This window comes from Struthio camelus, chromosome W (genome assembly GCF_040807025.1).
Source record: "Struthio camelus isolate bStrCam1 chromosome W, bStrCam1.hap1, whole genome shotgun sequence".
Taxonomy (NCBI): Eukaryota; Metazoa; Chordata; class Aves; order Struthioniformes; family Struthionidae; genus Struthio; species Struthio camelus.
Genome location: NC_090981.1, coordinates 33,792,658 through 33,936,836, shown reverse-complemented (window position 1 = coordinate 33,936,836; position 144,179 = coordinate 33,792,658). Strand labels below are relative to the sequence as shown.

General features: G+C 40.3%; 3 protein-coding genes across 8 annotated transcripts; 2 read left to right on the top strand and 1 right to left on the bottom strand.

Moving 5' to 3' along the window:
* The first annotated feature begins 41,535 nt into the window (after nucleotides 1-41,535).
* On the top strand, nucleotides 41,536-65,039 carry LOC104150555 (protein FAM81B). The gene is made up of 7 exons (XM_009684864.1): nucleotides 41,536-41,823; nucleotides 46,300-46,418; nucleotides 52,082-52,211; nucleotides 54,990-55,096; nucleotides 59,598-59,733; nucleotides 61,992-62,187; nucleotides 64,927-65,039. Exons 1-7 carry the CDS (start codon nucleotides 41,536-41,538, stop codon nucleotides 65,037-65,039), a joined length of 1,089 nt encoding a protein of 362 aa, XP_009683159.1.
* A 4,020-nt stretch (nucleotides 65,040-69,059) lies between these two features.
* Nucleotides 69,060-119,599, bottom strand: LOC104150317 (SKI3 subunit of superkiller complex). Of its 5 annotated transcripts, none has more exons than XM_068925354.1 (41): nucleotides 119,470-119,599; nucleotides 118,245-118,339; nucleotides 117,616-117,759; nucleotides 116,430-116,521; nucleotides 115,621-115,696; nucleotides 113,465-113,605; nucleotides 111,798-111,896; nucleotides 111,595-111,703; nucleotides 109,031-109,171; nucleotides 107,569-107,670; nucleotides 104,217-104,350; nucleotides 103,411-103,497; nucleotides 103,221-103,324; nucleotides 102,991-103,117; nucleotides 101,685-101,861; nucleotides 100,764-100,888; nucleotides 100,058-100,311; nucleotides 97,283-97,385; nucleotides 96,609-96,785; nucleotides 95,468-95,612; nucleotides 95,197-95,275; nucleotides 95,027-95,088; nucleotides 94,845-94,901; nucleotides 93,656-93,724; nucleotides 92,645-92,719; nucleotides 91,875-92,016; nucleotides 90,698-90,791; nucleotides 89,980-90,057; nucleotides 88,489-88,613; nucleotides 87,524-87,647; nucleotides 84,713-84,931; nucleotides 83,882-83,954; nucleotides 82,837-82,890; nucleotides 82,609-82,720; nucleotides 81,191-81,319; nucleotides 80,433-80,554; nucleotides 78,269-78,424; nucleotides 75,346-75,498; nucleotides 73,367-73,497; nucleotides 71,471-71,594; nucleotides 69,060-70,016 (listed from the first exon to the last, which is right to left on the bottom strand). In XM_068925354.1, the coding sequence occupies exons 2-41, from the start codon at nucleotides 118,332-118,334 to the stop codon at nucleotides 69,939-69,941; spliced, it is 4,683 nt and encodes a 1,560-aa protein (XP_068781455.1). In that variant the 5' UTR covers nucleotides 118,335-118,339; nucleotides 119,470-119,599; the 3' UTR covers nucleotides 69,060-69,938. The 5 variants fall into 5 exon arrangements, with proteins under 5 accessions (XP_068781455.1, XP_068781454.1, XP_068781457.1 ...); XM_068925353.1 differs by having other exon boundaries at nucleotides 118,245-118,342; nucleotides 119,470-119,587; XM_068925356.1 differs by having other exon boundaries at nucleotides 109,031-109,134; nucleotides 118,245-118,342; nucleotides 119,470-119,496.
* A 254-nt stretch (nucleotides 119,600-119,853) lies between these two features.
* LOC104150327 (arylsulfatase K) lies at nucleotides 119,854-141,361 on the top strand. 2 transcript variants are annotated; one of them, XM_068925416.1, is made up of 8 exons: nucleotides 119,854-120,012; nucleotides 122,730-122,859; nucleotides 124,938-125,097; nucleotides 130,955-131,237; nucleotides 135,132-135,303; nucleotides 136,625-136,849; nucleotides 139,065-139,289; nucleotides 139,376-141,361. In XM_068925416.1, exons 1-8 carry the CDS (start codon nucleotides 119,869-119,871, stop codon nucleotides 139,651-139,653), a joined length of 1,617 nt encoding a protein of 538 aa, XP_068781517.1. In that variant the 5' UTR covers nucleotides 119,854-119,868; the 3' UTR covers nucleotides 139,654-141,361. The 2 variants fall into 2 exon arrangements, with proteins under 2 accessions (XP_068781517.1, XP_009682819.2); XM_009684524.2 differs by lacking the exon at nucleotides 119,854-120,012 and adding an exon at nucleotides 120,490-120,624.
* The last annotated feature ends 2,818 nt before the right edge of the window (nucleotides 141,362-144,179 follow it).

Genomic DNA, 144,179 nt, shown 5'->3' with positions numbered 1-144,179 from the left:
AGTCTAGCTTGTGTTGCATTTTTATGGCCTTTTTTTAAAAAAATGCATTAAAAAAAGCATAATGTTTCCTTAAATTCGAGTTGTGTCATCATAATTGCCAAACTCCTCTCATCCATGTCCATTTTATCCAACCAGAAAGTAGAATTGCTTTTAAAAGAAAAAGGTCAAAGGAGGTTAGGCTGTTTAGTTGCAGTAATACTCATTATCCTGGGGGTGAAGTGGATCTAGGACCAGAAGGCAGTATATGGCAACATTGTAACAGGCAGAGTGGGTTTATTCTAGCATTAATTCAAATCAATTCACCATAAACAACTCTATAATAAAATGAGTCATTCTGCACATTGAATTCTCTGAGCTATATTCGTTTATTAAAGTTGAATCTGAACCTGGCGGAAAGATCACAGCAAGACTTCAAGCAACATTCAAATGGAAATCTCAACATTTAACAAGCATATGCATGCACCAGCAGTAAGACTGGAAATTACTCTTTTCAAAATATACAAATAAGCCTTTAGGCCTTAGAAATAAAAAAAGATATCTGAAAGTTTCTTCACACCTTAGCTAGCAGCAATGTTTTATAAGTTAAAACAAAACAAAAAGGAATGATTCAATATCTCCAACAAGACGAGATTTATAGTAGAGAATATTTTTTTTTATTTCCAACATATCAATTATAAATGTCAAAAATGAACTTTTTTGAGGAAAGCAACTATCATTCTTCTCAGAACTGTGTTTGATCTCTCTATATATATCATTATGCTAATCAGTCCAATTTACACTGATAAAACAAATGTACCATTCGGTGCTAAGCAGCTAAGCACTGTGCTTTCTATAACATTTACTTTCTAATACTCTTGGAGACTGATCCAAAACCTCAGATCTCTCCAGTGATTTAGACCAAATAAAAATCTTATTACTACCGCAGCCTATCCTATTACTTTAACCTTTATTTGCTAATATGACAAGTATTCTTGCACAAGAAAATACATCCATCAATTGTTCTTTTCTGCTCCATGATAAATCTTGACTTCAACCTTATTTTTTTTTATTCCTGTATTGTAAAACCCATCAGTTCTTATGTTTCACAACTAAGAGTCACAGTGACTTTTGAAGTTATTTTTAGTGATGGACCAAAGTAGTCTTATATTATTAAGAAATTCCAAGTTAATAACGTGTTAGAGAAATGGACAAATCTTGAAGTGCTCCAGTACTCCTCATTCTCCTTTAGAACGATTTTGCTTCAGTATCTGTCATGGTTATTGGACTAGCTACATCTCCTTGCGCTTTCCAGTCGCCCCGAGCGCTCTTTCCGAGGAGCCTGCTTTTAGGCCTTTGCCTGGCTTTCAGGGACATTTCCCAGGTCTCTCAGGCTGGGACCTATGTCTCTGTAACTTAAGCATCTCTCCAGGTGCGAAGTTCAGGCTTCTTTATTTCCTTCCTTTGCAAGCACAGTAGCTGCTGAGGTGAGAATCTTCTTAGAGCCAGAATACTGGTTATTTTAGCATTAGAAACAGCATGAAATAGAGAAAATGAATCTTAAGATGAACTCAGGGCATCTGTAGCTTTATCTAAAGCATATTCTGTCACTAAGCATCTCATCCTTCAGACACTGTCCAGTTCCCTCACCACCTTAACGTAATGCCTTTTAAATGTAACAAGTGATTTTCATTGTTCCCCATTTTGACTTTTTGGTCAAAAAAGCAGCTCTGCAGGTTCATCTAGATGTTAAGCATCTAAGGCAAAGATACTTTCGAGTGAACGTTTCTGGCAGCGTTCCTTAACAGCTTTCAAGTCTCTATTGGAGTATAACCAATAGTGAGCCCTTTTTTCATCTTTCCTGCTTGCTCCTTCAGGTTGACCCTATTGACCCTACATAGTTACAAGGGGAACCACCCAGTAAGGAGTACATGCATCATAAATTAGAGTTCCAATTGCCACGGTATCTAGACAATTTTCTAATCTTTACAGTCAATAAACTTTACCTATTTCTGCTGAAATTGAACAAGTTCAGAGAGGCTAATGATTTTCTCTCAAATTTTTCCTTATTCCTTTGCTCAAACTGGTCTGCCCTCCAAACAGCCCTCTTGTTTTGTAACCTCTCAATATCTTAAGATGATATAAGCTTTGGGGTTGTTTCGTATTAGTGGCACTCACATTTCAAACTGCCTCCTGATTCCTCAAATGGCACTGTAGTCCTGTGACACAATGAGCACTTTCAGTTCCAGTTGAAATGAAAGGTTTTGGAGAACTCATATGGTCTCTTCCATTCTCTTCTCCATTCCAAGACCTGCATGAGGGGGACTGGGAGAACACTGATTTCAAAATTGTTTGGAGCTTATATATATAATCTGAATCATGCTTTTTTTTTTTTTCCTTCCGTTATTTCAGTCACTAAAACGTCAAGCTCCTTTATGTTTTGTCATACAAATAACTTCTTTGGTTCCTTTCTTTTCTGGAAGGATTTGTAGCAGAGGAAACAACTTATATAAACACCTATTATCATTCTTCCTGGTTTTGAATATATGACATCCACCTATGTGTTTTACAGGTTGCCCTTTCCAGAAGAAATTCCTCCATTTACCATACAGATATTGGGCATTAAACGTAAATATCTCATTTTATCTCGTTCATCTCTCACCTTGACTCAGGTGGTGGAGACACCAACAAGGAGAGGTGCAATGCTAGACCTTGTACTAACGAACAAAGAAGGTCTAGTTGGAGAGGTGAAGGTTGGAGGCAGCCTTGGCTGCAGTGACCATGAGATAGTGGAGTTCAGGATCCTACGAGGAGGGAGCAGGGCAATGAGTAGGATTGCAACGCTGGACTTCAGGAGAGCTGACTTTGGCCTCTTCAGGGACCTACTTAGGGGAATCTCCTGGGGTAGGGCCCTAGAAGGAAGAGGGGTCCAAGAAAGCTGGTTCATATTCAAGCATCACTTCCTCCAGGCTCAAGATCAGTGCATCCCTCTGAGGAAGAAGTCGAGCAAAGCAGGCAGGAGACCTGCATGGATGAGCAAGGAACTCCTGGCAAAACTCCAGCAGAAGAAGGAAGTGTACGGAATGTGGAAAAGGGGACAGGCCACTTGGGAGGAATACAGGGACGTTGTCAGAGCGTGCAGGGATGCGACAAGGAAGGCTAAGGCCCAGTTGGAATTAAATCTGGCAAGGGATGTCAAGGACAACAAGAAGGGCTTCTTCAAGTACATCAAGAGCAAAAGGAAGACTAGGGAAAACGTGGGCCCGCTGCTGAAAGGGGCGGGTGCCCTGGTGACAAAGGATACAGAGAAGGCAGAGTTATTGAATGCCTTCTTTGCTTCAGTCTTCACTGCTAAGGCCAGTCCTCAGGAATTCCAGACCTTGGAGACAAGAGAGGAAGGCTGGAGAAAGGAAGACTCTCCCTTGGTTGAGGAGGATCAGGTTAGAGATCTTTTGTCCAAACTTGACATCCATAAATCCATGGGCCCCGATGGGATGCACCCACGAGTGCTGAGGGAGCTGGCGGATGTTATCGCTAGGCCACTCTCCATCATCTTGGAAAGGTCCTGAAGATCAGGAGAGGTGCCTGAGGACTGGAAGAAAGCCAGCGTCACGCCACTCTTCAAAAAGGGTAAGAAAGAGGAGCCAGGAAACTACAGGCCTGTCAGCCTCACCTCCATCCCTGGAAAGGTGATGGAACAGCTCCTCCTGGAGGTCCTCACTAAGCATCTGGAGGACAAGAAGGTGATCAGGAGTAGTCAGCATGGATTCACCAAAGGGAAGTCATGCTTGACCAACCTGATAGCCTTCTATGACGGAATGACTGGCTGGGTAGATGAGGGCAGAGCAGTGGATGTTGTCTTTCTGGACTTCAGCAAGGCTTTTGACACTGTCTCCCATCACATCCTCCTAGGTAAGCTCAGGAAGTGTGGGCTAGATGAGTGGACGGTGAGGTGGCTTGAGAACTGGCTGGATGGCCGAGCGCAGAGGGTTGTGGTGAATGGCGCAGAGTCAAGTTGGAGGCCTGTGGCTAGTGGTGTCCCCCAGGGGTCAGTCCTGGGTCCAGTCTTGTTCAATATATTCATCAATGACCTGGAGGAAGGGACAGAGTGCACCCTCAGCAAGTTTGCTGATGATACTAAACTGGGGGGAATGGCTGACACACCAGAAGACTGTGCTGCCATTCAGAGGGACCTGGACAGGCTGGAGAGCTGGGTGGAGAGGAACCTCCTGAAGTTCAACAAAGGCAAGTGCAGGGTCCTGCCCCTAGGGAGAAATAATCCCATGCACCAGTACAGGCTGGGGGTTGACCTACTGGAAAGTAGCTATGCCGAGAAGGACCTGGGAGTGCTGGTAGACAAGTTAAACATGAGCCAGCAGCGTGCCCTTGTGGCCAAGAAGGCCGATGGGATCCTGGGGTGCATTAGGCAGAGTGTTGCCAGCAGGTCGAGGGAGGTGATCCTGCCCCTCTCCTCAGCCCTGGTGAGGCCTCACCTGGAGTCCTGTGTCCAGTTCTGGGCTCCCCAGTACAAGAGAGACATGGCACTCCTGGAGAGAGGCCAGCGGAGGGCTACCAAGATGATTAGAGGGCTGGAGCACCTCTCCTATGAAGAAAGACTGCAAGAGCTGGGCCTGTTCAGCCTGGAGAAGAGAAGATTGAGAGGGGATCTCATCAACGTGTACAAGTATCTGAAGGGGGAGTGTCAAGAGGATGAGGCCAGCCTCTTCTCCGTGGTGCCCAGCAACAGGACAAGAGGCAATGGGCAGAAACTGAACCACAGGAAGTTCCATCTGAACCTGAGAAAAAACTTCTTCCCTGTGAGGGTGACAGAGGACTGGCACAGGTTGCCCAGAGAGGCTGTGGGGTCTCCTTCCCTGGAGATGTTCAAAACCCGTCTGGATGTGATCCAGGGCAATATGCTCTAGGTGACCCTGCTTGAGCAGGGAGGTTGGACTAGATGATCTCCAGAGGTCCCTTCCAACCTCAACCATTCTGTGATTCTGTGATTTTTCAGTCTTCATATCTTTTTGCTTGGTCTTTTGTTATGCCTTACGTAAGCCCAGGCAATCAGTGCACTTCAAGTAATAAGCAATACTTGATAACCACTGGAGTATCAGTCTGAGGCACAGTTATATCAATCTGTAACACACATCTGGTCCAGCTTCTTGCTGACTTTATGCCATGTCTGTTTATCCCCTTTATGTGGCCTTAAATATCTCACTTTTACTGCACATCAACCTGAATGTTTTATGATCAGACAGTATACTTATACAAACAAAGATGATCCAGGGCTATCTACTTCATGCTTTGCAAAATACTTAATTGCTGCTTTTTTCCCCTGTACTACCCTGTTTTTTCCCTATCCAGGAAGTATCCTGGATCCAGCATAGCCAGGGTTTTCTAACGCAGTGACTAGTACTCTGCAGAACTCTTTCCCCTCTTTAATTTGTAAAGCTTTTCTGCTAGCAAAACTGCTGTCTGTATTTCAGCTGCTATTGCCACGTACTCAATTTCTTGGAGCAAGGCTAAATTTACTAGTCATGTTATACTGCTTTTGCAAACTATAAGTCTGGTCTTAGGTAGCTGACTGGTTTTGCCTCTGGGTCATATTTTTCAAGCTATTTCAGTGTCTCAAGGCATAGAAAGATATCTGGTATGAATTTTAAAAATATATAAGGCCTTGATTCTTAATTTCCACTGAAAGTTTTAGTGCCTGGGTTGTCTGTAAATTCAAACTTTCTTATCATTGTCTATCAAGTTAGCTAAACAAAGGAATAATCAGCAGCCTGTATACCTATTTGTATCATGTTCTGTCTATATGGAGACTCAAAAGAGGTTTCTGTAACTGCGCACCTGTCCTCTAATTGAATATACTCTAATGAAGTTTTTGTTCTGATGTGTCCTTTCAACTACAGTTTTATTTTACAGCCACATTCCAGGCTTTGTAGACCCATGTTTCAAGCTGCAGGTGGGCTATTTGCTCTTGGTCCCTTCCATCAGGAGTAGAGTAATAATATTTTTATAGCAGCCCTCAAGTTCCAATAGTTATTACCGCTGATGTTCCAGAGCCATAATTATCTTTGCCAACCTCAAAGTCCTCCTCAGTACTAGGACCCATACACGTGGTTGCCATGACTGGTTTATTCCTTTGAGTATTCACAACTGTGACCTATGTTTTTCACATTTGTTGGAAGTCAGTTTGGGAAGTGGAACTTCTCAGAAGTTGCTAGTGCCACTCTTGCACTGGCTATCCCCATAGCTGCAAGTCTCCTTTTGGGTACAGGTTCCTGAGTTTACTCCCTTTCCTTTTTTCCTCTCCCCATTCTTTGCACTTTTCAGGACTGCTGATCACCTAATTCTGGATGAACATCCTACCTACAGGGCCACCTGTTGCCCCTCTTTGCCCTGCACCATTACCCAGGTCCCTTGTGACTACATTAACCCAAACTTAAAGCACATTTGTGAAAGAAGGCGGGAAGGAAGGAGTTATTGCTACAAACTAGATCTTCAGCACCATCATGTTGACAGAGATGCTGCTGCCATAGTCTTCCCTGGCTCCTGTTTATTTCCACATCACCAGTGATTTCAGGAAGAAAAAGGGAGAAACTGCTCCGAGTGTCTTTTGTCCCCGTGGACTAGAGAGAAAACACAGTTGCTTTATTCCTTACTGTAACTCTCTAACACTAGGTGAATGCTGTCTCCATGGCTGTGCTGACACAAATAGGCTGGGGTGGAGGATTTCAGAGCACATCCACTCCTGTATGGTCTTTTATCTGCTTGTCCACCCTTGGATCCCCCAGGTCTAGTGGGGATCAGGTTTGGGCTTCACAGGGAACGTGACAAGCTACAAGGCAGTCTGGAGGACAATGGGGGGGCTCCTCAGCCACTGGGACACTCTGAGGTCTGCTAATCCCAACGCAGAACCTATCCAAACAAGAACACCTTGAAGTTGTTCACACAGCTGACATACCTTTGGCAGTATGCAGCAGTATGACAGTAGTGCACTTTTGGTGTTGTCTGGTTAGATTACCCTGGTTCTGCTTTTTCTGAAACTGCTCAGACATGTTCAGCATGGTTGCCATTCTGCAAATCCAGGAGTTGTTCACTACAGCTCATTATGTTTCTTGCACTTTGAGTTGGAGAAGGTAAATTAGAAATAAAACAATTGAAAAGAGTATGTTCAAGATGCTTCTTTTCCCTCTTCATTTTTCATCGGAATAAGTAAGGAAACTACAATATATTCCAAAGAAGGTGTGTATATTTAGTGAAACTGCAGTGCAAGGATTAACTTCATAACCAGTAACTAAGTGTTAAAAATGCATTTTTTTCCATGAGAAGTAATGGATAGACAACTGCATTGTGATTTGCCTTTCTTCAAAGTGACTATGGAATGCTTTTTTACTCTCTCTACTATGGAACTTAATCATTCTGTTGGTGGTACTTTGGATATTTACTCTATCTTCTAACATTTGGGTGAGCTTTTAAATGTTAGATCTTTTAGTGTGAGGTTTTGCCATAATACATACTTCTGTCTCCATGCAAATGGCATTTGGTCTAAGAAAGAACATCTATTTACTGACTCAATGTTTGTGAAGAACTTTAAGCTTTATGTTTACTTATCTGAAACGTCACAACCTTATGGTACTCTTAAAGAGATTTCTCTGTTTTTTTTTTCAAACCTAAGGTTAGATAACAGATAAACAGATTTGACTTATAAGTCAATGCCTTTTCAGACTTAAAATTGTAACAAAAATCTAAGACAGCTCCATTTAGGAGTTAGCACTTATTGGCAGAGATTAGATTAACACTGAAGGCAATGTGCAGAGTCGATTCCACATTTATACTATGCCCACAGAAGAGCATTACAACGTTCTGAAAGAAGCACCTTGAGGCACTGATTATTCAAGGAGTTACAGGGCAGATACTTCATGATTTTCAGCATTTCAAAGCTGGCCTATCTAAATCAATAATAAAAGAACCACGACTACCCTAAAGATTATTTTGACCAACTGAAACAAATGGCTTTACTCAGCATTGATGCGTTCTTCTATATAGTCTTTGGACATTGCTCCTTCAGAAGCATTTCACAGAGGGAAAAAGAAAATGATACCATATCCAAATGAGCATGGGCATGATGGATAATCATCTCAGGAAGTTATTTGCAGTTTTATTTTTTTAAAATACGAGATTTTAAAAGATCCTATTACAACCTGCTATGAATCAGGCAAACAGTTCTTGCTTAATTTTGAGATTTAGTCAGACAGGATTCAAAAGTAGAGCTCAGATTCAGATATGATTAGATTTAAATGATCCTAGATGAAGGGAATGAAACAAGAAATAGGAATTTCAGAGTACATGAGGAGGAACATAATGAAAAAGGAGCAGAGAACAATAAGACTGGAAAGTAACACAAAGAACTCGTGCTAAGATTTTAATAAAAAATTTAAAAGGACAGGAGGGAGAGAGAGCAGGAAGATATTGGATAAGCTGAGGAGTGAATTTCTAGGAAGAGGTATTATAAAGTTAACATGCATCTTAAACTCTAAAGATGCTAAGTGAAGTCACAGATAACTGGAATTGCTTTTGCCCTGACTACTACAACATCTCTGGCAACTGCAGCAGAGGCAGATGGAGCAATTTCTTACTGCTAATTCCCCCTTGCTTCTGTGTGGGAGAAGAGACATGAGCACATCATCCCCACACAAGCCATTTTATACTTCAGGGAAAAAAAAAAGTATTTACACATTGGATCTATAGCTCTACAGAACAGACCGGTGGTTCTTAATATGCAAAATTCAATGGGCTTGTTTCAAGCCTTGCAAAAGATACACTTTAGAAAAGCTGTTTGTTCGGATCTACCAGAAAGACAACTTCAAACTCATTACTCTCATGAATCTGAAATGTATTTTCCAAATCTATTTGGCATCATATTCTGCAAGCTTCCATATTTCTCTTGAGAGAAAGATATTTAATCTCATAAAATTTAGTCTGGTTTTATTGCATCAAATTTATGTCCACAGTACTCACTGGAGACATAAAACACAATGGCAGACAAAAAAAAAAGAAGTCTGATGTAGATGTAAATGTCATGTGAACAATCTTAAAAATACATTCCTATGTTTGTTATACTTTGATTAGAAATCTGTATTATGCTGACAGGAGTCACATGTGAAAACAGGTAATTAGATTTCTAACCACTACTGCTTGCACCTATTATTTAATATAAACCCCAACAGCCAATATAAAAATCCAAGTGTATTTTCTACTTACAGAAAAACAGCAGTAGAAAACAACATGAAAACAGTTCCCTATGATTAGCCAGGTTTTTCCTTCAGATGATGCTTATATTCTATACCTCTAATTTAAACTATATCAACTTTAAAATAACTCACTACACTTAGAATGGACAAGGGCATCTAAAAATAACAGATATTTTAGTATAGTATTCCTTGCTACAGACTTGATCTCTGCTATGAAGGAAGGCTGAGAGAGCTGGGCCTGTTTAGCCTGGAGAAGAGAAGACAGAGGGGATCTCAATGTGTACAAATATCTGAAGGGAGGGTGTCGAGAGTGGTGCCCAGTGACAGGACAAGAGGCAACAGGCAGAAACTGAAACACAGGAAGTTTTCTCTGAACATGAGGAGAAACTTCTTCACTGTGAGGGTGACAGAGTACTGGAACAGGTTGCCCAGAGAGGTAGCAGAGTCTCCTTCCCTGGAAGATATTCAAAGCTCACCTGGACATGATTCTGGGCAATGTGCTCTAGAGGACCCTGCCTGCGCAGGAGGTTTGGACTAGATGATCTCCAGAGGTCCCTTCCAACCTCAACCATTCTGTGATTGTGTTTTCATTCTTTCTTTTGTTAAAAGCTTCAATATGAAACACATGATGACATACTGTTTCTGGGCTTCATTTTTCTGTTGCTTTTACCATATCTTTCTTCATGTCAGCTTTTGAAAAAGTTCATAAATGCATTTATTCACTTTGCAGGACAGAAGAACTTGCGCCTATTAGGATGAAGTAGGAAACCTGAAAGGTACATTAGGGTTATCTTAGTCAGAGATGAAGCACACAGTAATTTGTGGCCAGTGACTGAGCGCCAGGTTCAGTCAAAGTGCCATCTGGTGCACAGGAGCCTGCCCAAGCTCAGACAGCACTGATTTGAGGGTTTGCAAAGGCTTCCACAGTGCAGAAGCCAGATGGTGAATCCAATGTTCACTGACAGATTTTCTGAGCTGTGAGTGCAATCGCATCTTTTCTGGGTACAGTTTTGCATTTGGATTTTTTTTTTTAAATGACAGATGCCCACAGTAGTAACTTAGTCAATCATTACCTGCTCGCATGTATGCAAATCTCTCAAGAAGCATATGGAACTTATAGGTTATTATTTGTTTATACTTTGAGTTGAACATTGCATTGAAAGTCTCACAGTGGATGTCTGCCAACTAATATTTGCACATAATTTCACTGCACAGGCAATTATTTGCACGTTTCAGCCCCTGAGCTGCATGCCACGTTGAGAACTGAAGCCAAAAAAGTGCAAGATGGAACTCTGAAAAATGAAGTCAAGGTTCAACAACAGAACTGGTACAATTCAGGCAACAAGTGTCTAACTTTCTCTCAGCTGCCATCCGTTTTAGGAGGCTACTTCTTGTGAAAAATGGGGGACTTTGTAGCCCATTACTAATCCCATTAGCAATCTTTCTTCACTGGAGTTTGATGTGTGTGTATTTAAGTATTTAATACCTCTGAATGTTAAAAAAATTTTTATGTTTAGCACCTCTTTTACAACCTACACATTGTGAAGAATCAATATCCTTATGACAGTGAAAATACAATCTGAACAATACAATCTGAACATAGTGTTATTTTATACAGCTGAAAAGTAACCACCTTAGCCTTGCACAAAACAAATGTATTCTCCTGCTCACCATGAGAAACTGCAGCATTATTCCCAAGCTCTCATTATGATTTTCCTGAGATTAGCCATGGCTTTTGCATTTTTCCATCAAGCAGAAGTTTTCAATAAGCTGATCCGAGACATAGAAGTGGCATACAAGAAATGGAATCACACCTGCATTAAATCTAAGTAGTCTAACATGCAAAACACACACGTTATTTTCCCACATTGAGTCCTGGGTATGCACATATTTTAGCTGAAAACGGTATGTTCTCATACGAGCTTGTTTACTTTAAGAATCTACAAGTACCTTGTGACAGTACAAATATCAGTAAGCAGTTACCTCCTAAAATATAGTTGTTAAAGAGGAATTTTGTCATATACAATCAAGAATAGGTGTACTTAAAAGCATTCAGCACCTGTTTTCCTTGGTGTGTCATAAAAAACAGCTTACCCTTCTTAGTACTCATTACTAATCACAGATGGCTGGTTGTCAGCCAGCACTAACTTCTTGTTTCTTAGAAGAATGCTCCAACAAAAGATAAAAACAGAATAATTGTCTTTGTGTGTAAGCAACTGTTGTAGGTACTAGCGCTTTATCAGATTTGCTATTGAGAGCAGGATTTTTACAACCGAACAGATGTGAAACAGCCCCTCTGTTAAAACAAGGCTAAGCTTGAAAAACAAACTTCTAGCTAAACAATTTTGTATGCTCAGGAATACCACAAAGCCTCGGAAAGCACTACCCAAGCATTACTGAGAGTTTCTGGCCCACTCACTTCTGGGAAATCATGAAGCATCACACAGCTGGACTGATGCATCACAGGAATATCACTGACACACAGCTGGAGCTGCAGTAATTCCAGACTAGCTGGGGTTGCTTTATAGGAAGTGATGTGATGTCTTTACAAGACAACAGAATTAATAGCGGTAACACTGTCCAACATTTTCTTATCAACTTTAAGTATCTAAACAACAGCATGCACAAATGAAAAGCTATTCACCACTTAAACTCATCCTCTAGACTTTCAGAATTCATGCTGTCTCTGGAAGCCAGTGCAGGTCAAAATCTCCATATAGCTGATACATTGCAGATAAACAAAATACAGGCAGAAAATCAGATGCATTTGATCATTTTATCTAGGAAAAACAGTATCAGCTTCATCCTACCTTATCAATTTTAATAGACAGCTATTTGAAACAATGATTTTTACATAAGCTACCCTTTCCCATCAGATAGGGCATTAACTGTTCAAAGACAACAGCAAAAGATTATGTTTCTGTATAACGTCCTGGATCCTCAAGCTAGAGCAGCTCAGACGTGCGTGGAACTGTTCCAGTTTATAACGCAGGAGAAAGCCTGTCTCTGCACTCGGACTCCCTTAGCTATTGTAGGGAGCATCCTGATGAACATAATGAAAATAAGCTTTATATAGTGAGTATTCCTAGGACACACACAGCCCATCATGGTCACCTGTCAGGGCAACACATAGTAGATGACAAAAACCGAGAGACACTTCCATCAGGCAAGCTTTAGAGAGAGGTACTAACCAAAAGGAGAGCATGGCTCCAGAACAAGTTGCCTTTATTTATAAAAACAGCAGAATAAGAGATTGCATGACGTATAGTCCTCATCAATAATGTTTTCTACTTCACATTGCACACCTCCAGTTTATTTCATGAGCATCTGCCTGATATCACTATCATACTGGTGCCTGCTCTGCTTTGTTCCATAAGTAGCAGAAAGTCCTTAGGGGTGCTTAAGACTTCAGCACAACCTTTCTATAATAGTTTTCAACTTCACTCTAAACAATAAGGCACTAACCACACTCAGAAGTGAAGTTATTGCTTAGTTTATGTAGATGCTAAATAGTCTTTTTTCAGCAAAAGTAGCAAAAATGCAGAGGAGTCTCATAGTGCTAAGATTTCTATTGTGTGAGCTAAGGTCCAGCAATTTTGCTAATAAGCAATAAGTTGGTTTTCAGGTTTATTGCCTAGAAGGTGATGAGGGAATGCCTGTTACTTGGTATGGAGGAGAGCACTCCTGAAGAGGTGGGGATAGTCAAAGGGGAACATTAGTCCATCTGGACTGAATTATAAAGTCACTGCTAGATTAGAGGGACAATTTCCTGCAGCACATGCAAGTCATTTTGCTTCTAAAAGTACTGAGGAAAGTTAAAATTTTATCAGTTATTCAGTAGCAGGGAAAACATTCCCAATCATTGTCTCCTAAGCTGAAGGAAATCATTCTTATTTTGATCAAACAACTTAAAAAAAACTTTTGCCTAGGAAGTTATGATCAGAAAGCTTCAGTTGGAAAAGCTAAAATTCAGGAAAAAGTAGGATAACTGAAAACAAGGATTTAGGAAAAAAATAGCTTTGCAAGACAATCTGTTGATTTAGTGGTCTGTTAATGTCATCTGTAGCAGAAATATTCTCAAGTGGTGAAAAAAGAAAAATCACCTTTATTTTGAAGCAGAAAACTACATCTTGAATATGCTAAATAGCATAAGGCAGATCTCTTTCACTAACAGTGCTTTATTATATACATATATACACAGGCCGGGGAAGCCCAGAGCTTCAGCTGCGTTTCCCCCACTTTGTGTTACATTTTCTGCCAGATCATTAGATTTTATATTGAAATACCTGAATAACAAAACTGCCCATCTGATGGCAGTCTTCAGTGCATTGCATATCAAATCCTGAACTTTTCCCTGAAAAATGGATGCTGCTAGAAGCATAGGTTATTTACAGCAGGACTTTGCAATTATGCAAGAAGTAGCCAGCATTCAAAACAAATACGGATCCTGTCTTCTACCAACTGAAATTAGGCTGCACTACACGCGGCTTCCTTAACACACCTTGTTACAGGCTTGATAAGGATTAAACAAATACTGCTGTACTTGAAAGCTCCCCTTTCCACACCTTACACTCTGCCCAGGAAGAATTTGGTCTTTGCACTGCCTTCCCCTGTTTTGCAGGGTGAGTAGCTGTGCAATGACAGACACCATCAGACAGGCATGTTTCTATTGCCCTACAGCAAGCATGGATTTTCCTTCCTGCAACTGGAAGGGCAGGATATAACACATTCAAAGGTACTTACTCGCGTTACAGCTGTGGCTTTGCCTTACAGCAGGACGTGCTGTCTCTGTAGCACTCCAAAATAACAGCTTCTGGCTGAGCAAGCTGCCCACTTTCATCCACTAATATCACTTTTCTCTTCTGATGATACGTTCCTATACACTTTATAAGGGAGAAGCTACGTGGGCAGTAGGAGCACTTATTTCACTCCCACTGATCTTCTCCAGCACTGTGATTACTCTCTGCCTTTTGCTGTTTATTCCTTCCTCGGTGTTATTTCATCTCTCACTCACTCTTCTTGAGACTTGTTTACTCCTACAGAATTGCCTTTGCCTTTTTATTTCAAGCCAAATAAGAAGTTATACTCAATTCAGAGCTATGGTCTGTCACATCAAGTTTTAACTCTGAGCAGCAGATTTAAAAAGTTTAAAGTGTCCAAACACTCTAGGAAATATTATGATGAAAAGTGAAAAAATAAAAGTCAGTCTAAACAACACCTAGATGTTTCCCTGCTTGCTTACAGTACATAGGAATTTAAAAACATTTTTACAAAGGATACTTCATTTGTTTCTTACTTTTGACAGGAAGTACTCTTTTCCCCTTCGTTATTTATTCTCCAGCCTTAAAAGTAACCATGAAAAAACCCCAGTCACTGGTGGAAAATAAGTAGTTATGTTTAATGATTTGTTTTCTATAAGGGACTATATTTATACACTTTTTTCCCCTCAAAGAGGCAGTAACACAATTTGGCCAAAAATTGCTCAGAAAAATAAGTTTGTATATTCAAAATTAATTTGAACATATTCAAATAAGTTATCAGGTTAGAAGATGGTTGAATATTGCTGTAAGTCATTTGTGTGCAGGTGTGTATGCATGCATTCCTCAAAGGGGGACCACATTCTGTGAAAAGTTTTGATTAATAATATTCAATCATGTTTAAAACACATTTACAAATAACTACAAGCAAGGACCATATACAACTACTGCAATACCATTCTTTTTAGACTTTAGATATTTGAAGGTTGCTTAGTGTACACTATTTGCAAAGTTGTGTGAAGGAGTACACCACAATATGAATACCTGATCACTTGACCTTAAGAAATATAACTCTATATTTCAAATGTAGGCAAATAAAGAGAATGTAAGCATATTTCTTCATTCTGTGCTTACTTTCTCAGTGGGGACAAGAAAACTTTCACACAGAAGGCATTACTAAAAAGCAAACTGAAAGCACCAAAGAAACAGTTTGAGGGAAAAAAAAAGAAACAGAAGAGAGAGCTGTCTAGCTACAACTTAGAAAAACTTATTTTGTGAGAAAAGCCTAAGTTATGAAACAAAGCAGAAAATCATCACTTTACAGCAAAGGGAAAATGCAAAGCAATTTGTTTTGAAGATATAATTTTCAAGAAAACCTCAAAATGCATTTCCACTAAGGAGCCCAAGGCACAAGCATCTCTGCTGAGCTCTTGCCCTTTGGCCAAAACACTGGGGGTGCACGGACTACAGCCCTGCATCCCTGCAGCAGCTCCCCTTGGAGCTGGGTCCTGCTTCAGAGAAAAGGCTGGGATGCCCTGGGAGCCCCAAGCAAGCAGCACACGGCTCTGCTGGAAGCCCTGCAGCCGTGGGGACACCAACACACCATCCTGGCAAGGGCTACATCCATTCTATAACACACCTGCATGCACCAAGGAGCTCAGCAGAACCAGAATGTTTCTATTTCCAGCTCTCATACAGGCTCGTTTTATGGTGCCCCATGAATAAACAGCTATTTAAGACCCCAGCTCCCATAATGAGCTCAGAGCATCAGTTTTCATTTAAGAACAATTACACTTCTAAACTCAGTGTTTATGAGGCAAACCCATACAAACACACCTGCAAAATACCTCATTGATGGAGCAGTGACTGTGTCCTCAAGAAGCCCAAAATTAATTACAGGAACAGCACCATTCACACTGCACTGAAATAGTGACATGTGCTTGCTATCTTGGCAAAGGGCTTTAAATATAGAGCACTTTCCACCTCAGATGTTTTGGGTTAGTGGCAATACTACCTGGTGGTAATGCAACTAACTCAAAATATCTGAGGTGGAAGGTGCTATATACTAAGATCTTTCTTGCCTGAAAAATTCCCTTAGTAGGTTGTTCAGCTAGCCTGAAAACTGCTTAGGGAAAGATGTAATGCAAACAAAAAAAGAAAGCATTCCTTATCACTCTGATCACAAGGACTGGGATGCTGAAGGACTCATAAATACCCCATAGTCTGCTGTGACCCTCATCTGATAATCTCCAATACAAATTAATGCACATATTTCTGTAACAGTCATTCCCTTGTAATTTTAAACACAATGATTAAAACATCTTGTAAAATTCATGCTCGCTGTGACATGCATCATCTTTATTTTTAAATTGAGAAAGACTGATCAATTAGTTTCAAGAAAAAGAACTCTAAATAGATATGAAGGCCATGCTCCGCACATTTATTCTGAGGTTTGCAGTCAGTATTTCTAGCATCTCAGTTTCATACACTTGCTCATGCTAATGCCTGGGTATTGGTATGGATTTCCAGCAGCAAGGAGATGTGTGGAATACAGCCAGTAAAAAGTTGTATCTGCCTTTAATCTTTGCTCGTTGTCACAAGTTGGTAGGTAGATCCATTTCCCTTTTGGTTTCATTAATGTATGTGAAGGCTGACCTGCACTTTGCTCTGCTAAAATACAAGCGCTTAGATGTGCAGCAGGTTTTCTGGTACCATTCACGTTTTAATTAATGTTACACTTACTGCATAGGGATGTTGAGAGGCTTAATTAATTCAGTCTTTCAGAGTCAGGTGGAAAACACTGGGTAATCACAAAACTTTGCCAACAATTATTTTATCTGAAATGTGAGGGCTTTGTCTATCGGGACATGGGCAACATTTTATCAGAAACTACCATGTAATGAGAATATGTGATATCACGAAAGGAGACTGTTCTCTGTATTAGTAAATTCTGCAGAAGGAACTCACTACCACGTCTTTCCCACCTGAAGCAACCCCGTGACACTTGGTTTAGATCAACAGAAATAAGTGCGGACAAGGCTGCAGATTTTGCTCATTTAATAAAAGCAGAATGTCACATGCTGAGCAAGCCCGCTGTCCACATCTATCGTTACCACTGTTTCACAGTTCGTGTAATTAGCATCCACAGAGGGTTGTTTATGAGTGCTGCTGCCTTACAGAGACCTACATAATCCACCATCCTCAGCAGTCTCCAGACTGCTCAGCCTGTTTGGATGTGGGCAGCAGGCAGGATGATGACTGTTTGGACTAAGTCAAAATGACATTTCTCTCAGCTGAATTCAGGTCAGCCTGCACTTCATGGTTAAGCCGAGCTGAAGGACAATAAAAGTAGCAGGGTCTTGGAGGAATTTCTAGTAAGGTTTTTTATGCCTGCTCTCTTGTTGCAACTGATGAAACCTTCTTAGACATCTTGAAGCATTCATCTGAATTAATAATACGATAAATGACATGTTAATGCAGGACCAATTTTCCTGTAGTGAGTCTACACAGCCGTGCTCGGTTTCTCATCACGTACGCAAAGATAAACATGTTCAGTATCTCTATAAGTGTGGACCCCCACCCGACCCCACATGCTTTGGGAAAGTGATAAAACTGACAGATCCAGTGTTTTACAAATTCCCTGTATAAAGGATTGCCCAAATGATATAGGGGTGCTAAAATAATCATTTATTTAGATCCTGTGGGGAAGACAGAGGTTATAAATCATTTTGTACGTGGAATTTCTCAGTGTCCAATTTTATTTTTAAGTGATTCTCCGTGGTTATTGTCTTCACAGCTTCGGAAGGTCTCTGTCAGGCAGAAAAAAATAATGTAGCCCTCCCTGCTCTACTTTGAACCTGGGATGAATTTTAACACAGCTATCCCAGAACTGCCTCGGTGAAATGCGGAGGGGCTGTGATGGCAATAAGTCCTTTCTTCCTGAGCCACTGAAGAGGCTCCTGACTCTCTTTGATTATGTCTTTTTTGACCTGATGAGAGAAACAGATTTAAAGGGACACCAGAACAGTGGCCTTCCCAAGCCTGGAAGAATCAACCATCTTTTTTTTTTTCCCCCAGTGTAATGGTTTCACTGAAAAGTTGTTTGACACGGGGTAAATAGATTAAATATTCTAGATTTTAGGGAAAACGTACTGGTGAGATGTCTTCTTAGTAATGCCTACCAAAACATCAGAAAGGATTAGTAATAAACATCTTCATCTGCACTGACTACATTAAATTTTAATACCTTCATCCTTCTGACCTTCATAAGCACATGATCTGTCATTGACAAGAACTTAAATGTTTGAAGGAATGCTATAGAAATGTCATGTCATTAGAAGAGTAAATTACCTTCGTTATACTGTATATTATATATACTTCATTATACTCTTTTGTATAATAAGAATACTAGCTTATATTTACAACATTTCATCAATGTCAGTGAAAATGTATTAAAAATAGAGATAGCCTTCCGGAGAGATTGGTTGCAAAGCAGTATTTATGAGTGCAGCAGAACTTTACATGATTTTCATAGCATCTTTTTCTTCTTCTAGATAAAATTGTGTAATTCTTGTTAGGCATCACTATGTTCAGCCAAAAAAAATTGAACTATAAACGTAATAACATGAAATCAATCCTAGTGCATTCAGGGGTGTTTCCTAAAAGACTCAAACTCTCAACCTTGACTAGTGAGAAAGTGACTGATATTTTTGCTACCCACGTCTAACTCTGGTATTTTATTTTTCTAAAACAGGGAAGGGGTTTGATAGATCTTCTTTCTTCTATCTTCATCCAGCATGATGGTAATGGGCAAATTCCCATCTTCTCTGGCTGCTTTTCCTCTTGTATTGGTGGGGTCTAGGCAATGCTCCTGGATATCCATCCTTTATTTTTCACCTTTTCTTTCTCCTGCCCTCTTTTTCATCCTGTACTCTGTGCAGCAGTTTTCATCAAATTCAGTTTAATCTCTTGGCAATAAAATATTACCTATTTTTGTTTTAAAAATATTTGAAATAAGTATATTTGATTTCTGCCATCAGCTCTAAACCAAATTGCTTTCTTCAATTACATTACAAGAAATATTTCTTTGAGCCAACTCCTGGTGTTTGTTCTCTAACGAAAAAGGGCTCTTTCACTTTGAGATCTTTTTGTGAGTCTCGAGATGTTTCAGAGGAACATGACACCATGTACTCTCTCTCCTCTCGCTGAGATGGAGACTATTTCATACTTTTATTACTTCGAGCTTTAAACTACATTAATTGTTCTTCTACATGGCTCTCAAGAGAGTCATTCTATTTTACGGTCTATACAGACTGTCTCATGCTTTCGCTGAGTCTCTCTCTGAGAGCCAATGCTGAAATAAAAGATCAGTGTGAACCAAGGAAGAGAAGATGCTAAATCAGACCCTGCCTCAAGGTAAACAAAACCCTGTAAGCACTACGCGTTTCTAAAATAATCTTGACACTATTCCTAAGATATATTCTAAGGCTAAAAAAGAATCCATTTTTCAAGTAAACAGCAAATATTTTAATTAAAGAGTATAGACAACATAGTAATGGTGCAATATTCTCACGCGGACGTTTTCTCCTATATAACAGGGTAGCAGTCCATCTTGGTGAAAGACAACGGAGCACGTTGCCCGTTACTCCCTGGTGGCCTTTGGCAACCTGTCTGGCAGAGGATGCTCTCCTCGATTGTTCCCTGCTATGAGAACCAGAAAGGCTCGGAAAGGTGATAAGTAAATTGCTTTTTCCGATAGGGACTTAAACTCACTGCACTGAGCGTGGTTACATAAACTGTTTTCCATTTCTAAGTATCAGCCGGAACAACAGATGATTTTGAGTGGGGGAGGAGATTATGGAAAGGCTGGCCTATTTTAAGGCTGCTAGACCATGCCTATTACAGGTTAAATTGCTTTTTCAAATGTTAAACTTGTAGGGTTGATGGTTTCAGTGTTAATATCATACTCACACATAGAGAGATTGATAAACCATTGATAAAAATACACCTTGTGATTAATTACACAAGACCATCAAATACAAAATAGCGTATTCGAATACTTTTGTATTCAAAACAATCTGTTCAACTCCCTTATGTTACTAAAGTGAAATTACATGCCTATTACATGCTACATACACCTTGCCTGCAAACTCATATATTCGTGGCAGAGCATTTTCACTGACAATGTGAGGATTAGCCTACTGTGAAGTCTTTTACAGGGTGTCTTTTCCACCAAAGATACTCTCCCTGCTGCATGTTTATAATCCCAGAAATAACTGAAATAGTTGTTCTCTTCCTGGGATTAACCTAGGTCGTCAGTCATGGTTTTGTTTTGTTTTGTTTTGTTATCTATTTCATCAGCATTAGAGCTGCTAATATTAATATTAAGCAGCTGTCGTCATCTTTTGTTGGAGAGATACATGAAGCTAGGAAAGTGCGCTTGTTTCAAGAAGAAAAGCAGAACAGCAGTCTACGCTGCCAAAAGAGAAAACTCCAAAACAATCCAAGTCCGAGCGGGACAAACATATCACTGGCAGCACATTTATGTTTCTTTCTACAAAGTAAAATGTTTTCTCAATCTCTTTGTCTCAGATGACACTCAAGAATATTTTACTTTCGCAAGCAGATAGCGCAGAAGCTATTTTCCAGCCAGTCCACTCCAGACTCAACCCTATAGATCAGAGGGCAATAGAAGACTGTGTATCTGTCACAGGTGCTCTAACAGCTAGACACATCCCTTAAATGCTTTTCACACTTTTTTTAGATTTTTTCCTCTAAAATTGTTGTGTTTATGTATCAGTATTGTGTCTTTCAATAAATATCCTATCGTTAAGCTAAAAACAGTAAAAATTGGTAGAGGCCTAATTACTTAGTAATTTCAAAAACTTAAACATTTGTAGCTTTTCTTGTTCTTTTGATAAATCGGTCTTACCTGTGTTTCATATTTCCAGGGAGAATTCGTAACAGCTTAGTAGTGACAGAAAGTTAACAGGAGAAAAAAAGTGCTTGGAGAAACGAGTTGAATAATTAGTGGAGTCTGCAAAAGTCTACGGTCCCAAGTAAATTCTGTTCTATGCAGGCATATCTTTGTGTTAATGTAAACATATGAGGTTTTTTTCTCCAACAATACTGTGTAAGCTGCCTCAGGCAAACTACATCCTTCAGAAGAGTCAGACGGGTGAGAAAAAGAAAAGAAAAAGTTGCAAAGACAAGATCCTTAAGCTACTTAACTAGGTAGCCTTGTAACATACTCATAAGGCTGGTAGGGCCTTTCTCTTGAGCATCAGGACTCTGCTAGTAGAAAGCTGGACAAAACACCTCAACAGCTCCTTCTGCCAACTGCCTCTTACTCCTGGCAAATAAAAAGAACATTAGCAAAACTTGATTTGTTCATTATAGTATGTTGCCTACAGTTAAATAGGGGCTTTACTACATTTTATATGCAGTATAAGCCTCTACATAATTTCATCATAGGATAAAACAGTTACATTTCTCCAAGATTTTTTTATAGTGATACTTATTTGACTATTGTGCTGCGTTAGGTATGCTAGTAAATTTAATTTAATTAACGGAATTTAATAAATACCTGTGGAGTGCTCAACACTGGAAAATATTGTGACCATATGTCCAGCTAAGGTAATTGAAATAACCTCTCCTACTTACATGGAGTAATAACCTTCAGAGAGGAAGCCATAACATGTTTTTGAATAGCGATCTAGTCATTCAACAAATAAGAAACAGGAAAACAGCACATCACCCTAGACCTAGTAGTCTTATGCATGGGAATATCAGTATTATCACGCTAACTTTCTTATGTAAATGGTTTAACATAAATTGGCGTGGATGTAAAGTACTTAACACTCCAAAATTTTGCACTGTACATTGTATGTATATGTATACGCACATACACAATTTTCTGCAGTATCATCTTTGCTCCCACTGACAAATTCCACTTTCATATTTTCCATACATATATTTTCTTAGCTCAGCAAGTTCAACTATAAGAGAATATCATGATTTTTGCTTATAGTAGCAAGAATGACTGCATTTTGCGTCAAAATAAAAATAGCAATAATTTTAACTGCATTTAGAATGTGAAAAAAAACTGCCTGAGTTTGCAAAGCAGCTCTAGAGTAATCGGCCTGTCCTAATTGAAGCCAAATACAAGTACTTCCTGTGGAGCCGTTGACAACCTGATGCTCTTCAGAGGCAAGTAGTACATGTGATTGAAAAAAAGTATCTGTAAGCCTTTTAACTCCCACCCCGGTCTCGTAACTGATTACAGATTGTTCATTAGTAATTCATGGGGTACGGTCTTCTCTTCTACGGGACTCTTATCTCTTTCTTTGCTCCTCTCTGCAGGCCACCTACTTCTGGGTAGAACTACACTAAGAAAGCAGCAAAGTCCAACCAATAATCAATTTTAAAATAGTGTTCCTTGTCATTTAGCTAAGTTCCTAAGAAGTTACTGCTGTCCTTTATGCCTCCTTTCTCACTGGTTCCGCTTAGTCTCTGGTTTCTAGGCTATCAATAGGCTTCAATATCTTTTGCAGGTCTTTCTGATCCAGGGTGCTCTGTGGTTTATGTTACAGTCTGCACAAATCTCAGTTCCAGCTTTGAGTTAGCCATAGTGTATTTATCTAGTTTAATCACAGTGTGCTTTTTTGAACTTTGGACTTCTTTCACCCAGCCAGGATCTTGCTTCTCAGGTCTTCCCATTTCGTAAACTTAAAATAACACAGGAAGGATTTACCTAAAAATTTTATGTGTTGCTACTGAAATGAATATTAAAAATTAGTACTTGTGTTTTTGTTCTTACTACTTTGTGATTCATTGAGCTATTTACATTGATAAAATGGTATGCAATCCACATTGATAAAAATACCATGGAATAAAGTATCACAAGAAGTCTAATGGAAAGAGTAATGGAAAGAGTAGAAAAAAGGTACAAATACGGACCATCACAAACACTAGAAGATACTATTATCTGGTTACCTAAAATACAATAATATGATCAAGAAAGGGTACAGTGAGAAGAAAATATCAAATAAACCTTTTTTAAGAGCAGCCTACCTTTCTGTTAGAAGAATATCATCAGTGAAAATACAGAATGAGAAAAGCCAAGTAGCTTTTTCATGAGAATCCACTCTGGCTGCATTTAAACCCCGTCTAGACCAGAAATGCCTTGTTTTCACATGGAGGGGATCTAGCACGCCGGAGCTCGGTGCGAACAGCCCATCTGTTCATCCCCAGCCTAAACATAGCGCGCCGGCTGTGGCGGCGCAGCACGCGGGAGGGACTCGCTTGAGAAACACATGGGCAGCACGATGCTCTGCCAGGCCCCCGGAGAGCTCGCTGAGGTACAAGAGACGTGGGAGTCCATCTGCGTGAAAACATAACTTGTCACATGCACCGTGGATATCATTCATTTTGCCGGCACTTCAGAAAAAATGACGGCGGTGCTGCCGGAGGCCAAAACAGCAATGCTCCCTACCTGCCTGTGGGGCTTGGGGGGCCACTCCGGTGGCCAGACACCTCAAATTTCAGTGCTTTAGAGACCAATTTAAGATACTAATGACTCTACCCATTATCTTTTATCGTACTCGCTTTAGGATACATTGATCTTTCCAGGCTGGCCTAGCTTATTTTGGTTACTAAGGAGATAAAGTTCTGCAGTAGCTTATTAGGAATGTCAGATCCATACCAAACGATTAACATAAATTCCACAAAGGCAGAAATATTTTACGTAAATAGATAATATCTATCAGGCATTTATCACTGCAGCATTTAAATATTTTCCAGGACAAACAAATAAATGTGAAAGAAGTCCTTACTAATATTTTTGTTTACATCACTTTTCCTCTTGAGATAGGCTTTAAGAAAAATCTCCTAAGGTAGGCATCAGCTTTTTTCTTCTTTTCTAAAAGATGATATGTGGAGTAGCAACATATTTTACTCCATAGCAAAAATGATGTCTTTACACTCTTATTACAGCTGCTTAGAAGCAACCTAAGAGAGATAATCCTTTGTCCATATATTCCAATAAAATTTACAGGCTTTTTGGTTTAATATCTACGTGTTTGTAGATACTCAATTCTTTTTCTCAATTCTTCTACTTGGGAATGAAATTTATGCCACTTGATTTGAGCAATAAAAATTTTTGACCTGGAAGAGAGCCCAGTTCTGTAAATAAGGTTATTTATTACCATAATAATGATTCACTTCAGTCTTTTCTTATGCTCCTAGTTTCTTATGAGTCCTGGTTTCCCAATCAGCACTTCTCTTGTTATGTTGTTACAAATGTTTTCCAAACCCAGTGGGCTCCATTAGGAGAGCTGTGAGGTTAGCACTTATTCAAGGAAGCTTGTATGCTACAGTTCACTTAGTACTTCTCAGGAAGGTTATTCCTTGATGAAAATCCAGAATACAATAGCTATCACTGTGTTTTATAACCATTTTCAGTCATCTGTCTTCTCTGTGAATCCCGCTCAACAGCAAAAATATTGTCTTTTGGCTAGTTTTCAGGTGCTGTCTCCAACACTTATTCTTTGATTTTGCATGCCACCGAAATATAGTTCCTCAGTGTTGGGAAAACCGCTCCGATTCATTCCATGTGTAGAGAAACGGGAACAAAAAAACCTTCACTTCCTCCTCTTCCAAGAGCCAAAGAGAGAAATTACTTGTGAGTTTCTTCTGATTCCCATTTAAGAATTTCTGCTCTGACGCTTTATTTAAGCTGATGGTTGCTCTAAGGGCCTTCTCTCAACTTCATCTTCCCACAACTGACCATTCTGTGTAGCGCCTCTGCAGGGTGTTGTTACTGTGAATATATAATATTCACAGTATGTGAATATATATAATTTTCCTGCCTGAGAAATACATTAAACCCTCTACTACCTGTAAAGGTGCACAGAGAGTCTTGAAATAAAGTCCTGCAAAATGTACATAAATTATTTTAACTCTTTGTTTAAAACAGCAAATCTCATGCCCATTACATACCTTTTTTTTAAAACTGGTGTTGAATTGATCTTTTCTGTTCATAAGCTTTCCCTGCAAGGTTTGGTACTGAATGGATCTGAGTTTCTAATAATAGCTAACCTTCGGTTGGGTTGGTAACTTAAAAAATACCCTGACCTCTGGGATGATCCGTGCTATCAGCAACGGATAATGAGTATTTGTAGCTTCTGTTCTGGAGAAGCTCCAACAGGTTATCACAGCCAACAGCTTCCTACTGGGCAGCGCCACTGGATGGCCGGTTCCCAAAACCTGATGGGCTTTTCAGATGGATGGGGTACCCGTCTTTCTTTCGTGCCCTAGAGATATTTTGGACCTGGTTCACCTCTAACAAAACTAATGGCGAAATGCTAAGTGACTTTCCTGTAAGCACAGGCAAATGCTACAATAACTCCTGGGGCTCTGTCACCCAACATCTCCTTCTAGCCCCTACAGGGAGGCAGAAAACATGGATTTATTTCAGCCAACGAGGTTCCCCAAACGGTTGCTATGAGAAAAGACTCTCACCTTTTCCAGAATTACCTTTAATGCTAGTAAACATCCAAATTAAGATGATGGCTTTGCAATCCCTGTACCAAAAAGTACGAGAACAGAAATGAAAACAGGGACTGGCGTATTCAGTATGGAGATGTTTTGACTCTGCTAGTGGAGCTGTCCAGTTGTTATAAGATACATTATCTCTAACAGTATCACAGAAGGATTTACATTGATTTATAGTTTGTTTTCTCAAGATAAGATATTGTTTATGCTTAGAGATATTTCCTTAAGGGCCTTTTACTTTTCTTACATAGTCAGCTGTTCCTTTTGACATATGTCTGTAAAAAAATCTGTCATTTGCTATTTACAGAAGCATCAACAAAAAGAAAGAAATTGTCATTTTGCACTTTTGCATCCTGACATTTTCAGTTCTGCATTGTACCCTGCACACAATGGTGAGTGTTAAGTGACACAAGCAACCCACGAGGAGATTTTACTGATACATAGAGGGCTGGCCATGTACTTCTCTGACCATTTACGCCAGATCAATTTGTGTCTAATCCCTCTCTGTGTGTACAGATATTCGTAAGGACACAGAATGCATATACACCCCTCCTACCCTTACATCCAGCAGCAGAGTGATCACATTATCATCTCCCTCCTGGGTTTATCCAGTTTTGTTTCCTAGGTGCTGTCAAGCCGATAGCAGCAGTGCTCAATTATTGATCGGCTTTTGGCTACACTAATTGCAAGCTAACTCAACAAGCCGTTGGGCATTAAGGGACCAGGTTAGGTACCTGTGGTTGGTGTCCTTGGGCATGCAGGCAGGGGATGAGGAGCTGGCCCATGCTGGGAGAGCCACATGACAGGGTAGCGGGGAGGGTGAGCATCCTGCTGAGGCTTCGGGGGCAGCACAGCTCATGCAATGGGCTACAGCTTAGCCATTTCTCTACCTGGGCAAGACCCATTGGACATGAAGAAAGCCAGAGAATATTTCTGCTAGACCACTCATACCTGCCCTTGCAGGCCCTTGGGCACCGCTTTGGGAAGGACAGAGTTGTCCACATCTCCATAGTCTGTTGAGTCAATCAGCCCGTTAGGGTTTTAAGGCAAATTTCTAAATGGTCAGAAGCCCTTAGGATGCGACCACTGGGTGAAGAGGAATAACAGGTAGAGATGCCTGCAACATCTTGCTTTAGGGAAATTATTTGCAAACATACCAGTGCGCTCCCTGAATCATTAGTAAATTATATGTGATCATATATTTCCATGTAAGGGCAACCCACTTTGCAGAGTTTTCCTTGGTCAATGTGGAACATGGAGCTGAGCAAAACTTAGCAGCTGGAGCAGGAAGGACCCTGCAGCACCCGAAGTAGGGCTGATCTGTGTCAAGCCCGAGTCCCTGTCATGAGCTTATGGAGCAGTAGGGCAAGGTTTGCATTGTGCCACCTTTGGCTGACCCCCCGACACCCCTCGTGTGGGATGCACCCCTCGTGTTCCTCTCACGGCAGTGAGAGAGAAGAGTGACTCCTGAGTCCACCACTCTTTCCCAGAAGAGAATCAGAGATCATAACTCCAGCACGTTCATCTAGATGGGGATGGGATATGCAAGAGAAATGCACCTACTGTTCCTCAGTACACTTCCTCACGGGAGCAGGCAGCCAGGTTTCCTAGAAACAACAGCAAACACAAATCTGCTGGCATCAGCCATCCCAGAGGACCGGGGAACTTGTAATCTCTCCGCCTGGCTGCTTCTGCTCTGACATGCTAAGGAGGCAAGTTTTGTGCACCTTTTCAGATTTTTATTTTAATTTAAAGTATTTTCCCTGCTCCCAGGGGACAGAATTCTGGAGAGTTTAGCATCAGGTATATTTGTGGTTTACTTGCTGTTTTTCTGAGCTGCCCAGCAAACTTGCAAAGTGGCTGCTGGCTGCATGGGGAGCTCGTGTTTGGTATCGCTTGAGTATGTACCCTTGTTTCCTTGGCAATCGCTTTCAGGGCCCTGGCTATTTGAGGCTGAGAGAATTAATGAGACTAAACCCGAAGTTTCAAAAAAGGAAAGGAGAAACTATCAGTTTCAGGGTAAAGTATGACCTTTGATTAGAGAATGCAGTAATCAGGATCTGTTCTTTGGCTTTCCTGAGACTTTCAGTTGCTCCTATCAAAGGGGACAATTTGGTGCTGTTGTGGCACTGGTGCACTATTTATAACAAAGTCCTGGTCTGCAACTCTGCTATTTCACTTATGCTTTCTAAATCTTTTTTTTTTTTAATTAAAAAGTGTGTATGTTAAATTACTATTGCATAAGCTGGTATTACATGTGTTTCACCGACGTGGACACTTGGCTTCCAGAAACCCTTTACAATTGCTTTTCCTATAGAGTCACTTTAATCCATGCATTCACAATTCATGATGCAATGCAAACAATGCACTACAGACACTCCTGAGTGTGCTATGGTTATTTACTATGCTTCCTTGTTGGCAACATCAGACAAATGTTTATTATTCAATCTAACTCTTAAACACCTATTTGGATTGTTACAGCGCTGAAGGCATTCTATGGGCCTAAAGCGTTGTTTTTGATGACACTGATGCAAACGTGCTAATTCTGACAAAGTTGCGTTTGAAACACTGAGAACAGAATTTCTTCCTGGTATATGTGATTTTTAACTATGACAATTTGTCAGCTTTACCAATCTGCATAGTCTCCTCTTCGATGTGCGTTGTTTGATGTCAGCCAGTATGTTTTCCTGTGTTTACATTATGTAATAAAATCTGTCATTGCTGCTGTCTGAAAATGAGTCCTTCTGCTGGATTGGCAGCCCTGGGAACCGAGGGCCTCTACTCATTTGCATGGCAGGTACGGCCTGGAAAGCCGCGTGCCTGTTTCTCATCACCAGCCCAGCACTGTCTGCAGCCTGCCCCAAGCAGTTCAGCTTTCGTGTCCTTGATTCAACCGAAAGCAAAGCTGCCCCAAAGCCGTCGGCAGAGCAGGGGCAGAAGTAACCTCCACGCACCCCACGGCACAGGGCGAGTGCACTATAGGCCAGCAGTTGTGCACCACGGATGGGGAATAAATGCCTTCTTGGCACCTTTTACTCCCATACGCTCCTGGAAAGTGTATGCTTGCTCTCTGCATCCTCTGCTTGGAAAGGTTTCAGTTAGACAAAGGCAAATTCATTCCTCCTGGGTTTGAAGCCAGCCACTTCTCTAAAAGGATAAGCTCTGCTTCCACATGCTCTTGAGTTTACTAGTGTCATTAAGGTGTAGGAAAGAAAGGCCTTATCGATATAGACAGCATCCCTGCTCTCAGAAGTGTTTGCAACAGCCTGTGGGCCCGCTAAAACCACCTAAAGTTTACCTAAAACTTCTGAACCTGTCACTTGAATTCCAGCCTTCTGCAAGGTGGGGCTAGGGCTGAAGACCAGAGCTGCACGCTCCCGGCAGACTCACGGAGGAGCCAGTACGCGAGTCCGTAGCACCTCTTCTCCTCTCCTGCTGCTTTGTTCACATGAAAGCTCGAGCCCAGATACTAAGTATACATAAACACACTACTCCTCCAGGTCTTTGCTTTGCCTGGCCTTTTAAGTTATCCTAATTTCCAGCTTCATTTTGAGAGGTTTTTCAGTGGCCTGATGATTCTTCTGAATGTGCCAATATCTTTAGAGGTAGCAACCAGAATAAGGAAGGCTCTGTTTTCAGAGCATCTCAGAGGATGCTCCTCAGAAAAGAGGAAACCCCTGAAAGGTGCGAGGGCTGGAGAGCTTTCTGCCAGTTTTTTCATTCAGCACGAGGGCTGTCACAGCCAGGTGGCGTGGCAGGGATTTGCAAACACAATACCTCACTCTAACTGACATGGAAAATAAGCCCTGTAGTTCTGTTTCTTAGAACAGGTGAGTTAAAATATTTGCAGGCAGCACCCTACTCTAACTCAAGCAGAGCCACGCAGCTTCAAACTGGCAGAACCAGCCAGTTAAAGTGTGTGCAAGTATTAATTGTTTTTCCACCTTTGCCTTTGAAAACAAGGACTAAAACTGGCATCAGTCCAAGTAAAAAGGGAAAGTTCTTGCAATTACACAATTATGAACCAGTTGAACCCATGTTCTGAACAGTATTGCAGACAGATTTATTTTGAAGGACTTGCTATTTTAATACGTTCTGTATACATTTGATCACTCTTCTTTCAGAAGATTGTTAGGCACATGTGTCATCAGTTTGTTGTAGTGAAAAAAAAAGTGAGAGGAATTATATTGTTAATGTTTGAATTTTGCGTGACCCGAACAGACCAAGAAATGTAACGTTTTGACTCCAGTTCTTGAGATTTGATCCCACATCAAAACATAGGTCAAGGTCAATTGCTTAAGGTCATGTTCTCCTAACTTTAGCCACTGCAAGATTTTTTGATGACACATGTTATGTAGGAAGTCCAACCAGTTGATTATAGGATCCCTCAGGGTCTTAAAATTTAAGAAAGATGAAGCAATCAAGCTAAGGGATGAACCAAAATAGTGCGACCTAGAAGCAAAAACACGTTCAAATACCAGTTGTGGTTTCTCTGCTGCCTACACAACATAATATTGAAACTATGCATCCTTTTACAGAAGCTGGTGCGTGGGTCACAGGGCCTGCCTCTCCCTTTGCCTTTGCCGCCCCTGTGTCAGTCTTCCCGGCAGCCTCATGCGAGGTGGCCGTAGGAAGCACCTCTGCAGAGTTCGCAGCCCCCGAACTGCTGCCTGCTCCCCCAGCAGCCTAGACCACCATGTGCTCTCACAATATGAGTGACTGGCTCCAAAAGTGCTAGTTTTTCCTGCTGTCAAACGGTTAGCTCTGTGTACTCACCCGGTCTAAACGCTGTAAGGCCTCCTAGCTCATCTGCTTGCTTTGATATGGGAGGAGAAAACTGAGGGTTCAGCCTGGGTTTAATTAAAAAGCCAGGAGATAGATCTGCGCAGCGCAGTGGGATGCAAAAGCACTTTGCTAAACTGCTTAGAGCTTTATCTTTGCTTAGAAACCTCTAGTTTAGCACATGCTATCAAGGAATTGCTAATAAGAGCTTCAGGATTATTTAATCCTTGACAGAAGCAATTAGAACCCCTATCAACACTGAAAAACCATTATCACAGATGTATTTCAAAACATCTGTTACTGATTTTAACAAAGAACATGCCTGGGATTGAACGTATCAAATGCTTTCTACTCACCTCCAGTTTGGTGGCTCCTTGGCCCGGAGCCTTTTCTCTCTGTTTCCAAGGTTGTGTTATGTTTCTCACCGAGAAACAATGTTGAAAAACAGGTGAACTACTCGAAAAAATCCCACTCTCTTCATTCCAGCACGATCAGAAGCGTTGTGGTTTTGGGGCGGGATCCGCTTCCTGGATGACGCCAACCCTTAGCTGTGCTACTGGTTCTTCCCATTTCTCGGTGTTAAAAACGTCGTTGGCACGGCCGTGTCCACTGCCCACTGACGTGCAGCTGCAGACGTGCCCATCGGGATTGGGAGAGCGGGGCCGGCGGCCCTGAGCACCCTTTGGGAAGAGGGTCTCTCATTTCAAAGGCAGAAGAGGCCGCTGGGTGAGTCAGCCTCCCCCGCAGGTCTTTGCCTTACAGCTACTGTAATACTGTACTGTAGTTACAGTACTGCATTTTATTTTATTTTGCTGTACGTCTTATTTTATGAGGAATTATATACATCTTCGTTGTGTACTGCTTATTTAAGAGAGTGTCTATTCAACAGCTATGCAATTTCATGCCTATTTTATGGTCTCATTTCTCTCCATGCAGAAGCCTTAATAATGATTTATTTGATTAGCAGTAGCAATGAGCTAAGTGCTCTGTAATACATAAAATAAAAAACAGCTAATAATTCATGGGTTTTATATATATATAAATTAAAAAGAAGTTGCTTTACAGTTTTTCCCTCTGCTTGTTTATTGCTACAAGAGATAATAATTTAGAAGAAAAGGAATCTTTAATTCAATATTCTCAGGCGTACATCACTATTTACACCCATATTTCTATAGAGATAACAAGAGATGAGTAACATCACTAATCATTTTATTCAATTCATTACTTACAGAACAATATAAATAAATTGCACTCACCATCTAGCAGTGTTCATTGATTCCCAAGTTAATCACATTTGGGGCCTAACCCTCATTATCATATCATAATTGTGAAATACAGTGCCAAACTGTCTTGTGCAGTGAGTGGCACCCCAGCGCAGGAAGAAGCAGAGTTAAGCGTAGAAGACAATTTGTGTCAGTCAGCTCATTACTGTGGTGTCCTTTCTACTACTACAATAAAAAGTTGTTATTAAGAACTGAATGATTCATACTGAAGTATTGCAAGTGTCTGCAGTCCAGTAACGTACTTTCTGAGGACCTCTGAGACTGCTCTGGAGCGCCGTACTGCAGTTATACACAACAACAGCTGTGCCATGTAATTACGGCTCCCTCCTCTGATAAAATGGGGTCTATGTGGTGAAATGGTGCTTCAAATTGCACTGCCACCCTTCGTAAACTTCATGGCCTAACAAGTCCCTTTTATTGCAACGGGGATGCCCCTGGTACACAGCTGGTCTTGATGCCTTCAGGCCGAGAGGGAGTTTCACTGGCAAGGGCAATTATCTGTCGATGAGATAGGGCTGATGCCCAAAAGCGCAGAAGAGCCGTATCATAAATCTGACTCTGGTCCCTGCTTCCAGAATTCTTTCATACAGCAAAGAAATATTTGCCTGGTTCTTGAAAAATGTGTGGTGTGTAAAACTGTCCTGCAGTTATTCTCTGTTGATACTGTAAACTGATTATCTTACCTAGAAACTGCAAATAAACGCTCCTTTGGATCCTTTCTTTAGACAATGCTGTCTTCAAACAAATATGCCAGAGAATTCGACACGGCCCCATACAGGTCTATAGTTACTTACGAGCACTGTTATCACCATAACCTGAATACAAGCTTATTGTGCTCAGCTGTGCTTTCATGGGAGGGCAGAGTTCAGGCCACATCCTGCAGTGGGCTGCCATGCCCCTTTCCCAGAGAAACCAGGGACCGGCCACCTAAAAAGCCGTCACGTGCTTGTTAATTGCACTCACAGGCATTAGTGGTTGTAGTGTACTGGTGCAAGGCACCAGCGCTAGTGTTCGTTACGCTCTCGCTAAGAAAAGCACTCAGACTCTGTAAGGTATTGATTAAATGACATTAAACGGAACTAGCACAAGAGGAAAAAAGAAGATAGATGATTGTATGTCCCTTCAGATGCTGGGGACCCTGAGCTGTGCAGCACTGGACAGACGTTGCAGTCAGGGCACGGCCCGCAGCACAGGTCCCCTCCGTGGAGAGCTTCCCTGGCGTCTTGGCTGTTAGAGCTCTTCCAGGGTTTTCTTGGTAGAAAACAATTCTATTCATCATTTCTACTGGCAAGCAAAAGGGTGTTCCCATGAGAATTTGTTGCTGCACCTTCAGATAAAGACAAGGACACGCAGGTGGTGTGATTGCCAGTGCCGAGCAGGAGCTGTCTCCAGGCTCCTCCGTGACGATTAGCCTGCAAAGCCTGTCCGGCAGCCGAGGGCAGTCTGCAGCCCAGCACAGGGCTGGAGGCCCAGCAGTATGGGCAGCACAGCGCACCGCAGGCCTGCGCCTGCTCCAGGTAACTGCTATGTAGATCACTGACTCCTTGATGTGCAATGGTCTTCCAGCTAGTGCCCCTGCCGTGGTACTAGAGTTTGGTCACACCAAGCAGGGCTTCAAATTGCAGACAGGCAGGGGGATATCGTCCTGGATGGCTCCAGGCTCTGCTCCATCGATTGCTTCTACTGGATTGCAGAGTTTTCTCTATTTTTCTGGAATAAGATCTCCATTATTTCCATGGCCTATGCCTCGAGGCAAAAAGTGTCTTTTCATGCTGCTTTGAGAGTTGTGCGGCATGTGAAGTTGCTGCCTTCTGCTCATGCAACCCTAGACGTCAGCTGCTGCTCACAAACCACCCCATCACTGGACCAGGAATTCAACTGTTCGTAGAAATCTTAAATGAATATAGGGAACTGTCTGGGTTTTGAGCTGCGATATAGGCTTATATGTTTGCATACACCCGTATTCATATTCAAGCTCCCAGGGCCATCTGTGTGGTCTCTGACTTTGCCTTTTGCTCTACCAAAACCGGGCGTCGAGGCCTTTCCATTCCCATCCTCATGCATCAGACAGGCCCACGTTTACACCTCTGCAGTGGGGAGCTACTCGCAGCTCTGCTAGAAGGATCAAACGACAAGAAAGATGAAATCATGGCACTGACTCCATTCCCAAACTGGCCAACAAACAGACTTAATGCCAGTAAGAGTCCAAACTGCATCCTGCTGAAGGAGAGCAGGTGCCCTTCTCGGGTGCATTGCCGGAGCTCTTGCGCCTGCCCTAGACAGTAACGCTGTTTCTGACACACAGTCCCTCAGCTCTCGCAGCATGTGAAGTCACGGCTACGCTCACAAGTTCTCTCTGCCTGGCATCCTGTAGTTTCTGCTTATGAAATATACAGTATCAAGTCCACGTTGCAAACATTTGATCTGCTAATTTCACTAACTGGGAGATCAAGCTAATATCAATCCTTACAATTTGGGCACTAGAGGTTTTGGTTTTTTTTTTTTGATTTGTTCTATTGGCTGAAGTATGACATTTTAAGTTATTAGCATTAATGACTCCTGGAGGTCACTGATTTCAGTGCAGTCGGGTCTCACAGCTCACCGGGCTCCCTCCCTCCCTCTGGATTGTGCCTGGAATGGCTCTTCGTGCAAACATAACTGATGCTGTGGGTGGCTGCGACTAGTAGGGAAAAATAGATATTAGATGATGCACAGTCTACTTTGAACATTTTGGTATAGAAATTTTTCCTGTGCTGAACTATGGGAAATGTTTGTATTAATTGAGCTAGTAGGTAATTGCTTCAGACTCAGATCAGTATATTGCAATAACAGCAGTACATGATTTATATCATTAAGCAGTAAGTTTCTGCCAGGTTTGGAAGGCTTTTTAAAAATCTGTGGTCAAACTGCTCCATTAAAATCACAACCTTTCATACTGTGCGGCCAGATATATTATATGTTTGAGATAGTTCTTAAAATTAGCCTTAGTTTTTTTTAAAAGAGCTCCTACATGGCAAATACTATCCCTGATCCTCAGAGGAGATGGAGAAATCCACTGTTTGGTTAATGAAAATGAAGGGATCACTGTGATATTGCATGAAGGGCAGAGTGACCTAGATCAAAAGTACCAACTACACTACTCCTAACAGGTGAACATTTTCAGGATTCAAGGTCACGGGCAAACTGCCAATAGGCTATTATTTTTCAATCCTGCTTGGATACAGATTTCAAAAAGCCAAACAGAGTAAATGATTTATGATATATCCACATGAACAAATTCAGTCATGCAGCAACTCCTGTTTGACAGGAGCTATTTTTCAGACGCAAAGAGTATTTTTGCTTCCTTAGCCCAGTCCTGAGATTCCCTTTCGATTAGTGAATCGTGCAGTACAAGACTAATTTGTGCATGCACTGCGCAGGGACGGAGGGGGCAGCTGGTGAGGGAGGTTCACACTGACGGGAACGTCTGCCAGGCTCCAGCGTCAAAGGGCAAGTTCACCTTCTGCTTCATGTGTGCAAAGACATTTTCCTCCTCCCACTTTTTCTGCTCTCACCCCACTTGGCTGAAGGGGATGGTGGCAGCACCCTGGCATTGCCTTCACTCCCCCATCACAAATTTCTCAGGTGCCATGTGAGAGTATGGTCCGCGCTAAGCTCCACTGGCGTCCTGCCAAGGTTGAGTGGTTCCTCCAGCCTGGGCAGGGCCCCTTTCCACCCATCCGGGTTGACACTGGCAGCCAAGCCCATCACCATGGAGGGGCTGGTGTCTGGGCTGCGGGAACGCGCATGGCCACCCACTCCGAGTGCGATTTCCCACGTGGTACTGTGTGACTCAGAGACCTTCGGGGTCAGAGCGCCGGAGCGTTAACGCACTGCAGCCTCCAGGGAGAGAGCACCAAACGCCCCTGTGACTGTGACCTAGCTAGCGCTGCGCCGCCGGGAAATAAATCCAACGTTAGCTCTTTAACAGGGATTAAATCAAAAAGAACTAGGATGGAAACCCTGGAAAAACTAAATGTGGCATGATATTGTTACAATGTCAGCTTGGGGTCAATCTAGAGGACAGTTTATGAGCAAAAAGTACAATCTGTGTTCAGATATTAGATGCACTTTCTTCTAAGCCTCTATTAACAACTCAACTCGAGAAAGTTCAGATTCTCTTTAAGCCATATCCTTCACTGCTGTGTTGAATATACAGAGAAATGGGGATGGATTTGCATCTGCAGAGAACATTCAAGGTTCATATGAGCTGAAGGAGCATGTTGATTAGCCACGGCCGTGAAGTGCCATCATGTTGGATTATTCTTTTTCACAGAATTGAGGGAACAACTTTAAGTGATGGCAAATTGATTAACTGCCCTTAATGTTACATTTATAAATGTTCCTCCTTTGAGTTTACTTGATATTTTCTTGCAGGCCACTGGTTTAAACTTATTTCCCCAAAGTTAGAACTGCAGCTGTGCCACCAAAACAGCCGCTCGGGAAAAGGTGAATCTCACTGACAAAACAATGAAGCCATACTGGGAGCAGAGGATCCTTTTTTTTTTTTAAATTAAACCCCCTTCAGCAGTAACAACAATTTAAAAAAAAAGAAAATCCAGGAAATATAGCATCCCAAAGTATTTATCCTAATACAATCTTTTTCTGTAATACATGTAATACTCCTCAATACTGTAATACTGCTGTTAACCTGGTTTCCTAGGAAAACGAATCTTATGTGATTGCTCTGCCTGTTAGCCTATCTTTCTTCCTCTGATAATTGTTGAAACCCTTGGACATTTCGAATAGATGTGTTGGAGGGTTAGTGATTTCAAAGATTTGAATTTCCTGTAAGTTTCAAGAAAGTCAATAGCCGTGTGTAGAGATGTAAGTGAGTGTCACTAGTGATGGAAAATCTTTAGTGCAAAGTCAGGGTCGTTTATTTTATTTTATTTGGTTTTCAGTTATGAATGGTAAGCACAAGTACAAGTGCAGCTTGCAACTAACTCCCCATGTGCTGTCTCTTGACTAGGATATGAATACACAGATGAGGTAGTGGAAGTGCAGCTAGCTCTGTACCTCTCCAGTGATACTTGCCAAGGGTGGGAGAGAGACTGGGGCATTCACTGGGCTGTGATATGAAGCCACCCTAATTTTTCTCATACTTGTTAAAGTGAGAGCAAGATGACTCTCACCTACCTTTTAATTCATTTCGTCTCATCACCATCCAGCCCCTCACACCCTTTCCTGACTCATTCCCCAGAGCCGGAACACGTTCTTGAACTCATAGGTCTCGAGCTGATGCAGAATGTTGTAGTTTGATCTCTGATTCAATTACTCCTGTTTCCCTACTCACATTTTTTTCTTTTAATTGTTTGGCAAGTTTTCTATTAAACATCACTTGAACACCTGACCCCAAGGTTCAGGATATCTTCTGACACAGATCTGAAACAACCAGCCAGTTCCTGGTGGCTCTTTAATTCTCAGTAGCCGGAGAACTGAAATTGCAGTGTAATGTAGCAGAGCTTATCCAACACCAGGGACATATTCAGTCTGCTTCCCTCTTCTTTTTCTAGTAGGATGTCTGCTGGTAATACCTGGATATCTGAGGCCATTAACATGGTATCCTTTAGCACTTTAGCTAAAGAATAGAGCAGCTCATTCTTATTGGCACTGAGCCAAAAGAAATTGCTCTTGCTACCAAAAGCATCCTGAAGTGTGTGGGAACAATTGGTGCAAAGTACCTTTAGCCTATTAAGTCCTCGGGATCTGAAAACGCTCTTGGCTTATTCACTTAGTAGTTAATTATGATTGATGATAATAATTGATGTGATTAGAGCAGCAGCTTGCAGGGTGTTTTGTAACACACACTCAGCTCTTTCAAAGGACATCATTAATAAACAAAAGTGGCCTGGAATTCTTAAATTAATATTACTTCTACCAAAGACAAATAAATCAAAGCTAAAATTTTAATTTTAAATCAGAAGGCCGACAAGGTTAGTAGCAGAAGTTAATTTTTGTAAGTGATGGATCCAAATCTTTGGCCAAATCTTCTTATGGTACTGACAAAGGATCCAGGGTATTTTATGGCCCTTATTATGCATGTGAGCATTCAGAATGACACAAACTGACAGTCGGTGGAGGGTGATTATTGTCAAAGTTTCAAACAGTGAAGGAGATATTTATGGAAGATGACACAAGGTATTCACCTCCAGTACTCCCGGATGTTTGCATTTAGAGAAGCGCTTGAAGCTCATCACGGGTTGCTTGCCATCCAACAGAATCGGCTAGGGGCATAAGGGGTAAGCAACATGAAAACGCTCAAGTCTGTTGGGTTCAGATACTGACTGCAGGCTCAGGCCTTTCATCTTGCAGGCTCAGGCCTTTCAAGAGGGCCTTGAGACAGTAATCGTGACAGTAAAACTTCTCATTAGCCAGATGAGTCATGAGTCATTGCTCGGTTTTTTTTTGTTGTTGTTGGGGTTTTCTCTCTTTCTCTCTTTCTTTCTCTCTTTCTCATTCCTTTTTTTTCCTAGAGTCTTCACTGCGTCCTCAGCTCTGGCACTCACTGGACCCCTTGGAAGCCAATCTACTTTATTAACCTGGCAAAAAAACTAATGCAGCCGAAAGCCAGACACCAAAAAGGAACTCTTTTTTGCTGGGCTAGCAAATGGAATCAAATCAGAGAAGAGTCTGGTAGGAACTCTCATAAAAGTATATAAAAGGATGCAAAAGGAGGAGTGGGCAAATGACTGGGAAGAGGGAGAGGGAGCAGAGGAAGGAGCAGCAGAGAAGGAAGAGAGAGCGAGACCTGTCCTTTTCGGCCACGGGGGTCCCTGAACTAGCTGGGTTACCTGTGAAACCTGTCTCGGGCTCTCCGTGGCCATCTGTTCAAGTGAGAGCCATGGACAGCTGGGCATCCAGCTTCAGCCTTCAGAGTAGCTGACCAGCCTTCCAGACTATATTTGCCAGCCCCGTTACTTCCGTGTGTCCGGTCACTTTGGGTCCTGATGTACAACTCTGTTTTGAAATTCAGTTGTAAAGTGCAACAACAGAGAATACCTTCTTCTAACAGAATTATTGTGTGTACATAGCAGGCAGAGTTTAAACAACAAAAGCCTATACAAATATTCTCTTATTTAAGCTTAGCATTTTACTCACGCAAGGTAATAGGGCCAATTTAGTTGTGGAAATCCTCTCCATTTTCCTGTGAGCTAAGCTTCAGTCTGCTTCTTCTCATACTTCTCTCCCCCCTTACTCAGTGCCTCAAACTGTGACTATTTCTAAGCTCTTTGTTGATATGATCTTGCTGAGAAGTATCTGAGAATTCAAGCTGCTCTTCTCTTCCTTTAGGCAGCTCCAAATTCACACTAGAGTAGCTTTAATTCAAAGGGCTTTAAATGGCTATTTTGCCCCTGTGTATTATGGAGGAGCTGCCCTTAGGTGCATGGTAGGATGGGAAGAAAAAGGATGGAGGCATCATCAATAGCCCCAGAAGCATCAAGCAACAGTCTAGAGGGGCCCACTTCATGACTGAATAATAACTCAAGAATCTGGGTCTAAGAAATATGTTAGAAATATAGGGTTGGAAATTACTCAGAAAAGGGAAACTTAAGAACAAGTGGGTCTAGCTGGATTGTACCGAGCTGTAGTGAAGAGGAGAAGTCTCGGCCTGGGCTGTGTCAGACGTCTACGGGCAATAATAAGTAAACAAAGAATAATAACACTAATAATCATCTCTTACATAGCAAGTTCCTGATATAGCTCTCAGTGTTTTGTCCTGTCTGTCTTTTGTGCCTTTCTACAGCTAGGAAACTCAGGGTGCAGAGTGGTGAAGTGACCCAGTGAGAAAACAAACAAATCCATGCATGTCCACATATGCAGGAGGACTTAATCGGGGCAGGTGTGATGTGCATTGCTCCCAGAAGCTCAGGGGGTTCTTAGTAGCTTTGGAAGGGAACTGAAAATTGAATGTAGAAATGTGATCGATGAAGAAGCTCGCCCTATCAGTGCTGTGTCCGAGGGAAGCCTCTCAGGCTCCTCAGCAAGAAAATGGCTGCATGGGAGATGCAAGCGCAGAGCTAAAGGGAATAAAGCTTCAGAGATCATATATTTTTGTCTTTAACAACTCCGGCTAAGGGCGCAGCCTCAAATCATGTCTTTGCTGCTCCTTAGCAAGTTGCTGCATGCCAGCAGAGCTGTGGTGCACATGGCTGTCAACGTGCACCTTCTTGAGCCACAGCAAATGCAATAGGATAAAACTTACTTTAGAATTATCTAAGAGCATGTTGAGTTAAGGCATCCTGTTCCATATATGCTATGGGCTATGATCATGCTCATGGACAAATCAGGTAAGACTTGGTAACCTGTCAAGCTGCAGTAACCAGCCCGTGAGCGTCAGTCTTGAGACTGCCCATGGAGGTCACACCTCAATGGGCTGCAATGAGCTTTCATTCTCATACAACTATTTTCCTCTTAAATATTCTTAAACAAAAAAAAGATGATTTATAAGAAACAAGATGCTTATAAATACTAAAGGGAAAAATTGGACTATGGACACAGTTCATTTGCAGCCGGTGACTTCTGCTGTCACTAACAGCAGAGAGCACACAATCTTAGGTGGTCGTTTTGATATTTAGAGTTTCTACCGAGAAGAGATGGAAATTAAGTGTTCAAATCTTCTTGCTACTTCATGGCTGCCAAAGGTTACGTTTATTTTAAAACTGTAATCGCACAGACAAATGTAAAGCAGCTCTTGGTACACACAGACTTAAGACAGCTGCAGAACATCATTACAGCCCATATGGCTGTAAAATTTGTTGCAAAATATCCTTAGGCGCACTTCAGTCATTAAACTGTCATCTTGGCATTTTGTATATTGATTGAGTAGGGCAGCCAAACTCTCTTCTCTTCTCCTTTCTCTTCTTAAAGTTCTTTTTACATCAAAACTTTTATTTATAGCAGTCTACAAGCAGAGATCAGGAGAGAACTTGTCTGACTAGCTGGGTATTTTGCTTCATCAGTAAGTTATGGGCTTTAGGAAAACAGTTTGATGAAAGGATACTTCATCTGGCACAGAGAGCACAGGAAATATGCCATTCAGGTTAAATTAAGACATCAAACAAACCTTGTTATCTGGATAACATGCAAACTCAGGGCTCTGCAGTAATTAAATCTCTCTCTGGGCTTTTCCACAAAAGAAATGTTAACCCTGGTTTCTCTCAACTCCAGATTGTACCTATCTATCTAAATTAAGTTTCATGTTGTACCTGCCAGTTTCAGATCCATGCAACATCCATCCTCTTTTCCAGCAGTAATGTATATGCAGTTTCACTGAATGTATTTGAGCTACTGGCGCATTGCATTTGGCCCCAGAGGGCACCAAGAATGGTGCAAAGCCCAGGGGAAGCGTCCGAGCAAAACGGGAACCTCGGGCCCCAGGGGGAGGCGCTGTGCTGCCCAGCAGGGAGGTGCGCGATACCTTACAGCAGTCGATTTCAGTGTCTGTGTGGGAGGAAGAAGGAGAAAGAAGTAACGCAACAGCCTGTACACCCAGGAAGAACATACATCGAAGTACCAATTCTTTCTGTGAGAAAACAGTCGGAAGCTGTTTGTTTTTTTGAGGGAAAGCACTCTTTCCCTGAGGTCTGACTGCTGCATGCGTGGAGAAAAAAATGCTAACACAACTTCTATGTGGGGGCCAGGATGCCGCTGTAACAAACACCATGTTAAGTGCCTGGGAAGGCAGATGTCGAGGAGCGTGAGAGACTGCCGTTGCTCTATTTAATGAGCTGTGTAAATCTGGAAAATCTAACATTTCTGGCTTGATCTGCATTATAGACCAGTTCTGCCTTAGAAAACATTGTCCTATCAATTCTCATGCAATCAAGGAAGAAGTAAAGGCTGTGGTGTCCCATTGAATAGAAAGACATTAAAATGAGGATCATGATCAGGAATACCATTACACCAGGGCCTTTTGTTTTTGACAGGAGAGACACTTCCCTTCCTCCTCGTCCTGGAAATGGGGTCCACCAGCTTGAGGAGCGGTTATCCAGGCAGGAAAGGACCACGGCTCTTCTCCTCGACCAGGCTTCCCGGATCAAGGATGAGCTGGTCTCCTACCTCCGAGGACCTCGAGGGGACCAGCAAGGGGAGGTGGCTGCCCGGCAGCTGCTGGAAAGTCACTTCCAGGCCATTGTGGGTGCAGTTAAGCAGCTGCGGCAGGACGTTGAGGTAGGCCAACCCTCCCAGCATCCACACCCTGCTCCACACCCGCGGCAGCGGCAGGAAGGCACTTAGCATCAGCCTGGTGCTTCAGCTATCCATGGGTATGAAGGAATCATCCTCTCTCTCTCTCCCCCCCTCATTATACAGCAGTACTTGTAGCTCCATATAAAAACAGACGAGAGGGGACTAGGGAAAATAAAGTAAAATAAAATAAAAAGCAGATTAATGAGGTTTTTTTCCTCCTTTTAATTGAAAGGTTCAGATTCTATTTGCTGTCACGTCTGTTGAAGTGCAGAAGATTCCGTTTGAGGAAAATAAGAAATAAACTGCATTTTCATGTAACAGCAAGCCCCAAATTTGATTTTACTTCTTACTTTTCTAGACACAGATGTTCTAGTACTTTGCATAACTTCTGTATGCAACATAACAAATATTGTTGAAACTCTTCACTAAGCTCAATTCAGACTAGAATGAAGGTTCTGGTCATTTCTTACCTTTTTTTTCTTTTTTTTTAACTGATTGGTGGTTCTGTGTATATTGGAAATGCATGAGAGTCTCTTTTCTCAGCTAAAGAGCCTTGATTATTTGCTGTTATTGTGGGACAGACAGCAAATTTACCAACACTTTGGGGCTTTTCTTTGGAAAAGGGTGCAAAATATAAAAATAGCATGAAACAAAATTCTCATAAGATTTGTTTTATCCTTTGAAGTGCTAAATGTTTGCCTAATGCAACTAAGTTCACAATACTTTTTTTTCCCCTGTGCTTGGAAAAATATTTGAGCTTCTATGTATTTGTCTGAACAGTCATGAAATCATGGCTCACCTGAAATTAATCTGAATAAAAATTGGGGTGTGTGCTCATTTTACACTGATTTTATTTTCAACATTTTGATACTACCGTGATGAGCAACACTTTAAAACCACCTGGTTATTTTAGATTATCTAATTCCTCTAACCCTATCCGGATCAAGTATGTATAGGCCTGTTTTACTAGAAAAAAAAAACACCTGAGATGCTATCAACTCTGTGAATCTAGACTTTTTCCTTGGTTAGAAGTTACTCTTCTTTAAGTCCTAATCTCAGCTCCATGTTTGCTTTGTACTTTCTGGTTGTGGGGATTTGAAGGGGATGAAGCACCGACAGCACAGACTACAGCACAGCTGAGACCTGGCAATCAAAGTCACTAAAGAATTAGAGAAGGTCTGAGAATTACTCCTGGCACAGAAAAAAAAAAATAGTGTGGTTGAGCAGCTGACATTTTTTGAGCATTTAAATTAAAAAAAAAACTCTTTGTATTTTTCAGGAGCTATATTTAAATTTTAAACACAAGACAATGGCATTTTCACACAAAGACTGAAAACTGTTAAAAATCGTCCGGAAATAATAAGGATCAAGCCTGCTGTCACATTCTGTCAGCTCGCTCAGTGCAGGAATTTGGAGATGGTGGTAGCAACTCTGATTAAAGTTGCACTGAGGTGATAAATACAAACTTCTGCTGTGTGCATTAGTGGTTCAATTTGGCTTCCAGCTTTTCTGCTGTCCCAGCTCCCCAGGAGACCACGACAGCAGAGCCAAGTGCTGCTGGCCACCTAGGGGCAGATGGCGTTTTCAGCACCGCTGCCCTTGCAGGGCTACAACCTCAGCACCTACACTGGAAAAAGCCAAGGTCTTCACAGAAGGGCATTGGCACCTAACAGGTCCCCTTGGTGCTGGGTGCTTGGTCAGCTCCCTGGGAAAGGCGCAACCATGTCCTTCTCCGTGGACATGCTCCTCTGCAGCCCTTGCTGCCCGCAGAGCTCATTTCAGGCAGCTGTAGCTCAGTCCTCCCCAGGCGCTGCATGTTCTCCCTGATCCATGTTTCCCTCTGGGGCACAAAATACCACTTCAGCTGTAAACTCTCCATGGCAAGGGCCACCCGTCTGTTCTCCATATATACCACACTAAGTGCAATGAGGGTCTCACCGGAGGCTGGAAATTAAGGATACTGCATTGAGGTGAATCAGGTTCATAGTGTGAAATGTTAAATTATCCCTTGGGAAATGCGAGTCACTTCAAAATCCTTCCAAAAGTGGAAGGAGTATTCTTTAAAAAAGCCTACTTCAAGAAAGACTCTGGCATACTGTTGCCCTCAGGAGTGAAGCTGAGCATGAGGAAATAGATCTATCTGACAGAGCCATGAAGTTGTTCTGGGTTGCTGCTGCTCAGAAACATGAAGACAAAGCAATTAGTGACAGGTGGAAAACAAAAAAAACACTGAAGATGACATCACTCATGATTCTACTATAAAACTGGAAATCGCAGGAGAAAAACATAGATATTAAAAACATGGGGGCAGAGGGGAAATTATTTAAGTGCTTAACATTCCCTCTCCAATAATAATTATAAAATAATCATATGTCAGTTAAAGGACTGAACGCAAACTAACGATTGAATATGACAAGCAAGATTTTGTGCGTGTGTATCTCTTTCGCCCAGCACAGGTGAGTGCTGGGAAGATAATGTTGCCAGGTGCCTGGGGAATCAGCCGGAGAACTAGAATATCGATTTCTCTCGGTAAACAGGAGGCTGCTGCTTTCCATCTTAATGAAAGAGCGTCTCATGCCGCTTCTGCCGGCGAGAGAGCAGTTGTCGTTCATGCTGCGGTTCTATCTTTGTGGATTTATTGCATCACATTTGCATTGTCAAATACATTGCAAATGAGTCATTTGAGTTGTGCAGTACATTCAGCCCTCTGAGGATATTATTTTCCAACAAAGAACAAAAGTAGGAATGCCTGGTCACAGCTTAGTATTTCAAATACCAGTGCTGGCTGTGCAGATGGACCAGAATTATTCAGACGTAACTACATAAATGACAGCTTTTAGTTAGACTTTACTCCAGAATTATTACAGCCTTTTCTGCTCTCCTATGCCCCACATCTGGCAAATGCTAGAGCATCTCCTTTGGCTGAAGAAGTGGGACGGTGATGATCCGAGCGGCCTCTGTGGTAGGGACATTTGCTGGCGGTGAACGTACGTGGCGACTGTGCACACTTGCACAGAGGGAAGGAGGTTGGGGGAGGAGGAAGAGGATGAGTCCTTCGATGACTAGTCAATGACTAGCTGATATACTGAAGATGCAGTGAAATGATTAATCAGGCTCATAATTATATTCTAGATGCCCTCATGCTGTGAAGAGATCATGTAATGTAATCTGTTCTCAGACTGTGCAACAACTTTACTGATCTGGAATTACCCTATCAAGGACAGCATGTTTGAGAAATTCCTGACAAATCTGAAAGGAAGCAAATTTCAAGACTTTCTAATTTCATGACGGCTGCTCTGCATAGCTCCAAACAGCAGGAATTTTTCCCAATATTTGTCTTTCCCTACTTTTTTTTTTTTAATCACTTAGTGTGGATCATTTCAAATAAAAAGCCAAAAAGACTTTATTTTGCATAAATATTTGCATTAAAAAGGGTAAAAGTTGTGCTCTGGCTGGTGTGCTCTGTAGTGCTAAGGTATGCTAAAATATTCACTCCAGGCCTCTCCTCTCAACCTGAGCAGTAAAATCAGCAGGTTTTAAAAATCACTCTGTTCCCTGTCCATAAAAGGGTACACTAACTCCACAAGGGCTTCTTAAAATTAGTGTTTGTGATTCAGATACATTCAGACACTGTCGCGATGAGCCACCCCAGGGGAGCCTGCAGGGAGGTTACTGGTTCTATCCTCAGAGCAAATGTGTAATACTGTGCCGTTAATCAGGTGGCAGGACATATGCTGAATAATGAGCGTAAAACAACACATTAAATGACTGCTTATACTGAGCCACATCGATATTATGGACTTGAAGAGTTAGTCTGCAATGCGTATGCACAGTAGGCACACGCCTTCGCTTGAGCCCAAACCTGCCCCGCGTTCAGATGCTAGGAAATGTGTGTTAAGAGCCCTGCTTAGCCACGCAGAGAGCATGTCGATGGGGGGCCCTTAGTGTGGACCTACGTGTTTGCACCCTTGCTACCTGAGCTCAGGGCAGCAGTATCTGTGCTCAGCTCTGTTCTGCAGTATCCACCCTGCAAAGCCTTGCTGCAATGCCCCACGGCTGCTGCAGAAAGGTCAGTTTAGCTATTGACTCCTTCCTCAAAACATCCTTGTTGAAAGGGAACCCTACGGAAAAAACAGTACGCTATTTATTAAGGACTGCATGTATTGCACATGTGTGAGGGGGAGAGTTAAGCGGTTTAAACTTTTGCTTTTCTTAATTTTTAAGTGCTAGACTTTTCAACAAAAATCACATTTTTAATGGAAAGATAGGCATATAATTTGCATAGATATAGATTTCTAAAACAAAAACAAAAACAAAAACCACACCATTTACTTCCTCCTAGAAAGAAAAACAAACTTTTAGAGCTATTGCCTTACATGGTGCTTTGAACTGTGTTTTGAAATAAAAGAATGAAAAAAGTGTAAAACCGAAAGTGCATTAATGGGTTTGAATTTACAGGTTTTGGAAACGCATATAAGAACAAGGGATAATGCCACAATCAAAACTAACTTTGTTGTTCAGAGTTTGGACCGTAAATATATCCAGGGTTTTGGAGACCTGCGTGGAAGAGTGGCAAGGTAAGGCATACATAATGGATATTATTTTCACTTCTGCTAATCTCTTTGTGTAAAGCAGCTTCAGAGTAGGCCTGAATGTACTTTGCATTCATTTTATATCTTGCTTTAGAGCCAGATTCGTGCTTCTTGTTCTCAGAGTAAATGAGAACCAAGTTCTCCATGTTAATAAAACAATAGTTGTGAAAACCAGTGGAAAAAAACCCCATCTCTTCCTATCTCATTCTTCATCACAAACTTAACTTTTTAGAAAATTTCTTCTTCTACAGTCTGGCTAGATTTCAGCTGAAGTAATTATTTCCTCCTACTTAAACTCTCCTGTTGTTTCAGTAAAATATGGTATAGAGTTCTTTACTTTTAGCTATATATATGGCATGGATGAGATCGATACTAGGATATTGAGTGTAGTCCAGAGTCCCCCTGCTGAAACTAAACCTTGATATCATGTAAAGAGCCACAGAAGTGATACTGGGATGACGAAAACTTCTGATTGAGAGAAATATAAATCTATGTATAGTGTGTATACATACATACATACATACATACATACATATATAAAAGAATCCAGAGATGTCTTCATTTCCATATATAACTACATAGAGAGAGAAAAAAGACGATAGAGTAGCAAAGGACCTTGTCTTAACTACTGAAGAAAGGTCCAAGAATCCAAAACAAGAAACTGAAGCCAACACATTCAAACTTGGCACAAAAAAGATACATATTTCTTTTTAACTTTGTGGCTGATTAGCATTGGAACAAAGCAGGAGGTGAACGTGCAGGCTTCTCTATGTTTTCAAATTCAGATTAGCAAAATTCCCAGGAGATATGCTTTTAGCAAATAAAAGTCGTAATATCCAATGAATGAAGTGTCTTGCGGCTCTTTTCCCACTGTTTTTCTGGACGTATCACTTCCCTTCTTCAGCTGCACCAGGACACGCTCTGATTTTCTGTGCTGGCGCATTTGCCTGTAAAAAAGGAAAACAAATGCGCCTGGGAAAGCTTGACAGTGTCAGGAGCTTCTACCAGAGCTGTCCCCATGGGGCCAGACCCTCCATCAGGGCAAATCCAAATATTTCTGTTGCAGCCAGTGAGTCTTGCCTTCTGCATCGTCATTTGAGGAGCAAACGATACAGCTCAGAAACACAAGAATCATTTTTCACATTTTTTTAGAGCTATCCTTTCTGGAGCTGAAATGTCCCATGCTTTGCTCATCCTGAAGGTAATCACTTTGGGTTTCAACCTATTGTGAAGATCATTCAGACACAGGACATAGACAGCTCTAGAAAACAGAGTAACTGTAAAAAAAAGATGGCTGGTCCACATTTACTTGCATAAAATAAAACCAGTCAGAAGTAACAAGAGGTAGAGGACTCATGGAAGCCTAGAACAACACTTTTTATGAGCGCCTCCTTCCTCCTCCCTCCTTATCCATTTCTCTGTGGATTGATCCTAGGTGAGAAGCCGCAGTAATTGCTGCCACGGGAATCACTGCTTTCAGGAACAGCAGCTTCTCACAAACTGGTTGGCCTTTCTCACTGGAATAGAGGGACTGGAGAAGGGAAGATCTCAAAATGCACACATGAAATTGCATACATAAAATTACCATAAAGGCATCTAAATCATTATATTCTAGAAAGAAAATCCTAGAGAAAAAAAAAAAAAAAGAGTGAGAGAGAGAGAAAAAAAGAAAATGGCATATTTTCCAGCCTCATCAAAATATACTGATAATATTGCAGTGCCAGAGCTGGCTTTCTAGTTGCATTTCAACAGTCATATTATAATGGGAGTTTTATATAAATAATTGTTATTAGGCTAAAATGCAGTACAGCTTTATATGATTCATGAATTGTCAGCACTTTCTCATTTTGATTGCTACTGAAGTTTCCCTCTGGAAATGCCAAGCCTTGACTGGATATCTGACTCCAGCATGGTGGTTCAGAAGTGAGCCACTGAAAAATGTAGGAATACCATTATAGCAATTAATAACATTTTGATTTTCCACATTTCTTTGAACTTTATTTTTAGGATAAAAAAAATTGCTGTGCATATTAAATAAAGCCTGGAGTGGTTGGAGACAAATGTACATGCTCGTATAACTTACAATTTTTTACTTAATAGAAAACTTCCAAATGCAGACTGGCAAAGACAGATTTCCTCTTGATTTGTAGCCTTGCCTCAATCCAAGACTATCTGGATGGGATGAACCTTAATGAATCCCCCGCTCTTTCTTACAGCAGATGATTCACCTTCCTGTATTCTAACACATGTAAAGGACTGATTTGGGTTAACTCTTCTCTTTCAAATCCTATCTGTCTTTTCCTTCACTCTGTCTTTCTCTCACATAGATCATTTGGTAGTAGCCGCCTTTTTAGTTCTTAACATCTCAACAGCCTAGAGAGCAACCCATTGCAAACTACTGGGGTGGTCATCCATTAATTCTTGGACTTTCTGATTGCATTTCTACACCATGTAAACCTTTATGTGTCAAATAGCACTGATCTGTGTAAAATAAAACAAAATAAAAAATCTTCAGCATCTCAGCATTCCCATCAAACTAACCATGTATTTTATTTATTTTCTAATTTTTAAAACAAATTGAAGTATAAATTACTTTGGGCACAGGAACATATATTGCAGTAATAAAAACAAGCTAATCGACAGTAACAAAATGCAACACCTCTCATAAGGGTTCATTTATTCTCTTCACCCCCACCAGCAAAGAAAGAATAAACAGGAAGACCTTGCTCTTCACACTGAGGGTCACAATATACTAGTTCTTTTTTCTCATAAAACTCTATGCCGCTCAAGGCAAAAGAAAGGTGCAACAGCATCACACTATCAAAAGCTCTGCTGTGTGCCCATGAAGTCACTTGACTCTTCAGAAAATGCAATGCTTCATTCAACACAATGGTCTAATATGTACTGTTTTTTCCAGTAAAAGGGTAAAGCTCCTTGAACATATACAAGGAGGTTGTACTCCTGTCTTTAATTAAATGCTCTGATATGTTATTAGAGACTTTTATTTCTTCATACTTTTTTATTTTGTATGCAAATCTCGTAAGAGTATGCTTTCTACACCTTTCCTAACTCTTCTTCACTGTCATTTCCATACTGCCCAGCTTCTCTTTTATGTGATGACTGCAAAACAAAGATCTCGCCCTAAGCTGTTGTTTGTGTCCCATATGAAATATCAAAGTAGATCAAGATTTAAGTAAGTCTCAAGTATCCCTGTTCTCTTCAGGACAAAATCTACCAAACTGTGTATGCAATATGCATGCAGCTACTTTGCAAAAATAATGATAATGATATTATGCATAGGAAAAGTGAGATATAAGGAGGCCTAGGGACTTAACAGACATCAGCCAGGAAGTGCGTGCCTGGTATGCAAGGTATCTGGGGTCTCCAGAGGCCCCAGACAACTGCTTTAGCCACTTTGGCTGCCCAATAATATAGAAATAGCTGAATTAATCCACTGATGCAAGGCTAATTCTCAGTCTTTTTGTATGATGTTTTTAAATCCTTCATTTTTAAGTATTCTCTGTATCCAATATTTAGGTTTCTTTTTTAGTCTTGCAGTTGAAATTGCATCTTCTTACTGCTATAGGTGCATTAATCCTCTCCCTTTGCTTATTGCAAAGTCTTCTAATTGCTGCTCTGAGGGGGGGGAATTTCTTAAGCAGAGGGAGGCCCATTTTCCCTGATTTCTTTTGAGAAGGTTGACCCATGCCTTCAGTTAGTAACAAACCTTGAATCTTAACCTGAACCTCATTTCAGTTATGCATATACGCATTCTCTTCAATACATTTGAATTATATATAGATAAAGTGTTTTCCCCTGTGCAGCTGCCCCATGCATTAGGAAACTGAAGTGAGAAGTGAGCTGGCTTTCTGTAGTCCCGCGAAATCAACGCTTTTAGAAAGCCGCGGCGTCAAATTCAGTGGTACAGGTGCGAGAAGACCTCTGCTTGCCCGCTCTGAGCTGCGGCAGCTTTCCAGGGCCCAGCTGGCCCCGCTCCCGGCCCTCGGAGGCAGCCTCCGGCTATCGGTTCCCTGGCAAAGCTGCTCCCTCTCCTCTCCCTCGAGCTGCTCCGCTCGGAGCGCCGTTTCTCGGTCTGCCCCTGCCGAAGCTGCTGAGTAAGCTCTTTAACGAGCAGCCTTGCTCTCTCTCTCTCAAAACCTGCCTTTCACCATTCTAGTTATTTTGCAGTCGTTTCCCCAATCGATAGCTTCTTTCACGCAAAGTTCTGGCCTTAGTACAAAGTTGCTGTTGTTTGCCGTAACATTTTTTTTGATTTCCATGATCTAAATGCTCTGTAGGTGTATCACAACATCTGAGAATCATGAGAAGATGGCAAAAAGCAGGTCTATTTAAACTGTCAAAATTTCTCTTTAGATCCTTTATCTGTCAACAGCGCTGGCTTTATTCTGAACAGTCTGGTGCTCTGGAGTATAATTTCTCTGGCATTTTATAACTCAGCTGTTTGTCTTACTCAACTTCTATTCCATTATTTATATGAAGTTGTCACTTATGTCACTCTACTAAATGTCGCTACTTCGTGGCCTTAGGATATTTGCTTCAACAACCTTCTTATAAATACTACTACCATTAGAGCAGATGGATATTCCTGCGGGGCAGTGCAGAGAGTCCGGGACGCCTACAGTGACGAAACGACTTTTTAGGTACGCAGACACGTGCCAGGCGGGGAAGCGGTCGCGCAAGGCTGTCTGCAGCCCTGAACGCCGGAGGGCAGCGCCTGATGTGGCCTTCTCCACGTCGCTGCAAACACCTCCGACCAGCCCTCTCCCAGCGAAGGAGGAGCACAGAGGCAGGAAGGCTGTTTTCTTGCTCGCATTGAAAAAAAAAAACTCTAAGGACAAGAGACCGCTTCCGTCACCTATACTACCCAAAAAGGATAGCTGGTTTAACGCGCTCTAGTCACTTCACTGTTGCATTAATGCCATCGCTCTCAAATGATTTATTAGTCCATTTCAAATGCGAAGAGAGATTTTGGTGAATGCACCTGAAAGCTTTTAAAGAGAAAATGACAAATGCTGCTTATAAAGCAGTAAGGTTTATTTGCCTGTAACTGCCCCCACATTATCTTCCTTAACATCTACTTGCAACTGGAGGATGTTGCAAGCTAGGACGCTCGCTGCAGCAACGCACCATCTGAGCGTTCCCACGCTTCTGGTAGTAATCCAAAAATTACAAGTGGTAGGAGTTCAGATTAGCCTCTCAGTTTACATTTTAGATTTAGTTTAACCCTCTAACCATTAGATTAGATACTGGGAAACGAGGGAGGAACCAGCCAGATGCAGCAAACAGCTCCCTTAGGTCGCATTGGGTCAGCGGGAGCTGAAAGGCCAGGAGATTTTACAACGCCAAGAGCAAACATCCACCGCGGCAATTTAGGGGCCTGCCTGCTGTACGCCGACTGCCTTCCGCTCCTTTGCCCTCAGCTCGGGCAGAGCTCAGCAGTGATGTCTAGAGGAATGGTGTCTGGGAGGACACCTACGCTGCCATCAGCCAAGGCGGCTCCTGGAGACGGGATCGGGTCAGCCAGCTGCAGGCAGGGAGGCGCTGCGGCTGTCGGTTAGAAGACCACTGTGAGCGTTACAACGCAGACGCTCTTTTTGCCTTCCAGTAAATCTCTGGTTTTTTTCTAGATGTGAAGCAAGCATTGCAAAATTAGCAGGAGACATCAATGTTATTAGGCATGAGGCCCGCAAGATTGACAAAGAGATTTATGGTGTTCGCTCTGCCCTTGAAAAGTCTGTTAGCGATTTTGAGAAGAAGGTAAGTATAGAAGCCTATAGCGAAATACTGTTGAGCAGGCACTATGCGTATACAGTTTCCTCTAAAAATTGGCTGACCAGTATTAGTGATGGATACAGTATTTAGACAATATGTCCACATTTTATTAAAATAAATTTTCCATGATACTGTAGAATGGTAGGGATGTTTAAATGTAGTTGTAAGGTAATAACAGAAAATAAAAATATTCCAGGATCTGAGGATCCTCAAATCATAAATGATCCATTACAGTTTTTCAATATGACTTAAAAGACCCTTGCATCAAAACATTACTCTGTATTTTAACCCCATTCGGAAATTTCAGTTGCTAGCATTTTGGAATTAGAAAACGTCACATAAATCCACTGTTATTCACTTAGTTTTAAAGGGGGGGCAGGCAGATAGCTAACAGTATACCCAATTCCATACGAATTTTAGCAGTATTTCAAATGCTGTTGAGACTCTACTGCTTCCACAGTTTTAAAAAATGGTATTTTTTGTGATTTTTTTTTGTGTGTGTGTGTGTAGGGTGGGTACGCCCACAGGAAATAAATACTGCTGCTGCATATGATTCCTTATAACTGGCCTTTCCTTGTGAGAGGTTTACTATGTTCAACAGCAGTTCTGGAGCACTCGGCCTCTAACAGCATCAGGAACCTTAACAGCGACACTTCACAACAATCCAGCTGTAGGGGAAACTGCAGCTTTCTAAGCCTGCAGAACGATAGTTCTCTGCTCCTGCTCCAAACTAAACACCATCCATGTCTGTCAGGGTTGAGCTGGATAGAAGATGTAGGAGACAAAATTCCCCATGCATTAGTATTACATTTTGGTATCAAATACAGTCTTACTACTGTAATTTAACTACATCTTCTGCTGTGCAAGACATGGTTCCAGTCTTTTTTTTTTTTTTTTTTTTTTTTTTTAAAAAAGCCCTTGCCTATATAAGCTTCCTCTTTTCCAAAGTAGAATTACTCATGACAGTTCTTAATTGAAGATATTTTACCTGGAATTCTATTATAAGATACTGTTTGGACATCTGTCTCCTTGAACACGAATAAAAAAAACGCTCTTGTTCATTTGGAAGCGGCGAGCGGAGCAGGTGTGCGTCAGAATCACACGAAGCAGTACACAAAAGCATGTAAAAACAAGTCAGTGCAGACATTAAGCAGGATGTAGAACAAACTTTCTCAGCTGTAGAGGGAAAAATTACTTGCAGGCGATTTTAAGAAAGGAGCACAGGAACAGGCTTCTGAGAAGGAACCGTCTCTCGTTGCAATGGAGTAAAGCAGCAAGTCAGAAAAAGGCCCTCTGTAGTTTGCGTCTAACACTATTTTCTAATTGCCAAGAGGATTACAGTTTTCCTTGCAGAACACTAAAATTAAAGTCTGCCGTGGCGTCAGCCCTTGGTAGCTCCTTTTTGACATTCACAAGCCAAGGCTACCAAACCGATAACGGCATCTCCTCCCTAAGGTATTTTCTCTGCTTGTCTGCTATAAAATCTCTGAAGAAATGTGTCGGGATTTCACATCCCCTCTACTTTATTCTTCTGGGGGAGGCAGGCCGAATCCTGACTTCAGACTGCCCTTTAAGCTCACTTTTCCATGAGGAAGGTTACAAGTGACTTAGCGCAGGCTGCACAGCTCAAAATCAGGAGGGTGAGCCTATGCCAAAAATGTTTTTTTTAATGATTTTAAATCTCCTGTTTCACTCGGTGCTCAATCTTCCAAAGGTACTTGGACATCTATACTCTTCAAATAGCAGTTGCAGTCGTTGTCGCATCTACAGTGCTCTCAAGCCACTGCACAGCTGCTGAGCCCTGTTGTACCCCAGGAGCCCCCAGCATCTCCCTTTCTACTGATTATCATGTGCAAAGCCACACGCGTGCTGGCACTGCACCGGCAGCCCAGGACCCCAGCTCGTGTCAAACCCTCTGAATACTGGAAACAATTTTCAGCCTAGTCCTTTCCAGCCCTTCTTGGCAGAAGGGCTGGCCACCACCAGGCCGCCACCACCAAGGGAGGGTGGGCGATGGGGCCGTCCAGGCAGACTGGGGCTCCTGGAGGACAGGGTGCTTGAGTTTGCCAACAGCTTGAGTTTGCCAGGCTTTCTGCACCCTTGGTGAGGGCCCTGAACCACTCTGTTAGGTGGCTGAACCGACGTTGCTTTCTCTCACCCAAAAAAAAACCGAACGATCATACGAAAGGGAGCAGCTCCAACAGGAAAATTGTGGGATAGGCCACCACCTGGGTGGAGCAATGCCATGTAGTGTTGGGGATGCACATCCAAGTCCAAACTCATGAAAGGATGTTTGAAGGGGGTCTCCCATACGCCATCTTAGCACTCTGAGGACGGAAACGTTTAATATTCCCAGCGAATCCCTCTTTCCTTCTCTGCCATTTGGATCCCTTGAGGTGGCAGGCAGCCGAAGGGTTGCGACATACTCAGGCTTCCAAAGATTTACGCCTTAGTTCCTACCACCTTTGTGGAGATTTGAATGGTGCTCAGTGCTTTGTAAACATAAAAAGCTACTGCCCTTCACTGAATGTAATTGCAAAGCCCATGTCCACAAGGACTCTGACTTCAGTAGGTCTTACAGTCCTAAAAGTCTTAGTGACTCTGAGCGCAAGTCTTCTGTGTTCACTGAATGAAATTATCTGCGAGAATGTAGCTGTACCTTGATGTCAGCTGCTTTTCCCACTCTCGCAATCATAACGCGTACTTAAATACAGGTGCTGATAGTCTGGCTCATAAAAGTGTTCTCTGTTGAATTCTCATTAGGTAATGCAGCTATTAGGGAAGATAGAGACTTCCAATTCTGATCAAAGCTCAAATTTAAAGACAGTCCGGGGAGATCAACATCACGAATTGCAACTTCTGGATTTCAAGTAGGTGACGGAGGGCTTTTCATTATGATAATTCACCCTGAATGCTTTTGTGTGATGAAGGGGTTGCCATGAAACTGCAAAACAAACTTGTTAATTAACATTCATTCAAAACACTAAGAGAAGGTTAATGAAGATCTACGCTACAAAATAATGAAAATACGTCATGAAAGTACATTGCCTTGAAAACTAATTGTTAAAATGAAGAGGTGCTAAATGCCACTCTGTAAGAAGAAAGGTATGAAACCAATTAACTTTCCACACTTAAAAGAAAGGCACCAAATACAAAGATGCCATTTATCATTATAATTGGGGCTAATTTGTGACTTGCCTAATGTGCAAAACAAGGCATTTTCTTTATACACTCGCACCATCTTCCCATACGGAGACATCAGCCAAGGGGAGGAAGTGTTGCCCGGTGCTGCTTACCAAGGGAAACGGGCAGGGACGAGTGATGGATGGAGCCTCGGGCTGAAGTAGCCGCACAGCTTCCTGCTCCCTCGGATTGCAATTTATTTGTTTCTTATTGGACGCAGTACACTTTTTCCTGGTCTAGCTGCAGGGTGCCATTTTCATCTTGATGAGTCTTAGAGAGGAGAGAGCTCCAGTGAAGGACGGAGTGAATGAAATCACGCGGCACACATATTTAAATGAGGCAAACCATCCTGGCACTGAAGAGCAGAGTCAGCACAGCTAATTTGAAACTGAAGTAGAATAATCCTGCAATAACAATATTCCAGACGCTCCGTTCCTTAAAATACTGTTTGAACTATTTGAATTAAGATTTATCTTAATTAAGATCTTCTCTCAATTGTATTAAGAGTTAAAAATATACATGAACATGAAGCAGAAAAAAGTTCTCATGAATAGACCAGGAAAAGGAATAGGGATGAATGGGAAAAAATAGCTAAAACGGGGAAGGAATTTAAAAATGGGGAAAAAAGGAAGGAAGGAAGAAAAGTGAGACAGAGAGCAGTGAATGATAGAGATAATGTGAAAGGAACAAGAACTAAAACCAAGATAAGAGGAAAAGAGAATTGCAATGGGCCTAGAAAATAAGGAAACTGGATTACTGAATTGAAGCAATAGCCAAGTTCCTCGAAAGCTGATTAGACCTTATTGAAAACGTCACCAAAATTTGAAGGCTTGAAAAGAGATTGATTTCAAGACCTTGAGATATACTCACGTTGTGTCTTTTAGCACGAAATCCAAAAGTTTCATTTACCTAAAGTCGGGATTTTATTCCATTTAATATCATATTTAATTAAAGCAACATACCCTTTGGGGACTACGTCTGTGTCTCTTTTGGTATCGCTCTTTTAAAAGTGTACCAGATTGATGTATTCTTTTCAAAGAGACAAAATGAAATTTCAGCTTGTTTTGCTGGAACGGGCTGGGGCTCCCGCTTAGGAAGAGCTGGCGCGTGTAAGTCAGCTTTAAAGCCTCTTCATTTGACAAGCAGCCGCCTGGGATGTGGCAGTTTTTGACTGCAGTCCGGCCGTTGTGTTGCAGTCCAACTTGATGCTGTCATTGAAAACCTGATGAATTAAACATGCAACAAATCAGAATTTCAAGGGGAGCCGTGCCTCGCCAGGAAACGTGGCCCTTCGTAGCTAGGGGAGGAAACGCTCGTCTCTCGGGGTCCGTTAGGTTAGCGGTATCGGCGTTCAACGGTACCGCGCTAATGAAGCTGTCCCTAGATCCCTTCACACACAGGACGGGGTACTGTTGCAATCCTGGAGGACACGCTTGTTAAATATCCGCAAGCATCCCCTTATTAACACTTCAGAGCTTTTTTGGATCACGGACGGAGGCAAACGCTCTGCCTTTGGAGCCCGGCTCCCCCCTAGGCAAATTTTTGTAAGCTCCATGCAGCAGGGATCGCAGCTGGAGAAGGTCTGAAATAACATAAAACACGGCGCTGCGCAGTCGTCCGTCATGCCCGCGAGTCCCTGCCGAGCAGGTCCTGCCTTGGAGACAGGCCCAAGCTCCCGTCGTCCTCCCTCGGCAGGTCCGCGGCTCACAGCGCTCGCACCCCGCCACGAGCACCGAGCCTAATCTGTATAACCGGCCGTGTCACCTCACTCCCTAGTGCCTCTGTTAAATCCAGTATTGCTAGTGTGACCCGCTGCAGTCAGCTTCAATATTTGTTAAATAATTTTTATAAAGTGTTAATTTTTTTCTTTGATTTCCCCACCAGTCAGGGTGGGCTCTCAACTAAGGCAGTCTTTGTTTATGACTGTGCAATGTTTTCTAAGTGGGCCCAAAAACAATTCTCAAATAACTCATTTTTAGCTTTAGATATTTCCTTCTTTCCTCTTTTTTTTTAAAACTTTGAAGAAATTGGACCAACAAAGTCAAACACCAATTGCATATATCACCAACCACCCAACATGCGATTTTCAACCCTTGAACAGAGGTGACGATCAGTCCTTTCCCGCTTAATTCATCTTTATCCCTTGAAACGAAATCCCTCCAATTTGTCCAAGAACAATCTTAACCCACACAGTAACAGGAGACCTTGGTCTCACGCCTCACGGATGAGCCTTCGGCCACTAACCGCAGGAAAGACGCGCGTGGAGCGGCACCGGTCCTGCTAGCGGATCAAACAGAACCGCGACCCTCGCCCTCACCCGCGCCTTTACCGAGCTGCCAGCGCTAAGGCGCTGCTCTCCCGAGCCGTCGACCGCCTTCAAGACAAGCAGCGATAGCTTTGACAGAGCGACATCTCCATCGTTTCCCTGCCTTCGCCAAGCACGGTGCACGCTTGCGTTGCTCCAGCCAGGCGGCTCGCTCGGTTATGTTTGAGAAGAGCTCGTCATACCTCCTTCCCACTCTAAATTGCTCAGGTTGAACATTGCTCTGTATCATCAACATAACACGAAAACTCTCCTCCCTTTCCGCGCCCCGATTAGTGCTCCAGGAAGCAAACTCGGCGTGCGCTTGCCACAAGGTCTTTCTCACTTTTTTTGATTATGCAATTTTACTCTTGGGTACGGAGTGACTACCCAGTCAGGACACAGGAACAAACTAAATACCCCCCTCCCCAAAACGCAGCCCTGGTCCCGGCGAAACGACAGGAGCAACACCAGAAGCAGCGGAGAGCAGAGGAAGGGAGGGAGAGCTCTGCTCCCTGCCAACCCATTTGGTTTTGGTGCTTCAGCAGGGATGCAGGAAAACCCACGGGGTTATGTTCGCTCTGTTCAACAACCGTGAATTACCAGGCAGAGGGAGGCGCTTACCGCAAGGAAAGTTCATGCGGACTACAAAAAACGAACTCGATACTTCCCGAGGTTTTGTTTTTTTAAAAAAACCACTTAGAACTACTTCTAAAATGAGTAAAAAGCTGACCTAAAAGACTGTATATAAGATCTTGATAAGATGCTGGGTATAGCAAGCAAAGTGCAGTAACATTTAACCTAGATAAATTGTGTTATCGTTCATTTCTTGTTTCCAATATTTACAGTTACAGCTGATAATTATCATTGTCATTAGACTGATACAAAGCTGTATTAGTCATGCTGAATGAAAAACCACTTTCACTAAGCATCCTTTGGAAAAGCGATATGAAATATTAGAAGTAACCTGAGCATAAAGTCTAATTAAAAAATCCTGGTCTTTACGTGTTGGTTTGTATCCTGACCGAGGGCCAAACAGTTAATCTGTAATTCAAGCTAAATAAAATTCAAATGGTTGTTGTTGGCATGTAAGCATGTGTTAGAAATTAGTACAATTACATTAAAACTTACCCTAAAACACCTACAGTCAGGTCATGTGCATAAGTGTGAAAATTTAAATCTGTGACTAAGCCTAGGGACCTAAATTCACATCTTGTCATGGCTCACACTGTAAATTATATGTTGCAGCAGAAGAAAAGCAAAATCCAAAACACGCAGTCCTCCATGACGTGGCAATTTCCAGATCTGATGTAGCAAGCAGCACTTGCTGGCCCCTCTCTCAGTTGGGGCTCGCTGCCGCGCCGGGAGCCAGGCGCTCGCTCCCGGGCTTCGCCGCTCCCCGGCGGCCTTCCCTGCTCGCTGCCTGCGGCTTGCGATTCCCATCCAACCACTGCTTTGAAGGCAGCGGTGCGTTCTCTTTTCACTTACACACTTGTGCCTACAAACTGCTTCTCTCCTTCTCAATTTCATTTTCAGACCAACAGCGATTTTGCTGCTCTTCTGGGTATCCTGCAACACAGTTAATGTTCGATGGGATGCTATAGTTTCTTCATCCATTTTGGATAAAGTTAAGTTAAATGGGAAAGTTAACATTTCTTTCAGCCCTCAGATATTTTCCTAAAGTAGACCACACTACAGAAGACTCATCTTGGCATGCAGGTACAACTTTCAAAGAAAGGAGTAATAAAAATAATTGAGCGTAGGGCTTATTAGACTGCTGAAGCGATTTTGAAGTAATTTAAACAATCTACTCAAGTGACTCAGACTCCCCCATACTCCTGACTAAACCTGAGTCCTGTTACTAAAAAAAATAATTATTATTTTAGGTTGACACATATTCTAAATGACTTCAAAGATCAAATACAGAACCAGCGAAAGTGGACGGAGATGCAGTTGACAAGGTCTGAGCAAGATCAAGCCTACCACAGGAATCAGCTGCTTCACTCAATGAAGGAGAGACTGGTAAGACCTTTTATTAGAGCTGACCACAAACACTGGTGGACTTCGAGCCCTCCTAGGACTGGGGAGAGCAAGCAGTTCCCCCACAACACTGATCTGGCAAGAGATTCCTGAAGGTGCTAAATTGCACTCACAAAAACCAGGTCTGTGACAGTAACACGGTTACCCCAGAGTCTCAGGAGGCAGCCAGCAAAATGATGTGGTATGGAAATTACGTTATCAGACTGATTTGTTTTGGAAGGGACCTCTGGCAGTGGCGGTTCACCTCCTCGCTCAGACAGGGCCCGCAGCAAAGGCGCAGCCCAGGGCTGCGTCCAGTTATCTGTAGGTGTCTCCAGAGATGAAGATTGCACAACTCTGGGCAACCTGGGAAACAAGAGCTTACTGCATTACGTTACCATTTCACATCCAGGGAAGTGCATACCCCTGACTTACCAGGTAACGGCTCTTTCCTGTCCCCGAAAATCAGTGTCCCCCGTGAACATCATTAAGTTTCAGCCATTGACAAGCTTAGGAGAAGAAGGGATCTTCTGTGTAAACTCTGCCTATGTTTAAATATAGGAATTTCATTATTATGCTGCAGTTCATATTTTAAAATTCAGCAGAATTTAGATTCTATAGCAGCAGTTAGCATTTGGCACCAAACCAATATATTTTAATTAATTCTTTCACAGCATTAAAAGCTTCTTCTCCTTTGCTACATGTAGCTCACTCATCTTCAGAGTTAAAAACTCTTAAAATATTATCGCCATGTCTTACCGCGAGGCTGAAGACTGCTTATCAAAGGTCAAATTCAGAAATGATTCAAAACAAAATTATTACAAAATGCCCTTGAACTTTAAAGATGTCTAATCATCTCCAGCACTCAATACAACCAGTGCTAGTGCACAACAGGGAAGACATTCAAAACATTTCTGACCTGTCAGCTATTATCTCAAAGACCCTGTTAGAATTCACTTCCTCTGCTAATATAATTTTTGTGCTAATTCGCAGAAAACACACCAACGTGCATGGTTATTCTCTCCTAAGGGGGACTGCTGTGCCAAACAATAGAGTCACTGGGAGTTAAAGCTTTCACAGCCACCTTTAAACAGATTAAATAACAAAGAGTGTATTTACACTTCTGCATATGTATACACATATGCGCACTGTCACGCACAGTGTCATTTGGATGGAGACGCAGCTCAGGGCCTGGGAAAATTGGTGTCGTTGAAGGACACGAATGCTGGAGATAGACGTAGCTGGAGAGGAGCTCCTCCTGCGTCCACCAGGAGGTACCTGGCCCTGCTCAGTCAGGCCCTATCTGCGTAGCCAGCTGCTACGCTTTCAGAAAGTGACCTGATTTATTAGCGTCTTACCAAATCAAGATGGGAGTAACTCTGCGCATCACCAGAGGTGTAGGAACAGGGACACTGGTTGACCTGGAAGTTCAGCTGCCAGGAGCTGGAGGTGCCTGGGGAGCATAGGCAGCTGTTGGGTTATTCCAGGAGCTGACTCACCTGCACTGTGAGTAAGCACAATTTGTAAACTCAAAGTGCGTTTTCACCACCACCCTAAACCCTACTTCGGTTCAAACAACTGCCCCACTTGTGCACAGGTTCCTTCAGAGACAGAACCCGCTGCTGCTCCGGGCCCGCGAGGGTCTTGGGCCACGCAAGCAGCTCTGCTGAGCAAGAGCAGAGATTTGACTGTCAATTTGAAAGGACTCGATGCAACTTGAAGAGCAAGAAAGGGGCAGGCAACCGCAAAGCACTCGTATGAGCAGGCTTCAGAAGAGGTGGGACTGCCTTCAGGAGCTTCACAGAGCTGGAAAGAGGGAGAGGACTGCTCACCTCCGTTTAGTTACGCAGCTGTTACAAGGCTCAGTCTCCCCATTCACACTGGTGACAAATCAGGCTTTGCTCCTTGATGTTTCACCCCCTTAGGTGGCTTAGGAGCTTGTGTTTGAGACAAGCACAGGACAGCAGCCTGAAAGGGGTAATCTGAATTCAACTAAAAAAAAAAAAAAGACAGGGGAAAAAAAAAAAAGAAATATGCTTTATGTTAGCCCATCCCCTGTTTTGCAGGGTATCTGGTCATTTGGGAAAGGGAAGACTGACTACCCTCTGAGGGTACCAGTCCTCACTTGCATTTATTCAGTGCTGTTACTGATGGGAATTAGGAAGGAAGACTCATTGAATTCATGTTTGCCAGAAGACATTTTAATGGTGGCCGTATAAAATGTTCTACTATAAATGTGTTGCTATGTTATCTATTTAAAGGAAACAGCAGAGAAAAGACTAGAAGACAAGCTTCTGCTTCTGTCACTAAAGCTAGAAAGAACAGATAAACCACAGAAGTATGAAAAGCAGTTGAACCAGATGAAGAATGATGAAAAAACCCTGCATGCAAGAATCACTAGATTTGAAAGACAAATCTGGAACGAGCTGGAGGAAATCCAGAACGAATATAGATCAGGTGAGGATGGTCTTTCATTTCATTTATTTCTTAAATAAATTCATACAGGACAGTAACTTGCTGCTGCAGAAAATACTTTCCAGGAAAGTAAGAAAAATATTAAGATGACTTTCTCTCTCCTAAACCCCAGTTACAGGGGAGTTATTTTTAAATGCCTTGGTTAGCCTGCCTGTCAGTGCAAAAAGGCATCATGACTTTCTCACACAGGTTGCTTTCTCTTTCTAAATATCTCACGGTAAGATCATTTGAAAGGCAATTTCTGAACCTGCTTTCCAAGTTTTTAAGAGCAGCTATTTCTTCCATCAACAAGGTCACTCGGCTACACCGGGAAGGGCAAGCCTTTGCCTTTTGCCACAGGTCCTGCTGCAGAGATCCTGTCTCATTGGTTTTATATCATTTTCATCATTTCCTCCCTGCTCTCAACCAACAGTATCTAGAGACAGGCATCCGGATGAGTAACAGCTACCCTATATAGCCCAGAGATAATGCAAGTGATAAAGGGAAGCATTCAGATAATGTTGCTGAATACCGGTACAGCAGCTGCTTCTTATGGGAACAGGCGTCTTGAATGTAACGCAGAGAGCACGAGCTGCTTTACCAGCTCTCGGCTCATTCCGGCTGCTCAACTTTCAGCAACAATTAGAGAGGCTTTCACCTGGCACAAAGCACATTGCTTCCACAAGGAAGATTTGTCCTCTCTAATCCGTCCTCTGTCACTCAAACTTAATCTGTTGTAATACCTTCTACTTGCATCTGATAATAGAAACAAAACGGACACATCAGCTTATCCAAGAATCAGTCAGCCATCTCTCAAAGGAAACAGATGGCTAAAAATCACTGAACAAGTGCTTCGCGTTTTACTTGTTCTCACTTGAAACTCAAGAGTCTGGTTCTCATCTTCAAAGCTGTCTGTGATCTAGGACCCCAGCTCCTCACTTCAGTTCCAGCTCCTTCGCTATCTGCAACCCACCTACCAGCCCTCTTCCAGGGCTGTAACAAGCCACGCTCTGTATCAGCTGGGGTCTTTGCAGAGCGTGACAAGGGAAAACGCGGCTATCTCAAAGATCATCTGAATAAGTACGAGACAGCATGTCAAAGAACGACGTAGCTAAAAAAAAAAAAAAATATTCAACGTAGAAGATTCTGGTGCTAAGAGGAGAGAGTCCTTAACCGCAAATTCCTGCCTGCAGGAATTAATGACCGAAGAGATCTGTTTATACCAAACTTTGGTTACGCTTGCCTTCAAATTCACATCCACCGATTGCTCTTTCCCATGCAACCCTTCAGCAGGGGCTGAGCCCAAAAAGGAGGAAGCGAGGCAGCTGAATGGGCGCAGAGCTGCAGGAAGGGCAAAGAGAGAAGCCACAGCCCGGCTGAGCGGCCGCTTGCGTTTAGGCAGACTGGCACGCCGGGAATCACAGACCTGCTCAGAAGCTATAACATTTTGAACACTATATAGCGATGTGGTTGAACACTATCTAGAGCGTAGGAGTGGCAAAGTTAATCCCTATTAAACAGCCATACCAAAAGGAAAAACATGCCATCAACCGTCATGTTGCCATGTAGGCACTTCCCCCCACCACGCTTAAGAGGAGGAGCGTTAGCTGTAATCTGCTGTTAGGCTGATTCCTTGCTAATGAACTAACATCCAGGCGACGAACTGGGCGAACGTCAAACGATTACTTTGTAATTTGAAAGTTGTTGCAGTCTCCAAACAGCTAGTTAACAGCTGCTCCCAATTCAATTTTTCCCAGTCTTTATTGACAATATTTGACTTTACTGTGGTTCAACAAAGGAACGTCAGATGGTCTGTAGCTCTATTTTAGCAAAAAGCGTGCCCGTCAACTCCCATCTCGTGCTCGTTAGATTCCTGCAAACATAGGCAGACGCACGCCGAGCAGGGCTAGCCCAGCTCCCGTTCTGCCAGCAGCGTACCAAACCAGTTCTCCTAATAGCGTTTAAAAAAAGCAGTGCAAAATAGCATCTACCTCAGATGAAGTGTAGTTCTCACTCACACTTGCTAGCTCTCCTGGAGATCCTTGGACAAACCTTGCTACCCAGCAGGCAGATTGCAGGTCAACAGTGCTAATATTAGATTTCCTTAAACTGGCCAGCTTGGGGTTTTATCACCGTTGTTCAGTCCCCAGTGTACCTGATCGGAGATGCCGAGTGTCTCTCGGCGAGCTGCCCGTGAGCACGTGGTCGGCCAGGGGCACTTTGAGGCGGCAAGAGGAGAGCGGGGTAACGCTCCCCACTTCCACCGGCCCCGGGGCCCCGCAGGTATGTCACCCACCGCACGGACCTGTGGCTACAAGCGTAGCGCTAGCAAGCGCATCAGTGGGAATAGAGCATGACTTTGACTCTAAATAAGCACTGCAGACTTAAAAATCAATGCTTACTAGGAAAAAAAAAAAACACTTAAAAAAAATCAGTAACCTTGGCTCTAAGGCAACATGGTACTTGCTTTACTCCACACAAATCTGATATCAGTTGCAGTTTGCAGCTATGTGTAATCATGCTTGGTATCGTCCAGGAGACTGGAAGATAAGATTCCTATGGCAAGCAGCTTACAATATAAACTGCTATTGCATATCCAAGGCATTCAATAAAATAACGAAATCACCAGATTGCCTTTAACGTGTTCGGAACAAAACGGTGGTCAGAAACCTTCACAAAATAGATCTCTTAGCGTACTGAAAGCAACCGCTACTTAATTAACTCTTCCTATTCTTATACCAGGATTTCAATCCATTCGTGAGTCTCTGGAGTTGCTCAGACAAATACAGAACACAAAGCTGAAACTTGCAAAAAAGAAAATTCAGAAAGACGCGACCGAGATACGATGCAACTGAACTCCCAGGAGTCCAAACTGCAAGAGCAAGGCCTTAGCAGCATCTGCAGGTGCCCTCTCCAGTAAGGAGTGGTTTAAACAATGAAAAAAAGAAAAAGGTTTTAGAAACATTTGCTTTTGCTTTCCCCCATCCCTGCAGGATGTTATTGCTACATATCATGTTGTGCAGCCACAAGCGTAACGGTTCTGCAACACCGAAGACCTTTTTCATGCTGATTTTACAACAAAAAGTATTCCAGTGTAGAAGAAGAAAAAAGCTTAAAAGCTTAAGGCTTGACTTAAAATTTAACAAGCAAATTTCATACAAAGGTATTCATGTTATTTTAAGGATTTTTAGAAATCAGCTGTTGAGTTCTAAAGTACCGTTAGCCCCGTCTTACCCTAAACTGCATCGGTTTTAGATTGGTACAAAGATTGAAATCAGGTCTAGTAAATTCCTCCAGCTCCACACAATATGTACATAGTAATAAGCACTATGAAAACTGATAACAGAATATGTACTGATGCATGATTTTGATTGATTGTAAAAGAAGTTGCTGGATCATCAAAAGTAGCTAATAAAAAAAGGGGGTACAGGTGACAAAATGCAAGTTAATTATCAAAAGATGCATTATTAAGAAGGTCTGTTTCTCATCCTTTCTGCTTCACTGAAATAAATTTGTGGTGGGTAGCACTTAACACTCAAAACCATATCTGCCCGTGTGTTTTTTATTTGCTTAAAAAAAAAAAAACCACTCCCGGGTCTAGGGTAAAATGTACATATCAGTATTTTTTCAGCAAGGAGGTAAAATAAGATCATTATAGTGCAATATAATTACAATGTGAATTTCTGCAGTAGAATATGTTTTCGGAAAGCTTAATACCATCCATCTCCAGGAAAAGGAGATTCAAAAGGACTCATAATCCTCCTATTATAACTTTTTGTGCTTCTTACCCTACAAGAAGACAAATTTCTCAAAAATCACAGCTTCCCAGTGGCTTCTCTAGGAGCCTGGACCTGCACAGCATGACTACTGAAACAGGACTGCTGCAGTCAGTAGGGAACTCCCCTTCCGCAATTAACCACTTTCTTCCTGCAGGGAGGAACCTTAGCATGTTAAAATTTCTCCGGTGTGCAAATAAATAAATAAATATAACTTATTTATTAAAATAAATAAATACTGAAAAATCCTAGATACCACTCACTTATAAAAGAAAAAAAACAGCAACCAAAGTCAAAGCAATTTTTGCATTTTGGTTGTGGCCAGGCTGAGGGACTAAGTGCCTTTCAGGAAGAACTCAATGGGAAAGGCTCTCAGCTTCAAGAACGCTTTCAGGTCAGAGCTGTATTTGTCACGTTTTCTACAAGCAGCAGGAAACGAGCACACTGGAATCCTAAAAAGGGGCAGGAGTTTCTGAGCTATTCTGAATCCACGTTTTGGTCTCACTTCATGTTCTGTCCGTTACGGGGTGCTCTGTCTTCACTGTAGACTACTAAGCACAGTCTCTTTAGGTCCACTGGGTCATTCACAGCACGGCATCCGGGGTTTCCAGGCAGCCTTGCAGCCTGCCCTTCTCTACTTCCGTCTAGCCACTCTACAAATTTTTAGCCCAGGGACTTGGCTGCCAGCAAAGCACTAGTTGGTACAGCTTGTCACATTTGTCTCCCAAGAGAGTACCCTGCCTGCAAGAGTTCTCAGCACATGAAGCCATAGTGAAAAGGTGAGGTATAGGGTTGATGAACATGTTCCTAAAAGCACCAAGTATCATAAATCATCTGAAAAAGGCTAAGACAACCTTCAGAGTCCAGCCCTGGAACAGAGAAAAGGGGAGAACTATTGCTGCACACTTATTTGCCTGTTCGTTCACATGGTTGCATGCCTCAACCAAATGTTGCTTTGTCCAAGTACTGATGTGTATGATTATACTACGAGGGTTTGGAGGGCATAATCACAGATTAAGATAACATGAACATATTTGCAGTGTTGATATTACTTGAGTGACTTAATTGCATTAAGTAGTTATCTCAGTACTTACCACTGCTCAACTGTGACCAAACTGAAGATGAACCCTCTCTCCCCTGAGAACACTGAACAAAACCTGTTCGGTTAACTCAGTAGAAAACAAATTCATCCCAAATCACATGCAAGTGGGCTGCAGGATTAGGGATGTAACTTTGCCTTGCAAAGGTGCATTTATGTAGCACTGAAACAGTTCTCTAGGGCTTCATATCCATGAACTGAAAAAAAAAAAAAGTAGCTCATCAAGCAAAAGTATCTGAGAAATACAAGTATACATTCACGTTTTTCTTAAACTGTTTGGCAAGACTTACCTAAATTAATGCAACTACCTACTGTTTTTCATGGTAAAAATGAGAGGCTCAAGAGTTGAATAGAAATCCGGTAAAAGAAATATAGAAGACATACTTAATCCACAGAGATTAACATACACAGCTTATATCAATTAAAAAAGTTCTCAGGAACAAACCATTGTGTTATGTTTATATGAGAGGAAATGTAAGAAATGTGATCTTATCTGAAGTCAGCAGGAATTCTGTCTTAGAACTTAATAAAACAAATTATAACTGAGGAACGTCTATTTTCCCCACTCTTACCCTAGTAGTAGCCAAGCCTTTGGCTTTCCAGTTAGTGAAATCCATAAGCCAACTCTGTTCTCCATCTCAGTGATGCTTAGACTTCAAAGTACTATACAAAAACGCATAAAGGTGAACTCTACATTAGTATGAAATATAGGACTGCCTCATCCTGTTCTGCATGAGTTCTGGAATTTTTTCAGTAGTGCAGCAGGCCGTCTGCAAATATTGATTTTGTAGAGGTTGTACATTATTCATAATAGAGGAAAGCAAGGTTTTACCTCACAGTTTCTTGAATTTCACAAAAGCTTCAATGGAAAAATCATGTTCCCAGTATACTTTTCACTGAGTAGGTGGTAGAGATGTGTATTCTTTCTGCAGGGCATATAATTATATATACAGCCCAAAGTCGCATTATCCTGTTCAAGGAGTTCAACACTAATCATATTAAAAATAAAGTAACTTTATGGTCTTCTGAAGAGAGAAAACATTGTACTATTTTTTTTTTTTTTTAAATACACAGAGTATTCACAGTTGGCAGTTACTTAGCTGGCTTCTCTAGCCTCATTATTTGCTTGCTCCCCTAGGCATTAGAAAATGTTTAAGGTTTAGTACTGAACAGAGTATAGTCTAACAGTGAAGCAGAAGCACTTCCGTACTGCACTAAGGAGGACAGGCAGTCACTGTGCCGTCATCAGGCTAGGGCTGCCAGCTCTCCCACCACCAGAGTAGGCAGCACGTAAATATCAAGAGTATATACAGTGATATGAACTATAGCCTGTAAGAGCTTTCAAGGCTCTAACTGCAGGAAGCTTAAAAAAGTTTAGCTAATCTTGGTAGTCACGAGTCTGGCTTTTGTGACATTCTTTTTTTAATATTGTGAGTTACTAATAGTTCAAGACTACGCAACAACAGGCTGTGAAGGGAATCACAAGTGGTCTAGATTTAACAAAAAAAATCTTTTTAAGGAAAGATATTTCGCATTGAGATGGGTGGGAGAATGAAAGTGTGGGAGACAAGAAGGGATTCTTACCATTCAGAGAGCTCACCTCCACAGAGGAGGAAACCCAGCCTATTAAGCTTAATTTTCCCTGTTTAAAATAGCAGCGGCAAGCTTGATGCTTTTGCCTGCCTTCCACGGATCACTGTGCGTGACTGCTAGCTGAGATGTACTAGAGGAGGAGCCCCTAGATCATCCCGCCTGTCAGCTCAGCAGCTGCTTTCTTTAAGTCCGATATAACCAGTCCCGAAAACAAATATATGCTGAATTCAGCAGTGCACTGCATGTACTGGAAGCATCCTTTCTCCTCTGCAATATGAGGTACACTGCACATGCCTCAAAGTCATTATATGATTTTGGTATACAGATGGCAGCTGTAGGAAATTTTAAACCAGGAACAGACAACTATCTTGACTCTATCGTCAGAAGCTCGAAACAAGTAACACTAGCAGATTTGAATCATTGCTTTATTCTTTTATTTTCATGTACATAAAGGGCAAAATAACATCATGTATTAAGAAGCACTGTCATGATTCACTCAATTAAGTAGTCAGCAGCAGAATTACCAAGACATAAATAGAGCCTGTTATACACATTTATATATATGAACCTGTCCCTGATGATCACAGGCTTTTCTTGATGGGAATGTTCACTGAAGCCTGTATAGTCAAGAGGATCCAATACACTGTTGTGATTAAGGTTAGCTAAGCAAAAAAAAAAAAAAAAAAAAAAAAGCTTAAAAAGAAAAAAAACACTCTATAAACTGACACCACACAAAGTTCCAAGTAGATTTGGGTCTCAACTACAGAATAAAATACATGAAAGGAGTCTAGCATTTTAAATTTCTGCATGTTTTATGATATCTGGGAGAGAAAAAAAAACATGCTTGCTGCTGTTTGGCTATTAAGGCTCTGTTCCAAGCAAAAAAGGTAGAAGCTTCAACTTTGCGTTACTGCCAGTGCAGCTAATATTATCCTCGGTGTGCGACCAAGGGGGAAATAAAGACAAGGACTCCCCATCACAATTGCGGTGCTACTTCAGCGAGGAATTGGGGGGGGGGGGGAGGGGGGGGGAAAGAAAAAAGAAAAAAAAAAAACAGGGATTCCCTTTAAAACCAAACAAGGTTTTACAGGGTGCCCATGTCAACAAGTAAAGAGAACAACTTCCTTTTGTTCAAAAAAAAAAAAAAAATTGCAATTGGTGCAGAGAGACAACAAAAAAAAAAATGTCCAAACCACATATGCTCCTGGAGGATGGCCTCATTAAATTGTATACATGGAAGTTGTTTTTTGCTTTTTTCTTTTGTTAAAAACTTGAAACAGTCCATGCTAAGCACTTGCTGACAGTTTCTTGTTTAGTTCCAGAGCTCTAACATCTCCATTAGCTTTGGCATTTTCTACAAGTACCTGTGGAGAAAACAAACAAAAAACTGAGAACTTCAAGGTTTTACTGTTAGACTATTACTATCTGTCTCAAAAGCATTTTAGTTTCTACTATCCAGTTCCCCTAAAAATCCAACTAACCTTAAGTCCAGACAGGAAAGATATTCAACATTACACATAACTTGCTTAGACTTTAAGCTCTAAAATTAGAGTCACTTGCAATGCACTACAACAGCATCATTTGTTGCTTGCTGCTAAGAAAAAGTTTGCCAGCAGGGATCTTGCTTGTCAAAGCAGCAAGCGGAGCTAGAGGAGACCCATCTCCCTGTAAATGCACACCGGCCTCCCGCATTAAGTACATCCACTCCATTCTGGCAGACAAATTTGTATATTTTGTGCACCTACTTAAAGAAAACAGCCAAGACTGTCTTTCCTCTCCCCCATCTAAATTTAGATGTAGTCTTTTTTCATTTACTTCCCATTACTTGTGTTTGCAACCTTTCTACTAGTTAACAGAGCTGCCATGTCAGTCTAACGTTCACAGATGTGCCAGAAGCTTATGGCACTTCTCTTGTAATTGCAGTAACGTTATATATATTAAAAAGAAAAAAAAAATAGTAAATTTTTACTCCAGCCATTATTTTTATTGTGCCCATTGGTAGCGAGAGTACAGATGGCTGGCCACAAGCAAATATAATGAGATCATACCAGGGTCATCTGAACTCATTATTTCCAACTGATTTATGGACCTCTGCGATTGCATGTGGATTTTTAATGCTGAGCCTACTCGATAGGTTTTACCTCCAAATACACTTCATTACTGCTTCAGAACTTCACTAAAATACAGCTGTTAACTTGGGCAAAAGAGCTAATTATACCAGTGGCAGCAGTCTGGAGATGACTAGTAGAGGGTTTGAGTAGTAAAACGATTCCAAGTACAAGACAAAAATGAACAACCTTAGTTTGCATCACGTGAAAGAGCTGTGTGGATATGTGAGTCTGACCAAATACATTTTTCAAGTATTTTGACCAGGAAATAATGCACCAATACAGGTGTAGTAAAAACGTAAAGTACAGAAGCATTGCAAGCTACTGTTCAGATCTCTCAGGTAAAGGATATCACAAAGGATATTCAGCCAATCTAGAGGGTATTAACATTTTCTCATTGCATTAACATGTTCTGGCAAAACTCTGATAAACTGGTCCTCCTGTCTACTGTAAAACTTTTCCAGTTTGGGTCAGAGAAAGATTTTACTGTCGTTTTCCATTAGTATTGCATGGAGGAACAGAAGACTAAAACAAACTGGATGCGATTTTGAGAACTGAGGTGAGTTTTGCCAGTGCAGAATCCTTCGACCTACAAACCATAAAGCAAGAGAGTTACCATCTCCCAAGCTTCTCCCCACCCCATTTTCAAATTAGAAGCACAGTATTTGACAGAAATTGATTGAATTTCTGTATTAAATTGACTGCCTTACATCTATTAATTCATAATCATCTTTGGCATACAGATGTTGCAGGAGGTACCAGCGTGCAACAGATACTATGGTTTCTGGATTCCCAGGCTGATACACCACTCTTTCCAACATCCGACGAGTCTCCCTAGAAGCACAGTGAAAACGTCATTCAAATAAAACTTCAAAATTTGGCTAACTAGCTTGCATTTAACTTTTAAGACCTTAGTGATTAAACCAGAACGCCTGCTCAGATCTTTTGAGCACGTGAGCATCCTGCATAAGTGACAATTATCAGAAGTAACGTAAAGGAATGTCCTCATTTCCACATCACCCAAGAAAGTGAGAGGCAAGCTGCATGCTCCTTTGTTTCCTATGTGATTGCTGTTTTTCACCTGGAATGCTAAGGAATATTGCCTCCATTGTTATGTTTAATATATGACATACAAGTTAGTGCTTTCACTAGTAAGCAACCCAGAATTAGACTGAAATAGCACATTTTGACTGCTACGATAAAACAGCATGCTGTCTGTGACTTCAGTGCAACCTCTGATCTCCACAGGTGATCTGCTTAACAATATAGCAGATACTCTGCTGTTTAAGAACTATAAAATAAATCCTTGAGAAGACAGGTGCTCCTGTAAGACACAGCTACTACAATGAAAGTCTTATTAACTCCAAAATAATTTAATATTACACACAAACATATTTAATCCAGCACTCACAAAAGGTACTGCAGTTTCTGTAATACACAACAGAGGCAAGATGTGAAATGGCAGAAGAAATCTAAGTAGAGTAGTATGCAGAGACTAAAATCCTATTTGGCTGATACTAGCTTATTGCCAATTTGTGCCAAATCAAGACATATTCAAATTCACCACTATGTCGATAGAAAGCTGATAAAAAATGGCAATTAAGTTTAAAGATACAGTATTCATTCACTGGTGCTCCATCAGTTCTGGCTGTTGTTTCAAGAATTCTGCCTTTTGTAACTAATGTGATTTTCCATTGCACTGTGATTTCATGGGCTGTTAAGAGACTACATCTGTTTTCCGTTTTGTTATTTTTGGTTAAGACGAAGTTGTTCCAGTATTTTGAAACATCTAGCAAGACCAAATATGCTTGTTGTTCAAGGAACTGAATCTTTTCAATTGTAAGAAAATTATTTTAATTGGTTAAGTGAGTTTTCGGTCTTTTTTTTTTTTTTGACCACGTAATCACATTAGGATGCTTGTCACCTTTCTATGTGCCCAAAGAAAAAGTAAGCAAACTCAAATTCTGGAAAAGTTAGTTTCTTAGAAATATCTAACAAAAACAGAACATATGCAATATTCCAGTTTTCCACAGCTAGTTAAGCAAAAATTTCATAGAATGCAAACTAGACTTAATAATCAAGCTTACAAAGTAGAAGATTTGGAGCTTCCTTCAAGAGACCTTCCTCCCCTCCCTCAAAAGCTCCAACGAGCACCTCCAGCTGAATAACCTTTCGTTATTCAGGATTAGACTTAAACCCCAATGAAGCCCAATTTGAGATCAAATTGGATTCCAGCACTAGCTAGAGTACCGATACCTTTTTCCATAATGCTATTTAACAGGGTCTTAGAAAAACGTGCACTTGTTAACTGTAATTTATTTGGATTATATGCCTTTTTTTTAATTAAAAAAAAAAAAAAAAAGGAAAAAGCTGTCTTTTGCCTTGGTATAAAGGTCATCTAAAGCTTTTGGAGAAAGGAAGGGAAATTCTGCTGCTTCCTTATCCCCATATCACCCACCCCACTCCCTTTCCCTTTAAACTGCCATGCTACTTCAATAATTCTTATTTTCAATTTTCCTTTAGAGTTCTTGAGTTAGATCTGGGCATACTGACCGCTCCTACTTTTAGGCAATGCGTTCCATTCAAACATAATAGATCATGCATACCTTGCTCCCATTTTGCGGTTATACTGTAGCAGAGCTTGCAGGAGAGCTGCCAGGGGGCAGGAAGAAAGCTTCAAGGCTTCAGTTGTTGCCTCCTGAACCAAGGATGGCCAGTGCTCGTTTGAGACATTAGCCTATGATTAAAACACATACAAAAATCAGAGGGCTTCATTGTAGCATAAAAATCAGTATTTGTTTGCAGCTGTCTAGAAAGTAGGTTTAATTCAAGCTGTTCCGACTTACCTAGGATATTTGGCAGGTTAGTAAGAGACAAACAAAAAACCCAGAAAAACAAACTCAAGCCACATTGATTAGAAGGGTCTGGAAAAAACTATGTTAAGCATCCTCAGAGCTGCCTTGCGAGCCTTCCACTTGCTCATTTAGGCACAGAAATTATTTATTTTTTCCATACACGTCTTAGCAATGCTTGTTTTAATCACAAGCTTGATCGCTCTTCGCTTTGTAAGTACTCACCTCATGTACAAGACTATTCTTCTAGAATAGTCTAGAAAGCACAGTTTATCCACAGAAGTGGCTGAGGAATGTAGTGTCTTGTTCGATGAGAAGTAAAAACCAGTTCCAAGATGGTAATTTAATTACTTAATGGAACAACTGTTCAGCATATTACTACATCTTCTGGCTTAAGGAAAACTTATTACCCACTCTGTCAAAATAGCGTTTAGATTTTTGTGCTTGAAGAGGTGCCCAAGTTTTCACGTGGACAGAAGCATTTTTGAAATACAGAGCTTTCTCGAACCTGAGCAAAGTTTTGATCAGGCTTTTGCACATTTCATTAAACCAGTACAGATCAAAGGCAACCAACAGAAACCCACTTTCAACTGTTCTCTCATGCAAAAAGTACTGAAGAGAGATAGTTAATTTAATAGAATATTTCATACTAATTAGGCTTTTAAATGAAGTCTCATATATTCCCATGCAGTTCAGGCCAGCATCTGAAGGGGTATTAATTCAGTGAAGAGAGTATGCAAAAGTACCTTGCAACCTATGGAAACTTTTGTGATAACAGACTTAGAAGGTATTGGAAACGGGGCGCAGACCCCTAGAAAAAGGGCAGAAGACTCATGGGAGGAAAAAAAAACATGTCACTGCTTGACAAATTCTGCCTTTTGAAGCATATGGCTCTCCCACTTGTGTGAGAAGGGACCTCGTCTGTGCTCAGGCAGATTCTCTTTTCTCCCCAGAAACCACAGTTCTTCAGCTTTATCCTCAGTAAAACTGACTGCCTTTTCTTATAAAAGCACTCAGGATATATGGGGGTTTCTTGGCCTGATTTTGATTACAGCTGTTAGCTCAATTGACAGTTGAAGTATATGAAAAAGCATTAGCTAAGTCACAGCAATATCTGCCTTTTGTATTAGGCTTTAATGAAGCCTGTTAAGTGCACTTTCAGGTTTCTAGAGAGACAGTGCTCAAAAAAAAAAAAAAAAAGAAAGAAAAAAAGACACTCTCCACAAATTTAGTTACATTCACCCAATTCTTCAGTGCAAGGAGCACAGTTTTCCTTATACCACAAGGTACAGTTCCCTTACGTTCTCTTTACACTTCAAGGCAAGGCACCATATCTAGAGATGGCCATATAATAAAGTTGCTTGAAACGTGAATGAAGTCTAAGCACCACTGCAGGAAAGAAGTTTATTAAAACTAGCTGCCTGATCTAAAGGACAGGGACAATTTGGATGATCAAACTGAACCTGTTATTAGAGAAATAAGCTGTACTGAAAGAATCAGCTTCAGGTACATAGTGGTTCTATCTAATCATTTCACAAAAACCTCTCTACAAAGGAAGATTCTAAAAGCAGCCCACTGTCACCTTGAAGTACTATTTTATTCTCTACTCGTCATTCATAAAATACAAACTCACTTAAACAAGGGTTTCATTTGGAGATTACATTGATTTCATTCAATGGGGATTACACCAACTCATGTTAAACCATAGAGTTACACAATTTTGGTTATCCTACCATGCAGATTTCCAGTGCAAGCATAGCTAGCCTGAGCAGACTGGATAACTTCCCATTCCAGCTGCCCTGCTGTGATGCCAACTGCAGACTCTTTCTGTAACACATCTCTGCTGCAACCATCATTCTTTGAGACTGATATACTTTTGCCAGCCACTGAAAATAAACAGTCAACACAATCAGTTAGGGAGCCACCAAAATATGCACCTCATTAGGCAATTAACATTTAGTTCAATTTATAAGAGTGCCACAACAAACTTGGCTAAAACACAGCCAAACCCCTCCCCTTCCTGTCCCGTATTCCAGCAACATACTGAATACTGCCCTGCAGGAAATCGTAGTTTCCTTATTGCAGAGTTGGCAGCGCACCTCACTGCGGTAACTTATTTCATAGTTTTCTCGACCATCACGGCCAACAGTCTAATAGCTGCTTTAATATGGAGATTGGTCACAGATGAACAAATAACAGGGCTGGCTTTGTCCAAGTCACCCTTCAGACTAAAACAGCACCATGGGACGCCTCGTTTGTCCCCAAAACTTCTGTAGAGACGAAAGGTTAGAGTTTCTCCTCTTGAACAAAGGCTCTTCCAGCCCACCTGAGCAACATCAGCAACTGGCAGACATTAGAACTGGCTGCCTGAGCTCAGACGACTGGTGTAGTTCTCGGGCTACACAGCTTTTGATCCAGCAGACTCGTGCTGGAGGAGCTACACAGGGCAACAGAGGCAACCACACGGATCTGCAGAGTTTCATGCTTTTGCCGGCTCTGCCGGCACAAGCTGTCCTGGGATCTCTCACAAAGAGGAGGAAAAGGGTTCTTACTCCTCCTTCATTACTCCTGTAGCCATGGTACATTTATCAAAGCAGATGCAGCCACAAGTTTGCAAATCCCTGACACGGGCATAAAGATGTACCAAAACGCATAAGCCACATTTAGAAATACTCTTTGCTGGGTCACTAGGCAAACAAAGAAACTTCTTTTTAAAAAAAGGATTCCCTTACTTTTAACAAAGATCCTTAGACTTTTGCTACCTAAAGACTGCCTAGCGTTAAGAGGGGCAAAATTCTAAGCCCTTTCTGATGCACAGCACTTATTAATCATTAAGTACTTTGGGGAGTTTCTCTTCTATTAGTACTAATGAGATCGTGCATTCTTGACCCCAACCTGCAGGACTTCTTTGTAAAGCAAAGGGCATCCATTCAGGATGCTCAAAAGACTTCACTGGCCTCAGTATTTTGCAGCTGGAGATACCTAGAAGTCAGGATGTGAATGAGAAGGGAGAAGAGGATGTTCACAAAAAATAAACAATGGCAGCCCTAAAAGGCCAGCTTTTCACTATTTTCCCTGTAAGCCACGGCATAAAGGCAGAACAGCCATCAGGAAAGCAGTTCCGCAGCACTCCTAAATGCTGCAAGAGAACCACTTAGACAAAAGCCAAGAACTTGTGCAAAAGCAAAGTTAATGGCCCCTCTAACTTAATAACACCGTGAGACATCGTGATGGATACTTCCAAGTAAGACAAAACATTTATCAAACCATTAAGAAGTTTAGAGCCAGAGAAGATGAAAGCATAGATCTATCCATTATGAATAGATGTAGCAGCCATGGAAGCTTTTTCAGGACACCATCCAAGCCCTGAGATTAAAGTATCTTCCTTAATTGAATACCAAGAAGATCTTGCCCAAAGGCATCTTACTTTTGGCCTAGATTTAAAAAAAAAAAAAAAAAAAAAAACAACCTCCTCTCCCCTCCCCCCCCCCAAAACCCCACACTTCATTTTCTTTTGTTGTTTGTAAGCAAGATGACGCTTGATCATGCAAGGGATGCTTGAACAATATTACCCAAACCCCCAACTCCATTTTCAAGATTATTACTAAAACAGAGTATACAGTCATGTCTCTCTCATATGCCCCCATATTTTGCAAAGCCAATTTGAGCAAGTGTTGCAGCTCAGAAGAGATGAAGTCTCATGAAGCCATGATCTGCAGCCTTATAACAAGGGAAAAAATGACCTCTTTAGCACCCTTTCCCTGGTCTTCTAGCACTGAAATCACTTTAAGCAAAACTTACTGCAAAGAGGTTTTTACTTATTCAACAGGCAGAGGGAGTAATCCCACAGCTATCCTGCTACATCCATGAACTGCTGTGGTTCTGTAATTTTTCTAAAGATGCTGCCAAGATTAGCAAAGGAAGATAGAAACTGTAACTAGTGGCAACAGTTTAAGCGTGCGCGTGTGCGCACGTGTGTGTGTGTGTGTGCGTGCGCATGTATATGCACACACACACACAAATAAAATCTCCTCACTAGGGAGAACTACTGGTATCTGCGAGATAGTCTTCTCAGAACATCTCAGAAGCAACATGAACCAAGTTTAGCATATTCTTATCAACTAGAAATGATCTCCTGGGATCCTACACAACACAGTCAGCAAATACTGCTCCTGGATATCTTTCCCCTGCCCTCAGCATCAACTGACTCAAGAGAACGAGACACTTGACATCAGGAAATTAAGTAAAAAAACTCCACCAATAACAAACACACCCCACACATGAGAGAGGCTTATTCTAAGTTTTCATACCCTTAAAAATAAAGCATATATTACTATATGAAGAAACCATTCACTTCTATCTATTCTTACAGGTCATGAAATATCATACTGGTTTCTGCTCAAACTGCCAAGTCACAGATTGCTAAAGAGATGAGTGTCAGATATTTACTCCCAAGTTTTTACTTCTCTTGCCTCCATGTCTGCTTGTTCTTACTAACAGTCCTTTTTATTTCAACTATTAAAGAAAATTCACAACACATTACAACTTTGTAAAGGACTGAATATGAGATGGCTTCTCTCTCGCCAGCTGTCAGTGGATGAATAAAAGTAAACAGTGAAACAGCCCACAAAAATCTGGCAGAGAATCCAGACTTACTTGCCATGCTGCAACTGTTGAACTGGTCATGACTGTCTTGCGAAGCTCCTCCAGGATGGTATCTGGAAGGTCTTTGTGAGATTGCAACAGCTGCTTACACTGAACTTGTCTCAAAAGCAGGAACAGACCTGGGTGCTCTGGGCAGCTTTTTAAACCCTGAAAACAAACCAGAACTCTACAAGATATCAGAAATATCATTTTCAAATATCAGAACACACTTAAGTTGTTCCATTTGGGTCTTCACAGAAAACAGAACACTGAAAACATTCCCAGGATGCTTGCAAGAGAGCATTTTTCCCCTCCTTCTCTGCACAAGAAGTGTTGCAGGAATTGATACATAGAAATAAGACGTTTTCCCTCTCTTGTTCCCAAAATACATTTGAAATCTACCCCAAGTTTTACACGTGTCTCCCCTTTAGAGGTTTCTGAAAGCTAGAAAGGAAAACGGTAAACCTGTACCTTTCTAAAAAAGGAAAAGATGAATAAACCCTTTAGTTCCCCTCTGGCTTCATGATCATTACAAGTTTGGGGCTAATAAAGGCAAAAATCTGTCATAAGGCTAAAAGTGACCTTGAGTATTTCCCAACTGATTTTGGTTCTCACACCTAAGGTGCCTTATTCTCACTGGAATAGAAGCACCATACTAAACATTTCCTATATAGAGTTTGCTTCTTAAAACAAACGCACTCAAAAGAACAAAGCCAGAAAACCAACCACCTGTTGCTTTATTCTTCTCAGGTGAGAGACGTGAAACTTCTGCAAATCACACTATATTCTAGTTTACCTGTTCAAATCAGGATACATCTGACCTCTAGCTCCAACTTTTTTTCTTTTTTTTTTTCTTTTTTTTTTTTTTATAAATAAAGACAATGCTTACACTTTTCATCTCCTCCCTGCCCTCCCTGCCTTTAAGCAAAATATATTGCCTGGAGTTCCTTACCAAGCTTTTTTTGTGAAGAATGCATATATGTAAGAGAATTTATGACCAACAATATTCTAGAGGCATAACTGGCCAGAGATAGGGCATGAAAACCAATATAAGAGGCAGGTATTTGCTGCAGTTTTTCCCCATTAGCAAGCGTACAATTCACGTTGTCTGCCTCAGACTGAGGAAGTGGGACTCATCGTCCCCAGCTACATGGTCTTCTGGTAATCTCAAGGCCAAAACCGTCAATGAGAGTTAGCAGTGCCAGAGTCCGATTCCCTGTTTCTTCCCAAACTGCAGGCACTGACTCTCTTCACCCCAGACTAACTATTTAGCCAATGAAACAAACGAAAACTAACCATAACCAACCCACACCACCACCCTGAACTATCACAATGGATGCGTGGAGATTTGCAACTCTTGTAAATATAAGACAGGTCAGTAGACATGCCAGTCAGAAAAGTAAAACACCTCCTAGCAAACGGAGAAATAGGAAAGTATTTCCCTCTAGAAAACCAGAATCTTTACTGAACCTCATTTTTAAGCATTAACTCATTCCCCAAAGGACATTTTCTGTAGTGAAAATCAGGGATGTGCGTGACTGATTTCAACTGTTATTTTGCTCATCTTCCATCAGGTCTTCTATTCGTGAAAACACGAAACGGACCCAGGTACACATATGTCAGGCTTGCTAACACAGTAGTTACCAACTGGGTTGACTCAAGACCTTTTAAAAATTAAATTTGGAGCATTTACTTTGTAAATTTTTTTCTTTAAGTCATTAAGAACAGCATTAGGAAAGTCGATCTTTTTTCTGTTCGTAGTCAAAACTGAATTTAGGCTCTGAAATGGAGAATCAATACAACTCAACCACAGAACAAAAGTCAGTTTGCTTCTCTGTCAGTCCCCTACCTGGAGATGAAGCTTTGAATTTCTGTAATGTTTCACTTAATACTAGGTTACTGAAAAAAGGCAAGAAGGCGAGACCAAGTTCTGCTACGATGTGTCATATCTTGTTTGCTTCAACTATTGAGACAGCTTTGGCTTGGCACAAAGAACAATTATCGGGTTGTGGGGGGTGGGGGGCAGAAGAAGAGATGCACCAACCACCACTGCAGTTAGCAGCTTTCCTGAAACAGACAGCTGCTAATTCACTGATTACCTTTTCGTAAAGCACAGACATACAAGTCATAACGTTTATGCCATTTACTACATTCTGCCAGTATGCTGCTACGATACCTTGGTACAAAGTGCTTCAGCTTCTGAGATCCTACCAGTCTCTTCTAGACTGGTAATAGCTTGACATAGAGACCAGTCTTCAAGAGCCTGAATGTAATTAGCTGGAAGGTTGTTTTCTCCAGCTGCAAATACAGATACAACATTGAACTAGATTACTGCACATGCTGTAGTGCCGTACCACGTCACATGCTCTAGACCTAGTAAGGGAGAGCTTAAGAGCACATTAGTCCGACAGGGCTTCCTTCATTAGTAAGATCATCAAAAGAGGACAAAATTAAAAATAAGATTGGGGGGAAGCCAGCGATTATGAATTAATATTCTGAAAAAATCAAACATGAAATTTGTTTGCAAAGCGCTAAGGACCTCAAACAAGATTGAGGTTTATTAGCATGGTTTATCCCTCCACTGGAAAAGTTACACAGTTCACGGACAGTTTGGGACTTTTTTTGGTAAGCTGGTCTTCTGGTCCAATATATTCATCCATTCATTTGGGTATCAGTTCAGAAGTACTGTTTCAGAAAAAGCACTTGAGGCTTTGGGGCAGGGGGAGGCTTTGGGGTAGCTACGATCACATTAACCAACCTCAGCTCTTGACATTATGATTTAGTATTTTTATGGGAAAAATACAGTTACAGCTCAAATCACGGCTGAAGGATTCTCAGATTATCAGATATTTGCAAGCTTCTGAATTTCAGAAGTGTGTTGCAAGCTTAGTGCATTTCAATTATTTTTTAAACTAAAAATTTTAGATAGCTTACTTTTGGCTGAAATTGTAGATACAAGAGTCATCTCTAGATCCGTTCGCTTTGGCTCAGTGTTGTTTAGACAAACAATAGTGTTCTCAGCATGACAGGCTGCCATTAGCACTGCCCAGGCAGCAGGATTATCTAGGAGGAGAGAACTGTTAAAGGGAACTTGTGCCTGTTCTTAATACATTGGTACACCATTTAGAATGGTACCAGAGAGAAAACATAGCCATCAATGGAACCACATACTGTATGTAAGAGATAGCAAGAACAAGGCAAATAGATCAGACGGATCCTTCTATCTACTCAGCCCATGGCAGCAGATAACTGTTGGCCACTAACAGGTAAAATTCTTCAAATTTTAAAACAAAGAAGCTGTTTCTAAAGCCGCCTGATAGCTTTTGCATGGCCACGCCTATGCTGATCTGAGGCTGCCAGTTGACTTCCAACTACGCAGATTAAACGTCACTGTCATTTATATAAGTAGCAGCAAAAAAAAAAAAACCCAAGATAACATGACCCACAGCTTTCAGTCAGACAGACTCCACCTTGTCCAACCACCAGTGAGAGTTATGATGATCAGATAGCCTGCTATTTGTGTCAGCTAATTCAAGCTCAGCTTTACCCTGACCTAGCAGAGTCGGGAGCAACCATGACCAAAATAATCTAATTTCTCTAGCCCTGAACTGTACAGAGCTCATTTAAAAGTTTCAAACAGATAAATTTTCAGTTCTAAGATTATGAAATTTGTCTGGAAAATAAAACAAGGTTTGAGGATCTCAAAGTAAAATGTAAAGGATAACACCTATGAATAGGAGTCGTGTGTGTACCTGTGGGAAAGTAATTGAAGTTTTTTAATTTGCAACCCACGTTGATGCATCAGAGCAATAACACTGCAGAAGGAACAGTGTTTTAGTATTTCACTGTCAAGTGCTACTTTTCAAAGCCCTGAAAATCCCACTAGATTTGCACTTTATATATTTAATGAAGATCATCATTTAACTAGCATACTGTAACAGAAGATTTCCAATCCAAAGTCTTAAGCTAGATGAATACATCTTTTCTGCTCAGTGTAGCACACTGTCCCTGAGCAAACTTTTTTTTTTTTGTCTATTATATGAAATAACAGTTATCTCTTCTCCTACTAAAGGATAAACAAATTGCCAGAGTTTTCAGAACAACTGAAAAACTCAGTTTTTGTTTTGGGTTTTTTTTCCCTCCCTTGTCTGGTTTAATTCAACAGGCCTAAACTTAGAATGATGGTTAGAAGTTCAACTGCAAGGATTCTCCACAAAACACACTGGTGAGCAATCCAGGGGAAGCACATTCTTCGTCTGGGCAAGAGTTCTGTTTCTGATAAAGGGGGGTGGGGTGGGGGGGCAGAAAGGGACTGGGGGGAATCCACTAGTATGTTGGAAAACAGGAGTAACCTGGACAGAGATGGATTGCCTTTTGAATATTCTTCAGAGGATTATTTTTCTGATCTTCTAACGAGTGACATCCTGCTGCCAGCTGATTAACTGCAATGTTCAGCAGAGCTTTCTACAAAGGAGAACACAAAAATTATTTTTAGCAGTCTAATGTAGGAGACCAGATGGGATTTGTTTTAGAACTGTTTATGGAATTATAAGCCTGCATTTCAAGAGAGAAGTTCAAACCTTTCCAGAGTTTAAATCAAGTATACGTGCAACGTCTCCTGCCACAGCTCCCTCCTGCAAAAAAAAAAAAAAAAAAGTCGCACAGGTTAGATGACTGACAATGCAAAACTTTTACACAAAAGGCAAGGCCAAGATTTTTTGCCTGTCTTAACCAGAAATACAAACTAAGTTTTTACAATCAGATATTTCCCTTTCCTGCAGAACAACCTAGTCATAAAGAATTATGAAGAGCTATTCAAGATTAAAGCTGTCTTGCTAGTTTCAGCCCCATATAGAAGGGGATTCCTTTGTAGGTGTTATTTCGGTCTGGATAATTGCCATAAATTAAGATAATGAGTATTTATTTGGAAAAGAGCTACCAGTGAGCTTGAAAGCAGGAAAGAAACACTGGCTTATACAGAAAGTGATACTAACTAGACTAGCCAAATTCAATATACTAAAGCCCTAAAAAAAAATATATTTATATACACACACATAACCATTTTCTTTTTAACCACTCTGGGCTCTTTCCCTGTGAAAAAAGGCTAATGTGATCATTTCTGAGGGATCACACAGATTTTGAGTTTACTGTTTAACTTGGAGGCATCAGGCAGAATTCAAAAGTATTGTTATAAATTTTTGAGAAAGAGGATAAAAAGTGATACTAAGCTTGTACATCTACAAATTTATCTCTTAATAGCTTTTGAGTCCACTGGGGGATCCTTCCACTAGCATGGGCATGTTATCACCACTGCCCTGCACAGCAGGGCTACAAAGACAGCAAATAAAAGGCTTCTTATAGCTTTTTCCCACTGGAATAATTTGAGTAATTTTTTTTCCATAACTTTATTTCCAGTAGATAAAGGATCACTACCCAATGAAAGATGGAAATAATTGTGTACGCAACTTGCTTAGTATCTACGTTTATATGTAAGCTTGAATTTTTCTTATTAACTAGCAAATGCACGTGTATTGAGGCTTGTTTGTTGTTTTCTGGTTAAGAAATACACACACAGCTTCTACTCAGGAGGCAAACACCAGAGATGGATTATAGCAATGCACTTACTTTTGCATTCTGTGGTGTATACAGTGGAATTAGTCGAGACAGAAGAGTCCAAAGGGCAGGATTATCAGGATTACTGGGAAAAGAACAAGGTTATTAGACTTCCCAAATTCCACGTAGACCTGGCAGTTGCTATAGATCCCAAATGGATTTTTTTTTTTTTTAAATAAAAAGAAAACCTACTGTGGTAGCAAACAGTCATGCATAGTAATTTAAAACACACACAGTCAACAACACAGAAGTTATACTGCTAGTTAAAGAAATAAAGTATACAGTATACATATCAGTATTTACAGAAAAAAGACGGAGACAAAACGTAGGATTAAAATTTTGTCCTCATAGTCTAAGAAATAAGGAATTCTAACTGCAGTTTGGGGAAAAACAATCTACGCACAGGATAGTTTCTGAAAACACCCAGAGAGAGCACAAGGTGCTGCTTGCATGAAGGCATTGATTAAAATCCCACCCCCCCCACCATGATGCTTAAGTAGTTAATCAGAACACATTTAAACAAGGACATTTAGCTAACAGAATAAACTGCCCCAGAGGCTGCTAAAGATTAAATAAAAGTCCTAGACACTTTTCTAGCTTGAAGGTTCTGCTACCCGTGGCAAAAAAATGCTTTTCTAGAATAGCCAACTTACCTAACAATTAAGAAGCCACCAAAACAGAAACAGAAAACCCCACACAAGCCACAAAATTTGGGCCACTTGACCCATAAATCAACACAAGTTTGTTTTTCAAGCATGCCGCAAGTGAGCAGAGGTTTGCTTATTATTTAACATTAACAAAATGATGCATTTATAAGTCAATTTAAAAAGAAAGAATACATACCTATGAATTGCTTTGGAGATTTGTCTCTGGACCCCCACGTTTCTACCTTGCAATGCATAAACAGCAGAAGTAATAAGGCATCTCTCATAAATGCTGTCTTCCCCCTTGACATGCTTCAACAATTCTTTTAGCGCTGCTGTCGCAAGGGTAGCATCCTGCTTCACCAGTCCTAATGTGCACAGAGCCTTCAGACTTGCTGTATTGGGTTCCTTTAATGAGCTGTTGACAGAGAGGAAGGAAAGGAGACAGGTCATTGGGGAACACATTAAACTTGTTAATATTAAAGTATTTGTTACTTCGGAGTCCTCTTGCTCCCACGTATGTGTAGTGAGAACACCTGCAGAAGATCTGGTGAGGTGTCAGTGACTGGCAGAGTACGTGGTAGCAGGCCCAGCGTGTGAAACTACATGCTGACTGAATTCTCATCAGGGCCAGGCATGCATATTCCGTTCTGTCAGTGATGTCTAGTTGCTTCCCAGACAGTAGCCCCTCAAGGTCAGCACAGCTGAGATAAGGAAACAGCTCTAGTAGCTTTAAGGGGCCCTTAGAATACAAGGGGTTGAGTCCTGCCTGGGTGTCCGACGCGTGCATCGGACCCACGCCTCCAGCAGCTTCCCATCGATGACTCCTCCACACGGTTCCTGGGGCTCCTCGTGCAGCTTGGAGTGCAAGTCCTTTAATAAATCTATCCTGTGTAGCCCCTTATGAACTTTGAGTGTCTCTCTTCACCGGTATCCAACCCTCTCTTGCCTGGCTTACGGTCACAGTATGAATCCCTAATTTATCCACAGTTATGGTATGCTGAATCAATGACCTCTTAGTATAGGATGCAGGATCAAGCTAGATCAGCATTCTTAAGATCTTAGGATAAGAAAGAGAGCAGTGGTTATGTGGCATTCCAGCACTCAAGCTTACAAACTATAAATATTTGGCAAGAACCTGACCTATATGGCTACTTCCTGAGGGCAGCTCAAAGTGAATGGTAAGAGAACACCTAGCACCAACACCTATCTTCTTCTCTTGAGGAAGTCTGTACTTTTAACGAGTGCCAAACTAGTTGCAGCGTACCTATTTACAACTTCACCACAGAAGTCCAGTCAGAAACGAGCCTCTTGTATAGAGCTACTCTTCAATTAGGCTGTTGGAAGAAATTAAGCCTTGTTTACATCACAGTTTGTTGCAGCTTAAGGTAGATTGAGCACACTTTCCACCATCAAGTTAAAAATGAATCAGCGTTCATTTCATTAGGAGAGGCTGTTTAACCTTATATCAATAGTATTCAAAGCTTTACGGAAGACCTTAAGATCTTAACCGATGTACTAATGGAAGGTATTCTTACACTGAAGGTAATTCAATTGTCAATAGTAAATTGTAAAAACAATTTAAAGGAGGCAAATAATGAAACAGTACATGGCAACAGTTGTTATTTACAGTTAAATAACTGCCATGTCCAAAACATAATTACAGACTGAAGTGCTGCCTAGTTTCATTTATCAGGTGACTCTTATGAGGCTCCTTTTCAGGCACCTAATTATTACTTTTGACTTCAAATGAAAACAAAAATGTAAACATCCTATTCTAAGCTTTGTTTTCAGTTCCTAGGAAAAAAATTCAGAGTTGTTGAACGCAAACTTGAATAGCCAGCAACGAGTCTCCTTCATGATGCAAAGGCACATCCCTCCTATGATTAAGAACAGTTACTCTATCATATGAGCTGTAATGACTATATGTCTTTATCAAAATCCCTATGCCGAGCTGGCCATGAGAAAATACTAAGGGGAGCCCCTGTACAATGCCCTGCTCAAGCCCTTTAGACCATCTAACATAAATTGCAGTCAATGAAAGACATTATCTGTCTGAATAGAATGTATAGTTCTTTTTTTCTTATTACTGAAATCCCACTGTATACTTTTGCAACACTGTGCTTCAGATTGAAGTCTGGATAGATTTACTGTAGTGTTATTTTCTAGAGCGTTTACCTTTTCTTTCCTCCCTTCAAACACAAATGACTAACATCATGTAGGAAGTTCTCATTGTTGAAGTTTATGATAAAAATAGAACTCTGCAGTGACTAATAGGAAGCTGATATTTCCTACATCCTAGGCAGTTAATCATCAGTTACTCAGGATTTAGAGCATAGTAGGTCACGGACCTTCACTATTTCAGTAACTTCAGGAATCTGCTGGAAAGATGGAGACAGTACAGCCAGTACTGGAGTTCTATATTGACAGATATTTGCCCTGAGAGGCTGAGATAGTAGACCTCAATCCACAGCTACCAGGAAATTAAAATGAGTCAGGGGTTTTTAAGTCTCCAGAGGTCTGAAGAAAAAGACATGATGTTAAGCGAGCAACTGAAAAAGGTCTGCTCTGCTTCATGGGACTCTACAAGACTGTCCTCGTTTGTGATGCTTGGAACACAGTTTTTCTGGAATTTTTGACTGTTTAAACTTGTTTTTACTAACCGTTTAGGTTTCTTATGACTAAAGAACATAAGAATTTCCTAATGAGTAGGACAACTACAAGTTATCATCTTAACGATAAACCTATTAAAGCTACCATGCAGAGAAACTGGACACCCAAACTGCCCAGCCCACCAGCCCTTCCACTGCACAGTGCTTTTTAATATAGAGGAACACACAGGACCTAAAACAAAAGGCATAGCTAGCATTAATAGGCTTAAGGGAACACTATCCACTCTTGTTTCTACTCTGTAATAGAAAACGCCCACCTGAGCCCAATAAAAAAAAGTAGCTTCAAGGACAGCAGTACAATCAAACATTATATACTGATAATTATTCCCTCCACTCACCATTTAAACAGTAGTGTCTTTGCAGCATCCACTTTGTTCTGTTTATATTCTATTATTGCCAAGGCAGTCAGGATATGGGCTTTATCTTGTTCAGACTCAGCAACAGACAACGCCTTCTCATAGGCTGATAAGAAGTCAAGAGTCAGAGTTCAAGGAGGAGGAAAAAAATACAATGCTTATAAAGCCTCTGGAAAGTCATGCTATTAGAATGCATCCACAGAGAGGCACTGATTTCAGATTCGCTAAATGTTCACACCTCAAGCACGTCTCAAATCATAGGCAGAAGACAAAAATTTGACTAAGACCTTCGGGAGCAACTGTGTGTTAGAATATGACACATTTAGAAGGTTGTTTAGAGTCTGGGAGCGGTTGAAGATGTAGCAAGTGGAAACAGACCTGAAAATTAATATAGGGGGTATTTAGAAGAAGAAGAAAAAAGAACACCTTTTAAGGATGCCCCTGTGACAGCTTACTTAGGAAGCTGTACTTGGTATGGGTGCACATTATTTAAAATGCTGAGCTGGCTGCTCTGTTGTGAGCACTTAAATTTATACACTAGCAATTCAGTATACTTTTCTGAAGCCTCAGATCTTAGCAGCAGAGAATATAACACAGCACTCCTATCTATCAGTAGAAAGCACTTTGAACAACAGATTAGTCTCCTACCCAAAACTGATTTTTCCTGGAAAGTCATTCTGTTTGAGACCAAGGAAAGCTTAGAGCACCAAAGTTTAATGTACAAAAATCAAAACACTTAAAATGAAGATACATACCTTCCTTTAGTACATTAGAATAGTTCTAGCATCCTGATTAGACGAATGTTTCAAATAACTATGGAAACTGTACTTATGCATTAAGGACTGAAAGAATGCAGTGAACTAACCAACTCTGTTGGTTGGACAAAAAAATTTTGGTAGTATTAATCTCAAGAGCCCCACAGCGCCTCAAATTAGGCAGATGCTTACCTTTAATACTTTCTTGCAAGAGTCCCTTCTTGAAGTAGGCTAACGCTATTCCTACAATGCCATCAAACTCAGTTAGGGGTATTGAGGTGTACACTTCAATGGCCTTATCACACTGACCAATAGCACTGTAAAAACAAAAGCGTAACTGATATGAAGGATGTAGCAACAGCTGCTATGACTCAGACAAGTTGCCCATCCAATCCAGCATTCTGTTTCCAAAAGCAGACATTGTAAGCAGACATCTGGAAAAGGCAAGACTAGGATAAGAAGGTACAGTATCCCCCACCCTTCTCCTCCTACATCAGCTGCTCTCCCAGACTATCTGTTGTGTGAAAAAAAAAAAATAGTTGATTAAGAAGAAAACCCCACCATCCCTGAGAGCTGTATGCAATGATGTCACTTCATGGTGAACACAGTGAAGCGAGAAGGAAGTGGGAGAAAACAGCGTGACGGTGAAGTATGAAGTATAAAAAAAAACCCCACACACCACACACCCAAATCCAAATAGGGAGGTGCACGCACCTGTGTGCGCACGTATGCACGCACGTGCACACACACACACAGCTTTCTTGTTCTAAGATCACCATTGAAAAACTGATACAGGTTTATGGTTTTTAGAACCAATTATTAGTTACTGGAGCTTTACACTTGCTTAAATTGCACACAGGAATCCCCATGTATACAGCCTAGATCTGAGACTCTGGAAAACTGAAGAGCCACTTCTAAGATCCTCCTTAAAGTTAAAGGTTTAATTATCTTTGTGTGCTCTCATCCTAGAGGATCCAGTGTCATGTATCAGAACTTAATCATATACAGAGTTTCCTTAGAGGAGTGACAAAAATCTAATTAGCACACTTGAGTTATCTCATATGAAAGAGCAGTCTGAAATCTTTTATTTGTTTAGATTTGTGACCCTGAGTTTCCTCAGGACTAGAAGAAAATCATGGAAGGAACTCAGAAGTGTGAGCAAAACTGCACTCTTCAGAAGAAAGGTCACATCCTTGCACCTAACAACCCAGTCATACATGCTTTAGGTTATACCGGTCAATACAAATTCAAACAGGAAGTAGAAAGGATTTCTGATCAAGTTTGAAGCAGCAACTTTATACAAGCTAAGAGTAGCTGGGTTCAGATCTGTACCTAAGATCTGCGTGCAGATCATTAAAAAGTTTATCATTCCTGAGACCATAAAACCACTACATTGTGTAGAGACTACATTAAGGCACTTAAAAATAAGTTACAAGGAATTGCTATACCTGTTGACAGTTTATAACAAATCAGTGATTTTCTTTTCCCCCAGTTTGATTCTTGTTATATATGCTACAGGTTTCTGGAGCACCTATAAAGTTCAAACTTGTCTATAGTTAAAAACGGTTGGTTCATATATTCCTTTCTAGAGCTATCTTTTGCCTTTCTGCCTCACTCATGCTTTACACCACTGCATTCACTATATTCAAAGTTGAAGTTAGGAGGTGGAGTAATAACACTTACCACAGTGATCTCCCGTAGTTTTGCATTGCTATATTATATTTTTCTGTATCTTCAGAGTTTTTCAGCAATGAAGCCGCCCTTGAAGTAACCACAATTAGAAACAACTACCATCTGACTGTAATGCACATATATTTTGACATTTGTTCTCAGAGCAGAACAGACAAATGTGTTATGCAGAAGTCTTAGTATGCTAATGAAGCACAAACAGAGTTTGATTTACAAGGTTTGAATGCATCAGCAAACATGTGCAACAACTACTATTTCCTTCACCACCACCTCCTACTATCTGAAAGGGAGAGAGCAGAAAATAAAAAAAACAAGATCCAAAAACCTGCATTAATTAAAATGGGGCAGAGACAGGAACTAAAACAAAGAAGAGACTCCATTAAAACAGTCCCTATCAATGAATTCAAGATTACATCAGGGATCCGTTTATAAAACAAAAACATCAATCCAGTATAGTGAATTAACCAAACATCCCGGTAAGAAAGACACTCAGCCTTGGGACACCTCTAAGCCTCCGGTTCTCCATGTTCTGCGTTTCCATATAATAACATCTCCACAATCCTCTTATAGTACAGTTAACCGGGATGTATTTTTGAATTTAGAAAGTCAAGTTTACTAAAGGAAAACAAAAAACTTTAAGTTTTTCAACCGGCATATGGAAAAAGACGTCAAGGAGATTCCATCAGTAAACATTCCAGGGTGTATAGTTTACCTCTGATAAGCATCCGTTGCCTGCCTTTTTAGATGCAGATACTCATTCAAATAACCAAGCATTGTGAAAGCAGATGCATCATCTGGATTTCTTTCTAGAAAAGCAGAATTGACGGTATAGGAGAATATGATCAGAAAGAGCTGTGAAAAAGCATTAAAAAAAAGATGTTGCTACATTGATGTCACAGTATATATATGTACAAAGCACTTTGCCAAGTGCTTCTGTCAGTTGCTCACTGGAATCATTTTGACAGGTTGCATGCAAATAAAGAAGAGACAAAGACCCATATCATCAGGCTAGCCCAAAAGCGTTTCAGACCTTATAACACAGATGGTATGGACAGGCCCAATATATTGTTTTCCAGCCTGCAATGGCTTGGGGTTTTTTGGAATGAAATAGTAAACTACCCAGCTTTTATTCATTCTGGTAAAATATCAGTAGAATCTTAAGGTTTATTTTCAACAGTACAACTTTGGAAAGCTTGTGTATAGTTAGAGCACAGATTTGTCAACTAACGTCCCACTCCAGGCTTCTAACAGATCTCCCCACACTAGAAAGGGTCAGACAGGCCCCTCTTGCAATCTGTTTAAGAGTAGGAATTTTACAAGCAGAGAATAAATTCTCACAGTTATTTCATTTTAAGAGCTTGCACCTTATTATATAGCCTTCAGAAAAAAAAAATCAGCAACAGATTACTAGTAAAAGAATTTACAGCAATAGATCAAAGAAAATCCACACTTGTTCTACTCATGTTCCTAGCTGGAAGTTATACAGCATCCAGGAACAGGCTTGTGCCCAAACACCATGGCACGTGGGCAGAAGAGCTGGCATGTATCTGTGCCTATCCATCCAGGCATACCTAAAGTAAGTCTGTTACCAAATACTTGGTGACAGATATGACAAGGTTTTGGTCCTCGCTTTGCTCAGTCTTTGAAATAAAGTCTGGGGGAAGAACATGAGCAGGAAGACTGAACTCATATCACTATTTCATCTCAGTATGAACATAAGGGTCAGTAGCCTATATACCCTACCGTGGTTGTCAGTTTTACAGTTCAGGAGCCTCTCCCCCAACCCTGTCAGACCTCTCTTTGCCAGAGCCAGTATAGATACATTCATTCATTCTGAACGCATCTTAGTCAGGTTTTCGATAGTTCAGTGAGATATTTAAGCTACCTACCTGTATATTTGCTCAAGACCACCTGGGCTGCTGGAATAGCATTCATCTGAACAATGTTGTACAAATACAGCTCAGTGTTTCTGTTGCTTTTATCCTGCAGCGTTGAACATACCCAATGGGCATAGCCTTTTGCTCCCTCAGTCTCAAGAAACAAACAAAAATAGGAGTCATTAAAACGCTTGAGCAACAGTGAAGTATTTAGAAAAAACAGAACTGTTATTGTAGTTTTTAAGGTAGAGTCTCAGCTAAAAATCAGGGTCAGTGTTTTCTTCTTTTACTTAACAACACTAAATGGAATTAATGCAAATATAGTTTTTACGACTTGTCATTTGGGCAAAAGAATTCCCACAGTAACGTATCACATACTGCACTACTGGAGAGATGACAGAGGAGAAGAGTTATAAAAGAACAGAAGTCTTTTTTTCTTAGAACTCAGGGTACTGGCATCATCTCTGCTCTCTCCTGAGGCAGCTATAATTTATGCTTTTGATTTCTGTCCAGTTCTGTGGAACATCAAGAATGCATTTTCATGACTAGTGAAGCAAGTTTCTTGGACCATTGGGGCTAAAGCATTTATTAAAATAACTGCTTGCTTTTCCATGTTGGAGCAGGCCAGGGACAACATCATGGAATCCAGACAATCTCATCTGGTACAAGAACTTAACTGTTCCGTCATTCAATATATGCCTATTCTAAAAAACAAAATAGACCACCTAAATAGAGATATTAGGTATTCATAATCTTCAGAACAAGACAACTATTATACTTACATGCATATTAAGTTCAGTTGTGTGCCTGAAGAGATCCATAGTATCATAGCTGCCTACCTTCTCTGCAATAAGAGCCTACAGAGAATTAAGAATTGCTGTGATTAGGTACTTTAAGAATCAGGACACTGACAAGAAACTCAGAACACATCACTTTAAACACACCTTACATAGCTAACAGAGACATTTTCTTTTCCCACGCCCTTCAAGAAACATATTGTTTTGAAGAATAAGATGAACCACATCAAAGGGAGCACAAGTAGCCTGCACTGCATCAACACTTGAAACTTAAGGTCTTCTGCCGCTACTCTACATTCTTCAGAACAAAGGTTTTCTTTCCTATGTTAATAAAATCTATAATAATATCTGACAGGAGCTGAACTTTGACATGTGATGGTGCTAGTTCTTCCCTAGAATTCAGTTTCAGGTTGATATTATTAGCAGATCAGCAGCATGGAACTAAAGAGGTCATGTATGGTGATCATAAAAGTACAAATCACAGGGTACTTCTACTAATCGTTGTCAGATTACACATGGTCTAGATATCAGTAGGATCACATCCAGTCTACAGTGGTAGAGGGGAAGAAGAGGCCAATAAGAACTGCTTCTGCATCAGGTACGTTGGAGACTTACTGTTTCAGAGACTAAGAAGAGTTACGCAGTGCCAAACAGCGAGCTTGTCAGCTGAAATTTCTAAAAGTAACTACTCTGAAAATAGTGCTTTGTTGAGAAAGCTCAATAAAAAGCTTCAGAGCACAAAACAACGTTTGCTTCATACTAGCGAGTTTCTTGTACAGCTTCACAACAGCATCAGACACATAAAAAACATTATGCAAAGACATCTCCGTCCCATCCACTCCCCGGAAAAGGAGCTCCCCCTCCTTTAAAGCTTATATTTAATTTTTAGGAACATGCTGAATTGCCAATGAAAAATTACTAAGATGAGTCTAAATCCTCTCTATCTTGTCCAACAACTACTTTTGGTACACAGTTTTATGACTTCTTATGTCTTACCTGCCCTATCCAACACATTAAGTAAGAAGGCTCCAGAGACTGGGCTATCTTGAAGGCTTCATGAGCTTGCTGTAGAATCAAAGATAACAATTCTATTGATCTATCTGGCACGGTAAGAGAGCACTGTTGAGTATATAGTACATAGTAATGATTTTCATAGACAAAAATTAGGTCACTGCTAAAAATATCTAATGTGCCATACCAAATAACAATGCGTCACGCAGAGAAATTAAAGCGGTTTAGTCTCAGTAAGAAGGTCTTTACAAGACTATAGCTCCCTTCCAAATCCACTTCCTCCTCATAACAATAAAACCATTTAAGCTGCTAAATTAACTGTTAGAAAAGCTAATATTTTAAAGCCACGCTCTGGGAGGCTCCATTTCTTCCATGAAAACATAGATAAATAGACATCTTTTCAAAGTTGTTAAGCTGATTTACCACCTGCAAGTGATGTTTTGCTCTGGCTTGCATATGGTCAGAGTTCTTCCCTCAATGCAGCACAAGGTCAGCAAAGTCTTAGCATTAATGGCCTTAGAGGTAAGTGATCTGTAGGATCAAATTATTTTTCTTAAAAATAATTCTCAGTCTGGATTACCACATTTCTCACATCAAATAAGATTTCAAAAAAAGTTCTGTAATTCTGACCAACAAATAGGACTGAATGTAGTCTGAGCTGCATAACAAGTCTGGACTTCATTTAAGTGTGCTGTAGTTTTTCCTCCAGACAGACTCTGAAGGTTACATAGAACTGTGGCAAATCATATGATATGCTGATGAGCAGAAAGTAGCTACCTATGGGAAACTCGAAAATTTTAAGTTCGGTTTACTTGCGATCTACAACAAAAAGAGTTCTTCATCAAACTTGGTGTACGCTGGTTTGACTACTTATCAGTCCTTTGAAACAGTTTTTATTTCATCCAGTTCTTGGAAAAGCAACCTCAGCAATTTATCAAAAGGTTCCCTGACCTCATCCATTCCAAAACAAACATTTAATTCATCTGTATGACTCAGGCACGGTACAGTTGCAGATTCTATTTTGTACAAAGGAAGTATATATCTTGAATCTGAGAAGGATGCTCTCACTGTTTGCCCATACTTCTGCTTCCATACCCTTCCTTTGCAGGAGAGGAAAAAAAAAAAAGGGGGGGGGGAAGGGAAGCTCTATTTGAGGATGAGAAAAGGGATTTACCTCTATGTTTCCGGTTACTAGATACAAAACCCCCAAGTTGGTCCAGGCAACAACATTCTAGACAGAAGAAATAAAGTTAAAACCAATGTATTATTGCTGCATTCAAAAATAACTCCTCACGAGGGAAAAAAAAAGTTTTAAATGCCCACTTGAAACAGATGGTAGCTGCCTACAGCACTTACGATTTGCTCAGCTTGAACAGATTTGATGAACGAATGTTGAGCAAGAGCATAATTTCCAATAGCTGGAAAAGAGAGGAGAGCTAGATGTAACTGAGTTTTATGAACAGCATTAGTCAAGTTGCCTTCTAATTTAGGACTTCATGCAGCTAGGGGTTTCACTGAAGACTTACCACTACAGGAAGCAACTACACCAAGTGCATTCCAGTAAAGATGACTTTTGCTGTCAAGCCTCACAGCTTTTTTGAGACACTAGAAGAGAATCAAGTGTGAGCTATCAGAAGAGCAAAAATCATAATTTAATGCACTTGCTTATTCAGAGACTTGGATTTTACTGAGGACAAAGATTATGCAGAAAGGCATTAAGGCTGATTTAAATTTTATAGACTATTAAAAACCAACACACACACCCCGCCCCCATACAAACACACACACAGGCAATACCTGTAGAGATTTCTCTAGCAGTTCACTGATCTCATTCTTGTCAGGGCCCACCACTGTCAGATGCTCTGCTTGTCGATAATAATTTATTCCAAGATCACACCATATATTAGGCAAAGGCATCAATTTTAAAGCTCTGCCGTAACACCTACAGAAACATGAACCAGAGAAGCATTATTCACAGCCTTTCTATGTGAAGAATAGAAAACAAAAAATAGGCAAACCAAGTAGACACGCATAAACACAAACCAAACCAGACAAGAACAGAAAGTCAATGATAACTAGACAATTACAAATGAAGCAGGAGTGAAAGCTGTCAGACATTTGAGTGGGGTTTTTTTGTTTGTTTTTAATTCAGACAGTCACCTTCACAGAATCTATCCCGGTCTCAAGACAGTCTGCACTACCAACCAGTTGTGAAGCCATGAATGTATAATATATCAAAACTATGTTAGGTGTAGTATGTATGTCACCAATTAAAACAAACATCACATATGCTATTTTAGTCTTTCACGAGTTAATCAGACTTTACCTAGGAAGTATTTGATTTCATATGTCATGGTGGAGATTTACCAAGCAGCTGCTTTTCTTGTCTGTTTCAACTTACACATTCAACTGCACAAAGCTCAGAGAGAACCACAGAAGAGGGTACAAGAATCCTATAAATATTTCCTATTGACATGAGATTCTAGGGCCAGGAACAAGGAACTTCTGTACAAACTAAATTCAATATCTCAGGCTAGAAATGATGACATTTTTTATAAGAAAGCTTAAGAGTATTATGTTGGACTTTGATAGTCCTAGGAGAATGAGTTAGCAACTACTGCAACTTCTCCACTTGAAACGGCACAATTTGTTGAATGCCAAGCAGGATGTAGCCACACTCTGGAGTCAGAGACAAGGAGCAAAGCAACTGCTACACAACACTGCTGATACACATGGTGGCAACCCTGGAAACATACCCTGAAATGAGCGGTGTAATGTGGAAAAAGCGCAAGGCCCTATTTATCCTCCTTGTAAGTCTTCACTGAGCATGCAGGTGTCGAAAGCGTGCGTTTCCTTTTGTTCCTTCTAGTCTAGAAGGCTCGGGACCTTAGTAACGTGCAGAACTGCTTAGAAGCACTCAACAATACAGATTTATTACCTTCCTCCCAGGCTGAGCAGCTCACTTTTGTCCAGCATCTGTTTGTCCGCATTTTTACCAAGAAGGGATCCTAGAACTTGAACATTCACTTTGGTTGGTGAAACAACGTGCACACTAGTACACGTATCTCCAAGCAGTTTCCAGAGGGTAGATACATCAGGACGGCACTTTGTTGCCCTGTAAATTTTAAGCAAATGCACGCACCACTCGATCAGACACTGCAATATCCTTTTCTGAAAGAAAGATCATCACTTTAAAGAGGGGTACAATTCCAAATTAACTTAGGATACTAAACCAGTTCTTTGTGAAACACAAATAAAGATCGAGGAAGGGATAAAACCACCTCCTCTCATCCACCAATTTGGGCAGGATTCCCTCCCCCTCACCCCAAATATAAGGGGTGATGGCTGAAGAGAACTATGTGCTATAACCAAAGGACTCAGTATGTTTAGACAGAAGATAGAAAAAAACAAAACTAACAACTATTCACTCAAGCAGTTTAATTCCAGAATTCAAACCACTTTCAGTAAGCACGTGCTTATTTATGGATTAGAAGCTCAGTCCATTTGATTTGAAGTTTAACTGAAAGTCCCCAAATGCTAAACACTTTTACTCTTCTGCCTGCCAACCCACAGACCCAGTGGGAATTAAATATTTTAATATGTAGTACTAACCTTGTAAAAAATTCAAGAGCCTGCTCTATGTAATCCACAGCCTTCCCATCAAGATATCTATCAAGGGCTGATCTTGCCAACATGAGATAGCACTCACCAAGTCCTGAAAATAAGACCAAAACAAAAAAAAATCCCCTGTGAAAAGATGCCTGCACAATACTAATGATAAAGGTGACAGGGTGGGAGGGCGTAAGGCCTGCCTGGTGTTTTGCTTTATATGGCGATTTATTCTTTGCATATATTATGCCAAAACCAAAGACCTACAGAGACCCTCCTGCTCAAGAGACTTTGCTTTTAACCTACCCTGACAAGCATGAAACGTAGAATAATTTGAGCATTAGAACAAATATAGGTCATTATTAAAAACAAACGAGAAACCCCCCCCACACACACCCACCCACCCACACCAAAGCATTTGTACTTTGGGCTTAACTAGAGCACCAATGAGAAAGCCACCATACATAGCTAAGTCTTTGACAATTAGAAGATACAGCAACTTGCAGTTTACGCTCGAGTGAAAGATATCAAAGCATTTTCAAAGACAAAACACAAAAAGAAGAATGTCAAGCTGGGCAAAGTGGGAAGTCTACTCAGTGAAATCATAGCATTCCAAAGGTGATTGAAGCCAATGCTATTTAATGCGATTCATGTAAGAATTTACTTCATACTGAAACAACTCCAACTACTAAAAGAACTGCATCTAATACCACAATTCCTAGCATTTTGGAACCAGTAAGATACTGCTTGACTTATACTTTTGCAGGCAACAGCCATCATTCCATCTTGTAGTAAGTTACCAAACATGAGTCTCAAGCATTCTCAGTATTTTTTTCCAAAGTTCTTATGCTACCTTGCCTATAGTATCCTGCCTTGTGCCTATACCAACTACTAATCCCTGTATATACCATTTTCCTTTGTGAACTACAACATTGTGACATAGTCCATTCAAACTAGTTGGCATCATGTTTTGCTAGTATCTCAGCGTGTCCTCTTTAGTTACTTCTCTCAACTATGAAGTCTCAAGATCTCAACTTTTCTAAAGGTCGAGAAGCTCTGTAATCCAAAAACAAAACTGAACTTGTTCCCTATAGTTATATATTAAAAACAACGGTGCAGCAGGCACAGGACAAACATACCACCTGGAAATACAAAAACCAGAGCTTAGAAAAGACACAGTCAAGCAACGTCAGTGCAGTTATTCTCTCATCCACTACAAGACTACATGTACAGCAGCTCAGTTCAGAAAATATCTAAACTGATCATAACGGTACCAAAAGTACACTGGTGTACGTTTCAGACGTTTAAAGAAGTTTCCCAGCAGATAGCAAAACAGGTAACATAAACATTAGGTATTCTCTAAGAAGATGAAGATTGTTTCTAGACCAGAAGTAGGATCTGCAGCTAACAAGTCAGAGATTATGACAAGAGGGATGATGAGAGAAGACTTGGGAGATTTAAGAAAATAATAAATACCCAGGGAGCTGGGGGAGGGGGGAGAAGGGGAGGGGAAGGTATGTTCTTGGAATACGTTTATGCCCTCTTTAAGCACTTCATTAGAAGAAAAGCAATATTCCACTGTCACCTACAGACCATTTAAAAAAAAAAAAAAAAAGCATATACTTATGCACACTTCTCCTATAAAACTCCTTTGCAAGCTGCTACTGCTGTCAACTGATGCCTTCCTGGCTGACAACCAATAAAGCTGCTCACTAGCAATTCTCTCCAGTTGCATCATGGAGTTTTTGCCATGTCAGTTGAGCCTGGCATATTCCAGCAGACAAAATTAAAAAGGAGAAGGTAGAGGGAAAACTACCAGTAGTCTTTTCAGATGCGAAGCCTTTCCCGGTGCAGTACTAACCCAACACTTCTGATTCAGCCTTACAATAATTAGCTGACATTCACCCAATGAAAAAGGCTTTTTACACAAGCAAAGAACATCCCATAACTTAAAAGTTCATACCTGTACCAAGCAGGGTACAGCTTATGTATGAGAAGCAACTAAAATATAGAATTATTCAGATGAATGTACAGAGTGAGAATGACTGAAGATTAAGTGGTACAGAGAACGTGAACAGAACAGTTATGCATTGGCTATCAAAATTCTATATGCTCCCAGTAGTATATATTGTGAGGATCATGGCTCAATATCACTAGGAAGGAGGAGTTCCTGTTCCCCTGTTGCACCCTGCTCCCAGCTATACACTAAAGACACCTACCTACAGCCACCCTTAACACTTGTGAGGCCTCTCGGAATAGGTTACTGCTATTTTTAATGACTCGACAGAACTCACAGAAGGGTCTGAATCCCCAGGGGTAAACACAAGAGGTGAGGTCTGCATAGTCAGGAGCAGCAGCAGATGAGCACAGCCCACCTTTTAGAAACAGCAGCCTGGCTCATTGCCTATTAAGCCATACACAGCTTTCAACTACTTAAGCGGAACTGCAGCATCTTTAGCTGGCTTCCACTTTGTATCTTCAACTCCTCCACCATCTGGCTTGGTAGCTGCACAGAAATGATTACCTTCTGTACTTCTGTGAAAGAAGAAATAATCCTTCCCACACACTGGAATTTAAGAGCTCTTCAGATATCTATAGGTTACTATACATCAGCTTTTTTTTTTGCAAGTGGCTCATAGTACTCTACAAATCCCAAACCCAATCCTACCCTTCCCCGTAGGCAAACCTCAATACATCTCAGTAACCTCTTAATGAGACTGAAGCGCTACAATGCAAGGAGGGAGAAAGGGTTAACACTTCCAAATTCAAACATATTACCTTTCAGCGCAGGCACGTACTCCTTTGTCTTTTTTAAGATTTGTTGATAGGTGGCTATAGCATCTTCATATTTGCCTAGAATCTGTTCAATTGCCGCAGCTTTGTAAATGCTGTACACAAGCTCTGGGTTCAGCTCACTGGCCTTTGTGAAGGATTTTAGAGCTGTTGTATAGCTACCTCTGCTCAAGTAGGCCTCCCCTAGAGACTCCCAGCAGTTGGCATCCTTTGGATCTGCTCTGAGAGCTGCCTGCAAACTGAAGATGTCAAGATATAAATTCATTTAAATAAAACACAATACAATTTAACGCTAAAAAATTATCTTTCCTTGCATTATATAGTCTCAGGACACAAACAGAAATGTACAATTATACAGAGCTTTTAAACAAGGCATAGTAGCGTTTTCATCTTCACAGTGCACATTATACAAGTTTAGACACTGTACCTAATTTTGGCTCATTATTCAGTGCTATACCGTACTTGTCTATGATAAGGCTGTCACCAGGCTTGTTAGCACAGAACACTGCTATGGTGAAAAAAACTACACTGTGCTAATCCTGGAACTGGAGACAGATGCAGCTTGTTCGTTTCCTATTGTTTGGTAAGGCCATCCATAATTAGTTCATCTATTTTCAAAACCTGTTAAAATCCAAGACTACTACTTCGTCATTTTTAGGAAACAGTTTAAACCGACTACTACTTTTCTTACTCAGCCACTGCTTGTGACGGCTGACCAGTTCTCAGGTAGTAGAGTCCACGATGAAGCCAGGCCCATTTTGCTGTACCAGCACTTGCTTTTTCGGTTACCTCATTCAAGATTGCCAGAGCAGTGTCCTAACAAAGCACCAAAAATGCCAAGTTAGTACCCCTCTACGCATAAAGAACAAAGTTACTGTTTAAGAAGAATATTTCTAATCAAGCAAAACATTAGCCTGTCTAATCTGTTAAGTTACTGTAATGAAGAAATGTTACAGAGGCTTTTTTAAAGCTGGCAGGCTGAGTGGCAGAGTAAAGGAGGAAATTATCACATCTAAAGATGCCTTTTTGTAAACAGACAGTAGCTTCCTGCAAAGTTGTATAGAGGCAATTTTTAACTAGAGAAGGGTACAAAGCTTTGCAGCAAGTCAGATACTCAGCCTGACCCTCCAGATGTTCCAAGAGAGTCTGTCAAAGCACAGGATGCTTTCTTGCTTTGTATTACCATAAAGCTAAGAACCCTTTTTTATACAATGCAATATAAGAAATTAAAAAAAAAAAAGTTGTGATGACTTTGCATGTTTCTTCCCCTCAAAGGAGGGAGAGGGTGGAAGGAGAAAAGTGGCGCAAGTCACACATGAAAAGAAAACTTACTGTCTCCTCAAGCTCTCTGCTGAAAAATCCTTCCATCTAAATCATTTTTCATGACTACAGTGTTATGCGCGATTCCTCCACCCTTCTCCCCAGAAGGGCATAATTCAGAACTGAGGCATAAAACTGAAGCAGGCCTAGCTATAAAAACTGCTAAGCAAAGACAAAACACCTGTTTTTTCAGATCCTATTCTCAAATATAGGAGTTTGAAGTGATTCTTCAAAGAATGGGATTAACAGAAAAACAAAACCCCAGTAACCCCAGACTGTGAATGTGCAATACCATGTCTCCAAGCTCCACACTCAAGTCTACAGCTGCTGTTCCAGATTCTTCAGTTCCATCTAGTTCAAAAGCCTTTTTATAGCAACCACGAGCTCTACTTTTGTCTCCAGCAATGTCTCTGTAGTAGTTACCTAAACAGCAAAAGACACTTCCCAAGTAGCTGTCCAATTTTGCAGCCTGTAAGGAATAATACGAGCACAATTTAAGAGTGCATTTTGAAGAATTATAAATACAGATCCAGTGATAATAACTGGTTCAGTCTCTGCTTCTCAGGTTATTTAAGCTTCTCTTGTAATACATAGAATATTTAAACCTTGTTTTAATATTTCTAAGATTACTTGAACTTAAAACATCTGCAGATTCTGCCAGAAACTTCACAGCACAAAGCATGAAGTATATGAAGGGCTAACAAGCTAGATGCATTGGCAATAAGCAGTTCCTTACTGTACAGCACCTTCTAAAGTCTTAAGTTGTTTTGTTTGTGTTGTTTTTTTAAAAGATACATTTGGTAGATTAGTTTATACCTCCGAAACCCACAACTCTCAAGCAGCAGAACAACTTTGACAACAATGAAAAAAACGCTCACCTAAAACGTTTTAGAATTAAAGCGTTGTTCACTTCAAATACACTGTTCAGTACACTGTTTTTATAGACATAGAAATAGCAGGCAATGGTTTGAGATGCCAAAACCCATGATAGAGTTATGCAGTGAGTTTGCAATCTCTACATTCACGCTTTGTTTATTTGCATGTTCCCAATATGGATGTCAGACTGCATCTTCTCTCTATGCATAGATAAGAATGGGAGAAGAGGCCACATCCAAAACCCCAAAGTATCAGGAAAAAGAGTACGAATTAGTGAATTTTTGCAGACTTATTTCCTTGGATAAACTTTGAGACTTGAACACCATTGCCATCTTTTTCCCCTTTCTCACTTTTGTTCAATTTGTATTTTGGCCTCCCCATTTCAAAAGGCCTTCAAAGTTCTACGCCGGACGTCTATAGGCCTCGACTCTACTGTCCTAGAGGAAAGAAGATCAAGAGAACAGTCACCGCGTTTGGCCACATCAAAGGCCAAATGAACTTGGTGAAAGGAGGAAAGAAGCAGAGAGACACAGCTAACTGTTCAGCTCCCTGCAATGTCTTTTTGCACAGCTGACCTCCTCAGTTTACAGGCTCTGGAGGCTTGTAAATGGTCATAAGTGGACTGAACAAGCAGCCTCTCACTCCAGGTAGTGCATTTTCCATATTTGACTTCAGATACAAGAAAACGTTAATTCTACACAAATAGTTAAAGAAGCTTTTACCTTCAAGAAATGAGCAAGAGTTTTTCCTTTGTCTTTTTTTGTCTCATCACTCATGAACCAATATGTGAGCCCCAGGTACTGATGATACTCTGCAGTTTCAGCCCTTCTTTCAATAGCATTTTGAAAGCTAAGAAAAAGGAACAAAGGCCAGATCAGATAAACTCAAAAATTGAGACCTATTATATTCTATTCTCCCTCACATACCCCCATGAGAGAATCAAGTGCAATACCTTTCTTCTGCCTGCTCATAGTTCTTTTGGGAATAATGGATCAAACCCTCAAGAGCATGGGCCTCAGCCAGATCAGGGTGGGACAACAGAAGCTCTTGTGAAACCTGCCAAAAGATGTTATTCTCCCCTAGTTATTTCCACATGAAATTAAAAGTTCTGTAAGCTGTAAGATTAGCAATACTGCACAAACCTTTGAAGCTTCATCCACTAAACCTTTGTTTAGATAAGCCCGACCTCTGAAAGCTAAAAGCACCGGATCACTGCTTGCACCCACGATCTAGAAAACCAAGTAATAAACACAATCAAGTTATTCTCTCTCCAGATTAAGAAATCAGAGATGTTCAAAGCAGGCAAACTGCGTGACAATAAGGTCGGGGGCGGTGGAGGGCTGGAGCACGACACTAAACACCCAAGAAAACCACCATTTAAATTTCTGATTGGAGACTCTTGAGAAGCCTTGGAAAGAACAGGACTTTTGGTGGAGAATAGGTAGCAGATGATAGAGAGCAAGGACAAAGCTGTAAAAGTCTAAACAGTGAATACGTACAAACACTAAACCGTGGCGCATAACAGGGGGAAGACTGAATAAGAGAAGCAGCCTCTGCTTAAAGCTTTATCAGTCAATCTTCAAGTAACATGCTCTGGTTTATCTACCAGTGACAAGTACACAGAGGACAGAGGAGCAGCACTTTAACCATAATTCAAATAATGACAAACACAAGCCGCAAAACTAGCAAGAACCCAGGAACATTCAAGCAAGACAGCACAAGGTCAAAAGGGACAGCTTTAAGGATTAGAATGGCCACTAATAAAAAGTTGTGGCAAAGCCTAAAAAACAGAGGAGGACAGAGTGTGATCTCTACTGTCGCCGGTAAAGAGTTCTCTTAAACATCACAGAAAGTAAAAAGGAGGGGGAAGAAATACATACCTTGAGTTTTTAGTGCAGAAAGCCAAGAGCACATTTTTGTAAAACAACGTTTAGGTCAATGACAATACCTGTTCAAGTGCATTAATGGCCTCTTCTGCAGCATCAGCATCAGCTATTTTAATCAGAGCCTCTGCTTTCAACTGAAGGATAAGGTTTTTCTTCTCAAGACCAGGACTCTCAAGAGGTCCAAGAGTCTTGAGAGCTGTTGGCAAGAGAAGTTTCATCAAAACAAAAAAAAGTCAAAAAGCAACAATAAAGAGGATCACTGTTCCCAATACTTTCAAAAATCTTAACTTACAGTTATGTCTAATGGAGAACCACTTAGAGAATTGTTCTATTTGGGCTTTCGTCCTTATTTTACAGAAACTATTCTGTAAACTCTCTACCCATGTAATTTCAAAACTTCAATCAATTTTATAAAGGTGCTCTCGGACATAAGAGAAACTGGATGTTTTATGGCTGCTGTAGCATTGTAAATTGAATGCTACGTTTTTCAGATTAAAGCTCTGAAGAAAAGGCAACTTCTCAACTTGTTTTACGTTTCACTGTTTAGTGACAAACGATACTGTTAAAATCAAGGATTTAATATCGTACTTGCAACTCTAGTATTGGTTACTTCTCCAATATACAGTATAATCGTGTTCATCTCAGAGAATGAGGACATCTCCATTGAGCTTGAGTGTTCCTCAAAGGCAAGTACTTTCTGAAAAACTCCAATTAACTACTTTAACACAAAATGAAGTTTTGTCTAACCTGGTACAGCCCATCTATCCTAGTATCCCGCCTCTAACTGCAGATGTCTAGAAACAGTGTAAGACCAGGGCAGGCATGTAGTAATACTTCCCCAGAATTCTCTCACTTTCCACCAACTTGCAACTCAGTGAGTTCCTCAGGCAGAGGTATCATGTTCCCACTTAAAAATTCTTGACCGATTTTTCCATTGTGAACTTCTCCACTCTTCAGACTCAAACAAACTTTCAGCATCCACAGCATCTTATAGCAAGGCACCATATAGCTTAACTATGCTTTGTTTTAAGAAACAAACTTCTTTTGTTTGTTCTGAGCCTGCAACAGCTTTTAGCTTTATTTGACACTAACTAGTTCTTGCACAGGAAAAGAAAACCCTTGACCTCTATTCTCCATATCATTTGTAATTCCACAGACTTCAACATCATCTCTTCTCTAGGCTGAAAAAGGACTTTCCGGGCTATTTAGTTGTTCTGATATGGAGCAATTCCCATACCTTTGATCATCCTTGTTACCTTTCTGATAACCTCTGCAATTACTTCCTCTCCGAGATAGGTACCAAAACCACGCACACAATTCACCATGCTGCGAAAGTCCTCAATGCAACTACATGTTGATGTTCTGTTTCACTAATCGTCCCTTTCCTTGTAATTCCTAATATTTGACTTGCCTTTGAAGCTCCTGCTAAGCATGCAGGGGGAAAAGAAACAGTCCTAGCTTTTCATACAGAATGACCTCTCTGCTATCTATTGCAAAGACACGGTAGGACAGCTTTATGAGAACATTTCTTCCTAAACCTGCATGATTTTGCATTTACGGCTATGGAATTTCATCAGCTATTTTAAAACCTAGTCATCTACTCCAATAACCTCCTTTTGCATTTTTTTAGTCAGCTCTAACTGCATCAGCAGCAAGGCTTGGTGAACTTAGTATGCAACGTTCATAAGGGACTAGAAAAGAGGATGAACGACACAGGTCCCAATGAAGACAGCATGCAGATGACTCTCTAGTGCTGAAATTGACTTTTATTACTATACTGTGCCCTAAGCCCTAGCTTTTAACTTATTTAAGAAGAGAAGGGGTGAGGGGGGGAACACCCATGACGACAACAACAAAACACACACATTTGATGCTAAAACTCTACTTCTTAACCCAAGGTTGTGTAGTTTCCTTGATAAGTTCTTTTACAAGACCCGTAATTACCACTTGGAAATCAAAAATGGACTATATCACATGCCCCTTATCTAAAGGCTAGTAACTTGTTCAAGCAGTTCTAAAAAGCAGCTTCACTTTACAAAAGCTATGCTGCCTATTCCCCAGAATCATTCTTCTGCATTGATTCTCCCTTCTAGTTTTCACTAATTTGCCCACTACATGCATTAGACTTGCTAGTTTGTAGTTTCCCAGATCTTTCCTCGAACCTTTGTTAAGGATTAGGGTCACATTAAGTACCTTCCAAGTCGTTAGGTTCCAGGACAGTTTAAGCAAGAAATTACATACAACAGTTAGCACTTCGGCATCTCTACGTTCCTTTAGGATTACTATGTGAATATTTCATAGTTTCCCAATGCTTGTTTTTCCTCCTATTTATTTTATAGCAACTTCCACCAATGCTTTAATCCCAGACAAGTCCACTGATGAGTCCTCAGAAAAGAAGGGGCATGGTGTTCAAGTCCCTGAGCTCTTCCACAATGAACACAAACGGGAAGAGAAGCATCTGTTCTTTCTACAGCCTCTACCTTCACCAAATGCCTCTTATTCCTTGAATACCTACTATTCCCCACAGGCTCTTCACACATTTGAAGACAACTTATCATTGTTATCATTCTTTTTCAGTACATTTGTCAAACTTTCTTTTGGCCTACTTTGTTCTATTTTCACATTTCATCTGCCCAACTTCACCATCCTGTCTTCCTCTCTGCTAGCAAGCACTTCACCCCTTTTGAAGGTTTCCTCCTTGTTTTTAATAATTTCGCATGACTGTTTAGCCAGATCTGCTTACTTTTACCTCTTCAAACCTTTCTTGAGAAGCTTTTCACTGTATTCGTCCCTATCAGCAAAGGGTCCACTTGGGCCAGCCTTTCATTTACAGCCATTAAATAATGGTTCTATTCTAATTAGATAAGCATTGCTAGATCACAATGACTGCCCTCACTCCCCGCTAACACGAATAAAAAGTTACTCTCGGAATAAGGTTTCTTTAGATGTTGTACTGTGCAACATCTCTGCATTTCATTGTATTTTACATTAATCTGATTAGAATCTTATTTTGTAAGACTAAATATGAAATCCGTTAGAATAAAAGTTTATGATACCGACACTCGTGGTCCCAGGCAGTTATCGGCTGTTTGACCCGGTTGGTCAAAGACGAGCCAATACCATTAGAACACGTAAACTTTTAAAATATTGCCCGTGAGCCAGCTTTTCAGGTCTGATTAGGCATGTATCATCTCCATGCACCAAAACTAAACAGCACAAGTATTTTTCAGCTGTTACAAAACAAAAAACCAAACCAAATAAACAAAAAAAGGACACCAGCATGAGCAGTGACACTGCAAAAAACAAAGTATTACAGGTGCTGCTAACTCTGATCTATCATGCACAAGCCACATGGACAATATTACGTGAAGTAATGTACCCGTTCATTTGCTCTTTCAATTAGCAGGCAGTTACCTTGATTGCAGGACAGGACAGCTTCTCTGTGCTTGTGCATTTTCATCTGTGCCTGTGCCAAATAATACCATGCTGCTGGACACTGACTAGTCTTCTGCAAACCTAAGAGAAGAAGAGTTAAACAAACAAAAAACTCTGCTTAGGGCTGCAAAGATGCTGTAGGTGTTGGACGCTGTAGTACCGTCAAGTGCCATCAAGAACATTATCATCGGATAATCAGCATGAGATTTACAGTTAACAATTTTTTGAGTCTTATTTTAAAACTGTTCTCTACTTAACATGCTCCCAAAAATAAAGTAAAAGCCAAGAAGAATGTAAGCTTCTGTTACGCTTCGTTTTACACACGATGCATTACAGCTTCAGGAAATAAAGAGACGGTGAAGAAATATACAACCCTGGCCTAAGGTAGGCTTTTGTTTCAAAAGAAAAACCTTCAGTTTGATCAGAAATCAACATTGAAGACTGCTTCACAAAGTTTTACTTAAAAACCTTAAATAGTAGAGCAGCTTGGGAATATTAAGAAAACTCCAGAAAAATTCTCCTGAAATTTTTCTTTCCGTTTTTGTGCAAGACACGTTATTCCAGCGTGGGTAAGCTACTGTAGTACATCTCAAAATCCAAATTAGGGAGAAAACATTATTCTCTCTTGGAAAAGGGAAGCAAGATATCAGAATTGCCTGGCTGACTCATGATTGCTTATATCCCAAATGCTTCTGTTCACAGCTTTCTCCATAGGCTGGTTTTGTCATTGTCACATAAGACAAAGTTGAACTTTCCATAGGCAGAACGGAAGTGGGTAGTCCAATTTTGCCACTAGTATATTAATGAGTAATTTTTGCACAGCTTTGTCATTTCAACACAAGCAACATACTAATTTGTAAGTCAAGGCTTTAGCAAATTTGGCTACTGTAAAAAAAGTAGTCCTTTATTTCTTTTTAGACAGCCAAAGTGTCTAAACACTTGTAGACAAGTGTTCACATATATTTACAGCAGATATAAACTTAAAACATATCATCTTAAGACCTAAAGAAGTCTTTTTCCTATAGAAACACAGTGACTAGATCAGGAGAAGTTGCATTATATTCTACTTCATAAAATTCTTTTTAAATTCTCCATTCCCTGATGCAACTGCTATTGCTGTCTTCACTGCTTCGTCTAGATAGTTTCCAGTAACAATCCGATTAAGAAAGTTTAAAGATGACAGTAGTGCAACATCACAGAGCTGACTGTGATAGCAGACAGCAATGACAGACTTCAGAGAAGTTCTACTTAAAGCTACATTTAACAAACATCTAAATCCTAAATCTATCACAGAGACGAATAGTCTTTTACAAGCTAGTGGATGTTTTTGCTACTTGCAACACAACTGGCGAGGTACTTTAAGTATAAAAACCCCCAAGTATCCAGCATAAGGCAGCTCCTGGTCAAACTGAAGTATCTACACCTCATATTATATATTTACCTTCAGTAAGGCTCTTAACAGCCTCTTCATATTTCCTTTCCTGGAGGCATTTTATACCTGAACCAATAATGCCTGGACCACTACTTGAGTCCATCTCCAAAAGCCTAGAAAAACAGTGCAGAGCCTCTTCAGTGAAAGTACCTAGTTTCAGGAAGAGAAACATTTTGTAGAGCTGTAGATTTAAACATCAAAACAAAACTCCACAACAACATACCTTATCTACATAAATAAGTGTCCTTAAAACTGACCCTTCTCATTCAAGCTCAATGTATTGAGCTTTTAAATTTTTAAATTTCTCCTCCAAAGGTACTACATACCTAGCAAAGGAAAAAAACCAAGTAACCTAAATACTCAGTACCTCCAGACAAACTACTAGTCTAAAACCTGCATTTTATCCCCTCGTGTTAAATTACTGCACAAATACTTCCTTTATTAATAGAAACTACTTTCTTGATATAGGATCCTTAGGCTTTTCACCTAGGCCCAGCTGAATGTCCTAAAACACTCTGCCACAAATGAATCAAAATAATTTAACTCCAGAATAGGTGCTGCCCACCTACCAAATTACTGCGAGGAGCTTGCTGAAACAGTCTTACTGTGAAATCACTCATTTAATGTTTTGGCTTAACTGTAACTAATTCCACTAACTATTTTACAGTTGTGTTCAATTGTGATTGTGGACCTAGCAGTTCTTGTTCAAAGCAACGGCTAGGACTTGCAGCAACAGACTTTGAACTAATGTCTTAAAAAGCATGGACTCATTTGACATAAACGTTGCCTTTGACTTGCATTTCATAAAGGTGACTAATATTGTAAGCCCACAAGTTTGGGGCATGAAGTACTATGACACAGTTGGAATGACTGAGATATAAACAAATAGCCTTACTAAGCATCCTAAGCATCATCCTCCCCAGCCCAGGATGGCTACGGGATGGTGAGATGCTGTCAGAGCGCTGGTATAGGAAAAAACATGCCAGCTAGATCCTCTTCCCCTTTGGGAATTAGGGTCTCTGCCTGTCTCTCCCCCATCTGTAAAACATTCTCATGTGGAAATGCAAATTCATACTTCATTTGTCAAGTTAGGAATACATATTTTTGTATAAACGAAGTTTAGAATTTTGATAAATATAAACACCAAGACCACAGATTTTTTTCCTCAGCACAACCACCCATAGTTGCCTGAGCTCTGTAATAGAGCTCTTGGCATTGAGAAATAGTTACAGCCTATCAAAAAGGACTTTTGCTCTAGAATTACAAACATAAGCCTAAGATATTAACTCTCAGGTGCTTACTAATTAAAATTGATAGAAGGGAAAAGGCTTGTATGCTACCATAACAACCAAACTTCAGTCCAAGATAGAAACTCAGCAATTTTATGCCTAATACGACTCATAACCGTCCATAATGCACACAGCAGCAAGCCGTATCTTTTTCATTAGAGATCTTCAACTCTAAGGCATCTCAAGAGATGAATAAGAAAGGGCTTAAAAATTATCCCTCTTAAAGATTGGAGGGGGGTATCTTTTTTCAGATTTGTTTAAAACAATCAGTGTGTTCTGCGCAACTTTTCTGTGACGTCATTCTCAGTGCACAAGCATTTCTTGCAAAAGCAGGATGCCGTTTGCTTTCACCCCTTCAAGTGAAAAATGAAAAATTCTCTCTCGTTGCTTTATGGTGCTACATTCTTCTATAAGCCTAACTTCAGAAGCGAGGAAGGCATTCTGCTACCCAAACAGAAAAAGTTATTTCTCTTTACATAAAAGAAGCATAAACTAGAGGGTTTTTTTGCTGATTCTTTTCTCTGTTTAAAACAACACCACCACAACCAAAACACACTTTTTGGATAGCCAACTTCAATTTCTGATGCCTTAAATAATCCAAGAAAAGACCGAATTAGTAGCTACCTTTGAAAACGCAGAGGAAGTGTACAATATTAATGCCCTGTTGCTCAGGAAACTCCTGAAAACAGCAATGGAATACTCTTTCTGATCCCCACAATACTCAAGAAACTATGATATTTTTTCCTCAAAGATTCTTCTTCACTACTTAGAACAAATCTAAATAGATTTGTTTATGCTTTGTCCACTAGATATTTTGTGAAGAAAGTTTTGTGAATGTTTTTTCAGATGAGAGGGATTTTCTGGGTCAAGAATAACCTAAATGTAGACCTTCCTCATCCCTAGAGCATTGATTAATGGTCTCCAGCTGCTCCTCAAAGCTTCAGAAGCTAATCTTCGTTTATCTGGAGAGGCTGCTTTTGAGTTTCGTAAGGTGCTGGTCCTTCCTGACTTTGTACGCTACCAGAATTGGACTCAACTGACTATACATGCTTGCCTATTTAGAGTTACCATTAAGTTATAGAGCCAAGAAATAGCAAAGCTATATATAACTACAGTAGCAGCAAAACACTTTTCACTTCCAGACAGGTGGAAATATAGCACAAAATGTAAACAACATACTTGCAAGGGGCCCGGAAAGGTAATAACTTGTGAGAAGATGGTCTCAAAAGTAACTATACGAAGAGATATTTAGAGCCCACAGATATCTAAAATCATCCTACTCACCTGACTGAATAAAGTGCAAGCAAAGTACTTCTAACGGATAACTCACAGTAGGGTATAAAGCCAGCATATCATCACAGGTCTTCTTCAACCTAAGTGTTTCATGAGGAAACTTGAAAGGGAAAAAATATTAATTTTCTATGTGAATTATTAGAAGTGGAATACTATGTCTATCCGCTGAAAAAGACAGATTAAAGAAATCTTACTTTTGACAAACACTGAATAAAGTCTTTGTAAAGATTTTGGTGCTCTTCACTGGGAACACTGTCAGAAGAGTTCACTGCATGTTCAAACGCAGTCAAAAGCTGAAATAAGAAATAATTAGGATGGCAACAAGCAATAAATCTAAGAACATGTATTCTTCACAATTAAGCGCATACTTCAACATTGTTATCTGGATCCTACTCGTGAAGCTTATACTCATACTGTGAGCAGAGAAAGCTACGAAACAATCAAGTTCTTTACGCTGAAGTAGTATTCAAATAGGATCCAAAAAACATTTATCTACTAGGACCAGATGAAACAGTAATATACTGTTTCATAGCACAAGATAGTACAAGGAAAGCAAGAATTTGTAGGAAGCTAGATTCTTCCTTGCATCTAACTCTACATTCAAAAGAGGATTTGGTACCACAAAATGTAGGTTACTGCCTACGCTTTACTGTCAACCTTCCCCCCACTGCCCTGAAGAAATCTAGAGTCTTATTTCTTGACCTCCTTATATACATGGAAAACCATAAGCACCATAGAATGGGAGTTTTAAAGCAAGCAAGCCAAGCAAGAAATTGCCCATAGCTTGTCAAAATTGAAATGCTGAATAGCAAGTTGTCTTCAATCCCACACCTTTCCAGGTTCAGGTGTCTTACTCTGAGCTGCAGAAAAGTTAAACTAGAGAAGAGCAGGTGAAACCCGTTCCTGGAAATTTGTTTAACTTTGTTCAAAAACCCTTTTTTTTTTCCTCCTTTTTAAAAATCAAAAGCAAGAGCAGTGCTGCAAGCAGCACCTCTTTTCTGTACGAACGCGTAACTTAGAGCACTTGCCACCTCAGAAGGCACAGAATCCAGCTCAAACTTCCTTCTGTCTGAAATTAACTCAATTTATATCTTCTGTCTTTCTCGATGATGGCCGCAAACCAAACTAGGGAAGAGAAATCTCCACCCTTTCTGTTGAAACAGGTTTGTTTTGAAAAAATATAATTAAAACAGAGTGAACTTCACCTACAGAGAACACAAGATGAGTAATTTATGACCCTTCTGTTCACTCCAATTAGTTTTGGCATTCTCCTAAGAAATGGGAGCTTAAAATCTAGAGGAGAAAAGAGAATTTAAACCCAAAGATTGCCTATCTAGGATAAGTACCTTAACCCCTTTGAGCATCTTACAGAAGAATTCCCAATGAGGTAGGAAGAAACGGAAAAAAAGTGCAAAACTACCTCTTCAAGCTCAGTGTGCAACAGGGAGTTATTGTTTTGAAGAATACCTACATTCTAGACTTCACCACAGCTTATGAACACACTAGAAGTTGTTCTGTTCAGCCACGATAACAGTGATGCTTCTGGTAACAGGCAGGAGCAGAGCGAAGTGTCACTGTGTTACAGTGTAAACCTGGGCTTCTACATAATTTAGCTGGCAGTTAATGAAGGAGTTCCAAAACATTTCAGTTGGTCTATTTCGGGGAGCTGCACCCTTACTGTTTCCATTTGCAAATGACTCAGAAGCCAGACAGTAAAAAAAAGTCTACATGTTCTTGAGAAGCTTAGTACCACTGAAAGTTGATGAGAAACACAGCCGTAAGAGTCGTATGTTTTTTAAGACTTCATATAAAGTATAGATGCATTGCGTATGTACATATCTACATGGGTAGGAGTGATTACCAACTGCTCGGTCTCATTATCCTGATTTTGTGTACTGTCTGCCAGTAACTGGATCATCTTCTTCCAAAGTTGATGAAGCTCTGCATTATCTGCACCTCCCTCCTGTTTTATTTGTATAAGTTTGTGCCAAGTTCGAGCCACCTGTCAACAGGACACAAATGAATTATGCTGCAACTCCTTCCAAAAGATTAGAAGCGTGATATGAGCTTTCCAATTACTATCAACTCTAAGCAACGAGTTTCAGCTTTCCAGAGCAAGCGGTCAAACAGTACTAACAATGCTTGGCAAATAGGAGTAACAAGTTACTAAGGTACATTACTTTGGAATAGTCAACAGATATCACAGGTTAGATACTACAATATTACAAAAGTACTTCAAGTTCTGCACTTACATTTGCATTATATACCATTGCAAAGAAACTCTTGCACCGTTTCTTGAAAAAATTAAATGAAAAGCAATCATAAATCATACACGGAAAAGGAAAGAATTCAAGATACTCTGACCTGCTTCTTGAGCCAGAAAGCCTAGTGCCAGCCAAAGCCAGCACAACTGGCAAAAAAAATGAGTGTTTTCCCTAAAAGGCTTCAAAATAGTTACACAGAGGCTGTAGAAGGGGAAGTGAACACTGGATGGTAACACAAGATGAGTTCACCAATAGTTTAAATTTGCGTATATTAGGGGAAGCTTTATGTTGAATAGTAATAGAATACCTTGAAAGAAGCTATGGGTGCCAGTGAAGTCCTTCCTATGATATCTGTCATATACACAGGTGGGAAGAATGCTGTAAATAGCAACAGACAAGCAAACTAATAGACCCCGACTAGGAGAAATAGAGGAAGGAGCTTGCTTTCTCCTTAGAGTAGGTGTCAGAGTAACATTCAGAGTAGCTATCAGGATTTATCCATTTTCTGATTAGAATAACAACAGGTCTGAAAACACTGCATAGGGTTGAGTGCTCAAAGATGTCTACCTTCCAAGATAGAGTAAGTAAGGGAGGCAACACCAACAGTACAAATTCTTACTCTGGTTTTTGGAGGAAACCAGCTACAAAAATAGACCGAGACAGTCCTTCTGTAAACTCTGGGGAGAAAAAAATAAAATAAAAAAAATGAAGCTTGCCAGATCTGCAACACTAAAAACACAAAAACAGTAGCAATATATGCTGAAATTTCAGGGTGGAAACAGCAACAAGACTGAGAAAGAGAAAGCAGGACCCTGAAGCCTAACTTGTGAATTAGTGTGGTATATGACTGGAGTCTACCTTCGTATGCTAAATTACTAACATTGACCAGTTTTAGCAACTGGTGGACAAAAAAAGCCTTTGGAGCTAGCAAATAGTCTTGAGGCTATTTTCTTGACTCAAAAAGTTTTTCATTTTCCATTGTTGGAAGAAAAGTCGGAGGGGGAAGATGGTAGAGTGTAAGAGCATACTCTGCCTTGTAAGAAAGCAAACTTCTGTAAGAGTAAGGAAATAGGAAACAGTATAACTGCAAGAATAAATATCCTGAATATTACTAAAAACACAGCAGGCAAAGCTAGGATTGAGCCTTACAGCCGTTTAACAGCTCCACCCAGTGGTAAGCTGACAAGAGCTACAGTTATTTCAGCAGTAGTCACGCTGACATGGACTTTGGGAGCACTAGGTGACCAATTTTGCATCTCCTTCTTGCTGGGTATAGAAGGCCTGTAGCTAAGCCATAGGCAATCGAGTTTAGGTTGTTGATAAATCCTATCTCATGCTATGGCATGCAATATCAGGGAAGGTCTAGGAAGGGATGAAGAGCTAATCAGGTATCTAGAGCTGTCTACACTAGACAAAGGATACCCGGCTTGCATGTAAACGTGCATTTGGCATCACGTTTGTGTTGACTTCCAAAAATAAAACAGGAGAATGAAGTTGCACTCTGTTCCTGAGTAACAGGCTATATACTAACATCCTTTGTCAAGTTTTGTCCATTTAATGGATTGTCTCCAAGTCTGGCAAGCAGCAGAAAAGGCAGGCACATCATTCGAATCAGTAACGCCCAGTCGTCGTCCACAAGAAGAGCATAAGTAGTGTGTGGCCCAGAAAATTTGAGATTCCTAGACAAAGAGCAATTAGTTCTAACATGAAATACCCTTCTGATCAGGAAAGAGAAAGTAAATGAGTTACCTACCTCTAAGTATTTCTTTTCTTGATGATACAGTTCCACAAGCTTGTTACATACATCACACCATTTCTGCTTGTCACCACTAGAAAGGAGGAAGGAAGAAAATACCACACAAATAAGCTGCTTAAGTTTTCAAAAAAACCAGTGAAATAGCTTTCAAATTCTGTCAAATAACGAGTTTAAATTTGCCAAGCAAATCTTTAAAACAAATACCATAGATTTCCCTAAAAGTTTTACTTATCGCTACTTCAACTGAATAGAAATGACTTCAAGGGATTGTATGGTTCTTTCTGAGCAATTTTCAAATTAATGAAAAAAAAACAAAAACAAAACATAACACTCCAATCAGCTATGGGCTCTAGTGACAGTCAATGAGAGTTAACTTTGTTCAGAACCTTATCTTTATGAACTGGATGACTTATGCTCTGTGCTTCTAAAACTAGAGAAAAAGAAGCCTACTTAATAATGCGGACTGAACTATTTACCTATAGTAAACGCTTCAAGGCAGCGAGTTTAGACAGTGGACATCAAATAACATAAGAATTCTCTAAACGACTAACATAAAGTACAGTTATTACAAGAGTTTTTCCCCTTATTAACGGGAACAGGATAAGAACTATTTCTACTCCAACTTTATACTACAGAAAACCTGAGTAACTAACTTTTATCTTTTGATATGACAGGGCTTTAAAAAAAGAAAAAACCTGACAGACTATCCAGTGCATCAACTATGGCATTTACTGTTTTTTTGTTTTTTTTTTTTTTTAAAGGAACTAGAAATCTTAGGTTGAACTGTGGTATTTGATATTCTTTACCTTTCATAGAGTTCCAAGAGCTTTTGGTAAACATCTGCTAAGTCTCCCTTGACATCTGGTTGGTTGGATTTCTCATATAAGTTTGCTAACCCCTTTAAAATAAAGCAGATTAGATTTTTCAAAAACATGTAACATTTTGATGTTTGCAATTGTAAGTTAAATTTATATTGCAAGTTCTGCCTAAAAAAAAAGAGATTCTATTGCCTTCAGTGAGGTCAAGCACTATTGCAGCAATCTCTGAACAAAATCTATATTGCTACTTTCTGTACAACCCTCTGAAGCTACTTATTTTAAATGAAAAGCTTGCCTCCCTTTCATAACTGATACCGACAACTATTTGAAACTTGTAAATATTACATAATCTTGTTTGCATACCAGACAAAACATAGTAACAAAGCACACTAAGTCACAGGGTAGGTGCTCTACATTCAAGCATCATACAGCCTTGTATAGTAACAAAGAAAGAGTCTGACTGCTAGAGAACTCATGAATTTTCCGTATTTCTTGAAATCAGGGATCAAGAGCTGTACTTAAAAATGCTTTATGTTAAAAGCACAAGAAACTTTACTAAATTAGAAAATATTGGATTTTGGTATCCAATAAACAGATACTCAATCTCAGACTTCACAAGTCTCCACACAATCATATAATGTTACAGGACGTCATGCACACACTGCTCAATGCATGGCTATTCCATATGTATACTATTGTCTTCCTTTTCGGTGAAAGTCAGTAGTGCAATTCGCTCCACACTAGAGGCTGGAAAAATAAGTTACTAAATAAAACATTTTCTTCCCTATGAGCAAAGTGCTGTCAAGTGTTTCCTGAGCCATGAGCACGGCAGTTTAGACTGCTTCTAAGCATTGATGAACTTACTATATGTTTTAATTCTTGCGCTTCCTAGCGTGTTTCACTGTTAGCTATTCTACATAGGAAGTACTACTTATATCTACTGGAACTAAAGATTGCCCTGTTACACACACACACACACACAACTACCTTTGACTTTACTGTGGACACACAGATAATCAGAACGCCAACTACTGTGAAGCTTCAGTAGAACTAGAAAGACTCGCAGGCCCTGAAGAAAACACGACGCAAATCTTAACTCTGTTTTGCTCCCACATTTAACTGCATAGTAACATTTTTCATGGAAATAATAAAGTGGAGCAGAACATAAACATACCTGCCATGCCAGTAACTGGTTCGGTTCCAGTTCAGCAGCCTTCTTATACGCTCCTTTGGCCTGATCAGGCTGCTCTAACTCAGCAGCTGCCAGGCCAATAAATACCCAAGCATTGTAGTTATTTTTCTCTTGCTTCAAGACTGCCTAGAAATATGCAATTTTAAATAAAACTAGTGAATGAAATGCATCTTACAGATTCATGCATTGAGTTTTATTGTAAAATAAAGTTTTTGAATTTTCTGTGAAAATATCAGAAGTTAATACATTTTTAGCAAAAGGCTAAAATGAATAACGTTAGCTTTCTTACATCAGTAAAAGGTCATATTTGACCTGGTCTGCTAGCAATTATACCCGTAACTCAGCAATTAAAACGTTCCTGTTGAGGTCTTCATTAGAAATGGATTTTCATCACCACCGTCCTAGACTTAATATCCTATGTTCCACATGCAAGCAAATGCAAAAGGGGAGAGGAAAGGAGGAATTAGTAGAGTTAAAACTAGTTTCAGTCTCACTTACTATCCTATTACGTCAACAAGATGCTCCACAATTTCTGCATTGCTGCACAATGGAAACAGGAACAGCACAAACAAGTGCAAAAATAATTATTTTCAAAGTAAAGAATTAATTACCTTGCAATGCTTTAAGGCTTCCTTATATTCTTTATTTCTTATTGCCTCCCTAGCGTTCTTTAATGCTGCTTTCACTTCTTTATTTGACATTGTGCCTACTATGTAAAAAGAACATACAATCAGTTCTTACAAAAAAAGACATACCACACTCAAAGTATTGTTTACATCCTACTGCAATTACATTAAAAAAAAGCACTCTTAAGGCAAAGTTCTTGCTACAGTTATAGGAAGCACATCTGTACAAACACAAAAGTATAGCGCAACAAGCCAAAATGCATACCACGCTATCAATTCCTGAAACAATCAGTACGGCTAAAATGTACTACTTATGCTTAGATCAAGCACAGGATTATGTCAAAATTCCAAGTAGTTAAAAGATAAAAATAAATTATCCCAGAATAAGATTTCAGTTCAAGTTTAAGACAAATAGGATGAGAGGTGTTATATGAGAGCCACCTTAGACTCATTGAACCCTAGCATATGAGAGACATCAGGTATGCAGCTTCTTTCCAAGCAGGAGCTCCTGAACAGTGATCTGTGTGCTTTAGATGCATATCGCAGTGGGCCTGTGCTCAAGAGCTTCCCAAGAAGTGTGTGCGTGCGCAGGACGCCTCTCGCATGATGTCTACAGCAGTATCATGGTCTGCCTGCCGTTTACATTGAGATGTGGGCCACAGCCAGTCTCCCTCTTCACACATGTTCATGACAGATCCTGCTCCTGACTACTGCTGCACAGTGATTTAAGGGGCACAGGGAAGTGTTCAAGGACAACTCTAAGAGGCATTCAGGTTTACCTCACATTGCTCAACAGTTCCCAAAGATAAAGCTAGCCGGCTAAGAGGGAAAAGGCTCCTCAAATATCACAAACGCAAAGAAAAAAGAAAAAAACCCCACCTCGGGAAACTTTCAGGTTTGAGTTCCCTTCCCCCCAGAAATCACGTAAACGTACACGCAGCCGCTTCCGAAGGGCTTTGCAGCAGCAGGGGCAGCGCCGGGCCGGGCCGGGCAGCAGCTGCACACAGCCGGCCCTGAGCACCGCCGCCCGGGCCTCCCGCCCCGGCACCGCACCGCACCGCGCCGCGCCGGCCGCCCTCGCAGCCTGCCGCCTCCGCCTCACCCGGCGACGTCCCCGCGTCGGCCGGGCTGCCTAGGCCGCCAGCCACGGCCTCCGCACACCCCCCTCCCCGGCCCCCTTCTGCCCACCGCGGGACCCGGCCCCCTTCACCTGCCGCCGCCACCGCCCGTTGCAGCCACCGGGCGACGCCACCACTGCGCAAGCGCACCCCCCCCCCGGCCTACGTCAGTGCCGCGGCTCTCTCCTGGCAGCCGCCATTTTGCCAGCCGCGACCGGTCCTGGGGCATTGAGGGAGTTGTGGTCCGTCCCGGCCCTCGTTCCCGAGGCAGGCTGGGAGCTGTAGTCCCGCGGCACCGCCTTCCCGAGGCAGGCTGGGAGCTGTAGTCTGGTGTGGGCCAAGGGCGCCGCGGCGAGGCTGTTAGGCGGCTGCGGGGCTGCGGCGGGCCCAGGCCGGGGGCCGGGGGCCGGGGGCCGGCGAGGGCGAGCTGGCTGCTCTCGGGGGCTTACTTCCTCCCCGCCCTGCCCGGAGCGGGGCGCCGCGGCCGGCCGATGCGAGGCGAGGCGGCGGGCTGCCGGGGCCGGCCGGCCGGCCTGGCGCTGCTCCTGCTGCCGCTGCCGCTGCTGCTGCCGGGGGCGGCGGGGGCTGCGGGGCGGCTGCGGCCCAGCGTGGTGCTGGTGGCTTGTGACTCCTTTGTGAGTATCGAGGCGGGGCGGGCGGCAAGTTAAACTTGTGGGCATCGCATGTTGGTGTGTGGACCTCGTAGCCGGACTTTTAATGACTATAACCGCTATAAATTTGCCAGATGGGTTTCTACAACTAAAATTGTATAGGAACCGGCAGGGATGCTTTTTTAACTTTCTGGTGGCTTTATTACGCTCCGAAATTTGTTTTAATCCCGCAGAGGGGTAAAAAAGGAATATCTTTTTCATTCAGAAACACATATACTAAATATATTTCCTCTGGTTAAAGACGGCACAGTTGGCCATGGCATTCAGAACTATTGGTCATTTTATATAAAGAAAGTGTATAAACTAAGGCTGTACTTCTGCATTTTTTCATGGAATTTTATGTAGTACATTTTATTTTATAATTTTTGATCTTAACTAAATCTGAAAAGAGTAAGAAAGTTTGTTTTTGTTTTTGTTTTTTTTACCCTTTCCTCACCACAGAGAAGAGATCTATCCATACAGAATGCTGCCAATGTTTTTATCGAGGTTTTACTTTGAGGAAAGCCTTGCTTGGTTTGGAGAATTGATCAAGGGCCAGTTTGGCTCAAGGTGCAGACAAATCTAAATAAGGTTCTGGTATGTATTCCAAACAGGAAGACACTCGTGACTATCTTCCAGGCATTGGTGGTGTCCTTGCAAGAATGACTTGAGGCAACCAGCTTGTATGTTCGCTGCGGCAAATATTCCAGTGTCAAAAAAAAAAAAAAAGATGTTTGTCTGTGATGTTCTGTACAAGAACAATTAAGAACAACGCGCCATTTCTGAAAGCTATCTGCTTCGCAATAGATACTTGCCTAGTACTAACAGCGTTTTCTGTTGTCCTTTGGCGTTTTCACTTTTACTCACGTGCTAGAGAGGAATTTGCAACTGTTTTATACATTTCATTATTTTGAAGGTGACATTTCATAGATGGCGAGGCCTTAGTCTTGCGTCCCTTGAGACTGTATGTGTTTTTCTTTAAATTTTGAAGTGGATAGTCAAAGGTCTCCATCTGTTTCCAGGTGGAAGCTTCAATGAAGCAGTCAGGATGTTTTTCTTATTTGAATAAAATTGCCTATTCAATATTAAGAGAAAGCAACGCCTTTGATTTGCTGTTGGCCATATCTGCTGATTGTTGGTAATGATTCAGGAGGAGAAAAGTGGCAGTTCACTTAAATATTTTCTGTTGAAGAGGTCGTATCTCACTAAGTAATTATTTTCCGTGTTTTTCACATTAAAAAATTACAGTAAAAGTCACTGTGCAGTTCTGTATTAAATGTCGTATAATGATGCTTACTGGGTCCAGCAGAGATCAAGAACCCGTTGTGCAAATCAGGCTGGCTCAGTACATGGCCTGCGGAGCATTTTTTTGTGGGCTGCTGATGCTTGTAGGCCGTGGGTGGACAAGTAAGTTACCACAGAATAACAATCATTTATCACCTATTTTACTGTGATTTCTCATATGTGACCTATTCTCCCCTAATAAAAATAAGATAATTTAAAGTATTTAGTAGGATAGTCCACTGACTATATGTCTTAGAGATAAGAATTTACATGTTAGCGTTTATGGCGCAGAGTCTGAGGTGGTGATTTGTACACGTTTGTACATAGTCTTTGGTACAAATGAGCCAGTAGCTGGTGGATTTGTAGCTTGAGTTTGATGCACTCCAATCCCTGCCTACTTGCTCTTGCAAACTAAATGCTGTGCAAAACACGACCTTTAAGCTATGCATATGTTAAGCTATTCATGCTACTGTCCCAAATTTGGGGGAGGGTTACTCAGATGCCTAGAGTTACTTGGGAGATCTATGAAAGTCTTTGCAGGTTCACTGTCAACAGTCCTTTCAACAAAGAGCAGTATAGTTTAAGGCTGGCTGAGTCAAGACATCTTACTGAACCACAGGAAGAGACACAAGCGATGGAAAAAGACAGTAACCTAAAACAAGGCTGTGTACAATTACCTGGTTTCCTGTCATTTTTAATTTTATACGGTAGAAGTATTGATTCAAAAGTTCTGAGTTTTTTTGGTTTTTTTAAAGTCATCAATTTAAAATCGTTGCTAAAGAAATGGATAAAATGAAGGGTCAGTAAAGTATTACAAGGGAGCCATTGTAGATTGCGTTTCAATGGAGAATTGCCTCCTTTCAGCTTGCTAATCACTTTTCCTGGATGTAATTTGGAATAAGTTCACAGAGGCATGGTGTGGATAAAACTTTATTAGAAGGAGAGGGATGAGGGACACTATTCTGGTGACGCGCGCGCGCACACACACAGGCATACACACACACACACACACACACATAACACACAGGCATACATACCAGTGTACAAGTCTGCACCAGGATTCTGTATGACTCCTTTTAATTTTTTACCATGCCTACTCCTATTTAACGCATTGTGGTAGGACGCTAAAGGAGAAACAATTCCTGCAAAAATTGAAGCTTAGAATGCATATAGCAGTACAAAGGAAGTAATTTTATTGTGAAAAAGTACAGTTATCTTTAGTAGTTAACATTTTTTAGTGAGTAATTCGTTTCATACTGAACTAACAAAAGCCTTCTCAACACTTTCTTTTCCATACTTGAGTAAAATTGGCAGCATTTCCGTAATACAACTGCAGGGTAATGAATGTGAGAATTACTGCAAGCAATGATTTGGGATAATGCTGTTTATGTAGTCTTTTTTTTTCTGTTTGATTGCAGGATGGACGCTTGACATTTTATCCAGGAAATCAGACTGTGGCCTTGCCTTTTATAAATTTTATGAAGAGATATGGCACTGTCTTTCTCAATGCCTATACCAATTCTCCAATTTGTTGTCCGTCCCGGGCAGGTAGGATCAAACAAAATATCATATAAAAGAAAATGATAGATTCTTGGGCTTGTCAACTTAAATGTATGCTAAGGATGGGCACACATCAGTTTTAGGTCTTTTTGTTTTGTTTTTTAGTAAGACCCGAATTTTTCAGTGTATTTCTGAATTTATACAGTCCTCTGATATTTGGGTCCTTTCTGTTTTGTGCTTCTCATGCTTCTTCCTTTCAACCTTCTTGTTTTCTTCTTCCAACTACTTCTGAGCTCCCAAACTGCTTTACAAACTTCTCTGAAGCTTCAATATTTTAAAAAAATCTTCAGGATTTGTATTGAAATTGTCAGTTGGCCTGCTGCAGTGCTGAAGCTGCATTCAGAACTACTCTGCCTTCCCAGCACAAAGGTAATAAGTCTCTTTCCTGCTGTCAGGAAAAAGTATTAAATAATAATAGCTGAATAAATGAGTAGCTTTTAGCAGTGTCTTCAAGGCACATTTACTCCAAACACTCTATTGAATACATAATATATCTTTCGATAGCTTTAACTGAGTACTTCAGTATTTTTATTTATTTGCTGCAATCAGAGTCAGTGTTCTGTGTGCAATTCTGCAATTGGAGAATTTGCTGGAAATTTAGAAGGAAGCTATGTCCTTGAATCAAAAGTTATATCTTAAAATGATTCTAGCCTTTTTAGTTGTTGCAAAGACCCTCCAGAGGTGAAGTAAATGAAATTTCATCTACAGCTGAAGAGGAGATCCCCCTTTTTCTCAGGCCTGCATTGGAAGAAGCAACCTGTCCTGGCTGCAGCAGAAACACGCTGTCAAATCTAGCGTTGTATTCCAGTTATGCATAACCTAGTACCTCTTTCTGTTTCTCAGGGTCATGTTTTAAGCGAGTGAGATTATATGAACATGCTGTTGGTCCACGTGCTGTTTTCTCATTAGTGATTTTTGAGCCTTTAGCCAGTTTCAATTGCTTAGAACACTAATCTCCCGTTAGGTTATTTAACTTGAAAAATTTTTGTGAAAACAGCAACTAGCGCTCCCAGTGAGGAAGAGAATTCAGCAAATCATCAGTTCTGTTTAGCGTTTCAGATGGTCCATCAGCATGATCGTGACCACCACTCAGTCATCACAAGTATAGCTCTGAACCAGTGAGGCATCTCTTATTTACCCAGTAGCTTGGAGACCTGCAAGGAACTGAGGGTATGTCTATCATGGAGGGGTCAGAGATGATAGTAGAAGAGAGGGTAGCCAAGGAGGACTTGGGGTTGATATGAGGCATTGCTGTGGACAGTAGGCGAGGAGAGTGAGAGTATTGCCATAGTATGGGATTACGCTCTGAGTGCTTACAGGACATTTCTATTGCTCATAGAATAGCCCAGTTTCATTTTAGGATTCCCTTTGACCCCAAATTATCATTGGGAAGAGTAAATCGTTCTTGACCAGCTGCAAAGAGGCAGTTAGGGTATTTCAGTAAAATACTCTTATAGGGGTATTTCAGTAAAATACTCTTATAGATCCTTTGCAACTCTTACTTCGATTTCTTTTCTTATTGGCCTTCCTTTGTTTTAACACTTGGCAGCGAAGCAGATTACATAAAAATAGTAAAACTGAGAGCATATAATATTTATAAAAACAATATACGCTAATTCTCTCCCCAAATACACTTAAATTTAAATTCACAAAAAATCTAACTAAAGTGAGGGGAGATGATGCTCTGAGGCAAACATAAATACATGACTGTTTCATCAGGATCTGTACCACTGTGGCATTTTTTTTCCTACAATCAATAAGCATATTTCCTCATTGAGAGAAAAAGCTTGATTTAATGACTGTCTAGCACCCAGAAAGATGGAGACCTTGTTCCTTGATTGAGGCTTCTGGAGATTAATAATGTTATTTGTTACTCATATTGATGATGAAAATAAGATTCAGGAGATGAGAAATTTATATTTCCTGTCTATTGGCTTACAGTGTAAACTTTTTACCTTTACAATAACAAGAAGGTTGCCATTCTGAAGTATATTCATCTCATTTCATCTTATTTTTAGATGGAAAGTACCAGTTACTCTACAAAAAAAATCTTTTTTTTTTTCCAGCTATGTGGAGTGGTCTTTTCACTCATTTAACTGAATCTTGGAATAACTTCAAAGGCCTAGATCCAGATTATGTAACGTGGATGGATCTCATGCAGAAGCATGGCTACCACACACAGAAGTATGGGAAATTGGACTATACTTCTGGACATCATTCAGTGAGGTAATTAGATAAATTGTCATGTTATGGTAGGGGCAGGAATGAATAAATCATTTAATAGTCTGGCAAGTGGCTTCTGTCTCTGATTGAAATGGTAGTAGCTTTTATTTAAAAGAGGATTGTGTTAGGAACCTAGCAAGGCTCTGTCCTGCAACTTTATGCAGAAGCAAGCATATCTCATGCAGATGCGCTGTGTCTTTTGCTTTTATCTGGAAGATGAAGATCAAAATTTTGGTTTTGCCCAACACGAAAGAAGGTTATGTTTGATCACTGATATTGCTCCCAAAGGAAACGCAGAAGCTATTTTTGCCTTTCCTTGAGACTTCTTGGCTTGATTAAATTAGCAGTGTAGGAAAAGCAGAACAGAAAAAATATTTTATAATATTTGAGCGTTAAATCTAGAATCACAAAACATTGGAGGGTTTTTTTTAAGGCTATATATTTTTATAGACTCGCACTGAACCTCTAATACTGTAAATTTTTTTTTAACATAAGACTACAATGAAAGCAATTTATGAAAATTATCTAAACCTTTAGGGACCAATTGCATTATGTTCAAAAAGTAATAAGCATAATATGTCTAGGTAGTTGGGACAAAATATAGTGGCTTCCTTCTGTACAGCTGTTTTTGGAAGATGCACTATTTCTCTTATTAATAATGATGCCTATTGTTGAAATATTAATGATGTGACCATTTGGGTACCTTCTTTGGTATTAGGCTGGTGGTGCCTTCAGATTAGTTTATAATTTCCTCCCTTCCACAACTACAATGAACAATCAGAAGTTGAAAGGACACATTAATAATTAGTAGTATGTAGCATTTACAGACTGCTTTTCATCGACGAAGTACATTATAAATATTACTCACTTAAGAAGAAAATTAGCTGCCTAAATTAATAAAAATTCCCCAGCTTCAGTTGGCTAAAAAAGAAGGAAAAACTCCCCCCGCCCCCAAGTGTCAGTTCTATACTGGAAATAAGGGATTATTCAAGTATAGACTTGCAGCAAAAGCTTATGATGTTCATGTTTATTTCCTTTACTAAACAGTGTATATATTTAAGTACTACTAATGCTTCTCTGTTGTCTCTGTCTACACCTCTTCTTAATAGTTTGCCATCTAAGCTATGAATAGATGAGTGTTCTACCTCAGATTTTTTGCTTTAGAATCTTATTTGAAGACTGCGTTTTCCTTAACGCTTCTCTTTATCAGTAAGAAAATATACAATTAAATATACAACATGCTAAAAGTCATCTGCTTATAATATTATTTGGATTCGTGGTGTTTGCTTATATGAACGATAGATGTTTGCGTTCTTGTAGGCTAAAGATGGCTTGTTGTAAATGCCCCAGGAATTTGTGCTGTTTAGAAGAGTGTGGTTGATCTGTGACAGGCACCTCACAGTACATTGTGAAGAACTGTTCTTTGAGAAAGCAAAGATTTTGAACTTTTAGTAATGCAAGACGGAAGTGGTTCTGTGGGTGCATCATTCTTAGGCATTTTTAGAACAGTTTTTCAGTAAATAAAAATTACTCTGAAAAATGAAAATTATCTGCATTACTCTACAGACCCTTCCACTTCTCTCTTGCGCGGAGAAAATCTTATGTTGTCTAAATGGTATAGCATACACTCACCCTGCTCTTCACTGAGATAGAAGAAATGTCATAACTTTGAAATGTTTGTCTCTAATCTTAAGTCACTCCAGGTTTAAAGAAGAGCAGCTCTAAATAATTCCAGAATGTCCTGGCTATTCAAATGATTACAAGAAAACAAAGGTGGCACTGAAGAAAAGGTTGGTCACACATAAATATCTGGATTCCGAAAACCTTCCTTTCATTTGTCTGACCTGAAAAATATAGAAGGATTCTCGCTTCAGTGCAAAGTCTCTTGCGTGGGGAGTGCAAAGTGGAAAAAATATATGTAGTCCTTGGTACTCAGCAAAATTTTATTTTACTGCAATAAATTTAAAAAAAAAAACCTTAATGCGAGACTATACAGAAGAGGAAGGTAATCTTTATGTTGTTTAACTTTCTAAGTTAGTAGACTTTGCCCACTCACAATCTCATACTCGCCTACATACTCAGAAAAGCCAAGATGTGTGTCCAGGAAGTGTGAACAAGATTACTTGCATGTGATAGGACAAGGGATCCCATCTGATGAGGTCTTGGTGTGTTTCCTGATACCTTGCTGATCAGCAATGAGGAAGTGATTTGGGTTTTTTTGGCATAGGTTGCTATAGCGTGATATTTTGCCTCGAAATCTTTCTTACCTCAGGCTTCAGAAACTTTAGGCAAGGTTGTAGCCCCTTTTGTTTCCTCATTGTGGGTTTCTGATTGTATTCTCTTTTCTTGTTGGAATAACAGGAAGAGGAACGGCAAGTTTGGTGCACTATAGCCTTCTTGCCATTCTGTTATTGGAGTGCAAGTTCTGCTGATAGGTCATCTGCACTGAGGTCTCAGTGCCGACAGCACCTTCCTCAGCGCTTACCTGTTTTACTGCTGTCGTTCATGTCTGTGGTTCCTGATGCATGTCATTGCTTTACCTTGCTGTCATACTTATTTCTTCTAGCACTTTCATACTTGCATGTTTTTGTTCATACCAATCTTAATATTTTTGTTACAAATCACTACAGATTGAGAAACAGATTAAGCCCATTCAAGGTTCTGCAAAACTGTAGCAGCATCAATATCAATGGAGTCATGACCGTTCTCACTCTGCAACGTATAGATTTATCTGCTGTAGTGATGGGGTTTGAGTCCCACAAGCAATGGATATGGATGTCGACATCCTCTAGCAATGTACAGGAAAGTTCATATCCATAGTAAAAGTTCTTCCAAATTTTGTGCAGGCTTAGGTAAGTATTGTGACATCGTTCAAATTCCAGTCATATAATAAAACTCATGGGCTTTTATTACTTTCAAGAGTCAACTTTTTCTATTAAATGAAAGCTGCAATTATGATGTAGCCATGTAATCACGTAATGTGATCGCATAGTTCTTAATCTCATGAGGCTGAATTCATAGACACTTCAAAGGTAACGGAAAGATACTGTGAAGTATATGGTGTTGCAGTTTTTTAACCATCTTTTGTCTTAGGTCGTTATACTATAGTGGTCCTAATTTTTTTTTTTTTAGCTTTCCTTTCAGTGGGATTTTGAGATCTGTACTTAACAAGATCAAGCCCTTATTGTTAGTTGAATAAACGTGAGTGGAGGTTAAGAGTAAACTAAAACAAATACATGGTTAGTCAGCCTTTCTATGCCTACACAAGGAATAAGAAAATGGGAGCTTACACATTTTTCTTTCATTTAAAAAATAAAAGCTGCAAATAAAATTCCTCAGTTAGAGAAAATGTACATCTCATTCCTAGCCTGGCATCTATGCAGACATTAAAAATCCTAAGTAGCCAATTAAGTAACCTATAGATAGTGTAGCAGAGTTGTAATGAAGGTTTCTGTTTGTTGTTGAAATAATTAGAAGTGTCCTGCTGCTTTAATTTCTTGTTAAAATGGAGACTAGTGAAGGGAGATAGAACAGTTCAGCTAGCGTGAGATGAATGCTAGGTTCGGTGGAGACCAGCTAGTTCCAAAAAAAGTGATTTGACAAGACACAGTGGGCAGTATTATCTCTTTAGAAACTTAACTCTTAAGTGAATTTTGCTTAAACAACAAAAAACACTGCTCCCACACCCTCACGTAGATATTTACCTAATAAAAAAAGAATGGTTAACTTTCTCTGCTGCGATATTAAGTTGTTAAGCTGTATGGCATAAATAGATTTTGTTCTTTCCTAAGCTCTGGCAAATAGTGCATTGCAAAGACAAATAAATCCTCCCTTTGGATATGGAAGTTTACATATCTTAAAAAGAGAAATACATAATGAAATATACTAAGTATCTATTTGAATGTGACTTATTCGTCCAATGATTAATCATAGCTGCATGATTAATCAGATTTGAGGAAAATGGCTGCCAGGACATACTTACAAAGGAATACGTACAAATATGCATACTTATATACATACAAAGAAAGGTCTAAATCATCAGCCTCCTTGCTGTTGAATATGTGAAGCCTCTGCTGCCTATCTGTCAAAAAGACTCCGTTTGTCTTTTTGAATGTTAGTGGCTGTCTTCGTGGAAGATTTAAAATAAATACAGGTATTGACTAGCATATGATTATTTTCACTTAGATTAATAATAATAGTAATTCATTAAGCTTTATCTTTGTTGTTTAAAATTGTCATTTTCCCATCCTTTATTTCTTACTGGCTTTATCTGTTCTATGCTTGTTATCTTTAGAGTACTGTCTACTAGCAAAGGAGATATGATCCCTCTTCATTAGAGTTGGGATTCAGTTTTGAAGATTTTAAATAATTACCTGTCCGGTCCTTCCTCTTTCTGTTTAAATTCAAAGTTGAATTTAATACTGCCCCTTTGTTTCCCCCTTTCCACCTAGTCTTTTGAAGACCTGTATTACACTATATCTTTTTCTCCTCCTCTGCCAGAGGATACCTTTTCCTCTTGGATGTGTTAAGACATCATCTGTGTTGCGCTGGAATGGGGAAATGGCCTGAGGGATTTTTTTGGTTTGCATTTTTCTTTTTTTAGCTTGGTCCTAACCTCACTCTGAGTGGATGGTCAGACAGGTCTGTGGCCTAAATAATGTATTTTTCTGTATAAATAAACATTATGACATTAGATGCAATTATACACGCATAAGCCTTTACTGTCTTCTGATTTTTATATTTATCAAATATATATATTTCTCTGTAGGTGATCTAGCTAATTGAATTTGTTCTGAGTAATTTGATTAAGCCTTTTTTTCTTGAAAGCACATGTAAATCTAAATGATGCTTTAAAACAATACAATATTTTTTGTTATTACAGATAATCTTAGTAGTTTTTCTGGAAGATAAAAATTATACAGATAAAATTCTTAGGAGTATGAAAGCGTTTTGATGTTCTTTAAATATTGATAATGATGTGTTCTAATGAAAGTACATGATCAAATTTTGAGCAAATGCATGTTTTCTTTTATCATTTCTATGGTAATATTAAAATTACCATGAACAACGTGAAGATTAGTAGAGATTTTAAATGGAATTTTTCTTTCCAACCTTTGTTTATGACAGTTTTGGTGTTATTCAGTCTGGCAAAGAAACAAGGACATCTGCTGCTCAGATTTCTGAGTGTTTCAGAGAGGCAACAGTTGTAATGATATTAGAAAATCTGTTCCAAAAATATTTTATCATTAAAGTGGTGTCTTTTTTCTTCCCCTTCCTTTCTCCCTAAAGCCTTTTTTCCTCCGTTATTCCCTATTCTTGATAGTATTTATCAACTACATCAAAAGGAATTGTACAGGATAAATCACTCTAGGGGATTTTTGTCTTAAGTGTTAGTGTTTAAAAAAGCTGTAAAAGTACAATCCAAAAAACAAACCTTGCTTCTAAAGGCAGCTACTCCAGGCAGGTTACTTCCCAAAGGACTTTTTTGAATAACAAAAATCCAAGGCCCCATTTACCGTATAAATGGCATATGAATCAATGGCAAAATGTAGAGCGAGGTCAACAAGATGCAGGTGCTGTTTCTGAATGTTATCTTGCAGAGGTGGGAAGATGAACCATTCTGACGTGAAGTTATTGTAAAAAAGAAAGACGATTCAGAAGCAGAAAAAAATGACTACAGCTATAAATATGCAATAACTATCGGTTAACGTAGTAATGATTTCCTTTATCTAGAAGTTACAAACAGAACGCAGCTACAAATGTAGGACAAGTTCATCAGGAGTCCTTAACTCTTTTTACTTGGAGGAAAAGAGAAGAAAACACTTTCCACTTAATATGTATCTTGCATATATGTTTTTAGTAACCGTGTGGAGGCCTGGACCAGGGACGTTGACTTCTTGCTCCGACAAGAAGGGAGACCCATGGTCAATCTTAGCGGTAATAAGACGCATGTGAGAGTGATGGAAGCAGATTGGCAGAACACTGATAAAGCAGTAAATTGGATAAGGGAGGAAGCCATTAACTTCACTCAACCGTTTGCTCTTTACTTGGGATTAAATTTACCGCATCCATATCCGTCACCCTCTACAGGAGAAAATTTTGGATCCTCTACATTTTTAACATCTCCCTATTGGCTTGAAAAGGTATGTGAAGATGGAATTTAGTATAAATTCATTTATAACTGTATTGTGAAAGTTATTTTATTTGTCACAGGATAACAGTTTTTCAGGTCACACTTAATTTTCATATTTCAGTGAACTGTAAGAAATATTTGGATGAGAAATTAGATTTCCAGTTTAAGATAGAACAAATAGAAGTGAAGAATTTCTGTTGGTTATGGGGAAAAGAAAAGGTCTTTTGGCAGTAGTCACTGATTCAGTAAAGAATTTTTTGGTTCAATGCCTTGAAATATATATTAAACTATCTATTAAACTATGGAATAGTTACTATACCCAGTAATGGTCTCAAGTTCATTGTTTATAACATATTCCATACGTTGCTTGTTTTAAATGATGTTACATGAAATCAGTCTGATTTTTACAGTGAGAGATTAACTTTGCCTAGACTATTAAGCTAGAACTTAAAGCAATAATGCAGTTTAAGTCTATCTCTTCTGTTAACTGCTTTCCTCGCTACTCTAGCTCTTTCCATTTTTTTTAGAATGCAGAAAAGTCCCATTATTTTAATGTGTGCAAAGCCAACAGATACCATTCCATCCCGAAGAAGAACTAAACACTTTTAATCTGTCTCTTGTGTGGTCTCCAGGTGCTCTTATCTGTCACAAAACTATAAATAGATTACCACAGCTTTCACTGCATAAAAGGCATTAAGATTTTCTGTAGCTGAAGAACTGAGAATTAAATTTGAAAAGACTTTACACTTACTTCCAAAAACATACGTAGTTTATATAACTTTGTTGGCCTTTTGTCTGTGAGGAACTGCAATATCTATTTGTGTAAGTGCAACAAAAATGCAGAGATTTAGTAAAAGGGATATGCAAGTTAAGGTTAAAAGATTTGGATTCTTTTATTCTAGAAATGGTCAGATGTTTGTGGGGAGAGAAAGAGCAGGAAAGAATCATCTTTTTTTGCCAAAAGCAAGGTCCAGGTTGGATATTAAGGAAAACTTCCTAGGTGCTAACTGCTAGGACAGAGGTTTCTCAGGAAGTGGTAGTATCTTCTTTCAGTGGGTTTTAGAACAGATTAGCAACAAGGTCTCTGGCAAGTGTTTGTCAAACTTAATCCAGGTCAGGTACTTGAACTTCCTGGTTCCTTGATGTCCGTTCCACCACTACGTGTACGTGCTCAGTTACACGAAGCACATAGTACCATTTATTGACCATTTGCCGATTCTACTAGAATCGATCTCTTTTGTGAGAAGCAATCTTTGAAAATAACAAAGATCAATCTCACGGAGAAATTTGAGTGCAAGGATGAAGAACTTGAATTAAATCATATGTTTACTGGGGACCTAACAAAGAGTGGAGTATCAACATGGTATGTTTATGAAACCCTGTGTTGCTAAGCAGATGGTCTGCTACGTTTTGTACCAGCTGGCACCTTTTCAGGGCATGTGGCTTTCTTCCTAGATATGAGTTACAACAAGCAAGCATAGGGATTACCATTTCATGAATCCTTAAAACTAGATACTAGTCCGATAGGAAAGGAAGGGTTCAGCCTTCTGACCAGTCATGGCTGGAGGTGGACGCTTTTTGCTGCCGTTACAACTTGAGCAGCTAATAAATACCACTTGAGGAATCTAAAACGTGACTCAATGTGTCCAAGGACCTTCAGTGATGGGAGGATGTCTGAAGCAGTTGTCTGCTGTCACTTCATCTTGCTTGATTTCTTCTTGTAGCCAGTTCCCTATAGGCCCTAAGGAAACTTTGGCTTTGGTATATCTATTTTGAGTATTGTAAAGTTGGTTTTTATTACTGTGTTGTGGGTGCTTCAACTCTTGCTGTCTTGCCAGCTCTTTAGGTGACTTCATGTGCCTTTTGGGTCACTCAAGAGAGAAGACTGACTGTTGTGGAAGGTAGGGCTTTGTAGGTATTGGAATAAGGCCCAATGCAGTCAAAGGGATCATGCTGCAGAGAGCTACACACTATGCAGATGGCTGTCCAGACAGCTCTTAATTATCCATACCAGAAACACAGAGATCCGAGCTGCCTTTCGGCAAATCCAAGTTCGGCTCAGCAAGGGTTTAAGTGTCACACCAGTAAATGAGGATGTAATGTTTTTAGGGCCCACTTGGATCTGATTACTTTTGTGCTGCACAGAGCCAAGTGGACATTAAGTGTCTTAGTTATTTAATTAGGGAGAAGTGCTGTGCACGCATGGGGCCAACCCAAGCATGGAGCTATGCCCGCAGCCCTGGGCATGCGCTGCCCAGACACCTGAGCTGCTGCATGTGAAATCAGCCTTGGTGCGGGAGTGCCAGTGAGAAGTCCTGCAGGACTCAGGACCAAACTGATGATATGAGTGGGAATCTTTATCTGAGGTCTAAGCATATTATTCTGTATCTTCTACTACATGGGGTATGCTAGCATCACGTTTCCCAGGGATAAAGGAGAATTGACTATATAATCTCTGAAGAGCAAGTAGTGCTGTCTTTACCGTGTCTGGGTTAAAACTACCGTGTCTGGGTTAAAACGTGCTCTCTACGGATGTGGAACTTGGGCATGTGATAGGCAAGAAAGTCGTGAGGGAGACTTTGGTCACCCAACTGCAGGAGCAGCTGGAGCCTGGAGAGCTCTTTCTGCTTCTGAATTCTCACTTCTGAAATCACAGCTTTCCCACAGGCATGAAGCAGATCAAGTGGAAGCTTCATGCAGTCTCTCCCTCTCTGGTATTAGATGTACACGTTCAGTCAGCATATCTCACTGCAGTATGAGTAATTTTAGCATCTAACATCATTAGGGCCTGTGAAATATCTTTCCTGTAATATTGTCATTAAAACACAGAAAAAAAATTGTTAGTGTATCTTTTTGGATTATATTGCACACTGCTGTAAATACTCTTCTGTACATGTCTTGACACAACCTGTTGAGTTTTTCAGTACCTTAAAGGAAAAATATCTAGTGTCTTTGATTTGCTTGTTTATCAGAACTTGCTTCTGCATCGTCATAATCTTGGCTTCAGCTCTGATTGTTAGAGAATATTTTTTTAGAGAACAACAGGTGTGCTTCTATTATTAAATAAAGTCAAAATTTTCCATGTTAGGATTACATTCTTTTCTGCTTTGTAGTAATCTGTACTTTAAATCTGCAAATTAGAAGTAATTAGCAGCACTTTATATACTTAAGAGAATGCTTACAAGTGTGACTGCCTCGGCAAAATATATGCGTAATAATTTGAAACGCTAAAGCTGGTACTTAAGCACGCAAACTCTGTGTAAATGACAGTTTGAATATACAAATCTAGCATCACATGTGATTGACTGGCTCTTATTTTTCAGTTTCAAACTGATTTTACACCTCTTCTTTATAACCAAATACCTTGACATCTTTAGAAACAGAGTTGTGTTGCAAAATTGGACTACCCTAGTGAATTCTTTTTATTAAGATACCGAGACTTGTCACCCACTCTTCTGGAGACCTTCCCAGTAAATTTCCATATTGCTCTATAGGCTCCGATAGCATCCAGTCTTTTTGATACATATGGCTCATAGTTATCCTTTAATGAGGCACTTTGCCAATACTTCTGTAATTACTCTAGAGTACAGTTCTAGAAAATTGTTCTGCAGTATCTCTCTCTCTCAAAAAAGATATCAGCTGACAAAGCACATATTTTGGGCTCCTAGCCTTAGTTTCTAACTGATTTTTATAGTCCTCCTGTCTAACTAAATGACCTGTGAAAAGACAGGAAAAGTACAGAGGAGGTAGCAGTACCATGTAACAGATAAGCAGCTGGTGTTTCCTGGACCAGAACTTGAGTACTGTTAATTTATACTGTAAAGTTTTTAATTTAAATGTGTTTGTTTAAAAAAAAAAAAAAAAGTTCACTTCCTAAAGTAATTTAATTTTCACTTATTTTTAGGTAACATATGAAGCTATTAAAATTCCCAAGTGGTCTTCTCTTTCAGAGATGCATCCAGTAGACTATTATTCATCTTATACTAAGAATTGCACAGGAGAGTTTACAAAGGAAGAAGTGAGAAATATTAGAGCATTTTATTATGCTATGTGTGCAGAGACAGATGCCATGCTTGGTAGGTCATGTTTCATAATACAGTGGGGTTTTTTGTTTTGTTTTAAGAAAATGTTGTTATGGCGGGTCTTTTGAAAAGAACAGTTCAGATCTGGGAATAAGTCACTCTAGATATTGCTTAATCAATTTATATGATAAATAACTGGATAGCTTTTCACGCTATGTGAATTCAGGGCAGGCTGAAAAGTACTAACAAGAAAAAAAAAAAAAAAAAAGCTGGAAAGAAACATAAGTTTGGGGACCCAGGCAGTTTCCGTGGAGACGGATGTCATATGCAGAGATTGATCATGGAATGGATGACAACTGCTACTCCTGGATTAAACAATACAGTGAGCTTTGCAAGCCTTCTATATTAGGGTATACCAGCATATTAGTGAAAATTGAAAAGGAAAAAAAAATTAATTAAGCATTCAGAATTCTTTCTGGTTTGTTGTAAGGTCTACTTACATAAAAATTACAATGCAAATTGGTCTTAATTCACAGTGTTTTATTTCTTAGTTTTCTGAGAAGTGACAGTAAAAGAACAAGAATTTATTTGTATTCTAATATGAAATTCATGAATAAATAAGCTAATCTTTTTAGCAATGTTAGAATAATTAAGTAATTTTTTTTTAAAGATGCACAGGATTAATCTATTGCGTTTGTGAAAGAAAAGAGATCAACAGGGGCCTGGCAGGCTTAAGGGAATGAAGATGTTTCAGAGTAACTCTGTACTAGGATTTGATCCAGTGATGTATTTTAAGTTTGTAGTTAGTCTCTTTAAACAAGAATCGTCTCAGTGAATTAACATTGAAGATGTGTAAGTGTTTTGCTTAATTATAGATTTCACTGATCCTGGCCCTACCTTCCTTGTGTGTAAGTGTAAGGACTCCTGTGGGGAATTAGGCACAGGAAAGGGAGACACCCACTGATAAGGTGCAAGGACCCTCAGAAGTCTGTCATGCTAAATCTAGTATCATGACTTCTGCTGCTCTATTTTACTTCAGTTGCATTAACTATCTATTATTAGTTATGATGGAAATTATCCGAAGGTTCCTGTAGCAAAAATGCATCTCATCCTCTGGTACATCCTAGCCCTTTGAAATTTTTACGGCTGTTGTTCCAGTTCCCTCCGCAGTTCACCAAGAGGCAGACCCCTGCAACCTCATTTACTCCTATGTGTTGTTCTGGACTGGAGTCCTTGGGCTCTGCCTTCTGTGGCAGAGAGAGGAGTTTCAAGGCCTTTGAACAGGATCCTCCAGAGTTTATATGCTGCTCTGCAGGTACAGAAGTTTAAAGGAATATTTTGAACACATTTTTTCAATATCTTTTTCTTGCTGCAGGTGAGATTATTTCAGCTCTTAGAGATACTGGGCTTCTTAAAAGAACAATAATCATATTCACTGCAGATCATGGAGAACTTGCTATGGAACACCGGCAGTTCTATAAAATGAGCATGTATGAAGGAAGTTCCCATGTTCCTCTCTTAGTTATGGGGCCAGGCATCAAACAGCAGCAGCAAATATCAAATATGGTATCGCTTGTGGATATTTATCCTACTATGCTTGGTGAGTCACATCATTACAAATGGAATTGAAGTTTTTTTAGTTACTAATTATTATTGTGCATTTGTATTACAGTCAGAATTAGGTCTCCACTTTCTGAAGCAAGCTAGAAGTCCTAACACAATAGGAAACAACATTTCATCTGAGGAACGTGCATTCAGATTAATATAAAATGCAAAAAGTGGATATAGGAATTAAGTAAAGGAGCTGAAGATGTTCCTTATCACTGTTAATATCATCAGCACAATTACAGAGACTGACTATATATAGAATTATTTGTTAAAAATCTTTCTTGTATTTATAAGATAAAAACCAATCAGACATATTTTAGAAATCCTCTTTCAAGCTCTTTCCTGTAAATAAATAAATAAATGTATCTGCCTGCCTCTCCTCAAAACTTTCAAACCAGCTGGCCAGTTGAAAATAGCCTATACCTGACTGGCTTTCTTTCTCTGTTCCAAATTCCGAGATGGGACCTGTATATAAAGGAATGTGCCACAGATATGGCCTTTATATAAGCTGTTGGTATCACAATTAAAGAGTGAAAACCTTTCTTCTTACTTGTGCCTCTTTGCCAAGTAACATATTTGATCAAGTGATTTACTACCCTTCCTTTTTGTCTCTTTTTCTTTTTTGTTCTCCTAAAACGCTGCACGTTCTTTCCTTCTGTTCTATCAGTTCCCTCTTCCTGTAATCTGAATGTCAAAAAAAGGGCACATAAATCAAGGTGAACAAGAAAACATGAAAAGTCATCTCTGTCAAATATTAACCCTTCAAGAAGCATGCTAACGCTCGCTAGTGAGGAAACAGACTGCAAGTTTTTGTTTGTGATAAACGTAATCCCTTTGCTTTGCATTGTCTCAAGGCACCATTCGCTCCTAAGACACTGTCCAATGGCTTTGCGGAATACTCCCTCCCTTACTGAACTTGAGGTTAGCTGCACCCCATACAAAATGTAGTACAGATGTTTGTGATCCCAGCAGAATCTGTGTGATATAGATGATTCATCCAGGAGTGCTTCGGCACTTCCATCTGTTAGCAGGACATAGCATGACCTTTCCTCCAGATAGCCCTGGTTTTGTTGGTCTTTATGGAAGTTGTTTTGGAGCTCCACTGGAAAAGCTGGAGCTATGGAAGATAGCAGCCTGGAAAATTCTTTGCGTTTGAAAAATGTGGTGACCGCAATTGATACCATTACGGTATCACGGATGCCAGAAGAGGAAGGCACATATCCCTTTTGCATTTGTTCAAACTTGCTATGTATTTGTTCAAGGTTTTTAGCCAATGCACTGGAAGCTAGTGGGTTTATATGTTATAGGTCCTCCTCCTGCGAACTCAAATGCAGCCTTAAAGTCTTTTTATTTACTAGAGCAAGAGCTACAGATTAATGACAGCTGTATATGCTGTAGAAACAAAACAGAGGAGAAGGAGGAAGATAGGCGCTGCTAAAAGGAAAAAGTCACCTATGGGCAATCTATATGCACTGGATATCATTGTAAGAAATGAAGTAACGACCCCTCATAGAACAGGAGATAAAATACTGCCACAGTCATCTGTGAAACAGAAAATTTTGAATGACTAAATGCTATGTTCAGAAGGGTGATTTAAAAATAGCAGTACTTTCATACTCCATTTTTAGGAAGCACCAAAGTTTATGTAACATGGGTGGGATTCTCCACTATGCTTTCCAGAACATCTCTGAAGCATCTTTGCAAACTTCCGATATTGACCTGATCTTTGGGAGCGAAAGACATTTGCCACGTAAGTTGATACAGGGGCCTATCCGTGTTAGAGCATCTTCCGAGGGCCATCTAGTAGGCTGTAATGTAATTTACAGTGTTTTCCATATGTGCACTGTACTGGTATCACCTCTGACAGCATCTTTATTTCCAGCCCTACCAGAGAAGCAAGTGGCCCTGTTCCTCAGTTTCCCTACCTGGAAGATGGTGATAACTATAATCACCACTTTTTGTAGAGTGTTTTGTTATACACTGCTGAAGAATGCTAGACAAGAGCTTAGCACGCTTATTAGCAAAGTAATGGTTATGCCAGGATTATTCACAGATCTTCAGGTTCCTGTGTTACACAGGAAGAATAAATAGAAATGCATGTGTTATTACTGCAGCAGAATTGCTGTTCAAACGCCTGTAATATTCCATTGATCCCTTTTAATCAAGGTAACTGTACTAGCATTTTGACTCTGTTTATCTTTGCTTAGATATAGCAAGAATTCCTGTCCCGCAGAACCTCAGTGGATATTCTCTTACACCACTGTTATTTGAAATGGCAGAAAATGAAGTGTTGTCTAGGAGGCCTCGGCCCCCGTGGATATTGAGTGAGTTCCATGGCTGCAATGTGAATTCTTCCACTTACATGCTCCGAACTGACAAATGGAAGTATATCACATACTCAGATGGCCATTCAGTACTTCCACAACTTTTTGGTATGTTGTAACTCTTTATGTCCCGATGGGTTGATTGATTTGCCTAAACGTAAATTGGCTCTTAACTGACTTTTTGTTTGTTCCAGACCTTTCTACTGATCCAGATGAGCTAAAAAATGTTGCCATGAAATTCCCAGTAGTTGCGCATTCCTTGGACAAAATACTTCATTCTGTAGTAAACTATCCAAAAGTTTCTTCTTCTGTTCAGGAGTATAACAAGAGACAATTTATCAGTTGGAAACAAAGTCTGGGTCAGAATTACTCAAATGTTATTGCCAACCTCAGGTGGCATCAAGACTGGTTAAAGGAACCGAAAAAATATGAGGATGCAATTGACAAGTGGCTCAGTCAAAGGGAAAACTAATAAATAAATAAGCTACTGACTGTGTATGCAAAACAACGCAGATTTAATACAACTAAGCATATGAAAACATTATGTATTTGTAATTTTAATACCTGAAGTACAGCATTACTGTTGCAGTGTTATATTAGGTATTTAAAAAAAAATGCCCCCAAAATTATATCTTTATGTTAGAAAGCCAAAAGCATTCTATATAACTAGCTGGCTCACCAAATCTAGATTGTACCAGATGTTGTAGTTCTGTAACATTTAAGTATATATAGGAAAGATAGTGCATAAGTATTAATTACTTGTATGGAATACTATAGCTTATTGCAAAAATGCACAAAGCATTATGCATTAAAACCCAATAGGAATTTGCATTTCTAAGGACAGACTAAAGGAAGGTCTACAAAATTTAGTATAGTGGGATATGGATTGTAATGAAATGTGCTGGAGCTAACTTTGGATCGAGACGATTTTAAACCCGTAATGAGTATACGTTCCTCCACCTTAGAGAGGCTATAGAGGTTCAAATTTAATCAAAAAGATAACAGCTAGTATTGTCTGAACATAAATGCAGTTTGGTCAGGCATTTATCACGTCAGCATTCCCTTTTCATCAGCAAGTTTCCATCCTTTCAAGATATGCCTTCTAATCTCTGGCTTTCGGATCTGGTACTTATGAGTCCTTGCTGTTCAGAATTTCCTAATATGCATAGTTGACTGTTCAGCCAACATGCTTAAAAGTAAGAGGTAATTGGTCTTACATACTACTGGAAATAAAAAGAGAGGGAAAAAAAAAAAACCCACCCTCTAACCAAACTTGTGACTAGAACTGTTCTCTGAGTAATGCTAATGTGATTTGCATAGCATAAGACAAAAACAGATTGAATAAATCCCCCTTCTGCAGTTAGATTCTGCAAGTAAAAAATTTAACCTGCATGCATGAGAGCAGAAATGGAACCTGAAATGTATGCAGAGGAGATACAATTGAAGCTTGGAGAAAAAAATTGTAAAAAATACTATTTTTCATTTTTCCAGGGATATGGCAAAAACATAGCAGCTTTTGAAAAGGTAAGATTTAGCTATTAACTCGAACTTCTGTTTAATGAAATACATACTTGCAGCAGCACTTGTATTTGCTTGTTCTTGAATACACATGTTGCTGCTATAGTAACAACTCAGAATGACGTTACACTTCATACCTAAATGCTATCTGGAATCCATAATGAAATACTCAGCCGTAACAGTAAGCTAGTGAAAATAAACATGAAAAATGCATGTATTTTGTGATGGCTAAGCACTGTACGTGCATTTTGTAAACTACTTGCTACAGTATAACACAGCTAAAATATACACAACCATGTACCTAATTATATTTTTGCAGCCATAGAACGTTAAGGCTAATTGTGCACTACTAACAGCTACATTAGCATATTCTCCTTTTTTTCGAGCAAAGAACAAAGTATTAGTGCAAATAAACCTTGAGGCCCTGTTGTATGTCATTATAATTCTTGCTAAAAATGAGTTCAGATGGAATCACTTCAACAAAAACCCGTATCTTAGCAATGTAATATAATCTAGCTGTGTAAATTGAGAAAAGAAATATACCCATATGAATGTTCAGGCAGCAAGGAAAGGAAGAAATTAAGTAATCACTCTCCAAAGTTCTGGACAGAATGCAATATATTGTTTAGAATACAATGAAATAAAGTTATTGTAAGCCTTTAATGTGTGTGTGCCTTTTTTAAATGACGGATGTTTAAGGAAATTCTCAGAGAAAATTGTATTCTATCAGTTCTGTGGCCATGGGGTTATCTTTCTCTGAAGACCTGAGCCTTTAAAATGCGCTTTTCAGTGAAGGTTAGGCTCACAAAAGGGCAGCTTGTGATGCTCTGAAGTAGCTGCAGAAATTAAAAACAAACAAACAAACAAACCCTTCCTACCTCAATTTCTTGCAATAACATCCTGTATAACAGGTTGCCCCCGTGAACTCCAACGAATAGCAGCAGGTTTCTAGATGGTTAAGGAAATGCCGGTAATGTGCTGGCTAGGACAGCAAACCTAGAATTTCAGCAGGTCAGGTCCGTAGGTGAGGTGACTCTGTGGAATGTGAGCTAACTGGTAGAAGAGTGTGATCGGATCCTAAGTCAATATATATCTAGTCTAGTATTTCTCTTGTAACTGGTCTTCTTAAAACCTTTGTTTAAAAACAAAACTTTGATATATTTGTTAAAAACAAAACTTTGTCTAGCATAAATTGAGTATGCGTTATTTCTTTGTGTGTGAACCTTTGTTCTGAAGGATTAGAAAAGGAGAAGGCAAAGGCACCCTAATATGATACTGCATCAGTTTGCAACACATAAGCAACCTACCTGTATTGGTTCAGAACTAAACTAGGTTAAGTTCAATATGGATACATTTAACAATGTGGCAATATTCCGCTACTCTGCCTTCCTCCTGGTAGTGCATCTGCACTATCATAACCCAAGTCAAATAAGGTTGGCAACAAGGAAATTTTGGTGAGCTAACAAAGGAAAAAAAATCTGTTCTTTGATCACACTAAACAGATTATGCAATGTTAACACTGAAGAGAAACTATGACAGGGTCAAGTATATCTACATAAGTTAGATATAGTCAGGTTAACAAAGCCTCATGAAATTTACCTTAGACTGCTAAAGACAGAGCTTGTGAACCTTTATGATTACCTTCAAGAATGCCACAAGAACAGGTGAGGTACCAGTGTACTGAAAGATAGAAATGGGAATTATTTTTGTAAATACAAGGTCCTAGAGGACACAGCAGTGAATGTGCAATTCACTGCCAATGTGAATATGCGAACAAATTACATCAAAACAATCATCAGCCTTCTTTGTCAGGATAGCCAGAAGCAGTAGATATATCTAGACTTTGAATGCAGCTTTAAGCAAAGGCCTGCCTGATCTTATTTTAAGCAAACTGCAGAAATAGAGACTAAAGTAATATAAGGTAGGTGCACAACTGGCTGAAAGCAAATTCAGTAGTAGGTATTAAAAAGTGGGAAGGTGGCTGAAATAGGCCCTGCTGAAATTTAATCTAGCTCTGTTCAATGTCTTTATAAGACACTGAACGCTGTCTTTATAAGCAGTTTGAATCCAGGAGTACACATCATGCTTATTAAATATGTGAAAATGCACCCTGAGAGAGCTAGTTCTGAAAATGCACTAAAACTCAAAGTAGTCTTGATTAGCTGGAAAAATTATCTGAAATCAATCAGATAAAATTCAAAATGCATTTATTAAAGGTCACAATAAAAAGGAAGGGCAAAACAAAATGGTGAACAACTGTCTAAGCTGCACTGTTGCAGGAAAAAAAAAAAAAGTCTGGAGATTTTAGTGAACCAGAAGCTGAGTATGAATCAACAGTATGATGTGGTGACAGAAGAAATAAATGTCATTCTAGAATGATTTAAAGGAGCGTTATATGTAGGACACAAGAGGTAATTATTTCATTCTCCTTAACGCTAGTGAATCCTTCGGGTATTATCTCCAGTTCTTGGCTTTGTAATTTAAGATGGATGTAAATGGCCAAGAGCAAAATAATACAAATAAGAGACTTGTAACTCATATTAGGTTTGTTTCACCCATCAGACAGAGAAACCTTGATAAGTCCTCAAATATAAATAGGGCTTACGTAAGAAGATGGCAAATCCCTGTCACCAACAATGGAAAAAGAAACATCCATTTTTTCAAGCAGGGCTGTTTTGCTGAACTACCTTGAATTTTTTTTAAACTATAAGGATAGTTAAACATTAAAACAGACAGTCTAGAGTAGCTATGGAAACTCTGTCCCTGGACTTTATTAGAAATAAGTTGAAAAAATATTTGTAAAAAATAGCCAAGGTGTGCGCAATTCTGCACTAGATCAGAGAGCTGGACCAAATGCCTCCTTGATGTCTTTTACAGCCCTTCTTCTGCATGCTGGGTGGTGATGAGACTTAACCACTATTTCTTTCACTGAACAAAGTTCAATCCTACTTACAAAGCACGCTTTCAGCTTTACCCACCATTAAAACCATTTCAGAGCACCAGTAAGAGTAGACACAAATTATTATAATGAGGTTCTGTAAAAAGATCTGTAACACAAGCTTACTGTTTTGACAATGATGTCTCTTCCAGGTAAAGCCTGGTTAAGCCTAACTGTCTAGGAGGAAGCTCATACAGTTTGAAATGCTACAGATACCTATTGGATAGGCTCTGATAAACTTTACAAGTAACTAAGGCACAACATAAGCACATAATAAGAAAAAGTATTAATACATGATACCCATAGAAAAGAGTGAAGCACTGACAGAAGATAAGTTTTTGAAGATTATTGGATAGGTTGGTGAGAGCCAGACAGAACATGGATATTATGAGCCTTAGTCCTAATGCTGTTTTGTCACTGAGAATAGACAAGAAAAAGTCCTGCTGAAGAACCAGTGAAACCCCGCACAGCTGAGAGCCCTTCCCTGAACTGACATTCCTCTTTTCCCCATGTTAGTAACATTAATGAGAGCCTAAATGTAT

What these genes read in the sequence shown, in the direction of transcription:
- LOC104150317 (XM_068925354.1), bottom strand. Translation starts at nt 118,334, where the DNA reads ATGTCAAATAAAGAAGTGAAAGCAGCATTAAAGAACGCTAGGGAGGCA. An exon ending in GTGTGGAGCTTGGAGACATG is followed by an intron (nt 100,889 to 101,684) that starts GTATTGCACATT and finishes GTGCTTTGTTAG; the next exon opens with GACACTGCTCTGGCAATCTT. An exon ending in CTGCTCAGCCTGGGAGGAAG is followed by an intron (nt 95,613 to 96,608) that starts GTAATAAATCTG and finishes ATGTTTCTGTAG; the next exon opens with GTGTTACGGCAGAGCTTTAA.
- LOC104150555 (XM_009684864.1), top strand. Translation starts at nt 41,536, where the DNA reads ATGATCAGGAATACCATTACACCAGGGCCTTTTGTTTTTGACAGGAGA. An exon ending in AGCTGCGGCAGGACGTTGAG is followed by an intron (nt 41,824 to 46,299) that starts GTAGGCCAACCC and finishes TTGAATTTACAG; the next exon opens with GTTTTGGAAACGCATATAAG. An exon ending in ACTCAATGAAGGAGAGACTG is followed by an intron (nt 59,734 to 61,991) that starts GTAAGACCTTTT and finishes ATCTATTTAAAG; the next exon opens with GAAACAGCAGAGAAAAGACT.
- LOC104150327 (XM_068925416.1), top strand. Translation starts at nt 119,869, where the DNA reads ATGCGAGGCGAGGCGGCGGGCTGCCGGGGCCGGCCGGCCGGCCTGGCG. An exon ending in TTGTTGTCCGTCCCGGGCAG is followed by an intron (nt 122,860 to 124,937) that starts GTAGGATCAAAC and finishes TTTTTTTTCCAG; the next exon opens with CTATGTGGAGTGGTCTTTTC. An exon ending in CTCCCTATTGGCTTGAAAAG is followed by an intron (nt 131,238 to 135,131) that starts GTATGTGAAGAT and finishes ACTTATTTTTAG; the next exon opens with GTAACATATGAAGCTATTAA.